The sequence below is a fragment of the Phalacrocorax carbo genome, chromosome 15 (genome assembly GCF_963921805.1).
Source record: "Phalacrocorax carbo chromosome 15, bPhaCar2.1, whole genome shotgun sequence".
Lineage (NCBI taxonomy): Eukaryota > Metazoa > Chordata > Aves > Suliformes > Phalacrocoracidae > Phalacrocorax > Phalacrocorax carbo.
The window spans coordinates 8,079,759-8,207,612 of NC_087527.1; the positions used below are offsets into that span (position 1 = coordinate 8,079,759).

General features: G+C 46.5%; 5 protein-coding genes across 12 annotated transcripts; 2 read left to right on the forward strand and 3 right to left on the reverse strand.

Moving 5' to 3' along the window:
* Positions 1 to 6,717: 6,717 nt before the first annotated feature.
* MVK (mevalonate kinase) lies at positions 6,718 to 20,370 on the reverse strand. Of its 3 annotated transcripts, XM_064465942.1 has the most exons (10): positions 20,220 to 20,367; positions 19,998 to 20,145; positions 18,841 to 18,988; positions 17,430 to 17,585; positions 14,486 to 14,589; positions 13,382 to 13,427; positions 12,517 to 12,607; positions 11,946 to 12,062; positions 8,665 to 8,818; positions 6,718 to 8,320 (listed from the first exon to the last, which is right to left on the reverse strand). In XM_064465942.1, exons 1-10 carry the CDS (start codon positions 20,295 to 20,297, stop codon positions 8,169 to 8,171), a joined length of 1,194 nt encoding a protein of 397 aa, XP_064322012.1. In that variant the 5' UTR covers positions 20,298 to 20,367; the 3' UTR covers positions 6,718 to 8,168. The 3 variants fall into 3 exon arrangements, with proteins under 3 accessions (XP_064322012.1, XP_064322013.1, XP_064322014.1); XM_064465943.1 differs by lacking the exon at positions 18,841 to 18,988 and having other exon boundaries at positions 20,220 to 20,370; XM_064465944.1 differs by lacking the exons at positions 19,998 to 20,145; positions 20,220 to 20,367 and adding an exon at positions 19,732 to 19,988.
* Positions 20,371 to 20,482: 112 nt separating this feature from the next.
* Positions 20,483 to 25,328, forward strand: MMAB (metabolism of cobalamin associated B). The gene is made up of 9 exons (XM_064465945.1): positions 20,483 to 20,626; positions 20,702 to 20,778; positions 20,864 to 20,957; positions 21,372 to 21,429; positions 22,301 to 22,373; positions 22,762 to 22,859; positions 23,189 to 23,253; positions 24,316 to 24,375; positions 24,763 to 25,328. The coding sequence occupies exons 1-9, from the start codon at positions 20,535 to 20,537 to the stop codon at positions 24,848 to 24,850; spliced, it is 705 nt and encodes a 234-aa protein (XP_064322015.1). The 5' UTR covers positions 20,483 to 20,534; the 3' UTR covers positions 24,851 to 25,328.
* Positions 25,329 to 32,447: 7,119 nt separating this feature from the next.
* On the reverse strand, positions 32,448 to 56,147 carry UBE3B (ubiquitin protein ligase E3B). Of its 5 annotated transcripts, XM_064465948.1 has the most exons (30): positions 55,996 to 56,146; positions 55,588 to 55,690; positions 55,441 to 55,523; positions 55,108 to 55,171; positions 54,725 to 54,894; positions 54,512 to 54,632; positions 53,123 to 53,182; positions 52,625 to 52,729; positions 52,429 to 52,525; positions 51,832 to 51,917; positions 51,085 to 51,167; positions 50,000 to 50,105; positions 49,190 to 49,310; positions 48,386 to 48,563; positions 47,809 to 47,978; positions 46,937 to 47,104; positions 45,957 to 46,128; positions 45,069 to 45,187; positions 44,303 to 44,417; positions 43,790 to 43,889; positions 43,083 to 43,202; positions 42,559 to 42,735; positions 42,356 to 42,466; positions 41,608 to 41,745; positions 41,135 to 41,200; positions 38,650 to 38,708; positions 36,852 to 37,034; positions 36,323 to 36,434; positions 35,861 to 35,953; positions 32,448 to 35,364 (listed from the first exon to the last, which is right to left on the reverse strand). In XM_064465948.1, the coding sequence occupies exons 5-30, from the start codon at positions 54,883 to 54,885 to the stop codon at positions 35,173 to 35,175; spliced, it is 3,213 nt and encodes a 1,070-aa protein (XP_064322018.1). In that variant the 5' UTR covers positions 54,886 to 54,894; positions 55,108 to 55,171; positions 55,441 to 55,523; positions 55,588 to 55,690; positions 55,996 to 56,146; the 3' UTR covers positions 32,448 to 35,172. The 5 variants fall into 5 exon arrangements, 4 of the variants coding, with proteins under 4 accessions (XP_064322018.1, XP_064322016.1, XP_064322017.1 ...); XM_064465946.1 differs by lacking the exon at positions 55,108 to 55,171; XM_064465947.1 differs by lacking the exon at positions 55,108 to 55,171 and having other exon boundaries at positions 55,441 to 55,544.
* A 128-nt stretch (positions 56,148 to 56,275) lies between these two features.
* Positions 56,276 to 70,171, forward strand: KCTD10 (potassium channel tetramerization domain containing 10). 2 transcript variants are annotated; one of them, XM_064465951.1, is made up of 7 exons: positions 56,276 to 56,414; positions 58,231 to 58,444; positions 62,914 to 63,083; positions 63,908 to 63,997; positions 64,699 to 64,751; positions 65,491 to 65,686; positions 66,290 to 70,171. In XM_064465951.1, the coding sequence occupies exons 1-7, from the start codon at positions 56,412 to 56,414 to the stop codon at positions 66,506 to 66,508; spliced, it is 945 nt and encodes a 314-aa protein (XP_064322021.1). In that variant the 5' UTR covers positions 56,276 to 56,411; the 3' UTR covers positions 66,509 to 70,171. The 2 variants fall into 2 exon arrangements, with proteins under 2 accessions (XP_064322021.1, XP_064322022.1); XM_064465952.1 differs by having other exon boundaries at positions 56,277 to 56,414; positions 63,911 to 63,997.
* Positions 70,172 to 70,186: 15 nt separating this feature from the next.
* Positions 70,187 to 93,800, reverse strand: MYO1H (myosin IH). The gene is made up of 31 exons (XM_009501594.2): positions 93,507 to 93,800; positions 92,265 to 92,380; positions 91,113 to 91,311; positions 90,537 to 90,617; positions 89,908 to 90,087; positions 88,719 to 88,817; positions 88,266 to 88,379; positions 87,831 to 87,902; positions 87,104 to 87,223; positions 86,725 to 86,792; positions 86,287 to 86,392; positions 85,709 to 85,789; positions 84,150 to 84,241; positions 82,646 to 82,740; positions 82,375 to 82,421; positions 82,061 to 82,141; positions 81,473 to 81,578; positions 81,113 to 81,230; positions 80,702 to 80,815; positions 79,675 to 79,751; positions 79,057 to 79,125; positions 78,344 to 78,428; positions 77,718 to 77,877; positions 76,741 to 76,824; positions 76,184 to 76,277; positions 75,249 to 75,304; positions 74,585 to 74,720; positions 73,964 to 74,031; positions 73,460 to 73,557; positions 72,365 to 72,464; positions 70,187 to 71,438 (listed from the first exon to the last, which is right to left on the reverse strand). Exons 1-31 carry the CDS (start codon positions 93,630 to 93,632, stop codon positions 71,415 to 71,417), a joined length of 3,066 nt encoding a protein of 1,021 aa, XP_009499889.2. The 5' UTR covers positions 93,633 to 93,800; the 3' UTR covers positions 70,187 to 71,414.
* Positions 93,801 to 127,854: the final 34,054 nt, after the last annotated feature.

The window sequence follows — 127,854 nt, forward strand, 5'->3', positions numbered from 1 at the left end:
GTTCCAGGGGGCTCAGTGGGGCTGGCAAAGCCTTAGGGCTCTCACACCAACACCCCAGCTGTGCCCGCAGCCAGAGCCCTCCCAGGGCTTTTGGTGCAGGCAGCGGAAGCTGGATGGGATCCATCCCCGCGCAGGCTCCCCATCCCCTCTGCTCACACCTCAGCGTCAGCATCCTGCTGAGTTTTGCTTCTGGAGGCTAAAGTCAGTGTGGGCTCCTCATTATTTCAGGGCACAGCACACCTGTCCCTGCCCAGGGAGCTGTGGAAATCCCACATTTTGCTGGCAGATGTGCACACCATGAGGGGAGGAAGCAATGAACAGAGCTGACCTCGGGAGGAGAGAGTGAGCCAGGGTTTTAAAAAGCCCACAAAGCGAGCCTTTTGGCCTTTGCATTGGAGCACCCTGCATGCGGGAGGTTGCCCACAGCCCCGTGCCAGCAGCCGTGCCAGCTCCCCTCCACTCCCCGGCAGCACCTGTCTCAGCCCCGTGCCGGCAGCATCGTGCCTAAACCAGGCTGCCACGGAGCAAACTGAGCCCCCAGTGGGCCTGGGACAGCCAGGGTCTGCATAGCCCCACAGCCCTGCCAGCACAGCCCTGCTGTCAGTGTGCCCCCATCGCTCTGAGCTCCTCGTCCTCTGTGCCTGGCTGGGTGTTGGTCCTGCTAATTAGAAAAAAAAAAAAAGAGAGATGGAGAAAAAGCATCAGGGACAGGGCTTTTCACACCTCCTCTGAGCACTCGCCAAGCTGCCAGCTGGCTCTGCTCCCATGGTGCCGGGCGTAGGAGCTCCCCATTACCCACCTCCTCCTGCCCCAAGACCCCACAGCACCCACCTGGGACCCTGTGCCCACCTGCTGCCACAGCCTCAGCTCCTGCCCTCCGCACCCCACATCTCACAGGGACATTCTCCAGGAGTGCAGGTGTGACTCCCCCTGTGTGTTCTGACCCGTTTCTCAGGTGGCTCAGGCATCCCCTAAGACAGCGCGCGGCGCTTCCCAGCATGGCAGCACCGGCCATTGCCAGCCGATATCCGGCTGATGTGGCGTCTGAGCTGCAGTTTTCCAGGGGGGTCAGGAGGAGCTGCGGGGCGAGGCAGGAGCACCGACCCTGCCAACCTTTTCCACCCCCTGACCTTTCCTGAGCCCCTCTTGGAAATGCCACGGAGCTCCTTGCCCGGCCAGATTAAATGTCAGGGAAGGTGCACTGAATATTTCCAGCTGCTATGCCGGCTGCTGCAGGTGGGTTTTCCCAGCACTGTGGGCATCTCCAATGGGTGCATGGGCTACGGTCCAGCCTGTCCCCATCCCTGTCGCCATCCTCATCTCCATGCCACCCGGCACAGGGCTGAGGTGGCCATGCTGTCAGGGCAATCCACGTTCAGCTGGCTGAGAGCGTTTAAGCAGAATTGAGTGTGTGTTCAGGCACTTTCAAACACAAGTAATCTTCATCTGGGAGACGGAAAGTGAAATATGTTATTGCCGGCCGCAGTAAATTACCCGTGCCAGCCCTCGCGTATAAAACATCGCAGTTGCTGGCCAGTGCACTCACTCACCCGCACTGTGCTGCCTGCCGCCCCCCATAAATTACAAAATAAATGGCTGGTGGTCAGCCCTGACGTGGTGCTGGGGCTTGCGTGGCCACCCCGGCACCGGCACTGGCACCCACCCCACCACCGGCTCTGGCGCAATGCAGGCAGGTCCTGCTGGGGCAGGCAGGGCCGGGCAGGACCCCTGTGTTTGGGGACGGATCCCTCCTGGAAAGCACCGGGTCCTGCTGGCAAGACCCGTGGGAGCTGGGGACAGACCGGCAGCAGCACCGCCACTGACTGCCCGTAGCCGCAAACCTGCGGTGCCGGCGCCAAGCGGCAGCACAGCATCCTGGGTGGGTCATCTCCTGCTCCCCAGGAACAGCCCCCCAGCAGGGACCCGTGTCGGGGTGTCCTCAGCATCACGGCGACGGTGTGTGCGCGCTGCTTCGTCAAGGCTGATGAGCTGCAGCGGTGGAGGTGGCGGAAGCACCTGAGGAAGGCAGGAGGAGAGCACGCAGCTCCCGCTCCATATTTTTGTTCTGGGAAAGGCCTTTGGAAAAGCAAACCCAAACCCATAAAATAAATAAAATAAAACAAATTCCTGCAACTTTAACAATCATTGTGTTGGATTTGGGAGATGTTATTCCTCGTGACAGACAAGGGCAATTATCTGCTACCCGCCAGCAGTTTTAGCCTAATTTCATTACTGCTGTGCAATTCTTCCCGAGCCGCTAGTCTATCACTGTCTCACAGAAAGGATTAGCCGGCACTTTCTTCATCTTCAAATGAATTTTAGCTGTCATGCCCTTGATGAATAGAAGAGGGAGGACTGCTAGCCCACGCGAGCAAGTGTGGCAGCCCGGCTGCGCCACAAGCGCCCGCGCCGGCACCGGCACCGGTGCTTGCCGGGGAGCATCACCCGTGTCGGGCACGCCGGAGCTGCCGGGACCCGGCAGACAGAGATGCTGCGGGCTGCTGCCGGCACGCCGTGGCGAGCAGGGCTTTATTCTGTGCTCGCCTGCTCTGTGCAGGAGGAATCGGCTGTGGGCTGTTCTTCAGATAGCACATCTGGGAAGCGGGCAGTCCTCTAAGCCAGTGCCCAGGCAGAGCCTTTCTCTCGGCGTCCAGGAGGGATTAAAATGACAGCATCTGTAATACAAGGAAGTAATGAACACGCCATCTTTCTCCCTCTCCAGAAGATGCTTATCTGTCAGTCCAGGCCACCGAGGAATAGAGAAAAGCAATTTAAACTTCAGAGCTGAAACCGCAGAGGATGCTGCAGGGAGAGATGTCCAGGCGACAGCATCCTGCAGGGATCTGCCGTGGCCCCAGAGCTGACGGGCAGATTGATGTTTCGCTCTCCTGGCCAAGCCGGAAAAAGGCATACGGAGCCCAGCTCGATGGCCCCACACCTGCGTGGCAGGGGGACACCTGCACGGGGGGGCATGCTGCGGGCTCTTGTCCCCACCTGACCCTCCTCCCCAAATAACAGGGGAAACGGCTGGGCTCATCAGCATGGCGAGCCTGGATGAGCCCCGGGGTGCCTGGGGCAGGGTGGTGGGAGCAGGTCCCCAGGGCCAACCCGGGATGCAGGACATCACCTTGCGTAGACGAGAAGCTCCAGAGCCAATTGTCGGCACTGGGGGCTGGCGGCAGCCCAGGGGCTCCGTTATTTTTGTAAATGTTAATTCCCAACCAGTGCATCGTCCCGGCAGAATATTTTAGCACCTTTAATGCAATTTTGTACTCTCTCTGAAATATCATTTTAATACAACCCAGTCACACCGTATACCTGCTCCCTAATAAACCTCTGCGACTTTAATGAACTAAATAGCAAATTACTTTTTTATTCAAGAATGAAATTTCATCATATTCATAATTCATATTTTATTTCAGACATCTGCTGCTGATTACATTACATTTAACTAAAATTAGATGATGCTCAGAATGTAATTAAGCCCCTGCCAAATTCTCTGGCCCACCAATACCAGCCTCGCTCAGCGGGGGCCGCTTGGAACCTAATATGTAATTAGGAGCTATTTTCTAGCTGTTTTTAAAGTCTGAAAATTAGCTGCCTTTATTAATCACACAGACAAATATAAAGCGGAGCCAACGCTTGCTGAAATTTCTAAAAAGGATTTTTTTTTAATTATACACCACATAGCGCTGAGACTCATTTTGAATGTTGATTTGTTGTGCACTGACATTTTGACAACTAGTTCTCAATTTGTCTGTCGTAGTTAGGCAACAACAAAGCAGACGGTAATACTTAACTTTCAAAACCTTCAGCGTGCCGGGAGGGGAGAGGGAAGGGAGAGACGGGGGGGGCTGGGCTCCCCTCACCGGGGTGCAGCTGGGCACCCCGCATGCTCAATGCCGAGCCCCAGCCAGACCGCGGGGAGGAGGGAGCCCCGAAATCCCTGGCAGTGGGGCAACAGAGGGCACGGGGAGCCCTTCTGCAGCGGCAGAGGCAAGAGCTGCAGACTGCCCTTGAAATGGCACCTGGGGCATCCCAGCTCACCCAGGAGGCCCTGGTCCTCCTGGGGGCACAGGGTAGCACCCGGATGGGTCACCCCCAGCTGCAGGGGGGACCCCCAGATGCCCTGAGCCCTTCAGGCTCCCTGCATAGAGCCAAGCACACAGCACAGCGCTGAGCCGTGCCCATCGTGCAGGGCGATCCCCAGGCCCTGCTCACCCCCCGGCCCCGGGAGGGACCCCGGGAGCAGCGGGGAGCCCTGACAGTCCTGCGCAGCCCCCCGCCCCCCCCAAGGCTGCACACTGACATTTCCTCTCTCTCACTGACCCTTTTTCTGTTCTCTCTGTTATCTCAAATAATGTCACTGCCTCTTCAGCATCTATTCACCGGAGCAGAAAGAAGCCACTGCTGACATGGATTTTAAAAAAAAAAATACCATCTGTGCCTGGCAGTGGATGGGCAGCACCCACCAGGCCCCCACAGGCAGCAAGCGGCAAGGTCTCAAGTTGGGCAGGGTGGGGGGTGACACCCACTGGGTGGGGGACAGGAGCCCCCCACGGTGGTGAGAGACACCCCAGTGCTGCCCGCTCACTGGGGACGCCGCGGTGGCGATGGTCCCCGTGCGCTGGCATCGAAGCGAAGGAAAACGAAGATTTCAAAAGGGTTTGTTATACGAACTGTTTTCGTTTTTGCCATCAAGAAACACCGGTGTCCGGCGCTATTGCCGGGTCCCGCAGCAGCGGGAAGCCGCCTGCCTCCCTCGGTGCTGCCAGCCAGGCCGCCCGCAGCCCCACGCTCGCCCACGCCAGCCTGGCTGGCCGATGCTCCCTGGTACATCAATGCATCTTTTTTTTTTTTTTGCAAAAGGATGGAGCGCAGCTTCCACTCCCGCTCCCGCGCTGGCTATTAGAGGCAAACCCAGGATCGTTAGTCTTTCTGCAAAGCTCATAATGTGAAAAATGAAGCTCAAGAAAAATTAGCCAAATTACCAGGCTAATCCTTCAGCAGCAATCGCTGCTCCGCCGCACATCCGTAAAACGAGACCAGAGAGAGCAGACGGGGCAGCACAGACAGGAAAACACTTGTGCGTGTGTGGTGTGGCTGGGGGAAGAGGTGGGGATGAGTCTGTGGGGAGAACACACTCACTGGGCTTAATTTGTGCTTCAGTCCCGCTCCCAAAGCAGCAAATTGCAGGGAGAGACAGGGCTGTGCCTCCTCCTGCACCCACTGTGCCCCTGCAGGGCAGGAGAGTCCCGGGGGAAGCTGCTGCTCCTGCCACCCACAGCTGCCCAAGGTGCAGGGACGGGGTCCCCTGTGACCCACCCATCCCTGCTGCAAAGCAGGCAGGTGAAGCTCAAGGAATCACAGGAGGTGGTTGCAAGTTGGTGCAACTGAAGAGGTGATCCTGTGCAAAAGTTGGGGTCAGGTACGTGCCAAACGCCCGCCCGGGTTATCACAGTGCTTGTAGCGAGGCCCCTGTGAAGCCTTTGATGGAGGCGGGGAAGGAGAATACAGAAAGGAGGGAGGGGACGCTCCCCAGCTCGCAGATGGAAATCCGTGCTTACTTCTAACAAATTGGGACTGCCTCCAGCTGCTGACTTGGGCAGTTCTGGTCCCTGCAGCACAGGGAAAGCTGAGCCAGGCTCTGACAAAGCCCCTGCCTGCACCACCCTGGGCCTGGGGCTGCGCAGAGCGGGCCGTTCCTGCCAGAGAGTCTCACAGACCCCTGCCCACGGCCGCCCTCTGCCCACCCACACCTGGACAGGGCAGCTGCCGCCACAAACCCTCACTCAGGCTGGGAACATCACCCACCTCCGCTCCAGCAGGCAGCACAGTGGGACGAGCAGACGCTGGATGAAACCTCCAGAGGCAGCCGGAGCCTTCCCTGGAAGGGGGGCTTGCAGCCCCCGAGCGTGCCACGATGCTGCACCCCACCATGCCTCAGATCACTCACATGCCTCAGGTGCCGGGCTCAGCCACCGTCTTCCTCTGTGTCACTTCTGCGCCTCCATCACACCCACAAAGCAGAGGCCGCCGAGAGAAGGGTGCAAGTTCGCAGGCAAAAGCGGCCCAGGTTGCAGGATGCCGCGGTGTGTTCCGGGTAGAGCCGAGGCCTCCCGCTACTGCCCTGCCACGGCTAGGAGGTGAAAACCAAAGCAGGGACAGCTCAGCCAGCTGCGCTGTGCAGTGCGGGGCACAGGCAGCTCAGCGGGATGGTAACAGGAGGCCCCCACACCACCCTGAGCCGGTCAGTTGGTCCACTTAAATCACCAGTTTTAATTATGATTTAAATGAGCAAATCAAAATTTTTATTCCACTCTTCCCCTCCGTACTCCTCCAGCGCTCTTACTGTGACTGCGAGGCCGTCTTCCGAGGGAAGCAGCTAATGAGGATCAGCCCCAGACATGTCGTTTTGAAGCGAAGTTTCTTTGCGCTAAATTTGGCATTTCTTTGTGCTAACCAGGAGAAACTACAGACACATTTAAGTGGTTATAGAGTCAACACGCTTCCAGATACTCACATTGATTACACTGTATTAGAAAATGGTAAATTATTTATCAGGCTTTCTGACTTGTGATTAGTGTAAAGCCGTTCTTGGATGCAAATTGGAATTGTAATTAGACATGTAGAAACTCAGCATCTGAAACCCGTTTTTATTGAAGCAGTGGAAGGTACATTTTTCCTTTTGTATCCGGCATAATTATCAAAGAACACTTTGCACATAAAAAACCCATCAATTTATTAAAACCAGAGACAGTTTTACATCTGAACAACGAACTAAAGCTGGTCATCACAGTGTCTGGATTTTAGAGCTAGTACATCTCAACTTCTCAGACTCGATTTTTTTTTATTCCGCACTGGAAGAGGAAGGCAAGCTACCCCACCACTGCCAATTTATTACTCAGCTTTGAATGCAGCAATTCTTGAACAGAGCTACACTTTTAAAAACTCCTAGACAAACAAAACACTGATAAAAATCTCTTTGGCAGGTAGAAGAGACCACAGCCACTAAGAGTCAGCTTATTACTTCAAGATACTCAGGCTTCAGACACTTACCTGCCCATTCCCTTCAGTTCTGTGGTAGCACTCATTAAAATTTCAAAAGTAAAAACTGCATTTACATTTGTGTAATAAGTTTAAATGCATTTAGGTTTTATAGTTTGCCAGTTGTAAGTTCTGGTCAGCTTTTGAGGAGGTGGTTTGGGGGTGGTTTGTTCCTTTTTTGTTGTCCTGCTCCCCCCCCCCCCCCCCCCTTAAACCCAATTACTTCCAACTAACCCGAGCTGGTGTGTGCTGTCACCGACCGCCCTCCACCCCACCCCAGCCTCCCCCCGCCCTGGCAGTGGCGTGTTTTACACACCCAACCACAGGCAGGGTCAAGGACATGCTCGTTTAAGGCTGAAGCATGAGACATCCCAGAACAGCTACTGCAAGAGGAAATGTTAAGACATTGCTTGCCTTCAGCCACCCTCCTTGCAGGTGACAGTTGCTGTTTGAACTACAGCCTGGCTACGGGACACTGCTTATCAGCCCAGGCAGAGATGATGGGAAAGAGTGAACACAGTGATAATATCATTAAAAATGTGCTGTTTCTTTAATTTTAATTATCCAACTCAATTAGTATCAGGTAAGAGCCGTATTTAAAGGTTTCCACTCCACTGTGAAATGCAGTCCAGCAGAAACAGAGACCTGAGCGTCAAGCTCTGAACTGCCAAGATGCTTTTCACCCAAAAACGTCAAAGCGCTCTGTACATCCACCTTGCCAGCCTCACTGCCCGCCCTCGCAGGGCACCAGGGGAGAAGGGAAGATACACCACATGCATCTGAAGCAGCAGAACCAAGCAAAGCGTCATTATCCGTGCTGGAATCCAGCCAAGACCCTCTCCTCCTGCCCCTTGGGATTAGCACAGCAGTTAAGTAAATTCAAAATAGGATTTTGAGACCCTGGGTCAAACTCACACCTAGCCCACGTGCAAGCAGTTACTCCCGGGTCCTCATTGTAGCCCCCACTCCCAATGATACCAGGCCCAAAATTGGCTCCGCACCCATGTCGAGAGGCCCACAGCCACACAGGAGAGCACGAGAGAAGTTTCCAGGCATCAGGGTGCACAGAGCTTTCGCTCCGAGGACACGGTGCCAAGAGCTGTCTTGCCTGAGGCAGAAGCTTAACTCTCAGAGAGCGCGTGCAACACTTCGGCGTTTAAAGACGAGGAGGAATGCAGGGTCACTCCGGGGGCCCCAATATTGGTCTCCCAGCATTCAAATCCACAGGCACATAAGTCTCGCTTGGCTGCTTCCACGGCCAATGGGGAGGTGTCTGCCAAGAGCAAGGCAAGAGCAGCCAGTTAGTCAGCTAGGCCACTGCAAGGAGACTGAAACAGGCCACTGTACGTTTAAACACGTGCTCCCTGGAGCAGGGCCAATGCCCTGAAGATCTGACACACATAAATGAACGCACTGATTCACCCCTATATGAAACACTGCAAACCACGCTGCCAGGCAGCTCTGCTAGACACCATCCCACACTCATGATGTGGCTTCACATCCCACCACAGCCATATGAGGGCTACCATCACATCCCTCTGCTTCCAAACCTGACCCCACTGGTAGGGCCACGTGGAACAGGGGAAGGATGCCCAGGGCAAGCAGAGGGTTACTGACCTGGTCTCAGTAGGGTGATGCCACAGCCGCCCCCGCCAGCCCCGGTCAGCTTGCTATGCAGGCCGTGGGATGCTGTCACCCGGCACAGTCTGTCCAGGGAGGGATGGCCGACTCCGATCACATTTAAGTGGTGTTGGTTTATATCAAAGAGTTCCTAAAAGCAACGACACACACGAGATGAGCATGCATGGAGATAGATAGAGGCTCTCCACAACCACGGCTCCCTCCCCAGCAAGGTGCAGGGGAGCTGCCCTGCCTTCCCAGTCACCCTTATGGAACCATCTCGTTTCTGCAGGGAGCTTGGCCACCAGCATGTCCCGGGGCCTGGAAGCACAGGGCAGTAAGGTCAAGGCTAGGGTCTGAGCTCTGCACTGCTCATCTGTCCCTGTCCCCCTCATGATTTGTGCTGCTGCTGCCCACCACAGTGACAGTGGTACAACAGCTTCTGGACCTCCTTGCTCAGGGAGGACAGAGAAAATCCTGGTCATCACAAGCTGCCAGCAGGCATTTATTTCAGGTGCTAAATCAGAGCTCCCTGCCTCCCGACTGCTTCACCTTTCCCCTGACACACTAGTGTTGAGCAGGAGACTATGCAAGCCCCCTTGCTGGCCGTGGGAAGGGCACTAAGCCAGCATCTCTCATTCCTGGCTGTCACCCTGCCCTGCAATCCATCCAGCATAACTAAATCCAGGGGACTTCTGACACAGCCAAGTCCAAAACGGTATTGGTGGAGAGGCGATGTGGAGTTACCTCCCCTTGTTTGCATTGTGCAGCACTTTCCCCTCCTTGCAGGCAGGGCCTGGGCTGTGAGCCAAGGGGCCTCTCACCAGCACCATGCTGGGAATCTGGCACCCAGCTCAAGTGGGGTCGAGAGGGTTCTCCCTTCGGGGGAGAACAGTGCAAGCCACTCTCCAAGCAAGGCCACCCTCCAAGCAGAGCTGCCCAGCTCTGGTGAGCTGCGAGTGCATCTCTGCCATGCTGTCCCAGCCAGCCACAAACCCTTATGGCTCCTGGAGAAAGCTGCCACAGCAGCAAAGTCCAAACGGCCCAAGAGATGGACAACAACACACAGAGGTGGGAATTACAGCTTCTATCCTCCCAGTACTAGAGGTGAGGAATTAAGGAACAAAGGGAAGGGCTTGGCCCGCACTCTGAGCAAGCCTGGAGCAGGGCCAGGAACAGACACCAGGCCCTCAAACACTGCAGCACCCTCCCAGCTCATCAGCACCATCAGTGGAGGAAGCTTGTTCTCAACAACACTGGTCTGACACCCTGACTCCATCACCTCCCTGGCACGTGGCAGCTGTTCCCCTCGCTGTCCCAGAGCGTGTCACAAGCAGGGAGCCAGCTGAGATAGGGAGACTTTCTGGGACCGGTTCTAACAGGAGCCCTGTGCTCCCCACTCCAGCCAGTGCCACCCCACGCTTCTCTGCCTGCAGCTCACAGTGAGGTGGGAGGGACACTGTGCACAGGGAGCAGCGGGAGCCATGCTGCAGTGTGACAGGTGTCAGTCACCTCACCCTCCCTCAGCTCCACATGGGTCTCCTGCCAACACTACACCGGAGGGGACGATGCAGAAATAATCCCTCTCCCCGCCTCCAGAGTGCTTCTGTACCACATTTAAACAAATACGAGGAGATGAATTAGCCAGTCGCATGCAGAGCGCATACATCACAAGTTCTGTGCTGGGTTGGACAGACGTCCATCTAGAGGCCTCTTTATATGCCTGAGTGAGGGCTCAGCACTGCCTATGATGATCCAAGACACCTGTCATATCCTGATCCAAAATCTGCCAGGAATCGGATGACAGCTTATGACACAGTAGACTAGTTCGATGGTTCAAATGCAATGCTGTCCAGAACCACACATTTCAGAAACAGCCAAACATATATATATATGCTGCATATAATCAACCGTGCCTCTGAGGGCAATTCAAGCACAAGACGAAACAAGAGATTCAAGACAGAAACCTGCTCACTGCAGCGCTGCTTCCTGAGCATTGTATACAAGCCTGCTTTAGCATCTTTCATGTGAGGATCTCAAAGCACACTTCAAATTAGCCCTCCTCCCTGAGATCTCCTCTGAGCAATAATGCATTAAGGTGGAGAGGAGTTGTCTGAAGTTGCACTGCAAACAGACTCCAGATCTCCCCCAGCTGATGCCAGCTCAGCCCTCATCAGGGTCAGTCCACCCTGATGCGTACAGAAATGCACCACCCTCTTGGTGCAAAGGGAGCAGAAGGACTTTGCTATGAATCCCACTGGACATCCCTGTGCTTGCCCCAGTGCTAGCAGCAGCTCCCCCACATGCAGCAAGGTGCAACACCTAACAGAGTGGCCCTACACTGCTGCCACAGGTTGAGCTGGGACAGCAGCTCTCTATCCCACCCCAGGGCTCCCTCCTGCACCTCCAGAGCACGCTCACGGCTGCAGAGGGAACAACCTACCAGCAAGAGCAAGGACAAGCAGAGGTCCTCCTGTGAGGACCTCGGGGAGGGATCCAGATGCCAACAAGGAACCGTACCGCTGGTACCAAATGGTTCTTGACCATCCAAGTCACTTGGCACCCAGGACCAGGCCAGGTTTGCCTCAGCTGGGACGCTGCCATACATCCTTACCCCACGGTTATATGAATCAGTATTACAGTGCTCTCAGCACTGCAAAAAACTTCTTCCACTTGGAAGCATGTTTCCCCCCACCACAGCAGCCTCTTCTACTTTGAACAAAGCCAAGACAAACACAGATCTTTGTATGCACCTCATGCATCAATGTCAGGTCAGCTCTGGGCACAGCTCTGTTTGTTGTTCTCTGGAGCCAGGATGAGCGCAGAGCAATGGGAGCTGGCTCGTAACCAGTCCATCACAAACCAGTGGCTGCTGGGCTCTCTGCTCTTCACTCCAGCCTTGGCAATGACAAAGCAGTTGCTTCACAGGCAGTGACTGCCAGAACGAGCGTGGCTGGCCCACAGCGCAGAGACGCAGTGCCTCAGCCTGAACTCTCTTCATGTTTCTTAGCAAAGGGAAACAAAACCTCCAGAGCCACAGGTCGACAAAGCGCAAGGCCCACTCCCTCCCTCCCTGCGCACCACTGTGGAGAGACACCAGCAGCATATTCTGTCCTTGGCTCCAGGAAGGGCATTAAAAGCAGCGCACAGACCATGGCTTCACTCGGATCTGAACATTTCCTGTTATCAAATTTTTTCTTAGACCTAATGTTCTTTAAATGACATTTTGATGTTCAACAGTAACAGTGTCTAAAAATACTGGCGAACAAGCCCCTTACCTCGAGCACAGGGTAATACTCTGGTGATGGATTTGCAGGCATCGCTTCCAGAACACTTTGGCACTCCTGAGAAATTGCATCGATGGAGTCCAGCACCGGGTTCATTATAGCAGGGAACTGAGAAGGGGGGGAGGCCAGATGTGAGAAGACTGCTCGCTAGTCCTTTAATACCACTGTGATAAAACTGATCCCAGTCTCTTGGAGCTGGAGGACTCCTCACCCCACTCAGGCCTACTCATTCATGGAAACCCCCCCTGCAGAGCAGGGCAACGGTAAGTTGCTCCCACCTGCAGGAACTGGAGGAAGACGGGGAAATGGGCCAGAGGAAGAGACTGGTGATTTTTGTGGCAAGCCCTGTCAAGAGAGGGGGGAGGCAAGCTGAACTCCCATTCCCAGGGCAGCTGGGTTTTAGCTAGCAGCAGGTAGGAAAGCAGCAACCACAGGAGGGATCTCCTAGGAGATCCCCATGAGACCTGCAGTCCCATGTGAGGAGATCTAAGCTCGTGATGGTTATCGCCCCCACCCTGCCCCAGCACAGATGTCCATCCCCGCAACCACATGGGTGCTGCACCTTCAGGATCTTCTCTTTGACACCAGCCACCAGGACCTTGGTGCTTCGAGGGACTTTTGTGTTGGTCAGCAAAATCCTCAGTGTTGGTACCCTGGAAGCAACAGGAGACATCTCCTTACCTCTCTCCTTCACTGTCCCCCCAGCAGCCCCCAAGGCCCAGACAGCTACAGTTTCTTCTGCCTCAAAAGGCCTATTTGAACAAGACACCCAAGATACGGAGTCCCATTAGTTTTAAAAAAGTTAATCAGGTGCTTGAGTGCTTGCTGGGTTTAGGCTTTTTCCTCTTAAATGCAAGGAACAACTGTACTAGTGCTATAAATAGGACTGTAACGTATTTACTGAAATCCATGTTTTTCAAGCAAATTTTTTCCTTTGAAATACTATCTGTGAGACTAGCCAGCAGTAGCCATTAGCTGCTAATAGAGCAATTTCATGCACTGTGAAAGATTTTAATGGAGTCAGATTATACTTCATTGGCAGGAGGCAGAGGGAACATGCAGGACCTGGATTTGTCTCTGCAGCTTGGTTTTCACAGGTAAATAAAAAGTTCCCCCTCCCCACAACGTCATTTGCTGCCAGGAGCAGATCCGTTCCAGCTGCCCATAATGCCATGAAATTAATATTGATCCTTTGTGCTGTGTTCATCTAATGTCAGATAATGACCAACCATTTCATTGTTCCCCCGTCCACCCCAAACCAAGACACCACTCAAGCTACCCACACCCACAGCAAAACCTGGCTACAAAGCCCTTCCGCCACAGTTAGCGATCTCCCATCAATCTCATACCCTACGAGATCTACCCGGTGCCTCTTTGACATATTCCACCCACTGTATATAAGTGTTATTTTTAAACTTGACTATTACCTCTTTAATGGTGTGATTTTTCCTGATTGGTATCTCAGGGCTCCACCTAAAGTAAAATACATGCATTGTCTCAGTACATAGTGAGCTGAGAGATAGCACAGTGTCGTAAGAGACAGAAGGTCTTTCATCTTTAGAACTTCACCCAGAGCATATGACAGTAATTGCAAGAAACACCAGCTAAATGAACCATGTTCTCAGACAGCATGAATCTGCCTAACCCTGCTGACTTAATGAGAGGGTCTGGCCGGACATAATTAACCCAATGCCTTTCCCTTTGCTCTCCTCCACTTCAGGATCACATTAAATATTTTTTAAAAGGCAAAGAGTTTGGCCAGCACTCAATCTTTACTAAAAAAAAAAAAAGAATCAAGCAGCGATTCCCTGGGGCAAAGGCAAGCATGCAGGTTTCAAACTGGACCAAACGTGCGTACTCTTGTCAGCAGCCGTCCTTTGGCATGGAATTTCATTGTCCAGAAGGAATGTCTCACTTGGCTCCTACTTTTACAGGGGCATTGCGATTAGGTCTCATTAGAAAGATTATTAAAAGTCTCCAAGGATGCTTCCAAAACTCTTGGAAGTCTCCACTAATTGAAACTAAATGACAGCTGTCCAACTGCATTTTCTACTGCATTATCCTTGGGACAGGATTAGGTTTCTTTGTTCACGCCAGAATGTTTAAGTTTCAGTTATTTGCAGCAGGGTCTCTGCCCCACAGCACTTGCCTGGGGGACACAGGTCTCTGGTGTTACTGCAGCCAGTCCCCAGCAGCCCAGTTGGCTCTGGTCCCAGCTTACAGATGGAACAAACTAAGACAAGGAAAGACTCCCTCTACTTGGGTCAAAGCAGGGACCTGAATTTGAGAGCTTCTGGTCCCTTTGCTGCACCTCAGTGCAGTGAGGCACCCTGCTCATCCAGTGTCTCTACAGCAACCCAACCAAGCCTTATTGTTTGGAGAAATGCAACTTGTGGCATCTGCTCACCACCTTCCCACAGCTGATGCATGCTCTGCAGTGGAGAATGGAAACATGTCTCCTGCTCTGCCACACCATCAGCCTCCCCTCAGCACCTGTACTTAGTGCCGGGGCGCAGCAAATACACACGTACCCCAGGTACCAACAGCGTTATCCACACCCGAGGGGTTGCCATGGATTACCCGCTCCCCTTGGAACGCCCAGCTGTTAATCAAAGTCAACTCTTCTTCTGTCCACCTGAAAGGCAAGAAAATTACTCCAACACACAACCAAAACGAGCACATGCAGAGTGACAGAGAGAAGCACCTGAGTCAGCGAGAACCATCGAGGCACTCAGTTGTTATGGGAAGCCCCAGCACCACAAATTCCCTCCGTCCACTGCACTCTTCCAGCAGACAGTGGGCATCCCTGTTCACAGCACCTAACTGGCACTCAGCGCTTTTCTGCATGGCAGCATGTAGAACACATCCAGCCCCACGAGGGGAACTGGCACTGCTCCACAGGCAGAGACAGTATGAAGGGCACGACTGCTACCCTGTGCTCCCGCTGCAGGCCGTCAGTGAGGGAGGGAGCAGATTTGGGGAGAAGATCCTAGCCCTGGCCTAGTGATATAAAATTTAATGAAATATAAGTCCAGACCTACCCCCACCTCCCTGACACTGCGTGTTGCCACACATCTTGGCTTGAGATCCTGCTCACCAACAGGCAGGATGGTGTATTTATAGACACATAAGGCATGATGTGAGGAAAGAATAGTAAAAGTTGCATTTCACACGTGCAACTTGAGCCTCTAATTGCCAGCTGCTCAGCTGTAGAAGCCTCACAAATTGGGTCAAAAGGTGTAGTTAGAACTGATTTACTATCTCCAGCAAAGACTTTGATTTTTAGGGGTTAACTCCTAACACTTCAAGCCTCACCGGGTGCTGGCACTTAGAGCACAGAAAGGAACCAAATGCAGATCCAGAAGGTGTTATGCTAAAAACACAAAAACAGGTCTTTCTCTTGTCTTAAAAGCAGTCACATAAATTGCTAAGTGCTAAATGCTGGCAAGAAGAGTTTGGTGCTGGGTCAGACTCAGCAAGGATCAAGGCCCCTGACTGAACATACTAATTAACGGGCTGTAGCAATATAAAAAGCAAACACAGAGCTGCAAGCTACAAAGCAACTGCTGGCGTCAACTTCACCGCAATTCCACTACAGTCATTTCTGCCCCAGCACCTCTCAAAACCCCACCGCTCTGGGCCTGTTTCTGCAAGGCATGCACCCACACAACCACCTTCAGAATTCACCAGTCTATTTCAAACCTTCTCACTCACTCCACACTGAAGGACTACCTCAAACCCTGGCACCCCAAGGGAAGCTTGTCACCCACAGGGAGCCAGCTAGCCCTCCTGCACCCTGCTGTAATACACTTAGACTCATACTTATGCACTTCTCTGACCCTCCCCTGGCACACAGTGCTGCCTGTCCTGCATCCCAAGCCATTGCTGAAATGGCCTAATGCACAGTGGTATCAGATATCCCAGCATCAGTGATGCTCTGCAGAGATCAGAGCTCGTGTTTGGTACAGCAAGAACATGGATTCAACAGATTTTTAGAATATGGGACCCAGAACAGGTATTACATGATGGAGCAGAGGCACAAACACGGATTTTGGAAAAGCACCACACAGTCTTACATCAAATAATGAGAACGGTCACTGACCACTGCCAAAGCAAGGCAGAAATTCTGAGAGCCACCTGCTATCTGGAAGCTGCTTCCTTTAACTCCCCGCTTCCCTGGGCCTCAGCTGAATGTCTTTATCCATCTCCACACACCTTTCATTTCACTTGCCAATATTTAATCTGTGAAGCATTCAGGAAAACAGCTCACACCACCACTACTTGAAATAGAAGCACAGTTTGCTGTAAACCACTTGTTTTTAATCCTCTTTGAGAGGCTGTGATTCTTCTCTACACAGGAGTCATCATATCACGCTGTTCTTTTCTTGCGACGTTAAGCAAAAACCTTCTGAAGTCTGACACCCCCATCTCTCACTTACCCCTCTGCATGCCAGCTGGAAGAAAAAAAAAATTACGCTGTATTCAAGCTGAAGCTAAGACATGCGAGCAGGGAATGAAGACATCCTCGCTGCCTGGTTTGGAACTGGCCTTTCATTTCTCACGCTGCATGACTACTTGGGAGATTTGCCTGAGCACAGCATATGAACTGCTCCACTCTAGGAACGAGTTTCTGGGTCAGGCTGCAAACTCTTGTTTTTGAAGCAGAACAGTCACCCCCTCTTGCTGTCTCACTTTCAGTCCCACACAAAATCCACAGAAGCCAGCCATAAAAGGTTGCACCTGGCACCAAACGAACAATAGAGGGTTCTGCTTCTCCAGCTGTGATATGCATCTTTAAACAGAGCCTCCTCAGACACACAGCAGAATAGACCAGTTTTTCAAGACTGAACTCCAAGGGAAAGCAACCCAAGGGCAGAAGGAAAGAAACTCCCTTTCACCAGCCACTGATAAATGGGAAACTCAGGCCGGAGATCAGAAGGAAATGTACCACATGCAGAAAAAAATCCATGTGAAAATGCAGAAAAAAACCCAGAAAAGATCCTCAACTCCTTGAGGACTCAAAGCAAAACCTGGAAGATGCTCAGGGAGAGAGAGGAAATAGAGGTTAAAATTCACCACATAAAAGCGTGTGTTTTATTTGCTTGGCAAAATAAAGCTTTTTGTTTGTTCTTAGTATGTACATCTTACACTAGACAAGGGAAATGGTGCAAGTTCTAGCAAGCCTACATCCAGTTGCTTTTATCAGAAGTGAATTGTAAACATGTGACTCAGGTCAGAGCCCTGGGACAGCATGTCTCTACCGCTGGGAGCACAGGGCAGCAACAGGAGAGGATGGGAAAGGAGCTGGGCTCAGGGTGCCACTGCTGTGGCTACAGCCAGAGACCAGGAGTTGGCCAGAAGGACCAAGAGAGGTGTTGGTGCCAGAATTTGTGCAGGAAAGGAAAGATGGGGCACAGAGAGCAGAGCTGCCCTGGGGCCATGCACCCAAAGCAGGGCGGTTTCCCAGATGCTTACCTGGCTGTGGACTCTCCCTCCTTCAGAGGGCAGGAGATGGCTCCACACGCTGTCAGCAGGGCCGCTGCCAGGCAAACAGCATAGGCGGCACTTGAACCCAGCCCAGCTCCCGTGGGCAGCTCGGACCACACCAGTATGTCCACACTCGGAACATCTCTGAAACACAGGATGTAACACAATGACCTTGAATTCCATCTTGAGACAACATTTCCAAGGCAAAAGATGCCAATTAGTACTGATCACAGGAAAAGCTGGTTGAAAACTGGTGACATCAGCACATGCGTACGCATCCGGCACACAGGGCTTCACAAGTGCTCAGTTAGCACAGCTGAGTAGCCTTGCTAAGCCATTGTACTAAAACAAAGCCTCACTGAATTGGATCTATGATTAGCACAGCTTGTCAAGCTGCTAGCAGGGGCACTTAGTAACTAAATACTTGAGTAGCACCATAAAGAGACCCTTCAAAGATTGTAAACATGATTTTAAACATATTTCTAAATAAAACCTAAATAGTCCAGATCCAAAACCACATAGTTACATCCCACTGGAGCAACGAGCTGATGGGGAAGATGAGGTACGTCAATATCGGTGCCCACATGCCCCTTTTCTCCACTGCATGTGTCCGGGTTGTGTCACAGACCCTAATATCAAACCCAGGAGCTTTTTGCTGGCAGGTGAGTGACATGAACTATGAACTGATGGTTTCAGAGCAGGCTGATGACAGCCCCAGTGCTACCGCCAAGCAACTCAGAGACTGCGAAGCAAACCACAATGCAGCTACACATCATAATTCTTTAACCTTTGATTCCTTTGCTATTAATGTTGAAGTCTGGTTCTGACTTGGCTTAAAATAGCAAGCGGTGCTGCATCAGACATTGCCCTGAGCACTTGTCCAGTAACTTACACTGGTATCATCAACAGTGTTGGTCAACTTTGGAAACTGCAGCAGCCCTGAGCTGCGGTTACCCCAAGTTCTCATATTTTTAGGGATATTCAGCCTACAAGAGGGCTCAGACAGCAAGTTCACAGCTCATTTCTGTAGCAGTTTTTCTAACCTAAGCCAGGATGAAACAAGCTGCTGTGGGACAGAGGGATGTCTACCTCTGCTGCTGTTGACTGTGCAGGAAGGGTGCGATGAACTGCTCTGACTTAAGCACCTCAGAGCCAGATGCCTAAATGAGAGCAGATGATTCCCAGCCCACCAGCTTGGGGCACCCCACCCACCCACCCAAACAGCTCAGCTCTGAAGAGCATCTCCTGAGGCACTCAGAACCTAAATCAAGTGTGATTCCTTGTAATTTTTCATTTTGCCTCAAAGATTTTCTCCTGGTTTCTTCCTGTAAAATTGTAGAAGCAATTAATGGTGAACAACAGTCAGCATGTTTATTTTAGGGCAGGAAGAGAGCCTTACCCATACTTAGCCGAAATAGCCAGGCACATATACAGAAAGGCAAGGGTAGCAAGGCTCTCAGGAGCTGAGGCTCCAGCAGCGATTCCAGCAAACTCTTTCAGTGTATCCAGCTGTTCTACGCTGGGGGGCTTAGATTCATCAAAGTCAGCTATGGAAGCAAGCAGGGGAGAATTTAAACACTTAGAAACCAGGGAATTGTTAAACTTGAAAGCAATTTTTACAAGAGCAACATCTCCTGTTATGCTAGTCAGAAACAGACTAAGCCAATTTCAGATTTCACCTGCAAACTTTCTACCTGAGGATTCAGAATAAAATAGCAAAATTTCCACCAGCCACACTGAAAACCCAGTGTTTCCACACCTGCATTTTATTACAGCAACCATCTCCTTGCTTACACTTCCCAGTACACCCAATTTCACTATGTAGAACTTGGCAAGTCACAAACTCTTTATTAAAGAACACAGATATCCTGATGTGCTTCACAAGAGCCCAGACTCCAAATAGCCAGGAGCAGGCATCAGTGTGAGAGAACATTTGGTCAGTGCTAAGAGAGGTTACTAATGCTCTAACCCAGCACACTTTGTTCTGCTCCTGCTAAGCAAACAGTGCCCATGAGGGTCCCAGGAGTTAACGCCAGGTACTCAGGATAGAAACGGCACAAATACCAGTCCACCTGGTACAAGATACTGTAGAGATTCCAGTGAGGGCTGGCAAGAGGCAGAAAAGCAGGAGAGGAGGCCCTGCATCCCTGCCTTCCCCTAAAGCTCTCAATTCAGAGCAGCTTCAGAGAGACTGCTTTTTGGCCCCCCATCAATAATACACCTGGACGTGGTCCCTGGCTGGCCTCCATAGGCCACCTGAGCAGCACCACTAGAACAAGCCCCTGGGAACCTGAAACAGAGGGAGGCAGCCACAGCAAGGGCCGCTCGCAGGTGCCAGGGCATCAGGCAGGTCGCAAGGGGCGCACAGAGGGAGCGCAGGTGTCTGGGCTGGGGGCGCGAAGGGACACACACTGAGCGTGGACACAGGTGACAAGGCCCGGCAACACTCTGCAGGGGGAACAAACATCACCCTGAGGGGTCCCAGCGCCCAAGGCACTGGGCAGGGCCGAGCACGGGCTCACGGACAGCGGGTCTCCTCCTCCTTCCAGCGCTTGCCTGCAAACCCCCTCCGCAGGGCCTGGAGGCGAGGGGTGTCCCAGCTCCTCACCACGCCGACGCCGGGCAAGCGGACGCACACGCTGCCCTCGCTGCAGGGCCGCAGGCGGAGGAAGGTCCTCAGGTCCAGCGCCACGGCCAAGGCCACCTGTGGGCGAGAAGCGGCGTCAGGGAGGCGAGGGGAGCGCCGGGAGCCCCCGGGGACGGCGGCAGGCTCCTTACCTTGCCGTGCACCACGGCGTGCTCCCCGTGGAGGATCACCTTCCCGGGGGCGGACAGCACCAGGCTCCGCTCCCGCATCTCCCCCGGCAGGACGCAGCACCTCAGAAGGCCGCCTCAGCCGGCCGCCTTCAATCATGCAGACTGACAGCGCGGCTCGCCAACAGGAGCCACGCTCTGCCCCGCCCTCCTTGCCTTTCAACCAAACGCCGAGATCCTCTCGGGGGCGGGACTTCGGGAAGGCCAATCGGAAGGCGGTGGCGCGGAGTGGTGCGGTGCTGGGGTGACAGCAACCGGTGGCTACGGCGGCCGGGAGGGATGCTGCGGCGAGCGGCGGCGGCGGCGGGGCGGGGGCTGCGGCTGCGGCTGCGGGGGGCGGCGGGGCGGCGGTGGCGGAGTGAGGCGGGCAGGTGAGCGCGGGGATGATGCCGAGCGGGGTGGGGTCCAGCACCCCCGCACCCCCCTCACGGTCTGTGCCTCCGCAGCCCCGGTGGCGGCTCCCCTGACCGCGGCCCCCGCAGCGACCGGGCCCCGAGGATCTACACGAGGACGGGAGACGCAGGTAGTGTCTGGGGGCACCGGGGGGGCGCGGGGCAGAGCCCGGCCCGACCCGACCTCTGAGCGCCTCCTCCGGTCTTTTCCCAAAGGCTTCTCCAGCACCTTCACGGGGGAGCGGCGGCCTAAGGGCGACCGGATCTTCGAGGCCCTGGGAGCCACGGACGAGCTGAGCTCGGCCATCGGGTAACCCCCCGCGCCGGACCCCCTCCCGCTGCCGGGCGAGGGGCCGCGGAGGCCCCCAGCTGCGTCCTCCCAGGGTGGCCGCGCTCTCCGGGGAACCGGCCGCCAGCCCGGGGAGGTCTGGCCCTCCGCACGCCCAAGCCCGGCCCTCCACATGCACAGAGGCCTTTCGACACCGTCCCAGCCCCGTTCTGTTGGGGTCTTCGGGGTGTCCTCCTCCGTTAAGAACTGCTGTCCCAGTCCCACCGCCCAGCGGGAGGAAAGGGGTTGTGCTGTGGGCCAGACTTCTCTGGGGGTTTGTGCTGACAGTCAGCCAAGAGCGTCCAAATTCTGTGGTTTTCGTATGGAAAAACATACGCACAACCGTGGTAGTTTTTTAATTTCTACCTAAGTCTTTTAAAAAATTTTTTAACCTAGGCTTGCTGGTGAATTTAGCAGTGAAAAGGGACACACGTTTGTTGAACAGCTTCACAAAGTGAGTATTAATCCTTACTCAGTGCACTCACTTTATCTGTGCTATTGAAATATATTCTTAAACTCTTTAATTTTAAACACAGCGCTCCCACTGAGCCACAGGAATTCAATCAATTTAGTATTAAATAAATACTTAAGACTCTGACCCTTAGTTACTCTCTAAGAAATACATTTCTTTAACCAAGAAAGAAACTGGTAGGTCAAGTGGTTAGCTATGGGCAGACAAACAAAATATATTTCGAGGTTTATTCAGACCTGTTTCTGTACATGGTTACAGCGACAAGTCTTGTTGTCATATATAGTCTTTGAAATCGGGGCAAAGTAACCATGTGGGCACGATGGTGGGAGACAGGTCCCGCCACAGCAGTCTGAGAGTTTTGCTAATTAGCTTTTCCTTGCACAATAACGAAGAAGGAGCTAATGAGAGATTTTAAAAAGCTTTACCAGACTGCCTCTCAAGTGTCCCAGGCTGTGGAGAGATGGCCCTCTTGGAAGTGAACGTGACATCAGGCCAGTGCTGTCTGCAGCTGTTTGTCACTGCCTTTGCTTCCAGAGGTTACTGGTTCAGTGTCCTGCCAGCAAGGGGATTATGTGAGCACTCCCTGGTCTGCTTTGTGCGAAGTCAGCCAGGGTCGTTTAATGTGCCAGTGAAAACAAGTACATGTGCTAATCTGGCTTCTCATAAAGCAATTAGGGAGCACTTATCTGATCCCCCCTGCCAGCAGGCTGGGGGATGATGAACAACAAGGGTAGGATCTTCTTTAATCAGCAGAACCAGCTGTCGCCTCCCAGAGCTTGCTGCAGTTGTACTGGAGCATCAAAGGCTCATTAATGAAAGCGCTTCTTATTTTTGTCCTGATTGCCACATCTAGGTCCAGTGTATGCTGCAGGATGTGGGCTCCAACATCGCGACGCCTCTCTCCTCAGCCAGGGAGGCTCACTTAAGTAAGCCCCACAGTACCTCTCCTGGGATAACCGTTCTTGAATCGCAGATGTCCTTCTAGGCTGGTGCTGGGGAGGCTGTTTCAGCGTGTGGTAGGTAGGGCTGTCCAAGCGCTGCTCCGCAGTGCATGTCTGGGTGCTGAACGAAGTCACACAAGGTCCCACAAGCTGCTACGTTTGTGTGACTCAAGCAATGTAAGCTGGTCTGGGGCACTGCCCCAACACTGACACCCAACCACAGCTGCTGAATGGGGGCCAGCCCTGTTCCAGCAGGGGATTATTTCTGAAGGCTTTCTTAGGACTTCCTGTTCCAAGAAATATTAAAATAGAGCTCTATCTGTAGACTGAATCACTTCTGCATTTCTTTTAGTTGATTCTTTTCTCTCTGTAGGACGCACATCTTTTAGTGAGAAGCCAGTTCTGGAGCTGGAACAGTGGATTGACAGTTACTCAGATCAGCTTCCTCCACTCAGAGCTTTCATCTTGCCAGTAGGTACTGCTTATGCCTCTCACTCACTGACTGGAGAAGGCTTGCTTTGGTAGGGTAAATCTGCTCTGCTACTTGCCGTGGGAAAACAGGTTGTGAGACTTATTTGCATGGACAAACACTAGAAGAAAAACAGAGAGAAGGACCCGGCTGAGTTAAATTTCCACATCCTGTTGCCTTCAGATGTACCTTCCCAGTATCCTAGCCATGATGTAGGGTTCAGTTGCATGTGTGTGTGAGATATGATAAGCTTTGCTGCAGTTATACAATAAGGTGGATGGCTGTATCTGTTGTTAGCAGATGCTGATGCACTGTTCCATTGTTGTTTCAGTCGGGAGGTAAAAGCAGTGCTGCTCTCCATTTTTCCCGAGCTGTCTGCCGCAGAGCTGAAAGGTGGTGAGTGTTGGCTGTAGTGTAACAGAACAAAAGTGATAAAAGGTGATCAGAATGCTACAATGATGGCAAATCATTGCAGTCGGAGCAATCAACCATAGCTGTTTTGCACTCAGCTAGAGCCTGATTCAAACTTCATGTGTTTGTATTAGTCAAATTCCAGGAGTGCAGTCAGCAAAAACCACGTTTCTCTTCCCTCCCCTGAACTGGGTCATCCGAGCTAAGAACTTCAGAAAGAACAGACAGGTTTATGCTGAGATGCCTCTACGTGTTCAGCTTGTATCCAGTTTGCTAAATGTATTTACACGTGGAAGCTGGGGCGCTGGCAGGTGTGAGATCCAGGGAAGCTTCGAGATGTTGCTGCCCACACCTACCTTGTCCCACTTCTCGATTGGAGATTAAAGCTCCTCTGGTAAAGTCTGAAGGAGAAGACTCTTGTCTGTTCATTATGTAAATCACCTCCATGCAAAGTCTCCTGTGTTGGCCCAAACCTGCTCATCAGCAGTTCTAAGTTGCTGGGGGTTCTTTACTGAAGCCGTGGATGTGCGGGAAGATGTTTCTGTAGATGTGCTCTGCTGCCAGGATTGATACACTGACAAGATACACCAGAGCAGCCTGATCTTCGAAAAACTAACATGGCAGTCAGTGGTTTCTTGTCAAAAGAAAGCTAGAATGAGGGCTGTACCCCAGGTAGAAGGCAAGGAACAGGTCTGTTCCCTCAACAAAAGAAGGGTCTCTGTTTACCTGCAGAAAAGGATAATGATCCTTCAGGGTATTAATCATCTGCAAACTGCTCCTGTTGTTCAGTGATGCCCACTGACAAGTAGCATTTAGAGGAGTGGAGCTGGCGTCCTCCAGAAGGTTACAAAAAACAGTTCCATTATGTAGCCACCACAGATTCTTCTCGGGGAAGTAACCAGTGCTCACACTGTGCTGTGGGGAGTTAGAATGGGGACATCCAGGTGAGGTTGGGGTATGAAGGTTGGTGTTCCAGCAAATCACACTCATTTGTGCAGTCAGAGTTAGAAAGTTAAATACACGAAAAGTTTCCTTTTCTTGTTCTAGCGTGGTTCCTTTAGTACAAGCAGGGGAAGCGGATCCAAATGTGGCCAAATACTTAAACAGGTAAAAAAAATAAAATCCCAAACCCTTTCTCTGTACTATTAAGTGTGACTGGTGTTGTTTCCTTAGTCTTGGGATAAAACTGTGGGTTTTACCTCTCAAGAAGCTTCCCTTCTAGGTTAAGATCTTTGAGGTTTCAACAAGGACCTTGTTAAAAAGTATTCTTGCAAGGCCTGTACGTTTGCAGACACTGCTGCAGTGCTGAGGGACCAGTCACTTTCTTATTGAAGGCCATTTTAGAAATCACTTCTTGTGTGGTCGCTCTTTGCCTTCCTTTATCTGTAGTTCTTGTGCTGTGGTCAAACATGCTTTGCTGTGTGGTTGTGTATTGCTGGACACAAACGCACCTGGTGTGAGAAGTGATTTCACTGCTTTTCCCTTGTTTTCCAGACTGAGCGACTACCTCTTTGTTTTGGCACGTTACGCTGCAATGAAGGAAGGGAAGGAAGAGAAAATATATATAAAGCCCGAACCATAACTGAGAGCTGGAATGTGTGTTTCCTTGACCATGGGAAGCTAAATGCAGCAGGCTGCTTTCCCCCATCAAGGAAAGGAAAGAGAACAAGCCTGGACTGGAAATGTGAGCTGCCAAGAACTTCCAGCTTAAATAACTAGGACCTTGTTCATAAATACTGTGAGGAACACAGCTGTTCTGTTCACTGGGCCTTGTCCAAACACCCCTTGTATAACACTGCGGTGATGGCATTGGATTCCAGGGTTGGAGCTGAGGCAGGGGACTTCAAAGAACCACAGCTGATTTCTAGAGATGTCTTAATTTCCCTGGGCAGTGGCAGGTGCTGTGGAAAGGCTTTGACAGGACTCTGAAGAATGAAGAAGAGAAAACAATCAGCTGCTCTCTGTAAGTCATAATGCTCATACAGAACAGCAACTGCATAGAGATTCAGGAACTCTGTCTGCAAGCTTTGAAATAATAAATGTGATTTACTTGTACCAAAGGGGCCCTTAACTGTCATACTTTAATAGTGAGCCCAGTGTGCTTTTCTTTTTTAAGTTGCTTTCAATCCATCAGCCCTGGCTGAAGCTGAGCTGTTTAGATTTACAGGAATGCACTAAGAACTTTTTGGCTCTGGCTGCCTCTCTTTATGCATGTGAAGAATGCCTCTGTGCTGACAATCCAGTGCATTCTCTGCCAGGAACGGGGCTCATGAAGGATAGATGGATTAAAGCAGGAAGGGCGAAATCCTACAGGTCACGTGAGGCAAGGCGATTCCGTGATTTTAAGCTCTGTTTAGGTAGCTGGGGTTAAATCCACATGGAGCTGCTCCTCCCTGTGCTCAGACCCTGCTGAGTTTGGTAACAGCATCCCCCCTCTGGCTGCACGTACCGGCTGAAGGAGTAGAGCCCTTGTTCAGTTTTAGTATCTACCTACTGGGGACCACTCACATCACTAAGCCTGCAAATAAAGGGGTTGTGATGACCAGCAGGAGCCTGGCGCCTCATCAGCTGACAGCCAGGATTGGAAGAGAGAGGTTAACACCTAAAGGGGTTTGTGTCTCACGCACATTACTGTCCGCATTGACCTCAGGAATGTCACTGTCACGGAGCCCTCAGCAGAGTAGACTAGAGCATGTCGTAGAGCTTGGAGAGTCTGGCTGCACACATCACGATAGCAGATCACAGTACTTCAACAGAGCAGACATCATCTTCCAGCTTCCTGATAGACTGAAAACTGCCAAAAAACCATACTCTTACCAGCTGAATGAGTTAACACCTTGCTACCTATGCTGCATAGAGAATACAATTACAGTTTTAGAGTTAACTCCAAGTCACTTACAGCTTGGAAATATAATTGGGAAGAATACACGTCAGACGTGGTGGTTTAAGTCTTCCCCTCCTCGTATGGAGGGAGGAACATCACAGAAACCCATGGACAGTGAGGTGATTACACATGAAGGGTGCTTGTCCTGCACTAAGGGTGCTGCTTTTAGTGGTGGGAGCTTTTCAGTCGGTCACACAGCTTCCTCTGTTCAATTATTTAAGTAGAAACAAACTCAAACTTGCTTCCCGAAAGAGTGTCTGGCTTTTGTGTTAACTTTTTAATCAGAGCGGGGTCAGAGTGAAGAATGCCCAGCGCTAATAGATACCGCTGTCTCATTATTCACCTTTTTTTTTTTAAACAGATATTTCATGGCTATTGTTAATGCACATTTTTCACAGAGTAATTTTCCAAGCCTTAGCCTGTAACACATCCCAATGACAAATGCTCTTGATTTGGACTGTACCGTCAGCTGCAATGTCACATCAGACATTTTCTCAATGCCTGCTCCAGACAGGCCATCCAGTTTTATGATAGCTCTGTCTCAGTGATCACTATTGAACCTCAAGAATCTAGAGGCTTTTCAAGTTTAATTGAATAAAATTCTTTGCAATATAAATTCTTCATGAATGCTATATAAATCAGCTCCAGGATGGATTTATAGTATTTTCTTTTTTTCCAACTGGGGAGAAGAAATCTCACTACTGTTTCGGGACCAAAGCTAGTATTGTTTTGATTGCAAGGAGAAATAAATTTGGCTACTACGCTTTTAACATGATGTAGAGATTAAATTTATTAGGGTGCACTCAGCTTCCAGCTCCCCCCGCTTTCTACCCAAAGACGGCGTCTGTGCAATTGTTTCTGCAGGGCTGAAGCAGAGGGGGGCTGGTGTCTGGGTGACCCTGTTGTTTCAGTTAAGCAGGCACAGTGGGCCAGGGCTTGAATTTAGGAGCGAGCAGAGATCAGGCTGAGCGTGGTCCCAGTCCCGTGGGCTGCTGCAGCTGAGCAGAGCAGAGCTCCGCAGGGGCCATGCTTAGCCCTTAGAAAGGTCACAGTGCACAGTGTTTGTCCTCTGCTTCACGACCTCATCATACAGCACTTGGCTGTATAAAAGAACCCTTTCTGACCTGAATGCTGTCCCCGAGGTACACAGGGGAGCTGCTGGCTGTTAAGCTGCAGCAAGGCTTGGGTCTTCAGGCCCCAGGACGCCCTCTGCACTGGGCTGGGAACGGAGGCCAGCGGCCGGGGGCTGCTGGGGCTGCAGCAGGGACCATGTGCACTGAGGTCAGTGAAGAAATTCTAGCATGGCCAAGCTTGGCGTCTGCTAATGGTCACAGAGCAGCGTGCAGTGACACGTGAGAGCCTGGTGAGACAGCGGGCAGGAGTGAAGTGTCACTAAAATACAGGCTTTAAAACAAATAAAGCTCCATTGCTCTGGGTTAGCATTTGTTTTTCTGAGTCCTTTGTCCCCACCCAGCAAATGCAGCTGTACAGCATAGGGATTCCAGTGCCTGCACCTCATTAATATAATGGGAGGAAGGCAGATGCTTTGTCCATACTGACCGTATGCAGAGCCCAGATACATTCCTGCCTAGCAGGGTTCCTTATTTATGATTACGTTGGAGCTGCCAGCACAGACATATGTTGCTAAGGGTCGTTTATTCTTGTTTGTAAAATGTATGGCTGCTCCCAGCTTACACACTGTCAAAGCTGGAAGAACTGGCCCCAAAAATCTCTTGCTGCATGATTGGATCAGACGCCTGTACATCTGTTAACGCTGTAGGAGCTGTAAAATGAAATAAGTTTCACTATAACTCAAGCACCTCTATTACCGCCACAACGTGTAAGCAGCAGAGCCGGCTGCTGCTCTTGCAGAAATGACACAAACATACATTTTGCCAAGTCATATGTAAATTTATACAAGGCAGTGTCTCCTCTGCTAATGCACAGAAGGAAGGACTAGCGTGTGCGTGTCCCCACCTCGACAGCACGTGCTGACCCCCCCAGCCCAGGCCTTACCTTGGTGCTGCAGCTGAAGGGTGAGTCTTGGGGTACGCAGCCCCAGCCATGGGGAGCCAGCAGCAGTCCTGCACTCCTCCTCTCAAGCTGGAGGACCAGAAGGGACCACATCTGCTATCAGATCAAGTCTCTGCAGTTGGAGACCTCCAAAATACCCATTTTACCTGGAAGGGGTCAAAGAAAACCACCCCCTTCCCAAAGAGCTCATGCTACAGCAAGGTAAGACCTAGCTAGAAAAGGGCAGGTGTGCAGTTAGGGTGCCCCAGGGTAAAAGGCACCATCCCTGCATCAGATAGAGGCAGATGCAATCCATTTGTGTTGAGGAAACAGCTGTCTTGGTCCCTCAGCTCCACCTCTGTCCCCTGTTCCCACTACAGCTGCTCTGCAGGGTGTGCACCGATAGGCAGTGCCCATAGCTAGTGCTCCAACCACCCCAGTGTGAAGGTGAAGCTGCAAAGGGTCAGTATCGAAGAACCTGACCTTAGAAACAGCCACAAAAGTGCATTTATAACAGCCAGTGTAAGTACCACTCACTCAGGAGGTGGTGGTGCCAAGCCAGTGCCACGTAGGTCTGACCACTCCGTCACCCATGCAGGTCACTAATGTGCTGCAGGAGCTGCAGCTGCATGTCTCAGTAAACATGAGCAAACACAGAAATAAGCTGCAGGAATACCTTACCTCATTCTGCTCAGGCATGTGGAGATCAGAGCTCGGCATACTCTCCTCCCTCTCAGTGCGAACATGCAACCAGCTCTGGCGTGGAGCGCGAGCCAAGAGGTTGTGCAAAACAGTGGTTTCAAATGGAGAGAATTCCAGTCTGCGGCATGAGTCAGGGGCTTGGGACGGTCTGTGGGAGCAGAAGAGGGGCAGTGAGAAGAGCTGTCTGCCCCCAAAACACGCTGTGCCTGCACTGCAGCAGCGGTGGCGTGCCCCGGCCAGGGCCTGCCCGCATGGCAGCCGCCGCGGTTGGGACACCCCAGCACCGCTCCTTGCCGGCACTGCCGCTGAGGGAGCGCCAGCCTCTGGTGATCCCTCCCGGCTCCGCACCCGGCAGCACCCAGCATGGTCCGCGTGCCTCGGCTACAGTCAGACTTCACCTTCGGTCAGCCCCGAGGCATGGCAGCGTGCACAGAACTAGCCCCGGCAAGACCGCGCTGTGCCAGCCTGCCACACAGCGACGGTGAGGCAGGCATTTTGCAGGCCTGGCTGTTTGCTGCCAGCTTTCTGCCTTGGCAGCATCTGCTGTGGGGTTTCTTTTTGCTGTTTCTGACGGCGCCATATGCCTCTGTGTCAAAACAATGGCACTTGCACACTGACTGGGAGCCTCTCCCTCACTCCCACCGAGCTCCCGCTCCCCAGCGAAGCCTGAGCACCCACGGGGCTGGTCCTGAGCACTGTGCCCCTGGGGTGAGCGTGCATGATCTGCATGGTGAGATCGGGCAGGGAGGGCTGCAGCATGGCTCCGAAGCTGGGGGAGCTGGTCAGTAAAGGGCTATGCAGCCACACGCCAAACCTGAACTCGGAGGGGACGCTGGAGCAGCAGCAGCAGGCACAGCTCATCATTCCTACAAGCATGTTCCCAGAGCCAGGCAAGGGGAGAAACACGATGCCTATATTATTATTGTAATAATAGCAACAAACCCCATGTCGGCTCCAGTACCTGATCCTTAAGGCAGTTTCTAAAATACTAAGCGCAGCCTTGCCCCACAAACCCACGTCTCCACGCGCCTCTTCTCCCTCCCCAAACCAAGAGGTGTCAGATTCCTTGGTGCAAAGACCCAGAGGTGGCTCCGTTGGCTGTCCAAACCCAGTCCTGGCTCTTGCAGCAGAGCCTCTGAAGGCAGACAGCTTTGCCACCAACCTCCAGCTTCTGCCTGCAGCAGCACTCCTGGAGAAGAGCACTCACTCAATGGGACATCTGCACTGAGCACACGGGGACGCGCACTGCCCCGCTCTCCCATGCTGGGGGATCTTGCTTGGCTTTCCAGTCTGGTTTCCATTCCACCAGTGGCCCCAGCCATAGTGCCTAGCTGACCAGGCACGCACAGAGCGATGAAAGCCCTGCCCTGGGCCGGGCTCACCACGCGCTACATCCAAGGAGCACCTATACTCTCATGAAGGTACTGACTGAAGTCACAGCACCCTGCAGGACCAAGCAGCACTTCTCCAAGCTATTCCAAGACACAAGAACAAATCACAGAATCCCAGACAGGCAGGGGTTGGAAGGGCCCTCTGGAGCTCACCCCGTCCCACCCCCTGCTTGAGCAGGCACCCCCAGAGCAGGGGGCACAGGACCGCGTCCAGGCGGGGGGTGAATGTCTCCAGGGAAGGGACCCCACAGCCTCTCTGGGCAGCCTGTGCCCCTGCTCTGGCACCCGCACAGGGAAGGGGTTTTTTTCTCCTATTCAGGTGGAACTTCCCATGTTCCAACTTGTGCCCGTGGCCCCTTGGCCTGTCGTTGGGCACTATTGAACAGAGTCCGGCCCCATCCCCCTGACACCCACCCTTCAGATATTTGTAAGCATTGCTAAGGTCCCCCCCTCAGTCTTCTCCTGGCCAGGCTGAACAAACCCGGGTCTCTCAGCCTTTCCTCATAAGGGAGATGCTCCAGGCCCCTGATCACCTTGGCAGCTCTCTGCTGGACTTGCTCCAGCAGCTCCCTGACCTTCTTAAACTGGGGGCCCAGAACTGGATGCAGCACTCCAGATGTGGCCTCACTAGGGCAGGGCAGAGGGGGAGGATAACCTCCCTTGCCCTGCTGGCCACGCTCCTTTTAATGCACCCCAGGACACCGTTGCCCTTCTTGGCCACAAGGGCACGGTGCTGGCTCAGGGTCACTCGCTGCCCCCCAGCACTCCCAGGTCTTTCTCAACAGAGCCACTTTCCAGTAGTTCAGCCCCCAGCCTGTACTGGTGCGTGGGGTTGTTCCTCCCCAGGTGCAGGACCTTGCACTTGCTCTTGTTGAATTCCATGAGGTTCCCCTGGGCCCAGCCCTCCAGCCTGCCCAGGTCTCCATTGGGTGGCTGCACAGCCTTCTGGTGTATCAGCCACTCCTCCCAGCTTGGTATCATCAGCGAACTGGCTGAGGTTACACTCTATCCCTTTGTCCAGGTCATTGACGAATATATTGAACAGGACAGGACCCAGCACAGACCCCTGGGGAACACCACTAGTCACAGGCCTCCAGCCAGACTCTGCCCTGTTGATCAGGACCCTCTCACCTCTGTTGTTGAGCCAGTTCTCTATCCACCTCACTGTCCTTTCATCTAACCCACGCTTCCTTAGCTTGCCTGTGAGGATGCTATGGGAGACAGTGTCGAACGCCTTACTGAAGTTGAGATAAACAACATCCACGTCTCTTCCTTCATCGACCCAGCCAGTCACGCCATCACAGAAGGCTATCAGGTTGGTCAGGCATGATCTCCCCTTGGTGCATCCACGTTGACTACTTCTGATAACCTTCTTTTCCTCTGCATGCCTGGCGATGACCTCCAGGATGAACTGCTCCATCACCTTTCCAGGGATGGAGGAGAGGCTGACTGGCCTAGAGTTTCCCGGGTCCTCCTTCTTGCCCTTTTTTAAGACTGGAGTGACATTTGCTTTCCTCCAGTTCTTGGGCACCTCTCCTGTCCTCCGTGACCTTTCAAAGATGAGGGAGAGTGGCTTCACAAGAACATCCATCAGTTCCCTCAGCACTCGTGGGTGGCATCCCATCAGGGCCCATGGATTTTTGAGAAACCAGTTTCCCTACATGATCTCTGACCCAAACCATCTCAACCAAGGGGAATCCTCCTTTCTCCAGATTTTCTCTCTCTCCTCTGGGGGCTGGGATGCCTGAGGGCGAGACTCAGCAGTGAAGACTGAAGCAAAGAAGGCATTCAGTAACCCCACCTTCTCTGCATCCTGCCTCACGAGGGCCCCAACCCTATCGCATTCAGCAGTGGGCCCGCTGTATCCCCAGTCTTCCTTGTACTGCTGATGTATTTGACATCATGCTTCAAACAACCCCACCACCGGGTCCCTTCCAGCTCAGAGGCACTCATATCACCATCAGTAGCTCCCATGGAGTCTTGTTTCTCAGGGACACCTGAGCACACACACCAGGATCGAGCCTGACAACAGGGATTTCCAAGGGAAAATTCCAAGGGACCATCAGCCTCCAGCCCCTGCCCTGCAGCCTCCTGGCAGAGGTACCAGTACCCCAAAGCTCTGCTCTCCCCTCTGCCAGATGCTCTGAGCAGGAGCGTTACACCCAGGGAAAGGAAGAGGAGACATCCCATCATCTTACTCATATTAGGTTTATTTTTCTCTTCCCTGCATTTCTGATACAAGGGATGTAACCAAGGTCTCCACAGCAGCGAGTCTTCTATAGAAAAAATAGTCATTAATCTCCCATGGCAAAACCATCCCTGCCCTACGAAGAACACCCGTGCAGAATACATCAGTGCAGGCAGGGACCGATACACATTCGCAGCCTTCTGCTCAGGTAAAAACATATTAAAGCCTCCCAGTCATATAGAAATCAGCTACTCAAGAGAAATATTATTGTTGCACACACAGCCACCAGGGCGTTTACTAGACAATCACGTTTTATACGCTAGCTACAAAATTGGATGTAGTGTCTCATAGTGCAATATTTCCAGGTTTGCAGGGACCTAGCTAAGTTTGCATTAAGATCTTTTCTAGGAATTGTACTCCTGAGGAATGAAGGAAAAAGAAAGCAAAGATTTTATTTCAACATGTTCAACAGCTCACTTCATTGAACAATCACTGTGCTCTATTTAGACACTGCATTTCCCTAGAAGAAAAAAAAAAGAGATCTTTTGTGGTATTTTAAACTATTAATTGGTACAAGTCAGTGCCTAAACCTCTCAACTACACAGTCATCAACTTGTTAATGCTGAAATGCTCTATTTAAAAAAAAAATTTACTATAATCTTTAATTTCTCTGGACTCACTTAGTCCAGTATCTTAAATCCTCTGAATGCAGACATTCCTGTCCTAACACTTTTGATCGCTCCTGTTTAATATTACTGAGTTGACAGAGAAAAAGGATCCCGACGTTGCTTTCCAGATGCATTTCCAGGCACTGGTTCTAAAAAAAGGGTTACTTCTCTGAAAATCAGCTGAAGCAAGACAGAAGAGAAATATGAAGCAAAGGCCATCTCTCTACTCTTGGTTGAATGGTGCCAAGTATTTTCTGGTCTGTTTGAAATGTGCAAGATACTGTGGTTAAGAGGGTCTTCCAAAGAGCCCAGGGAGCCTTCTCTGTGGAGACCTGTGCTATGCTGAGCACGCCTGGGGATGCAAACCCCCGGGAGATGGACCAAGGCAGCAAGCCAGAGGATGAGGTAGGGTACAGCAGCCTCGCACTGGAACGGCTGCCAGGAGCAGACCTGTGCAGCAAGGCTCCTAGCCGATCTGCCTATACGGTGGGGAGGGGCCAGAGCGCAGGGTGAGGGTCACCAGTGCCCCAGGAAGGTAAGGAGGGAAAAGGAAGTCCAGGGGACATACTAGCAGCCTCTGTGGGAGCTTGTTTTATTAGTGAGCAGCAACAGGGGAAGGGGAGAAGGTGACTGGTTTTAAATCCTGTCCCAAACAGGAGAATGTACATGGCTTTGCTTTGTGCCAGAAACCCTGCAAGGACAGAGCAGCACAGGAGACGGCAGTCTCTCCTCTCACCTGGCCTGGGCTGAGGCAGGACTTGCAGCAGCATGAGGGACCAAGGCTGGAAAGCTGCAGAGACACTTCACAAGTCAGGCTCTGGACTTATTAGAAATGGCAGGAAGGGTCCACACCTCCCCAGCAGACACACGTGCACAACCCCCCACTCACGCCCTCCCTTTCAGAACAACCTGAAAAAGCTGCCTGCTACAGGCAAACATCAACTGTTAAAAATAAGGCCAGAAAGAGACAACGCGACCAAAATAAATAGTTTGGCAACAAAGCAAATGTGACTGTTATGCAGAGGCCAAGACCTGGTTCCAAACAGCACATCTCCCTAACAAAAGAGCCTGCAAACAAAGTGAAACTTCTGCCCAAGGAGAGGAATTTTGCCAATGGAGGTTTCCAGAGGGCTCAGCACGTTCCCCTTCCAAAGAGCACAGGGGACATCTGTCCCACTTGAGTACTGTCCTGGGGAGTGAGGGCTGCCCAAGCTGTGCACCAGCTCCTGTCCCCTGGAAACTAAAGAAAGTTAAATCTTTTCTGCTCCTGAGCAAATTCAGACAACAACCACTTTGATCCAAAGCACAGGCTCTGGCAAGAGCCTGGCAGAGGCACAGCTGGCTCAGCATGCTGACCCCCACGCCTGCTGCTTGAGCTCTTAACCTAGAGCACTCTGACGCCTTCCTGAGAATGGCAGGGTCCATCTGCTTGCATTTAACCTGCTGCTTCTCGAGTCTGTCTCAGAGAATGAACCACTGGCCCAAACACAAGGGCCTTGCACAGAGCAACAGCATCACCTGTCCTGAGTAAACATTGCCATTTGTGGCACATCCAATGCTGCAGTCTCGTGCTTGTCTCCTTGTGGGTTCTGTCATGTTTCTGCCTTTGGGCAGCTTCCCACAGACTGACTTCCACCCAGAAAGAAACTGGACCATCTCCTGGGAAAGGAAAAAGAAACACTCCCACATCAGCAGCTGCCCAGACAGCACAGCCTGCTGGGGGGTATTACGGTCACTAATCTGACTGGCACTTTTAATGTTCCTTTTATGCTCCCCTGGGGTTTGCTTTTAAAGACGATTTACGTGGGTGTCAAAGTGAAGTGTATTGGGTCAGGCCCATCACCTCCTTCATCCTGGAGAAATGCCCAAGAAGAGCCAGCCCTGTCTAGCCCAGAAGCTCATCCCTGTAAGCCTCTATTATCAGCTGCATCTCTCCAGCCCTCGAGTGAGCAGTCAGCTCCTGCGGAGCTGATCCACCCTCTGTGCATGAAGGCTTCCACCTCCAGCAGCAGTCAGCAGCTCTGGGAGCTCTCATTGCAGAGTCCAGGGCCATGGCAGCTAGGACAGCTCGAAGCCAGTGTTCATGCTGATCGCGTAGCGCAGCTTCTCCCGCAGGATGCTCTTCTTGCTGTAGTTGGGAAGCTTGAGGAGGTTGAAACACGTAGACGAGGTTGGGAGACGCCCGCCTGGCTCTTTCTTGCGGATTGTGAAGAAGCCCCGTAGCACACTGCCCAGTGTGTCACCAGTGTCCTGGAACAGGGCAGAAATGCATCACCCTTGCACTTCTCTGCTGTGCTCCTTCCAGGCAGGGTGCCTATACACAGGGCAGAGGTGCTAACACATAACCTGTCTGCTGGGAACAGGGAGAGTGAAACCTCAAAGCCCTGTCCTCCACAACAGCTAGAAAAGAGCTTCTCTTGTAACTGCAACTGCCGTTACCCATGCAGGGTCCCGTCGCAGGGTGGACAGGGGAGAAGGATCAGAGGCACAGGGCACAGGGAGGTCCTGAGGGAAAAACACAACCCTGGAGACAGGCAAAAAGATCCCAAGGGCTGCTGTGTGTGGCAGGAGGTAGGTGCAGCCATATGCATCCTGTTAGTGTAAGGTTGTTTTCACCTTGCCCTATAGAGCATATACAGAACCTTACAGTTTCCTGGTCAGACAGAGATGAGGAAGCTGGGCAGGGAGGAAGGCTGCCAGAAGCCTGGAAGGGAATGCATGAGACACGAGCAAGCAGGGTGCCTACCTGATCATCAGAGACTTCCACGCAGCGGATGGAAAACGGAGGCTTGAGGTAGGCAAAACCCAAAAGTGGAGGCCTGGAGCAGCTGGTAACAAACTGAAAAAGTGATGGACAGTGAAAGACAGCAGTAGTGAGAGCAGGCTGGCTATAACAGACATACGGCTAACGCAGTCACAGCAGACAGCTGCTCGGACTGGCAGTTGAGCACCCCCCAGTACAATACTGCTGAGCTTTAGTGGACAGCTCTGCTAGCCTTTGAAAACAAACTATTCATGGTGACACTAGAGCATTTATAGGAACTCTGCTTCCACGGCTGCTTCTCTGCAGGGGAACAGGATGTTGATTTTAAGGCGCTGAGCATTCCGACACTCCTCCTATTAGTGCAGAAAGCACCCAGCTAGCAGGAAAAAACAGCACTGGCCAACCACCCCAAATGGCAGGCTGGGCTGAAATGACTGCATTTACCTTGAGAAACATGGCTCTCTCCTCAGGGCTGAAGTCATTGCCTAGGATGTCCCACAGCCAGATAATGACCCGGTGGCTGCCATGGAAGCCCCCATAGTACACTGTGTGTTTTCTGGGGAGAGAAAGCTTGTGGCAGGCTTGTGTCCCACTGCAGCAGGAGGGTCACAGCTGCCAGCTGACAAGCGCTGGAAGGATCAATACCTGCCACGAGACAGGGTTCGCTCTGCTAGTACTGAGCCCCCACCAACACTTACTGGGCACTTGATCAGAGAAAAGACAAGGGCAAAGAGAAATTCTGCTCAGGAGCCAGTGGAAGAAAGGACCCTCACCATCCATTAGTACTTTGTCCAAATTAGCTTTAAGGAACATGTTCTTCAGCTCCATTTGTTTCTGTCTGCTCCTCAAATTTCAATTAGGAGAAGCAGAAAGTTGTGCAAGAGCCAGTGCCCTGCAAACCTCCAAATAGCTATATAATAAAACGGCTTGGTTTGCTGAGCAAGGAGACCAGCAGACCCAGTTGTTCACTTACTTTAAGTCCTCGAGGTCTATCTCAGCATTGTCACCGGAGATCAGCCGCTGCAACTCTGGTGCAGAAAACATACGAATCCATTCAGGCTTAATGATCGACCTGAATCCACTGATGAGCGCTGCTGTCTGACTCTTGATTTGTGTGTGCATCCGGAAGTGAGCCATGAGATGGATGTAGCTGATCCTACGTGTGACAGGGATGGCAGCAGTGAGTGAGCTGGTGCAGCAAGGGACAACCACCTCACTGGTGCAGGAACAAGGTTGCTGACCTGCCTCTCCAGCCCAAAAGGGACTAGCACTGTCTGGAGGTGCATTATACTTTCTCCTCCAAGGCCCTGCTTTTTAATCTAAGCAAAAGGAGCTGTTCTGCCCAGACTTTGGCCCCCACCCCCCACCTCTGGAACTGTCTGCTCATTTCTTAGAGCTTCTTTCCAACCCAGGGACTAGCTGGCTCCAATAATTGCTTGATCAAGCTCGGCTGGACAGCAGCTTACAGGGGAAAGCATGTGTCCGACTCCCCTTTAAAGGATCAGATCCCCAGTCGCAGGCACTCCTCTAGGTTTGAAAATCAACTGTCTGGGCTCTGATGCCACCTGCACCGAAACCCATGGCTAGAGAATCAACACACCAAAAGAACACTTAGGAGATTTCCACCTTCATCGCAGGAGTGTGGAAGAGGTACACTGTTTATTAGAGGGAGGCACCATCAGGCTTCCTCTTCTCACCAACAGTCAAAACAATCAAGCTTGCTGATTCTTCTTCATCAGCTCCTAGGCAGACACCACCACAATCACATTGACTGGGTTTTCAGCTAGGTAACCTCACTCCACCATTAACAGACAGAACTGTTTCTAGATTGCTTCCACTTATAATGCTTCTCCTTACCACTTTGTGTGCACATATGCACAAAAGCTTCAAAGTTTCTGTTGTAAGCAAGCAGGGTAACATACAGGACTTTCAACTTTCTCCCTGAGCTGACTTCTGACAAGCCAGAGAAAGATCCTTTCAAATGAAACTCCCTGGTTGGAGCTCAAGAGGGAAAAGACTGGAAATATCAGATTGCAAAGTGCACTAACAAAGACAAATCCTCAGGTAGGATCCAGCTTTCACTTGCCATTAAAGAGAACAACCCCCAGATTACCAGTTCAAACACACATCTGCTTAATAGATATTTTATCCTGCTTTTATGATCACTGAAGGGTATAGAGAAGAGAAAAAAAAAAAGAAGGGAACAAAAAGGTGGGTTTGGTTTTCAGGCTCTGGAGTTGACATTTACAATAACTATCTAAAAGCCGGTTATCTGTGAAAATAGCTACAGGGCTTGGTGTCTCCTCTGATTTCCTGTGTCTAAAGTAAGACTGTCGACTACATTTGAATTCACCACTGTCTCTTCTGAAGAACAGTGCTTTATACAACTGCCACATGTTATCATTCTGAGAAGATCTGTCTGCTCCAAGGTGTCTTTGAGCATCTGTGCCCTCTATGTTCACGACTGTGTGCCTGAATTGCTTTGAATCCATCTGTCTGTATCTATCACCGTCATTAAATCCTGCAGAATCTCTCAGACTGCGTGCCTTTGACCTCAGAAGCGCTGTTTCAAGAAGTAAATTGTCAATTTTTATTTTGCAAATCGAATATAATACAATTTCTGCCGATGAACTGTAACCAGTAAATTCTATTAAGATATTTATGTGCTCCTTCTACTCCAATCTATCTCAATTCATTCCAGATGCAAGCCCAAGGAACTAGAATAAAGTATTCTGCAGTGGTGACCTTAAAAATCTGATTGCTGTACTTACTTATTTTCATTGGTAACGGGAATGGTCTTCCCTCCAGGAACAAGTTCATGGCAAACAAGCTGAAGGAAGAAATGATTGTATTGCTAATTACTGCCTGGAACCACAATGGAAAGAAATGCCATGCTAAGCTGTTACCTCCCCACAAAGCATTTATTTTTACAATAAAACAGTAGGATTTAAAATTTAAGTAATAATCCTGCTTCTGCCTTGAACCAGTTTCACTTAACTATTAAGATAGTAATTGAACAGCAGGGAACTCTGTCTCTCCCACCAGTGGAGCCAGCCATTCTTTGAGGAAGCCTCCTCTCTAGTCTGATCCATCACTGCTGAACCGCACACAAATCAATTCAAAGAGCCCTCAGGGACTGTCACAATCCCAGAATCTAGAGGCTGAACAAGCTCAGAGCCATCACGTAGCTCAGTCTAACAGCACAATCCAAAACTGTCTGCTCCACAGGTCTCATCTGGGGCCACCTGAGTGGCAGAGCTCCCTCGAGTTCACTGTCCCTCAAGCTGGGCACTCAAGGCATGAAGCCGAGAGTGCTCAGAAAGTGAGACAGTTGGCCAGTATCTCCTCCCTGCCATGCCGGGCCAGGGCCTGGTGCTCAGCTGACAGCACTGCTCAGAGCCAGCGGCAGGGACCCTCTGGGTGCTTGCTACAGCAACAGAGCCACGACTCATCTTTGCACCAACACTAACAGGCAGAAAGTCTTTATTCACGTATTACAGTGGCCTCTGTTCTTCAGTTCCAGGTGTCTTCCAAGGTCAGAAGGGAGCCCAGCACAGGGAATGAGCTCAGCTCCCCTGTGCCCAACACAGAGCTGTACCTAGCAGGCAAGCACAAGTTCATTCAGTAACCACAGGGTTACCCCACCTGGCTGCTTCAGCATGCCCAAAGCATACGGCAAGCAGGAGTCCCCTGGTTTATTTTGAAGTTTGGTGTGCTGCAGCCTTCCATGTCTTACTGCTGGGCTCTCATACGCTGTTTCCTACCTTTATTTTTTAGGTGGAAAAATACTCAAAGCTGAAGTCTCAGCAATCCTGAGGCAGCAGCAAGGCGTTCAGCCCACTGTGCAGTGGAATGAACCTCTCACCTGTGCAGAGCAGGGCTGTATCAGTACTTAGCTGTCTTCCCATTTACCTTTGCAGATGCATTTACACTGCTACTGCTGCTATCAGATGTATGCAAGCTAGGTCCAAACCAGCCAGCTTAGGAACAGGAAGCTGCAGCATGCAAAGCTCTCAAGGACAAGCAGCCCCAGATAAACACTCCATGACTTAGTGGTCTCTAAGCTCTGTGCCACAGGATGTACACTGCTAACAGTGCTCAGGCTTAGCTCTAGCTAAGGTCTCCCCACAGAATTTGCAGCAAAAACAGCATCTGCAGACAGCAAAGGCATTTTTATCTTATCTATCTGTATTTTCCAGCTATGCACACACAGTACCACAGAACCCAAGGCACAAGCGAAACCAAGAACCTTCAAGCCTTTGTAAGGGACTGACAGGCAGCCCTTTCTTCTCAAGGCCAAGAGACCTCCTGGCACACTTCAAATTTCTCTGATGGAAACGGCTACATTTAAAGAAAAGGAATTCCTCCCTACTCACACAGATTCTTCTTTTTGAAAGAAGAAAAAACCAGTTATGCTGGGAAAGCAAAAAACAATGGTTTTTGACTAGAAAAGAAAAAATCCTGGCACTAGAAAAATTAAGGGTCAGAAGGCAACCTTTTGGTGGAAGAAGCTGTTCTCTGCTCACAGCCAAATATTGAACGAAGCTGCAGAATCCTATGGCTGAGTTCAGAGAATCTCTGAAGCTGAGCCAGCCTTTCGGCACAGGCATATTTTTTGTAAAAGGAGAGCAGAGCTAAGCCCTAACCACAATCAAACACAAGGTCATTTACTAGTCAGTACCCTCAGGATTCTTGTTCCAATGGGCCACACAGAGCATCCACCTGACATATCTGGAAATATAAGTACCAGAGTAAAATGCACTCTGCATAGCATGAGCTTGGACAGACTGCCTGACTTTTAGATGCTCAAGACCAGCTCTCAGAAAGCTCACCAGAGAATAATAGCTGTCTTCTGCTGACAAGTCAGACGGCAGGTGTATTTCTCTGCTCTAATGACACTAATAAAAGCTACGACACCTCTGCTCAGGAGTCAAACCTAGTTCTGCTGCTGATTGTTTATATTCACAATCTGCCACTTCCAGCACCACAGGCTTTCCTGCAGCAGTGGGCAACAATCCTCAGGATCCCTCTTAGTGCTTCAAACGTTCTTCCTGGTAGCATCATCCAGACATGCAAGGGAGACACTCCTGTGCGGAGCTGCTAGGATCTAACCAGGAGAAACAGGGACTGCCTGAGCTAGGGCTGTGGACTCTGACTGTCACTGCCCAGAACTCTGCTTGTCACCACCTAGCATGAGGAGGGTGTTTGGAACAAAGCAGAGATAAGGTCCAACACAGCCATTGAATTAAAGTTTACCTGACCCATCACATCTTCATCGTAGGACAGCGTTAAGCCCAAGTCACTTATATCACCATCATAACGCTAGAAGAACAACAGAAAAAGGGAAAGGTGGTCAGCATTTAGCAACAGGAACAGTAGCTCTGCATTTTTATATTACTCTTCCACTAAGCGATCCCCAGCAGGCACAAGGCACCAAAGCATAACAAATACACGAGTTGCTCTAGGTTATGGGGAGACTGCTCAAGAGCTGAGGCTAGAACTTGGAGTTTTCCAATTACCAGTTCCAGGTTTACACCTTCAGACTCCTTTGTCAGCGCTGCTTGCCCCAGTAAATCACAAGACTGCTACCCACCAACCTGCCTCAGAATGACAATTACTTCCAGGGTGTTTTTAAGATGATCAGTACCCCAAAGGAGTTTGCAATTCTAGTATTTCTAGCAGTGGCCAGTGATAAGGGAGTTGAACAACAAGAAAAGGAATACTCAAACCTTAATTGAAGTGAGGTTTTTATAGAACTCAGAGTCCAAGGAGGGAAGTTCATCTATGGAGCTGTAGAAGACACTGTGGTGGTGCCCAAGTAGCTGACTCAAAAAGAAGGAAGCAAATGGTACATCCACAACTATCCCCTACAGACAACAAGAATGCACAGGTGAGGTCTGGCCGCATACTTGTTATGTGCAACATCTTTGGTTACCTACGAGGCCTGCAAGCAGATCACGTGCTGTGGAACAAGTGCAAAGATACAAGACACTGAAATCAGCTAAGAAAACCACGTCCTCTTCAAATCCCTTAGTTAGTGGAGCAGGTGCAAAAAGGCAACAGGGAACTCCACATTTCCTTTAAAAGAACTGCCTTAATGGAGAGGGTCACTCTGTCATCCCATCCTCCTATTTGTCACGTCCCTTTAAGTAAGGCATCAATAAAATGGATGATTGTAAGGTGTAACATCAAAATAACAGACTATTCCAGCTAGTATCCCCAGCACCAAGAAAAACAAATCAAGCTATGTCCCAGGTTTTACCTCCAAAATTGTTTTTAATTCATGCCTGAAAAAGTGCCAGACTGCTCCACCATCAGTATCTTTACCCAAGACATTTTTTCAAACTCACCTCTTCAGTAACACCTCCCCAAGCATGTGACAGATGCTCTCAAAGGCAAGGGGCACCGTGACAGAACTGCTTCTGAACAGTGCTATACCAACAGTGACAATATCCTAATATGGCACTTTTGGCTCACCTCATATACAGCCTTCCCAAGCATCTTCCCCACAAACTCAAAGAGCTGTAGGTAGTTCTCATGAATATAGGATGTTGGGGATGGATACAGCCTCTCATCACCACTGGTTGTCTGCACACAAACAGAGAAAACAGTACAGTGAGCCAGTCTGGTTCTCTCTGCAATAGGTCATCATGGTCAGCACCGGCAGCCCCGCGTCATACCTTGAACAAGTTGAGTGCGGGGTCAAACACCTTCTTTATTATCTCTTCCAGAAACTCTTTGAAGACACCATCTTGATCAATACCAGCCTCATCGACACCCAGATCATTCACGAACTTCACTCTGATCACTCCCTTCATGGCATTCTGGGAAAGCTGCCGTAGCTGTTCATATCCATCCTACACAGACCACAAGGGCCAGAGGGCAATCATACAGGTGGACATGTGAAACACCCACGCAGACATGCAGCAGAGACAGGAGACAGACACACCACAGAAGTCTGCATTTGTCATTGGATTTTGTGTCCAAAAAGACCAGCATTTTTCCTAGTCAATAGTCCAGGTCTGTAGCAGTCTGAACTGAACTAAGTTCCAGCATTTTCTTGTCACATCACTTCATACAAAAGAAGACAGAACTGGCACTGGATCCCTCGGCATCCAGAGAAGATAAAAACGTACACACCCCCCATTCTTGTCAGGTCAAGTTATTGGCTTGCTGGTTGGCTTCTGCAAGCCAAGTCACTCACCTCCAGCATACGTGAGCGGCGGATAGTGATGTGTGTGACATGAGGCGATGCAGAGCTGGTTTCAACCAGCCCAAGCTTCTCCTTCTCCTTTGTAACCATATTTCGGAAAAGCAGCACCCTCTTAAAAAGAAAACAAATATAAGTCTTCATCCACAAGAATCCTTATCCTCCAGTGCAGCAGGGCTTCCAGATGCTCCTGACGCATACCCAGAACTAGCTCTTGGTTGTCCTGTTCCCAGGTAGGCCCACTGTCACCTACTCACTAGAAATAAGGGGATCTGCCTCATTGTTCCCCAGTGGGGCAGAGAAATCCTTGAAGCTCTGCTTTGGGAGGGACAGGGTACTGACAACACTGAAAACAAAAGCACCTTTCCAACCACCACATAAAAACCTGTCATCTCTGCAGATTTGCTACCTGCGAAAAGACACTCTGCTTTCTGCATTAAGACTTTCTCCAAAGCCACATCATGCACTGCTGGCTGACTCCATGCAGCTGCCCACACAGATAAGCTCTCTCCCAATGACAGAAATCAAGACAGTTTAGAGGACATATATTGGGGAGAGTGGGGCGAAGTAGAAGACTTGTTTAACTGGCATTTCAGTCCCAAGCTCCATGTCACAAAATGCTCAAGACGCATGTCCCTTCCATCTCAGGCCACCCAGGTCACTGGCTTTTCAGCCTCCATCCTCTGCCCTGTCCCACTCACATTCTTGTGGGGAATGACGTGTGGGATGTACTGCAGGAGCAGCTGGGCTCGTTTCTTGTCCTTGTCCAGCTCCTGGAAGAGCACGCTGGGCTTGAGGTCCCTTACAAAGAAAGGCAGAGGTTCAGAGATCCCTGAGAAATGCCCAGGTGTGGTAAATAGCTGGGGGTAGGAGAGAGAGGAAACCTGTAATGATTTCAAAGATGACTTAAGTGCTCAGGTGTACATATGTAAGAAGGGCAGAGACACTCAAGCTGTTAAGATGCTGAGTCAGTTTTCAAAGCATCACCCCCTCCATGAGCAGCAGCTAATCCTTACACCGCAGAAGAGAAGCACAATAGGAGGGGTGTCCTTAAATGCAAACACAGGGAGTAGTTCCGACCTTGGTCTCACAGGTAGAATGAGAGGCACTCAGTTTAAAGTAAGGGATCCCAAACCAGCCACCCACAGGGGAGGTGGTGCACTGGGAAAAGCACACAGCTGTGCATGATCCTTGCCTTGAGCTGCACAACTTACTTGCGTAACCAGTGATCCTCAGGAGCAAAACGCCTTCGGCAGTCCCTTTCATACAAGACCATGAGCCAGCCATGGACAGAATGAAACAGCTCCAGGGTCTCCCCTCTGGCATTTTCTGAACAAAAGGAACAAAGCTGCAATGTGCAGGCACCCTAGGTAACAGGAGTGTCCAAGAGCAACATGTTGATCATCTGCCCCACAACAACAGGACAGGTGTATTTTTCTGAATCGCCACCGCCTTCAGAGGGAAAGGAGAGATTTTGAGTGTCCCAGAAGACAGTCTCTTCTTTGATCAAAAATGCTTAGCCACGAAGTCATCTCAGCCAGCTCCAACTGAGCCATCACAACAGAAATGGACTATCTCATCTAACTGCTGGAACTGAGCTGTGCCAAATTATACCAGCATATAGATCAAAACGAGATATCTACCGAGACCCCAGCAAGCCTGCTCTGCTTTGTCAAAGCACTATATTACACTCTTGTGCAATATGCGGCCCAGTCACGCTAAACTTAGTCTCTGGCAAAAAGCAACATGCCCATTAAGTCTGCTACACAAATTCTTATTGGAAATAGAAGAGTGCACTGTATTTGGTGCCAAGTGCAATAGAGGCATCTGGACACCAAAAGACTGGGACATATTCTCATGCCACACAACACAGTATGGTTTTTTGTGCAAAGTAATGATTAGCAGGAGCTTCAAAATCCCAAATTAATGCCTACTGTTATTAGAATTGCAACCTCAACTCAAGCTACTAAAAGCACTTACCTACAATTCCATCCCAGATCATCTTAAATACAAAGGAATTCAGAAAGGACGAGATGGTAACAAGCTCTTCCAGTTTGAATGAAATCTGCTCTTCATAGACTTCTATGTCATCAAGAATCCTATCAGAGAAAACAAATGCAAATGCACAAGTGTAAATTTAATTACCTTTTGAAATTCTCATAAAGGCACATTATTCTTTAATAGCAGCTCTTATTTCTATGACAAATGGCACCCATCAGGATCTAAAGTCATAAACAACTAAACCTTATTTGTTGATTTTGACCGATATCTGGTCCTAACAAAAGACAGTATGAAAGGTTTGAGATAGAAACAAAGCCAGTATTCCATAGTTAAAAGGCCCTATGCACTTATCCCCAAGAAAACTTTTCATCATTCAAGCTAAGAAAACTGTCTTTACTGACTGGCAAAGACAATTTTCCACCCCCTCTCCCATCCTTTGTGTTGTGTGTGTTTATGAACGAGACAGCAAAGGAATTGTAAACAGAAGCACAAAAGCTGGGAAGCTTTCTTGCAGCTGTGTTCCTCAAACCTTATCTGGACTCACCCAAGTGTTTGCTTTGGACTGACACAATTGTTGCCCATAAGGAGTACAAGAAATGTTTCTTCACCCTCCCTAGCCAGTGCTGTAATATTTTGCTACCAGTTCAGCCAGCTGTATATTCCTGAAGCAGCACGTGGCTGAGGGGGAAAGTCCTTTTGAAGTCCTTTATTTCTCAGGACAGTCTCAGGACTATCTGAAAAGCTTGCTGCTTTACTCTGCCTAGTTTATCTTTATGCAAAGGCAGCAATACCATAACGATTCCTCTTGAAACTTAAGGAACACAACAGCTTCACAAATCTAGAGAGCACCCTCTGCTTGCTACCTACGTGATAAGGTGGCGGGAGCAGTCACAGAAGAGCATCAACATGGCCAGCAGCCTCTTGGATTCCTCCGTGTCATTATTCAAGCACTCCAAGAAGAGTTTTAACCCACCCTGTGGTCCCAGCTCACAGATAAAAGCCCATAATTTGGGCAACAGATCATCCAGGTAAGTGAGGCCTAGCAATGGAAAAATATAAAGCACACTCAGTAAAGCTTGTTCTGCCTGCTTGTTCACGCAGGCTCAAAGAGACCAACATGAGGTGGAGCTGAAAGATCCTTTTGCAAAGCAACCCTTTACTTGAAGGGAACACAAGCATCACATTTGGCTCCCAGGCCTGTCTGCATTAACAGGAGATGTACAATCACCACGATAGCAGAAAAAAAGCTTTTAACGAGGCACTAATCGTTTGCACACTTAAAGCCCTTTCCCACTAAGTATTTTGCAACTTCAGAAAAGAACTAGTTCCCGTGATCCAATCACCATTAGAGCCATCTTAAAGACAAGGAGACAAAGAATGGGGTTGTACCTGTGGTCAGCACTACAGCCACAAACAAAGCACCCAAGGCTCTGGACATACTCCTCTGCTCTAGCCACTAGACCAAAACAGTGCTTATCTCCTCCATCCATTCCTAAGCAGGTAATTTGTTCATAAGATGTATGAAACCATTCAGTGTTTGCACCACAACGATTAATATTGCTGGCTTCTCAGAAACACTGACTCAGTCTTAAGTTTGATATGGAGTAAGTAAGGTTTCATTACAGGAAAACTTGCTCAATTTGTATTCTGGAAAGTTAATGCTTGATAAAGAAGTGATGAATGTTATTGATCACATGTATGATTCAGGATGGAACAAGCCTTCCACCCAGCCAGTCAATACACTGTTGTCAGTAATAAAACTACCAACATGTCAACAGAATTTAATAAGAAAAATCTATTTTTCCTCCACATTTTAAGTGATTTGAAAAGCACAGATGTGCCCTGACCTGTGAGGATCTGCAGACGGATCTGCGTTAGCGTTGTGAGCGTGGTTTGGTACAGGACACAGATACTGCACACCTTCTGCACTTCTGCTGAGTCCACTCGCTTGCCTCCAACAGGCTTGAGAATGTTGCGGACAGATGCAGACTTCTGGAAAGCTCTCTTGAAAAGATCTGGTGGCAGAGAAGCACAAGAGACATTGGCTCAGGAGACAGAAGTGTTATTCCAAGCCATTTTTTTATTCTCAAACATTGGCAGCCATGAGATAAAGAGGATTTTAAGCAGACTAAGTCACTCCACAGACAGTAGGTTTTGGTGGACTTTTCTGGCAGAACACTGTACAGCTACTAGCGACACAGAATAATATTTCAGTGGGGGCATTACTCTAGAGCTAAAACCTTACCAGAACTGCAGTAACTAATGACCACAGGATCTAGTGCTATGGGCAGCAGCTAGAAAATAGCTAGATTATAGCTGTCTTATTCCAAATACTCTTCTGCAGAATCACTATGCATCTCAGGTCCATGAGCCAGCTTCACCTTGCTTTTCACCTGGGAAGCTGGCCTTGCATCTTGCCTTGAGAAGTACTAATTTATGCAGTAAGCACTTCAGCTACTTGAGAAACATGAAAAAAAACCTGCTAAAATAAGCAAATATTTTCACAGCACCAAAGTAAGAGACTTGTTTCAGGTCACAGAGGCATTCTGAGCAGGAATTACAAATAGGAGAGACCACATCCCCATCTGAGCAGCTGGTGCAAGTAATTACTCAAAGCTTTTAGCATAAGTGGAAAAAGTCAAAGCCCTGTGAGTCTGTGACAGAGAAAGAGACATGTACACGCACACACACACAAAAAAAAAAGCCCTCCAGAACTGACTCTTCATAGGAAGGCTGTTCTGAGGGGAAACTGGCTGTGTTGGCAGCTGAGCTATTTCCTGATTCTCCAGCAATTTCTTGCTGAGCACATCACTGAAGAGGATGCGGATCATATGGACTCCCCAGAGATACTGCAGTTGCTTTGTCAGCAGAGGCATGGACTCATTCAATCTGAAAGACAAGTCAGAGAGACATGTTAGAAGGCAGACTGGAATAAAACACCAGGAAGTGATGCTGTGATACATTTAGTGCACAGTCAAAATGGGGTATGCACCCACTCTACAGATGGCCCTCATAGGAAGAGCTGATATACAGGTCCTGTATCAAGCGTACCAGTATAGCTGCTGTTTAGCATTCTAACTATACTAAATTAATTTCCTCATATAATAGTCTGCATATGAATGCAGCAGTTTATATTGTGCAAATATAACCTGAAATATCTGAGAAGTTACTCTGAATATGGTCACACTGTTCATCTCAAAACATAAAACACATTACAGCATTAAAAAAAAAAAAAAGGGGGGGATGTAAAAATGAGAGGCTTAATCATCTGTCACCATAAGGTCCTCCTCACTCACCCATAATCCACAGTCTGCGAAAACCAGCCCAGAACAGGATGCCAGTGGGTGAGGTTGGATTTCTTCTGAGACACGTACTTCTGGCAGTAGGAGAGCATGTGAATGAGCACACCCACAAAATGAGCTGTCTCCTCCTCAAGAACTTTATCATTCAAGGAGCCCAAGTACACAAGATTACCTGGTGGAATGACCAGCACAGCAAGACTTAAAAGAGGAACCAATGCTGTGGGACAGTGGTTACAGACAAACCGAACGAAATGAACTCACACCCCTTTTCAAGAACGACTATTAAGGCTACCCTACAGCAAGCCATTTCCAGCACACGTCAGCCACTACGGTGGCATGTCACTTTGGCCACCTTCTCTGTATCCCACCACCACCTTCTACAAACCACTATAAGCTACAGACGATCCATAGCTATTCCAACTGTTCCTCTTGTTAATTTTATAGAAATGTGAACTTAAATCAGTGGCACACCCATTTAGGGAAGTTAGATTCAAGTCTGCTACACTGCAAGACTTTTTCAGAGCCCAGGTGAAAAGCTAGCAGAGATAATTCTTCAGAGTTTAGGTATGAGGACACGTATACAAGAAGTCTCTGACCCTTCCTCCATTTGCAAGACCCTTCCTCCATAAGCTATGTTTGCGATGTCCCCAAATAAGTCTGAATTATTATTTAGAAATCATCTAAATAAGGATAAAAAATGATGAAGAGCTGAAGACAGCTCTGGCACATGGAGAATGAAGATTTCACTCAAGACTCTCTTCCAAGCACAGTAAAAAAAAAAGTGTTACAGGGGCTTACCCAACAAACAAAGAGTGTGACTTCCTTCTAGGCACACGCAGACATCTCGGCATTGTGCTTCACGACTTAAAAATAGGACGAACTTGCGGAAAAGATCATGAGATTCTATCACCGCCAGACGCTGAAAGACAGAATTTAACTGCCAGTGAGGCTGAGAAGCACCATGCAGAACCACCACATCTGATCTGCCATCAGCAATTCAGGTTGTATTTTCTTTCCAAATAAAGCAGCAAGTTGAGAGTGTTGCATTGAAGAGAGTGTTTGGCATGAGGCTGGTCTAGGAAATAAAAAATCTTGCAGGTGAATAGGCCATGTTCCAGTTGTAGATAGATCTTTGCAACTGTCTGCAAGAATAAAGAATGCCCATTTGGCACAAAACTTGCCTGTCTGCACCAAGCTACACAGAGGAGCGGTCAAATTAAATTAGATTAGTGGACAGCCTACTAGTTACCATCGTAGATCCTTTGCCATGCAACGGACTGATTTTTGCTATGGCTCTGTCTATGGATACAGAAATGGAAGAATAAGGACATGCAAAAAATTCAAGTTGTGTGTCACATAAGCCTTTATTTTATTTCGTTATTTATTTTAGGGTAGTTCAGCCCATTATCCCACTGGTGTTAATAACTTCTGTGGTATTAGGAACCCAGAGTATCCTGACGGTGTAAGGATCAAGTGCTTCCACAACAGAGAGTTGGAACTGGCAAAGAGAGAAATGCCAATACTCTGTTTCAAGAGCTGATAAATGGAATAACAAGTGCCTTATGTGATATTCAGTGGATTTTTGGTACTATTATATCATTCACTTACCTCAGGTGTTAGAGTAGCAAGATGAGTCATTATAGCAGGCACAGACATGATATGGATCAGAAATGACCTCAACAGATTGTCTGAAAACTGTGCAGCAACCACAGGGCTACAGAGAGAAAAATACTTCAGTGCAAGTAACCTGAGCTAGCAAAGTAAGATGCAATCTTTAACTGAGCCATTCAGAACCGGCTGCTGATTCTACCCTCATTAAGAAGCATCACTAGAAAAAGAACATTCGCTTACACTTTTATTATCACAGCAAGTTCACTAAATAGCTCATGACTCAAAGGAATATAACCCAAACATTTCACAGCATAATGCATTTTTACATAGCACAACACTTACAGTGCTCTGGGAGGTATGGATATGTGGTTCATCTCCTATGTTCCCCTTCCCTCCTTACTACCATGAAGTTAATAATTAAATAGTTGTTTTCCTTAGGAAGAAGTTATGTGCATATTCAAGGACATCCACTGCTACTCTACTGAAATCACAACCTCATCATCCCAGCAGTGACAGCTATAGAAGGGAAGTGGCACACAATTAACCACTGAAATCTTAAAAGAATGCTTGTTACTGACTGCAGATTTCCAAAGCAAAGTGACTTGAGGTCAGGGTAAGAGCACACTTCTATTTAAAAAAAAAGAAACAAAAAAAACCCCCAAAATCAGACTGAAAGACCTGAAAAAACCAAAATCAGACTGAAAGACCTGCAACCAGGTCTTGTTTCAGAGACAAACTTTGCCCCCGCAAATTGAGTAACAGGTACATCTGCATCAGCAGTTCATTGTGAAGAGGCACAATCATACTTATCTAGAGAACTTCAACCCCTTCTAATGGTTTAAGACTTCCAGATCCTGTACTCTGAACTGGAACTGCACTCCAAAGTCTAGGCTCATACTAACCCTGATTACTGACTTAGGAACATTCTGATCTGAAAAAGGATGACAGAGAAGTGAGCTCTTTGCCTAAAGCACCTTCTTTCACCATGGTGATACTCTCAATGGCACAAAGAGAAATCTTCAAAAGACACAATAAGCACAACTTTGGCTGCATATCATCCCAAGCAGCGCTGGCCGCCTTACCGCAATGCAAGAGAGAAGATGGCAGTTAATGAGCCTTTCGACAAGGAAGGTCTGGATCTTGCCAAGCCATTAGTTAGCAAAATCTGGAATAAAAAAACCAAACCAAAACAAAACCAAAACTCCCTCCAGGACTCAGAAAAAGATCATGATTACTCCTGAAAGACAGTATGTTTATTTTCAGAGCAGAGAAAAACAACACAAAAGCAACCTAAAAACCAGTTACTACAAGTCATTTGGCAGAACTAGAAGGGCTCCAGGTTAATAATGGCATAACAGAGAAATTGTAATCAAATCAGACACTCTACGGTACTTATTTCTCTAGGACCTGTACTCAGGGTTCCCAGGCCTTTTAAAATTAACAGGCAAGGCTCATAGCTGCCTGGTAATATTTAAAAGATTTAAAAGATTACGAAAAATTACATCAGTTCCTTTCTCTTACAGAGCAGTAAACAAATGAAACACACACGAAATGGCAGCAGCAGTTTGGAAAAATAGTCAAGAGCCCTTTCTGTACACCTCATTATGAGATGATTAAGCAATAGGGACAAAAATGAGATGGTGTATTTGCTCTCAAGTGCTTTGAAATAAAATATGACCATATAGAAATCAGCAGTGCTCTGCAACCAGCTTCTCCCTGACACACCACCACAGAGATCGTAAAAGCTTCCTCAGAACAAGGACCACAGCACAGGACTGGGGCTTGTTTTGAATAAACACAAGACATAACTGTATCAGCCCAAGACTGACCTGCAGCACAGAGTAAAATCCCTTCTGATTTAGATGTCCCATGATGTTTGCACAGATGTGGTTCATGGCAGGCCTCAGGGTTTCACCTTCCAGGTTAAAACACTGACGTTACTAAATCAGCATCACAGCTCCACTCTTTACTTCCTTACAAACTATAAAAGTTTGTCAATTCATAAGCCCTTCTTGCACAAAGTCCTTGCCCTTACATGCAAAACTACCATTTTAGCAGCATTTCACATCAAGTCTTGCTTAAGGTATAAGAGTCATATTTCCTCACGATACTTGTCTACCTTTTCTATGCATATTTCCTACAAAAACCCAGAGCTAAAACCACTTTCCATTATCCTCTGAACATTTCTTGTGTGTGAGATTTTGGAGCATTATAAAACCGTTGTAACTGTTGCTGTTCCAAGGGAAATAGCCTGTCTAATCTCAAGGGAATCCTCGCTGCTCATTCTATGCTTTGTGCAAGCACAGAAGCATAACGGATCTTTATGGTAAGCATGGGGAGAAGACAAGGTGCAGAAACAGCATTCAGTAGATTTTAATAGCAAATCCCAGATCAGTGGCCTTAAGTATTGAGTTGGATGCACCAACCTTTTCCCCGAAGGATCTTCCACGTAGAAGTGTCTGTGAAGGTGACAAGCATTGTGAGGTGCAAATTGACCAGTTTGGAGTCTTGTAAGATGTCAGGCTGCAATAACAAACACCAATATTAATTAATCAAATTAGCTTTGTGCCAAACTGCAGAACTAAATGCAGGGAGACAAACCACAAAGAGTATGTTTCTTACCTTAAGCTGCTTGAGAAATTCACAGCAAAACCACAAAATGTCTTTGATCTGTTTGATCCATAAGAGCGTAAGATCCTTGGAGAGCGCCAGTGACACATACCACACCTGAGAAAGGCAGGATACAAACGGGAGCAGCGATTACTATTTGTGCTACAGACTGGCAGAATACATTACCAGGAAGCTTTGTAACAAAAGGACCTTCTCTGCACCCTACTCAGCCCAGTAGTGGAATCAAGTTATTTCTCTCCCCAGAATTCACTGGTCAAAGCATACCACCCACTGCAGAAATTGCCCTTTAAGCTCTATAGCTGTAGACAGAGTAAAAATATCAGAGGAATACCACAGAACTTATCCAAACTTTCACCATGAAATCTCAGCAGTTGTCAGGGGCTTTTGAAAGCTAAAGGTTCAAATATGACCAACCTAAATCCCCACATATAGAATTTAAACAACCAACCCTCCCACGCCCAAACTAAAAAAAACCAAAATCCTGCTGACCTTGGGCTCACTCTCAACATCCATACTATTAAGAATACAACGGCACAGCTTTTCAAATCTCTGGAGGTGGGGAAAGGAAAAAAAAAAGGTGGCATTAGTTCTAACTACAGGAAGGGCTTTCTGGAAAAGCACTAGGAACAGCTCAGCAGAGGGAGCAAGATACCTCCACAACAAAACATTAAGTGTTCCAAACATATTCCCTACAAGCAGGGATGATGCACCCTTCCCCGGGGGTGCATCTCCACATCATACTACAGCTATGCAGAAGAGGTGCCTCCTTGAACACAGTGCTCATCAACAGAAGGAATTTCTCAGCCTTCCCTCAGCACAGGCTGAAGCCAGGAGAAGCATCTTCCTGTTGGGGTTCAGCTAGAAGAGCTTAATGCTAATGAGCGCAGCAGTGTGTTCCAAACCCCTGACCACCATAGCTCTCAGCAGAACCTGGTGATCACATCCAGAACTCCTTCATTATTATTTCAGTCCAGCTGTATTTGTCACATTTGCAAGTTATAAAGCCATTCTGAGCTACAGAATTGGCTGCTGTGGTTATCCTAACTGAGAGCAGTGTCCAGAAATAGAGTGGGAACAAGCATAGCCTAGACCTTGGCCTAGCAAGGGACTGACTTGCTGGTGGAAGGGGGAGGAGAAGAAGCAGAACAGACATATTTCAGCAACGCACCCAATTACTGTAACGCAGAACTTCAAATGGATGCCAGGCACTTAAAAAATTGTATATAATGCACACGCCTTTTTTTGATGCTGTAAATACAGAAAACTGCATTTGCAGTACTTGCACCACCATCATCAACAGAAGAGGAGTTAAATGGAGGAGATTAAAATAAAGTCACCCGCTGCTGCTGCTACTATTTAAATACAGCCTTTCATTTTTCAATTGTTTTCCTTATATAATTAGCCCTTACAGTTTCCTGGGGCAAATATTATTTCATAGAAACTACAGCAAAGGGCTTCACTCTGAAACCACAAATTCAGGGCATGGTCAGAAAAGCAACTGCAATACAAACAGCCTCCATGCTACGCTCTACCAAGACAGCTCTTTGTGACTTTGCCACAACGTACCTGCCTGGGGACCTGATGTAGCTGACAACATCATAAGGCACTGCTCAATTACTGAAGTTGGCATGGTCACCAGGAAAAACATTCATTAAACTATGCCCTGAATACGGAACTGCCACTAAAAAATTCAAGGGTTCTTCTATTTCACTCCTACAGGCAGACCTCTCCAAGAAGGACTAGGAGACAGAGATCACATTTCTGAAACCAAAATATATTGCAGGAAACTACAGGATCACTACATAACTAATTAAACTTATTTAACTTGTTAAAATATGTACTCGAAAGAAGAAACCCATGTCAGAGTAGCAACCTTACCTCTTTGTCCTCTTTATGATTAAATACAAACAGCAGTTTCCTAGCAATTCTGAAGATAGAAAGAGCACTTCTTTTACTTGGGCCAGACTCATTTGCCCCAAAGAAATCCTCCACTTCCCTCCTAGGAGAGTTGCAAAACCGAGCATCAGTAGTTAAAAAACAAGCACACCTCTCCAGATAAGAGCAAAGCGCAGAAGCTAGAATTTCACACACCTTATTTCCTTCTGCAGGCGGCATCGACAGAGAAACCTCCTGATCAAAGCCTGGATCTGGACAGCAGCACGCTCCCTCTCCTTCAGCTCCCTCCGCTCCTCCCGAGCCTGGCGTGCTTTGTCAAGGAACTGGGCTTTGGAGGACTGGCTTGCACTGAACATTTTAATAACCTACCAAAATGTAAGTTTAAGGAAACAAAGAATCATTGCACCAAACACCTGGGGATCTAGGAGCAGAGCAGACAAAATGCACAGGCGAGCGTAATTCTTTACATTACTTCTGAACTGACTCCCTGCATCCGACATGTTAATAGGGGAAGGAGAGTACCCAACAGCATAGAAAGAAGCATACGCAAAATACAGCCTAGGCAAAGCCAAAGTTACCTGTCAATGCGACTGCAATAAGAAAACACACTGACATCCAAATCATTCCAGCAAAACCCACAACCTAATGCGGGCAAGTAGATTTTAAGAGAAAAAAAAAAAAAAAAAAATCAGTGTGTTGTCATTATGTTCCACTCCTTGTACTCCAACTCCCCTTTCCAGTCTTTGTTGTTTCCATTTTTTTGTTTACAGACAACATATAAAAAAATTTCTATAATCAAGGACATGAGAGAAAGGGCACAAGAGACACTTGGAGGCTAATTTATCCCCACCCAACAACACAAAATGCAGAGAGTCAACAACAGCTTTATAAATAATTGACAACGAACTCACCTGAGGGCTTACTTCTTCAAAAGAAGTGTATGACACTCATTTATACACAAACATGATCCTCATCCACTGGCTTCAGGCACCTCCTGCACAGATAAACACATTACCTGCAAATGATTTGCAGTTTTAAGTCCTTGACACCGGACTTACCTCTCACTACACCCTCAAGAAAACGTGCAGTCAGAAAAGCTTCAGGAGAGGAAAAGCAGCACCACTGCGTAGTTGCGATCGCTGGCACACGCAGCCCCTCACACTTCAGAGTGGGGAAAAGACAATCCGATGGGTGACAAAGCGAAGGCCAGCCTCAGACGTGCCTGGGCCTGGGCCCCGGCGAGACCCGAGCACCGGCTGCCCCAGGGCGAATGTCCCCCGTTTCACCAGAGCTGGGACCGGACCCTCCGCGGCAGCCGCCAGCGGAGACGCCCCCGCCCACCTCCTCACCCCGAGACCCCTCAGCCCCAAACGCCCGTCCCAGAGCCCCCGCAGCAACCCGCGGGCCCAGAGCGCCTGCTGCCCAGCACAGCCCACCCCGCCGGGCCCCCGGGCCCTCGCCCTCACCCTCGCCGGCCGAGGCCGGGCGGCCCCGGGGCAGCTCCGTCCCCCGCCAGGCCCAGGCCGAGGCCCGCAGCCCGGTTGCCCGGCAGCCCCCGCCTCGTGCTCCGCGTCCGGCCGGCAACCCGCGCTGCCGCTGCCGTTCCACCCGCTATCTCACGCAACGGCTCCGCTCGCGTCAGCGCAGAGAGGGCAGCCGGCTCCGGGTCTCGCTGCTACCGGGCAGGACGGGCCGAACGGAACCAGATCTAGCCCGGGAGGCGGGAGCGCAGCGCGGCACCGCCTGGGGAACCCAAGCGGAACATCGGAGGCCTTTGGTGGTGCAGCCGGGCCGCTGACGGAAGTGCCGGCGGAGGGGGCGGAAGTTCCCCCCACCCCGGCGCTCCCGCTCGCTCGGTCCGTGGGGCTGCGCTGCGCCGTTCATGGTGAGGCGGCGCGGGGGGACCGGGGGATCGGGGAGGGCCGGGAGCAGCCGGGGGGGCTCGGGGACGCGGGGGAGGAGGTCTGGTTAGCTGCGGCCGGGGTGCGCGGATGTGTGTCCTTCCCTGGGGAGCGGGGGGCGCTCGCCTGGGAGGGTGTGTGAAGTGAGGATTTGGGGATCCGGCTCCCCCGGGGGTGGGTGTTTGGGGTGAGTTGAGGTGAGGATTTGGGGTTCGGTCCTCCCAGGAGGGTGTGCGCGGGGAGTGGAGGCGGTGCGGGGTTTGGGTGGTTTAATTTCCCAGGGGTGGGGTGCTGGGGAGGGTGTGGGGGTGGTCCAGCCCCCGAGGTTGGGGTGCTCAGAGAGCAGGAGGCAGGTGCAGGGGTTCAGCTCCCAAAAGTTGGGGCGTCCACGGGCTCACTTTCATGTGTGCGGGGAGGGCCGGGTCCTCCCAGGCTCGCTCTTGGGCAGAGACTGGTGCGGTTTGGAGAGGGCAGGCCCGGGGGGCTCGGGGTGCCGCCCCGCGGCTCTGCGCCCTGTGGGTGGCAGGGTGGGGGGCTCGGGGTGCCGCCCCGCGGCTCTGCGCCCTGTGGGTGGCAGGGTGGGGGGCTCGGGGTGCCGACCCGCGGCTCTGCGCCCTGTGGGTGGCAGGGTGGGGGGCTCGGGGTGCCGCCCCGCGGCTCTGCGCCCTGTGGGTGGCAGGGTGCTGGGCGGGGGCCGGGGGCGCTGGGTCATGCTGCAGCGCAGGACCGTGCTCTGGCAGTCCGGGCACGGCTCCTGGGGAGCGGTGGGGGGTTCAGCTGCCGAAGGGAGCCTGAGCGCGGGGCTGAGGCTGGTGCTCTTGCACTGCAGAGACCCCTGGGCAGGCTCCGTGGCAAAGGGAGCGGGTCCCCTGTGGCCATCTCTGGCCACCCGGCTTCCTCAACTCATAAAACACAATCTGGACTCGTAACTATGTTTCCGAACTCCTGTTCAGATTTGCCGTCTGATAGTTCTGCTTTTCGTGACAGTGGAGCGAAAGTCATTCAATACAATAGCCAGCCAGCGCGCTGTCGAAGTCGTAGAGCCAGGGTCTGTCTGAGATGGCAGGGTGTTTGTCATCCCATCCTGTCACATTGTGAGGCAACAGAGTTAACCACAGAGACGTGATTAAGGATTTATCGTTAGCGGCTCTCAGAACATTTGCAGTGCTAAGCTAACATGTTGCTGTTACAGCGTGTGACCTTGTTAGCTGACTGGAGTCCACTTTGTCTGGGAACTGTGGGCAGAAGTAGTGGGGGATGTTGGACGTTGGGTTCTGGTGTGCTGAGAGGTGTGGGAGTGCAGGGAAGAGAGTGGGAAGCTTGTGTGTGCTCTCTGTAGAGCCATGTATGCTTTAAGGAAAAAAAGCCTGAAGAAAATCTGTGGATAGCCTGCAATTTAACACGTAGGAATCGTCTGCTCAGGCTCTGTGTTTTGGGAATTGCGCAGTCATATACCAGATTATCCATGAAGTAAGAGCTTAAGCTTTAGAGGTGGTGAAAGAAACGAACACGGTTTTGTGGGAAAGCACTGACTTTCACAGCGTAAAATGCTGCTCAGCTTTCACAGCATTCTTCCCTGGCCAAGTTGATATATGTTCTTTTCCTGATTTATGTCACTGTCAGAAGGCAAAGTTAAATGTTTAAAACATTTAGAGAACTTTGCAAAGAGGCAGGGAGGAGCTGAGGCTGATAGCACCCAGCACATCTGCGACTACTTCAGTGTAAAATGACTGGTGGTAACATGAAGTTGGGCGTCATGCAGTGACACTGCAGGTCTAACTGGTAACTCCTTGCTTGCAGGAAGAGATGTCGGGAGAAAGTGTGGTGAGCTCAGCGGTGCCGGCAGCTGCGACTCGCACTACCTCCTTCAAAGGAACTAGTCCGAGCTCCAAATATGTCAAGCTGAACATTGGCGGTGCCCTGTACTACACCACCATGCAGACCCTGACCAAGCAGGACACCATGCTCAAGGCCATGTTCAGTGGCCGAATGGAAGTCCTCACCGACAGCGAAGGTAAAGGGCTGCTCCCATGCGCTGGTTTCCTTCCTCTTCAGGCATTGGGTTGGAGAAAAGCATTAGAGAACAGAGTCGAACATCTAATCATACACCCATATATTTCTGCATTTCATTAGTGTTAAAATTGGTAGCTTATACAAGTGAGAAAAGTATACAACCAGAGCACGGTAAGAAGTCCCAAGGCTCCTGTCAGGCCCAGGTAGCACAGGCTATCTTTTTCTTTTGAAATACTAATGCTAATGCTCTTAAGCATATGGAAAGTGATGGGGCTAGTGATTAAGAAACTGAGTCAGGACTTGCATATTTATTTTGAAGCTCAGACGGCGGTTCCCTCATCTCATCTCCTTACCTCAAATACAAGTATAAAATTGGCTCTGAAGATTGCAGGAGGGGGTTTATGAACTAAAAGCTGATTTTTAAAAATAAAACTATTTTCTTGTGAGAGTGTTGATTGTTGGCTTCACTAAAAGAAAACTGGTTGCAAAATTTTTAGAAAATTTGTTATAGTTTTACTGAGAGCGCTAGCAAATGGGTCTCTCCATGTTAAATGTGACTGTAAAGGAGGAGTGTGCAGTATGTCAAACTACAGTCTTCTAGAGGAACAGTGCTCAAATATTTCACTTCCTTATCAGATACGTTGATTTTATCTTCTGCTGTTTAATCAATAATATAGCTAAAATGTGTTTGTGATAACTGTAACTGGTAGCATAGTTTTATATCAGCGTTTTCATATTATGGGAGTGTCACAGAGTTTAACCGGAAGCACAGCTTTCTCTTATGTGCTGACGTTTTGCCCATAATTATGTTTATGGACTTGGATACCTTGTTTTAACAATAGCTACGGCATCGCTGAGCCTAAAGGTTCAAAACACCATTCTTGTGACTAGTTAATTATTTGAAAATTTTGTTTGAACTTGCTGAAAGCACAGAAAAGGTAGTATGTGGTTAGATGAATTAGACTTAGCTTTGAGTGCTTTTCTATATTTAGAGGTCATGTGGAACAAGTGATGGATTTAGGGCTCTTGTGATAAGCTTTCTTGAGATAGGAGGAAGTGGATTTGGAGGAAGAAATTGTAAAAAATACAACCTAATTATCTGAATATTCCTGTTTTAGCTAGAAGTCCTTATATTTAAGCTGGGGGAAAAAAAGCTGATTGTTCTGGGTGTTACACCTTTTACAAGTTTCAGCTGCTGTAAAGCAGTAACATTGGCGCTGTGGTTTGTGGGCTCCAGATCAAAGGCTGTCTGGGCTACCTCTGGTGGGTCTGTGCAGGGTGTATAAAAAAAGCCAGCCTGTGGGTCAAATCTTAAAAAAAGAAACCTGTAAAATGGGAATTGGCACCCTTACTGGGAAGACTGGAAGGGTGTTCTAGTGGAAAGGTTATGAGGCAGTTCATTGAAGACATGTCCCATTGCTGCTAAACTTCAGGCAACCCCGAGAGTATCCTCCTGTCCCTGCCTAAAGCTGCCCTGTGTTTCAGAAAATTTGATAATTTGAGACTTCTCAACTCCTTTGGTTTGGAATTGGATCGGAAATTCCAAATTAATTTTGGAAGCCCACCCTGGGGTGGTCTCAGTGCTTCTTCCCAGTGTCCTGGGCAGGGACCGCAGTAGGGCTGGTACATCGCATTCCCAAAGCTCGGAGTCCATGTAAGTGCAGGTGCTGCGTGCTGGAGAGCAGCTGATGATAATACTGCTAATAGGAGGGTAACTGGAGTTTAAACTGCTAAAATATCATGCTTGAGACACAAAATCGCAACTTTATTTTGCTGTGAATCCCCCAGTGTCTGTGTGAGATTGTTCCATTTAGCCAGTTTGTGTTTTAATAGGAATTTGATACTTCCTGTATGTTGTAACTGAGACACTCCCGTTGCAGTAGTCCGTGCTTTATCTCCCCTTGCCTGGGGTGATGCTGGAAACTGGTACAATAGCATTATAGCTGTTAAAGGAAACTCCTTTTATCTGAAATTCTTCAAATTATTGCTAATTGGTCACACCCAAAATCTGGCACAAAACAAAGTGTTTCTTAGGAAAAGAAACGGGGCTTGTGGAGAAACTGGAAGGAGTAAAGTTTTGAAACGGTCTGTGGAATGTGTCACACGGGGTCCTCCTCTTTCTTTAGATGCATTTTTCTGACCCCTGCACCATCTCCCAGCTCTTTCTCAGAGCTTAACAATTCCAGCATGCTGCTAGACAGGCCGTAGGAGAAAAGATGGGAGTTCTGTGGTGGTGGGTGGCAGATGGTTATTTTTGGCTTAGAAATTGTTCATGAACTGTAGCAAATCAGCAACTTTTGAAAATTTTATTTTTATGGTAATGAGCAGATAGAAGGATGTGAGTTTTCCAGGTGCATCCATCTGTTTCCAATTTTCTTTTCTGCAGTGTGATTTTTTTTTTTTTCCCTCCCTCCCCACTGCTATTAACCAGTTGATGGAAACGCGTGTTTCTCGTTCAGCTGCTAGTGAGATGCTTGAGCATCAGGCAGTGTCAGGCTACTATTTCATCTGTCAAGGATCGGTCAGAAAATGCAGTCTGGTTTAGTTTGAGCATTTGGATGCTGTCCCTGAGACTTTTTGTAAAACAAAAGATGAATTTCCTAAAGGTCTAATGTGTGTACATACAGTTCATGGTTTATGTGTTCCTACCTCGGCAAATGCATAACAGGACATTTTTGTAACACTGCAATTAAGAAATGGCTTTAAATGACTGTAACGAAACCCACTTCTTAGGCTCTGCGCAGCCGTGACTGAGTGGCAGCAGGGCCACTTCCCTGTGAGTCATCTCGCTTTGGCTGTATGCTTGGCTGTTTGGTTAAAACAGAAGGTTTTTTTGAAAGCTGTTTTAGCAGTCACTTCTATTTTGCAATGCTGCTCGAAATATTTTCTCATCCCCCCTCCACATGAAAGTGAGCAATTCTGCTTTGGTTTCTCCATCTGTAAACATAAAGTTGCAGCAGATTTTTACAGCCTACAGAAGGAATCGCAGCAGAGGTGATAACAAAGAATTTTGAGGATCGCAGCCTGCCCTTTACCTCCCTACATGTTGGTGTCCTCTAGTAAACTCTGTCAACGGCTGCATTTGTGCAATACGGATGTCCTTGTTTATTACCATGTCTTGTGCTCACTCTTCTCTTTAAAATGTGAGATCTTGCCTTACATACCTCTGCACTGACAAATGGGCCTTTTTTTCTGCTCTGGCTGGTTAGATATACCATATTCATTAGCCTCGATCTGTCTTTTGTTTTTTGATTTCTCTGTCTCTAGTTCTGCCTCCAGCTTTCTAGTTTGTTATTACAGTCTGTAAACTTAAAATTGCAAGCACACATTGTGTTTTATGTGGACAGCAGGGTAATGAGGGAGATGGAAAGCCTGTAGTAAAGTGCTGGAGAGTGTCTCAGTTTTCTGCAGGGCAACATGAAAGGGCTGTGTTCACTTTCCAAATTGAACCAAATGTTCAGACTTTACTAGTAATTCCATTCAGGCAGAACATACAGGGTCTGCTTTAACCTACTTTCCTTATTTGTCCAAAATATGACTTCTTCCCCACAAGCGTTTCCTTGCTGCATTCCTGAGCTGCAGCCTGTAAGAGTGGCCATCTGTTCATTTATGGAAACTCGAGCCTCAGCATTGCCTAACAATTCTCAGGGTCCAGCCTGATTCAGGCAACAGACGGGCAGCAAGAGGTGAAGCGGAGATCCTTTGATCACCAGCTAACTGGAAAGCATTTCGGTTGTAGCTCTTTCCTTTTCTTCACGCCGCTGTCAGTATGTAGCAGCACTGGTGAGCTCCAGGGCAGGGGCTGCACATTACATTCTGCTTACGCAAGCTGTTGCGTCATGTCTTTCAGCAGTTTAAGACGTTGTGCTAATAAACACTTTGTTCTACCAAATTAATGCGCTTTGGGAACATAGAGACTGAAGCAGTGTTTGCCATGACGCTGCCAGAGTCTGTGCTGCCTTTCTCTTGCTGAGCTTTTTGCACATCTACTGGAGATGGTGGGTCACAGTGGGTCCCCATATTGTGTTCAGCTGCAACAGCCTTTAGACAGTTGTGTTTGGTTGGCCCTGTCTGTAAGAAACAGCAACATGTATATGTAACAGGCCCTAAAATAGAAGGCAAGAAAATAATAACGTGTCAGGGCTTCGGGAGTTGAGGAAGAACAAAGCTGGTTAGTTTGAGAATAAGTGTTAATTCCTCTGTTTCAGTCAATCATTTGTCGATAACTAGGGAGCTGTGAGAAACAAGTGAGCTTCCTATCTTACTCCTACATACTCTGCACTTGAAACGCAGAAGGAGGCGATAAATTCCCTGTGCTTTCTGCTCCTCTGCTCACCAGCTCAAGCAAGGAACTGGAGCTAGTGTCTCTGGGCAGGAACCTGCTTGGTACAGTGGTCCCTAGGTAGCGTCAAGGCCTTTTGCCACGTTTGCCTCTGCTTCTGCTGTACTGTGGTCTCCTTCTGTCCCTAGGCTGGATCCTGATTGACCGGTGTGGAAAACATTTTGGGACAATACTGAACTACCTGCGTGACGGGGCTGTGCCGCTCCCTGAGAGCCGCAGGGAGATAGAAGAGTTGTTGGCTGAAGCAAAGTACTACCTGGTCCAGGGGCTGGTGGACGAGTGCCAAGCAGCATTGCAGGTAGGTTGCAGAGCTATGGAGGAGTCAGGTTACTCTGGCTGCAATGAGGGGTCAAGAAGACAAGGCTGCTCTGGGTGGGAAGCAGTGTCTAGGCAGAGCAAGATTTTCTGCTGGTATCCACTTGGTGCCTTTTTGAGGCTGGAATGAAATCGAAATACATCATGTCATTGATCTGCTGCAGTCTGGTCACATCCAGAAAAACGTAGAGTCGTTCTCAATATTTAGTGCTACCCAATGACAGTGAGGGATAAACAGTTGCTCAGTTTCCCTCTGCTGACTCCTGAGAGTGTGCAAGGAGCAGCAGCCTGGCTCCTCTGCAGTGTTCTCCACTGCCATCAGGGTCTTACATGGTGAAATGATCCATCATCAGCGCAAGCTCTGAGACAGAACTTAACATTTCCAGCATCAACCAGGATGGGGCAGGTCCTTTGGCCAGAGCAGCTTCTTGTACCCAACAGTAGCCACGGGCTGCTGGGAGTCCCATTTGATTCTTTGTGTTCCTCTGGGGTGTTCGTCTTAGGTTTGAAGCCACTGTTACTGGTGTCCTGTTTGAATGAAGCTACATTCCAGATCCTGCCATTTTAATAGGCACATGATGTTCAGTCCCTGTGTTTGCAGAGTGGCAGAGAGCAGGAATAAATATCTCAGGTGGTCCCAGAGAAATGCTGTGCCTGGTAGCTGGACCAGAAACAGCTGCTCAGTGTGCTGTAGGGACAGATTGCAACACTGAGCTCTTCAGCACAGAATATGCAGGACCTTCCCAGTTAATATGAGCATGCCCTAAGGCCTATTTGCATTCAGCTGCGGTTTGATTCTTGTTCCAGCAGAACAAAGATGCATATGAACCATTCTGCAAGGTACCAGTCATCACATCTTCCAAAGAAGAGCAAAAACTTATCGCCACTTCTAACAAGGTAAGAGAGGCCAGGCCGTGCTGCAGTCTGGGAGGGCACTGGCCTGCTGCCCCAGGCTTGCATGGGACCATGACCAAGCATTGTTTAGAAAGTGGTCTTTAGTTTTCAACAATGGACTTACCCTAAAATACATGCACTTCAACTGCTGAGCTGCAAAGCACTGAAAATCTCCAGCAGACTAAACATTTCTTCTGAATTAAAAGTCAAATGTTGCTCAGGCTGGGCCTGCCCGTGTATTTCTCCATATAAGGTATTAGAATAGAGGGCGTAGGCGGTAGCAGGCTGATCGAGCAGAGCCTCAGGGCTATTAGATCTTCCATTTATTTGTCCACTCTGGTTATTAACAACACACGCTTTCTTTAGCTAGAGTGAATCAATGACTCCTGTTCCTGGAAGCCTGCTCACTGTGGCAGGTAGAGGGAAGGATGCTGGAGATAGTGATTAGCCTCGGCAAAAAGGCAGAGGCTGGGTGAGAATAGCTCATGATCTGGTCACAGAGGGGTCAGAAGGGATTGCAGCCCATTGCCAACCCGTGCCTGACGGTTTTGCAGCAACAGTAATGACAATAACAAAATCCCACTGGGCTTGGGCCTGATGGTGGTGTATCATATTGCAGCTCTCTGCTGTGGGGTCTTGGGCTGAGCTGAGATTCCAGCTATTACTGCACTTCCTGTAACTGATCTGTGGTTTGTTTTTTACAGCCAGCAGTGAAGTTGCTATATAACAGAAGCAACAACAAATACTCCTACACCAGGTAAATTACTTCAGCTGGACTTCTTTGAGGTTTTTTATATACTAAAATCCACGATAAACATATGCTTTTTTTTCCGCTCGGAATGAATGACAGATTGGTGTTGGCATGCACTTAATTTTTTCCCAATTAATTTCAAACTTTAGTCAGAAGGGAGCCTACTGTCATCAATGGAAGGCTAAGCGTGTGCTGTTTCTGTGCCAGAGAAGTTCCTCTAATACTGAGGTGCAGTTGGCAGAGACTCCTGGCCAACTGCTGGCCTGCGTTCCCTGTGGGCTACAGCACGTTTGCTGAATACAGGAAGCCTTCCATGGTGCAGTGTTCTCAATAAGTGGTAAAATCATCAAGTCTGGGACCTTGTCCCCCTTCCCTGATGTCTGCATATGTTTTATGACAATGCTGTTTCCATCCAGTTAGCGCTGAGCTTGAGTTTAGGAATGGTTTCATTTGGGTGATAGACTTTTGTGCGCAAATGAAATGCCCTTGGACAGTATTATTCACAGGGCTGTTGATGTTGTATTACTGCTTCTTCAGCAGCAGGTTTTCCTGCTTGTACTAGTCAAATGAGTTATCCACTGCAGTCCTGGATACCAACTGTAAACACTACCTTGGTAGAGACACAGTAAGTCAAAAGAAACTGGGCATACAGGCCTGTAAATGCTCACTGCCCAAACCCCCCTTCTATTCTGTGTGCTGTCTTAATTACCCGAATGTGACTGCTGCCTTCCTTCATCTCTCACAGCAACTCCGACGACAACATGCTGAAGAACATTGAGCTATTTGATAAGCTGTCCTTGAGGTTTAATGGGAGAGTGCTCTTTATAAAAGATGTGATTGGAGATGAGATCTGCTGCTGGTCGTTTTACGGGCAGGGGCGGAAGATTGCCGAAGTCTGTTGCACTTCCATTGTTTATGCTACTGAGAAAAAACAGACAAAGGTAAATCCCTAAAAGCTTCCAGCAACGGGCTGAGCTGCTGTCAGACTGGCATCCTAACATCTGTTCCCTTTTGGACACTCCTTCCATTGTTTAGCGTCTCTTTAGAATAATCAGTGCCATTCAAAGTGGGAGCAGCACAGCAGAGCTCATCCTGTGGGTTCCGTGGGTTCATTAGGGCGGGGACTGGTTGGCTGTGGCACTTAACACAGGACAATTGTGATAGTCCCTAATGTGAGTTCAGTCCGTTCTTACCTTTAGATAAGATTTAACTCATTTAACCAAGTTTGGTTTACATCTCTGTAAAGACAGATCCTGGTGAGCAATGGCATGCATTCACACCTTTCTTACCTTTCCCAGGAGAAATCTGTCTGCATCTGCCCTGTGAGCAGGCCGGTTCTGAAAAAAAACCCCTGGTTGCTGGGTCTCAAAAGCTGAAAGCAAAGAATAGAACAGAAATTATAGTGCTAGAAAGGATTTCTATGGCTAGAGAGCAATTAAGAAATTTTAAAGCTGGAAAGATACCAGGAATTAAAAATGAGGTAACACGGTACCTGCAATGACTGGCAATAGGTGAGATTGACCTTCTCTTTCTTGGGTGGGCAGGTGGAGTTCCCAGAAGCCCGCATTTACGAAGAAACCCTGAACATTCTGCTGTATGAGTCCCAGGATGGGAGGGGACCTGACAACGCGCTCTTGGAAGCCACAGGAGGGGCAGCTGGCCGCTCCCATCACTTAGATGAAGATGAGGAGCGAGAGCGCATTGAACGCGTGCGAAGAATTCACATTAAACGTCCGGATGACAGGGCCCATCTGCATCAGTGAGCTCAGCGACAGCCGCAGACTGCGCAGCTCTGTCTGGAAGGTGCTGCCCTTTGTCTGATTGATTATCTCCAGCAGAGGACCAGGCGGTTTAACTTCTGTTCAGTAAAGTCTGTAAATTACGTTTTGTAACAAACTAGATTGTTTGGGGTATTTAAATGCAGTAGTTCTAGGACAAGAATAAATAAGGTTATTGGGCATGTGATAGATACTGTAAGGACCTATTGAGCGTCTGGAGAAATGCCCTGAATTTTTAGCACTCTTGTCTTTGCTATTTTGTGGCTAGAGAGGAAGAAGGCTGGCTTCCTTTGGCTTTAGTAATTATCCTGCACTTTAAAAACAAACAAACAAAAAACAAAAGGTCAGTCAGCCATATACCTTTCCTCCAGGCACTCACTGACCCTGTCTCCTCCTAGGCGTTCGGGCATGGGAGAAATGCAGTGATCGAACCACACCAGAGCTACTGCAGCACTCCCGTTCTCCCAGGCCTGTAGGTGATAGGATTGGTCATTTGTCCAGAAGGACAAATCACACGGCTGACTCGATTCCGGTAGTGCTGTGGGGGCAGAGGGAGCCCTCTTGGAGCGGTGGGAGGGCGCAGGGGGAGCTGCTTGGGCTCGGCTTGCCGGGTGGCTGGCTGTGGCTCCCTACAGCCCTTGGGACCTGCTCCCCAAAGGATTCAGGGGAGCCTCTACAGCACTGAGCTGTGGAGCTTTGTCCCTTATTTACCCCTGCTTTATCCATGCAGTTCAAGGGTGGAAGATGTTAACATTCCTCCAAAAGGAAGATCAGGAGCAAATTATATGTGATTGCTTTTCCTTAGGGTGGTGTTGCTACCAGTTAGCGCCTAGAACTTCTGCCTGACTCTGGGTCTCAGCTGGGAATTTATTTCTGTCAGATCGCAGGTCAGTAAGCTGTGCTTTCTTTGCTACAGGTAAAGCAGCAGTCATCACACGTTCAGACGGTCTGTGCCAGCCTCTAGCGCAGGTAGGAGGCCAGCAGCCATAGTTCAGGTCTGTAACTGATACAGCAGCATTGCCTTGCTTTGAGCGAGGGCAACACGAGTACCATGGGGAAGAGGAGAGGCAGTGGCCCAGAGGCAGTTATTACTTGTTTGACTTTATCCTGAGCATGTTCCAAGTCTTTTCAGAAATGGCAGCTGTGTGTGAAAGGGCAGAGCTAAAATGTTGTGTAGAGAAGACCTATGTAGTCTAGTTTTCTAAGAGTACTTTTCTATTATAAATGAATGTTATCTACCTCCTCGTCTCTTGTTGCCTGTTGTGGAGTCAAGTAACAATTATAGTGGCAGATCGTGTATTATTCAGTAGGACTGGATGCTAAAGGATAATGAGCAGAGCCACAGCTGTAAGGACTAATGTAACAAATCCTGAGAGGGAGAGAAAGCCAATGTCAGAAGTCTCAAACCTGCAGTCAGGCTGGCACCTTGGTAGACACCAGAGTACTTTGGCCTGTTCTAGAGCTTTTTGACCCTTCATCTGGAATATCTGGTGCTGGTCTTAATGGCCAGACACCTCATACAAAGCAGCAGCTCCATGTTCCTGTTCCTCAGCGAGGTGGCTATTTGTTTTTGCCCACGTTCCTGCTGCAAGGATTCCTTCTCCTGGCTCAGGGCTGTTAATGGCATGTTAACATTTTAAAAACCAAAGGTGTTGTCAGCATCACCAGCTCCGTTACTCCAGTGCTTCTATTTCAATTGGATGTTGCGTCCCAAACTACGTAGGGCTTGTCGGTAGAGGCTGGAATAAAGCATTAAGTGTTTGCTCAGTGGTGCAATTTTGACTCACCAAGTAAAGCTGAAAAGATTTCAAAGTTAGGCTGAGGTCAGCTTTCTAGTAACCAAAGACTCCTCTAAGTTACAGACAGCTGGTGTCTGTAACCTGTTGTACCTGTCTCCTCTACTCATACGTCTTCAGCTGCTGATTTATAAGAGCTCACCAGGAAACAGCTGTATCAGTTATACTGGAGTTCGGCGGCTTCAGCTACGTCCTGACAGTTACGGGCTTCTAGTTTACGCTGTACTTACACGTGTCTGCAATACCCTTTGTGTTTGTAGAAGGCCATAGTGCAGACTCTCATTGTGAAGGACCCAGTGCCTCTTCCTTCTTATGTGATAAGCTGGGAGGTGTGGACAGAAAGTCCTCTGAATGGCTGTTTCTCCAGCACTGTGTACTTTGACATGTACTGGCATGTTACTGGGCTGGTGATGGGTTTTAAGGCTCTGCACTATGTAAAGCTGTTCAGTCTAACTCCCACATCTCAGCAGTCCCACTCTGCTCCTGCTGGCCATCAGTGGGTGAATAGGAAACACCAGCTGCTGACTGTAGAATACACTGATGGTCCTGCAGCAAACCCTGCTTGCTTCATTGACACTAGAGAGCTGGCTCTCTCCTGAGAGACAGGCGGGAGAGGCCATCTTCATCATCAGTTGTGCTGAACTACCTGCTTTCCCCATACAGTGCAGGGGAGACTCCAGTAACCAAGCACAGGCTGCTCAAAGACCATTCACGTCCTGTGGTGCAAGAACAGGGTCAGCACCAGGGGTGGCATGCGTTGACACCAGTGCTAAGCACCTGACAGCTCACATCTATGTGCTTAACTTCTCTGTAAATAGATTCTTAACTGGCTTCAGAATTTCCTTTCAGGTTTTGCAAACTAAGTTCTTAAAAAACAGGGGGATGATTATTTTTAGCCTTTGTACAGCAGTTTATACAGATCCTGGTTTAGTAAGTCATGCCAGGAGAGTTTGAGTAAGTTTCAGTTTTGTTAAGGCAGAGTCTGCCCACAAATGCAGTAACACACTCCTCACTTAACCCTCTGCATGCTGTAGTTGTGTAGTAAAGATGTACTGCTGTTGTGTTAAAACATCCTTTACCTACTGGCCACTTGTCCTTGGTCCATGAGAGGGACTTAGTTAATGCCATTGCACAAATGGTCTCAGCTCTTGAGCCTTTTTACTGTAAATGGTTTTGCCTCTACAGCTTTCAGGTGAAGATGGGGTACAGGGCAGCTGGCCTGGGCACAAGCAGCTGCTCAGATGACCTAGTACTACCTCGTATTAACGGGGAGTGCGGACCTGTCTGCTTTGATTCTCCAGCACCCCACAGCAGACACCAATAGTTATAGTACAGTAGAGTAGGGCTGACTAAAATCTTACCTGTGGAAGTGATCTTTGTCCATCAGCATAACACAGAAAAGCTGGACTACAGGCTGCAGCTTGTAACAGAGTTAGGGCTGCACAGCAGAGGCAAGAGTGACCACCAGCACCTGGCTTGAAGGGCCCTGACAGGGTGGTTCCTCCCACCTGTTTAGTGCAGCTGTAGCACCAAAGCAGCTGCTCCTGTATTTCTGTAAGGCAGGTTTTGGATCCGACCCTGAGCTCCACCTGCTGCATGACATGCCTGCTCAGGGCCCTGGCAGAAGGCTCCAAGCTCCAGTCTTACCTTAGAGCAAAGGGGAGGCACAGCCTTTCAGTCCTAACGGAGTTCTATTTCATGGACAATAGCAGCACAGTCATCTGCTCTGTACAATCATTCCCTCCCACTTTATACTTATGCACAAAAAAGCTTAAGCTGGATTTCAGTGTATGATGTTTGCAATATGTTTTTTTAAAATGTAACACAATAAATTAGGTATTTCATATTTACATATGAGTTGCTTTGTTACTTGTTTGAAGCATGCTGTCGTCATGGTCTATGGAGCTGGAAGGAACTTTCAGGACAAAATACCAAACATCATCCTCACCCCAGTTCTTAGTTTTAGCTCCTGGCACTGCTCATGGCAGATGCACCAGCAATCTGCCTCTCGGGACTCTGCAGACCCAGGATTTAAAGGTAGCAAGCCAAGGATCTTCAGGCTGTAGTTTCAGCCTAGCTGGAGCAGGGGCTACACAAGTTTGCCTCAACATGAGGCAGCAGAGTAAGGGCTATGAGCACAGGGGGTGGCAGTACAGCTGCAGCTTTGAGACAGTAGAGGGAATTCCCCTCTGCCACCCTCTCCCCCCCCGCACTTGCCCCAGTACACCTCCAGGGAACAGCAGCACCTACCACACTCTTAAGTGAGCAGAGTCCACCTTCAGAGGTGGAGATGAACATTCTGCAGCAGCAGGAGACTGGTTTCTCCTGAACTGGATTGCACCAAGCCAGCACATCCCTCTTTTGGAGGAGACATTCTGGTCATCATTTATGGTTTTGCTGCCACTGCACCGTGCATAACTGCTGCACAGGGAAAACCAGGCCAGCATTACTCTAAAAGGAAAGATTTGCCCCTGTGCCAGAGTGGACAGGAAAGCATCTTACTGATATTTCCAGATGAGCAGTTTCATATGTGCTGATGCACCAGCTCAAAGAGCTCAGTGCCAGCCCTACTGCTACATTTAACCAGCTCTCCAACTGCTGAAAGACTAGCTGCTGGTTTTAAAGGCTTTACCAGTCAGCCTGAGAGAAAAGGTATTTTCAGACCAGAGTCAAAATGCATGGATCTGCACTGGATGCAGTTCTCCTGGTGAGCTGTGACTCAAAGCACAGCTAGAGAAGCCTTTTTGCTGTTATCTTAACCCCTCCTGACTAGTCAGAGCTCTCAGCACTTAGGAGTGCTGAGAGATGGCCATTTTACATTTGGAACTGCAACTTTTGGTTCAAAAGTTTCCCTGTGACATTGTGTAACTAGCATCTATGCTCACTGGAATGTTACATCAACATAATGGAATTTATTTAGCTATAGTTGAATAGTTTTAAGCTATAAAAAAAGAGCCTAAAAGTTGCAAGCAAACTCTCAAATCACAGCAGCCCTATGGCAAAGATTCCAGAGGAGATGCGCGTGCTGGTCTCATCCTACAGGCTCCTTTCTGTTCCTGGCCAAGACAGTGACCAGGAACAGGAACTGTTCTTCATCAAGACTTTGCCTGGGTTGACACCTGGGATGAAAAAAGGAAGGAGTCATTAAATCAAGTACAAATGTTACGTCCTTGAGGCATCCTGCCTGTGGGAAGAGAGGTTTTGTTGTTTCTGTTTAACAATTGGCATATGAAGACAACTCCCTTCATCTCTGGACTGCAAGGACAGCTAACCAGTGCCCTGAGGGTATTACACCTCAGCATGTAATTCTTCCTTGGAGCTGTCAGCTAACGGTGCCAAACACACTAAGCTCAGCAGTGAAGCAAAGACCCACAGCTTTCCTTGTTCCTCCAGCCACACTTGCCCTTTGCTGCCCTGCAGCTGTGAGCTGTTGGAGGCAGGTTTAGCACACCTCCCTGCCTGACCCTGAGCAAGGACAGAAGCAGAGCTCCCCCCACTTTCCATAGCTACATACAGAGCCAGAATTCATTCTCCCTTCAGTGGCAGTTGTGCCAAGACTGCCACTGGGTCAGACAGATCCCTCTTTCTTGGATAACCTGCTTGAGTGTCAAGAAATGTTTTCCCTCCATCCCCCAACCAATTTCAGAAATAACTTGGTTGAGGGAAACAACAAGAGGTGGCAAAATTCACCCAAGTCCTCATTTCACAGGTGCACACTGAATTTGGGCTCAGGCTAAATTCTTGACCAAGCCAGGAGAGCGCCTTGCTCCCTCTCCCCACGCTAGCTTGAGAGCAAGTAGCAATGACAATTCATGTGTAAGGTGTACAGCTGCAACTCCCAACACAGCGACGACCATCTATCATGCATTATCTTGGGCAGGTAGATATTGACTGGGTAGTTGTCATGCGCCCCTCTACTCTGTAAGAATCAAGTCCTCCTGAACTCATCCAAAGGGCCCTTGCTAGAACATAGCTGTGCTCTCTACAGGGGTTGGGCAAAGGAGAAAGCACAAGTCGTATTGCCAGTGCTTGGATGAGGCCTTACCACTGTTAGTTGTCCATTTTTGGCTTTAAAGACCTGAGGCTCCTGCCCAACAGTAAACACCATCGTCCCTTCCTTCCCAGAGCCAATGCGAAACTGCAGGCTGCAAATACAGACAGAATTACTCATTAGACGCTTTTCTCTCAATAGGCTTTACTCTAAGCGCCCTTTATTTCTGTTCCCTTGGCAAATCTTGTTAGATTAGAAGATCAGAGCCCTCCAGCTTAGGCAAATTTTCTAAACAATTGCATTATACCACACAACCCAGAAGGGTTTGATGAATGGAGCATGCCTGCCCGGTCTGGGCATTTGAATTTTCCTGGTGCAATTAAGTACTAGAAGATAAGCAGATCTGACCTGAAGAAAACCACTGAACACACAGAATCTAATTACAATTGAAATGCAAAGGCCAGAGAGAAAAGCTGGAGCAGAAGTACAGGTTTCATATGCCAGTTTCAATTCATGCAGAGATTTGAGAGACAGACTGCATCCACCTGCCATTAGCTTGGTGGTATGACCGAGAAGGTTCTTGTGCTCAGCAATCACATTTCAGGCCCTTCTTGATCTTGTAGGGAGAGGAGCATTTACCCTGAAATGACCCACAGGATCAGCCCAACAGGCTTTCCTCAGGGCTGGTGCTAATGAGATCTGTTGTGAAATCACTAAACCCACAACCTCACACCCAGGTCACACCAGCAGGAGTCTGAAAAAAGTGTTTTTAAAGTACAGTCACCTAATAAACAAGTTTGGGTTTTAAGCAGATGGATCATGGGCAGGCCTTAGAGCAGAGCAGCACACCTAGCGAGGTGCAACCACAGCCATCACGGAAGGAAGTCTCGTTATCATGGGAAATAGGTTGTCAAGGTTTTAAATATATTTTCTTGTTCCCATGCATCCCATCTTGTTTCCCTTGTAGCTATGAAAGGAAGCCACGAAAACAACCGTGCTACTGCACAACAGACCTCTAATCAGTTTAGGGCACTGTCTGCTGGGGTGACATTAATAGTTTTGACTTAACTAGTCCAGGCCTAGAAGTTTTTGAAGCAGATCCATAAAATACAGCCTGCACAATACTACCCATTCAACTTCCTTCCTTACCTTCCCTGCACAACTTTAACAAGGTTTTGCTTATTGGCCAGCATGCAGAGTTTAGTGATTGTCTCAAAGATATGCTCACACTGCAGTATCACATCTCCCTGGAAACAAAGAGAGACACAGCGTCACCTGGCATCGCCCCAGCACGTGAGCCACGCAGCAGCTGTGCGCTCACAGGCACTCCTTCCTAATGCCAGAGTAGTGACTGCTGTGCAGAAGGGACCGATAACTCCGCGGCAGTTAAAACAGTCATGTACAAGTCTGGTTTGTTAAACATCCTTTCCAGGGACTATTTAGGATTTATAGTGGCTTTGGCTTAAAAAAAAAGGAAAGAAGTGAAAGCTTTCATGGCGAGACAGGAAGAGTGTAAAGGTCTAGCTGATCACAGAATGAGTGAACATCAGTAATTGCGTAATCCCAGTATTTCATAGGAAAATATTAGAATTGTCAGCTACAAGACCTTACTTTTAACCACAAGCTCACAGTAGCTACATTTCAATTTTCTACCTTCTGTTTGTTGTCCTCGGGAACGTGAATGACTACAATCCCATCGCTCAGGTTACTGGTGGAAATACCTTCAAAAGAAATCCAAGAATTAGAGGAAAACCTACCAAAGGCGGTTCCACACCGCCACCATCATCTTCCCAGTTTTAAAAATACCTTCTGAAGATCACTTTCTGTCATCCGCTTGTTTGTAATGCATTTCCAACAGTGGTTGTTTAAACAGTGCATTAGGTGTTTGCTCCATACCTTCCCGTGCTACCTTTGTTTTGATAAGGGAGGAGGGAGAAGGTATATATTCTACCCCCTGGACTGTAGTTCAGACAATGGCAGGATTAAACAATACCTACAAAATGGTGTAGGGAAGTTTTTTTCCCCCTCTCTATTTTAGCAGAAGATGATGCCCTGCATTTAAGTATTTCAAAGAACTGTGTCCTCTTACTCATCATTTATACTTCAGGGAACTGTGTGCTGACACACAGACCCTTTATCCATCCCCCAGGAAAAAGTGTTCTCAGGTAGATCATTGTTTCAAATGTCTTTGACAGACAAAGTTTCAGGAGTTCCTCTTTCCACCCCCAGGGTCACTAGCAGAAACGGCAGCCCCATGCTGACCTCCACCATTACCTTTCAGAGTGGCATAGTCTATTTTCTGCTTGACCTTGGCCATTTCCACCACATACGCCGAGGACTGGGTCAGAACAAGTAGCCGGTCTCGTGCTTTGAACCCATTCCTGTCATATTTTATCACGGGGGTCACATACTGAAAACAACGAGTTAGTATCAGCATTTTTCACTACCGCAGGGTCTTGCGCTGGACGAAGTTCAGCAAGGAGCAGCACTGTACTGCGGAGCTGCAGATCCCCGCTCACAACAGCTGCTGCCAGCCTCTGCTTATAACGATCTGAGGTTTTTTACACTTGGAAATTCAGATGGCAGAATCATGCTTTGAGAAAGGTGGTTTACCTGTGCCCTCTATGCTATAACCACAGTGCACCACCTGCACTTCTCCTGCCCATTACAGTGCAAATGGAGTTAGTGATGCTTTTTAAGCTTTTATTGAAAGGAATCTTAAATAATTTTTTTCTAGGTGCATTTTGAGACCTATCTCCAATTTAAAAGCAAGGAAATACTCGCTATACTGCTTTTCAGCAGGCTACCCTGCCACATCAGCATGGCTGCGAGACGGCCTCAGGCACAATGGATCACCCAGTCTGTGTGACTGACCAGCTCCAGGACTCCAGTGAAGCTGGTTTGAGGGCTGCCTGAGCTCCAGCTCTCCTTTCCTTACCTTGATCTTCTCACCGTGGATGAGTTGCAGTACTTTGGGGTTTATATCATTCTCTTCTGAGGAGAAAACCAGGAAGATAAACTGACTGTAGGCGACCGACATCCACCACTCCCACCAGCAAGACACCAGAGAGCTGCATTAATTGCTTTCATCCCATTAGGCTTTGTCCCCTTGGTACATTCCCTTCTAAAGCAAGGGTGTTCCCTTCCAGATACTCCTAAACCCATTTCCCAGTGATTCTTCCTGCCTGACAAGTAATCCACACTGGGAGTTGCTGGCTGTTCTCCAGTCTGTTCTTGGCTCAGGCCCTGGCACAGAAGGACTCTTGCTGAGAACCACCCAGAGCATTTTTTCTTCTCCACAGTGCTTCAGCTGAAGCTCTCTGGGAGCTCCCAACAATGACCCAGCATTTCACCCACACACCACCACCACACCCTACCCACTCTCCCAGATCCCTTGCCCCATCAATGCACCACTAGGGCTTGCTTATCATGCCTTTTATGTGGTTAACGCTAACTATGTGGATTCCCAAGATTCACATCTCTCCTTCCCGGCAGCTCCAGTCCTTGGGACTGGATCTCCACAGCCGGCAACGCTCACTGCAACATCCCCGCTCAGCCTCCCTGCTCCATCCAGCACAGCGAGGGTGGGTCTGATCCATCCCAGCCCCTTTATAGGGAATTTTGCTTGGGTTTATGGCACTCTGTCCCCAGAGGGATTCCAGGTATTCCCAGTTTGAGAACAAAGACTGGCAGACTGATCACCACACTTAGTGTCACTAGACATGACTGGGCAAGGGAATTCAAATGGTAGGGCCCAAACGCTCCCTCTACAGATGGGAATTTCTCTTAGAAACTCAATCTATTTTGATAAACATAATTTTTCTGAGCAAGGGCCATGTGGCTGAGTCCTTCAGGAGTTTGTTGTGTACTCACTTAGTCGGGTGTCCATGAAAGGCTGGTTTATGCTCTGCAGGTAGCCCTCCTTCTTCCCTCTGAAAACAGCACTTGCTACCACTTTTTGCTGTAACTGTTTTGAGAAGGAACAGCCTTTAACCTCTTAGAATTTCTCCATCAGCAGTTATAACATGTGCAGTAATGATGCCTAACATCATCCTTTTACTCATACAGTATCTACCTGACTCATCTTCGTTTCTTTCAATATCTTTAGGTCATTCCTGTATTACACAAATAAAGGGGTAGTATGGACTAAACAGTTCTACGGATCTTCTATTGTTTATGGACCTATCCTAATAAGTAGTGCTGTTTTAATGCCATAAGATTAAGACCCATATGTCCGTAGGAGCACTGCACTGTACATTGCAAGTGCCACTGAAAGCCAGCTGACTCCAGGCTCAGGAACGTTTGCTCAGCAGAAGGAGCAGTGGCGCGTCAGACAGTGCAGCCTGTGCTTCAGACAGTTCACAGAGAGCAGATACCACACGTGCAGAGTGTGTTTTAACTTGCACATTTACATTCCGCGTATGTATTACCTGCACTTTCCTCTCAGCACTAACACCTTGGCAGTATTTCCGTACTAGGTTCCTAATGCAGATTTTCTGTAGCATCTCAGATGTCTACGTTAAAAAAAAGAAAATAAAGAAAAAAGTAGTGAAGTTGTGCAAGCAACTCCTGCTGCAGCCCTGACAAATACTTGCTCGGTGCAAGTTGCTTTTAACATCTAGTCACGACTCATTTGAGCTCCCCCAGCCCAGAGCCCCACCTACCAAAGAGCTTTGCTACCAGAGAAGAATTAATGCCCAGCAGCAGCTGAAAGATGCAGAACACCAAGCAGCTGAGTCATTACTAAAGGTACTAAAAGCAGCAAACCCCATCTGTCACTCCAAGCTGAGGCTGTGGCACTGCACACGTAGCAGACCATTAGCATCGCTTCTCACCTTACCTTCCGTCTGAACTTCCAAATTTATGGGGCCCATCTCACCCACTGAGCACTGGCCACAGCCGGCATGGGAGTGATCTGCCCTGGTCCCGAGCCAGGCTATGGGCAGGATCAAAGGGGCTATAACAAATGCCAGCAGCTGTTTCTAAATGAGAACTCTGCTAGAAGCAATTAGAATTTGTCCAATTCACACACTGAGGCTACCTGTCCTGCCAAAGCCCAAACAAGATGAAAGGCTACAAGCCTATCTGTGCTGCAATCTTGAAACCTTGTGGGATTTGTTTTTAATAGGATTCATGAGTTTACCTTTCTGTCAGCGCACCTTCCTTTCTAGTTTTTAAAACAAAAGCAGCAAGCTCCCTCCTTTCCCTTGGAAACTTAAACAGCAGCACCATTCCTCCCACTCCTCCCCAAACACGGGGATCTCAGGGTCTTCCAAAGGCTCTGCCATCACACCTGGACAGAGGACACGCCAGCAGGAGGCCACTGCTCTCCTACATGAAGCGTGCACAGAAGTACCACAGAACAGGAGCCACTTTCACCTCTCCTGAAGCCTACAGCAACCCTCACCTCTTCCAGGATGGAAGGAGGTTGGAGCCAGCTCTTGTCCAAGACATTTTTTGGAACGTGATCTCTGAGCTTCATCAGGTAGTTGTACTGCACAAGCTGCACAAATTCAATGTTCTCTGGGCAAAGGGGTTTCTTCCGATTGATGAAGCCATTTATGAATCTACAGAAAATATCCGAACCAGAACTTAGATGTTACCTTCAGAAATCAATGGAAGTGAAAGGCAAGTCACAGAAGGCACACAGCATCAATTATCTGTTAGCCTGTTAACTCAGGTACACTGCCACCTGTGTACAGCAATAGAAATATTAAGCTTCATAATATTCCAAACATTAACTTTGTCTTCCCCCCAAGTTCTGTTGGCCAAAATACAGTGCTTTGGAGTTAGAAAGGAAGATCAGCTCTACTTCTGATGCAGTAGTCAGGGGCTGGGTTTAAGGTAGTGGAGAGGGAGGACCACATTAAGAGAACAGGTGACAGGCACTTCTGACCAACCCCTCTTGGCAATTGTCCTAACAGCAATGATCACTAGAAATGGGTGTGAAGAAGATGGTTTTGACTAACTCTACTATCAGTACCATCCAGTGACCCACAACCCTCCCCATGACCACCACACCGTGATAGTTACTTCCTGATGATCTGAACCGCCCATGTCCTCTTCTTGGCCTCCTTCCGTGCTAGCGCTCCTCGCCAACAAGCCTCCAGCTTGATAGCTGCAAGAATTAATCAGGTCCTTGTATTAGTATCAGAGGTCCTATACCTTACCATCCTTTAAATTCACATAGCAGAAGCTATAACTGGTTCTTCCACAGCTCTTCCCATCAGCTGAGTTTTAGCTTAAGTCTAGAACTTTTTATTCTCCAGAACAACTGATCTGACACTACCTGCCCTGTAGAGCTCAACATCAAGGCAGTGATGTACTGTACACAGCAAGCAGCTCATCTCAGAAAGATGTCCTTCGAGCCGACAGCATTATTTATCAGCCTGTCCAGTGCCCTAAGAGGGTTTGTTTCCCTTGCAGTTAATGAGCAATTCCCTGGGTACCCCAGAGCATCCCCGCACGCACAGCGGAGGGTGCTGCCGCTGCACAGAGCTGCTTCACAGCTGATGCCTGGGTACGGCCAAGACCAGCACATGATGCGAGGAGCTAAACAGAACTAAAGGGACCTCTGTGAATACTCTTCATACAGCTGTTGCCTGCATCTGACCCCAACACCCACAGCCCTGCAGTTAAGCTGCAAGTGCTATTTGCAGCAACACTGATGCGTGACCTCCCACAGCCACAGCTCCTACTGGAAGGCATAGCCTTAAGAAGAGGGTCCTCAGCTGCAGAGCCCATACCTGCTTCTCTCTTCTTCTTGTACTCTCTCTTTCCAAGGCATCCTTTATATTTGGCCTGTAGTCTTGAAACTGGCAAAGAAAAGAAAAAAAGAAGGCAGAGACATTGCTCTTATCTACAGGATCACAGCATTCAAGAGCTGTGCTCCCTGCATTCGGACACCACGTGCAAGGCACAGGAGGGCTGCACAATCAAAGAACAAAGGTGCCAAAACACCAACAAGACCAAACCTAGCCTGTGAACGTAAGCGTGCCTTAGGCAGTCCCGTGCCTTTATGCATTTCAAGCAGCTACAAACAGGTAACACTGGGATGAGATGGGTGATATCCCAATTCCAGGGGAAAGGTACTTAGTGCATCTAGACAGGGACTAACGGTTACTAGTAGGACCAAGGAGCTCTAAAGGAGATACGTATCTACAACTCAAGCAACATAGCGAGCAATTTCTCCCCACCCTGGAAGAAGATTACCAAGTTTTCCTTGCATTCTCCAGAGTTATGCAGACCAGGGGTCTCAGCTCTCACCATGGTGCATCTGCTGCATGAACCTGGGGCCCAGAAACACAGTTCACCCAGGCTCTGCTTCTTAGTCTATATACAGATAAAGAGAACTAGAACCATACCTAACAGGTGCTTTCTGAATTCAAATGCATCTTCAGTAGCAAACAGAGTCTTTGGGAACCGAATGAATATTTTGGTTCTGAAAGACAGACCACAAACAGCTTATTCACAGCGAGCCATTGTTTCAGCTGCCCTAACCAGGCCAGGAGTTTTCCAACTATCTGTAATACTGACAAGTTACATCTTCCATAACCACTCTTCATTTGTCTAGCTAGCACATGCTGAAAGGGTGCAAAGGGAGGCAGGGAGGGGGAAGGAAGAAGCACAGCAGTTACTGCACAAGGTCCCAGGTCCCTCTGCCTTTACACAACTTGTAATTCTCAGCGCTGGGATCCCTGCAAGTTTCCTAGGAGCTATGGAGCTCGGGGTAAGCAGCTGAAACCTAGTGAAAACAGGTTTCCTTCTCTTAGCTACTATCTTAGACATTAATTAATGGATTCTGATAGTCATAGGTAGAAGGTGACATTAGGGAGCCCTGCCTTGCCCTATGCCTTATCTTTAGCAAGGAGGACAAGGTTGTCATTCAGGAGTGCTTGCAAAGATGAGTTAAAAAAAAAAATAGCCCAAGCCTTAGACAGGCAAGTTGCTCTTGGGCTGCCCAAGCATCAGGGAGACCTGGAGATTAAGCAAGGCAGCCCATCTTCCCTCCCTCAGAGATGGAAGAAGTTAGTCTAGATTCAAGCTTCCATGGAAATAAAGAAGTAAAAATGAAAAGTAAACTTTTTATTCTGGGCTTTTTATCTGTATCCTTGCTCCTGTGCATTGTGTACCTTTCAAGTGAGGTTACTTTGACCTGTTTTAAAGAAGTCACTAATCAGAAGCCATCAGGTTTGCAGACCCAGGCAGGTCTGCCTAGTTCACATGGTCACGCAAGAGCCAAGCTAAAGGGATCTGTTCACACACTACATCTTGCAGCTTTCCAGGAAGGGCCACATGGTGGCTTGCAATCACAGACAGAACAGACAATCAAATATAGCAAGCACCACGCAGCTGACCAGCAGAGATCACAACTAGAGAAAGGAAATTTACCTTCCTAATTTGTATTCCTCAGGCTTGTAACCAATATGTTTGATGAGCCTCTCCACACCCTCAGCTGCTGGCCCATGCCAATGGGGCCAGGTAGCTGGACAGAGGGATTTATACCTGAAAAAAAATCAGCAGGACATCAATACAAATGACTTGATGTTTGAGGAACCCCTTCCTAAAACTCTGACACCCCCCCAGATTCCTATTGCTTTATTCAAGGCAGAAGATGCCAAAAGAGATCAAAATGGATACAGACAAAAGACACATACAAAAGGTTATCTTTGACGTAGAAGAGTGTCTGCTGACACCTCCACATCTCCTGTCACTAGGACTTGGCATTTAAACAAATCTTGCTCTGAAGCCCTTGTGGGAGGGCAGGTTTACCTGGCTAGAGGGCAAAACAGTTCCACTTACCTTTGCAAGAAGAGTTCATACTTCCGCCGATACGCGAAGCCAGCTCGTCTCACCCGCAAGTGCTCCATCAGGCCCAGGTATTTCACCTGATGTCGGATCAGATAATCATCAAACTTCCCTGTAGGAAGAAAACACATTCACTGGTAAATACTGTCTGTGGAAACTCACTCGCTTGTCCATGTATTGGGACAAATAAGAAAGGAATCAAGTCCACAGTTACCCATAGTGATGACTTTGCCGCTAGCTTAACTAAGATTTTTATATATAGCTATATATACACATACATACAGCATATATACAGCCTAAGTCTTCCTCGTTTCATCCCTTTATCTCAACTGTGTCTTCAGCCCAATGCCTTACCAGGCTCCTTGTTCTCATTCGGTTTAATGCATCGGACATAAGAAGGCTCCTTGGACATGAGGATTTCTATAAGACTCGTCAGACTGTTTTTGAACTGGGTTGCAACCTAGACGACATTGAAAGAATTCTCTTAGCTTTGAAGCTCATCACTGCAGTAATTGAAATCAACTCATTCCCTGCACCCAGATTAAAACGGTAAGTGAAAGGCTGACACACACATTGGTATCACAAAGCTGCTGAAGCATAGTCAATCATAAGTTACCTGGACAGAGTGCTTAGCTGGAATATTTGAACCCCTGCCATGCAGCTGGACACGCAAGGCAGCCCTTCAGAAACTAACTACTGTTGGATGCTAGGCACAGGGCTCATTTTAGAAGGATGCATTAATAACGCTGAGGTATGTCACACTGCTTGTTGCTGGCTCAGCAACATCAGCCGTTCAACTACCAGGAAGCTAGCAGGAGCGTAATACCAGCAAAATAAAAGCTAGAATCCACTGAATTCAGGGCTAAGGACTGGATCAGTGGTTACATCAAGGCTTGGGAAGATAAGTTTACTTTCAAAGTTAAGACCAAAGATGAAACTCACAGTCTCTGGTCTCCTCCGGTTGTCTAGTTCTGACAGTAAAAAGCAGTCTCTAAGGATGCCATTTTTAGAGTTGCACAGCACCTGAAACAGGGTAAGTGAAAAGCTGCCTTATTTAGCTAGGGGGGTGGTTCCTACTGTGATGCTTCTGAACTTGCGCAGCACAGCTGTACAGACATGCATGCAGATGCCTAAGGAACATTGTTAAGTAGAAATATATGTTCTTGTTTGCTACAGAGATTAAATAGATCTTCTGCAAAACATCTCTGCTTTGAGCAAGATAACTTAAGAGAACAGCATCCCTTTTTTGTTCTTACCTCTTTCAGGTTTCTGTACAGGAGATCATTATTCTTCTCCAGAAATCCTGAAGAAAAAAAAATAAAGGAAAAGGTTTAATTCCTTTTGGAGGCTACAAGCTCACACAAAGCCTGGAAATTTATACCCTCGAAATTCACACTGCATTGTATTTAAGACTTTCAAGTAGCTATACTTTCGGAGGGCAGATATTTTCATCTTCACATGAAGTTATCTACCACTTTGGCTTAAAAGCTCAGGTATCTTTTAGACTGGCACTTTGTTCACACTCACCAACAGCACAGTAAGTGACTTCTCCTGCGTAGTGAAGGAGGCGGAAATCCACCCAGTCAATCGATTTCCGTGTTTTCTGGTCTGCAAGCTTGCGACTGCAGGAAAAAAAAGAACAACCCAGCAAGAGAAAAAGCAGCAAATAGGCTTTCTCAGCTGGTAGAAAGTCACCTGCACAAAAAGCAGTTGTAGGAGAGCTGATAGTCTATTTAATGTCTGTTCTATCAACGTGGCTCTGACTATACAGTTATGGCCCATAATCAGGTTACCATCTACCTCTTCATTCTGAACAGCGAACAGCAAAATTCAGTGCTGGAGAATGGGAGTCAGCTACCAGAAACTCCTCAAAATATCTGTGACCTTTCCATTGCCATTTGGCAATGATCACCTTTTCCAGAAGTATTAAGATTTCCTTCTATAACATTCCTTTAAAAACATTCTCACTGTAGGCAGTGAGAAAAAGATCACCAGTTGCTTCAATTTCAGAGTGAAACCAGAGGAAATGATTATTCCAGATATTTTGCCTTAGAACAAGAACATAAATACAAAGGAGGAATCAAAATTTTAAAGAATAGCAGGAAAATTTTACAAAGCAAGGACTCGGGGCGGGGGGGGGGGGGGGGGGAAGGAAAATTAAAGAGCAACTTAACAGTTTAATTTTCAGCTTTGTAAGCAGTCACTAACAGCAGATTTGTGTGTCACAACAGCACATTAGTACATCAAAATTTCCTTCTAAGAGTATCGCCAAGTACAGATCCCATTTAAGTAGCTCTAGCACTTCTATTTAAAGCTTTTAATCAGGCAGAACAGTATTAAGGCACATTGTAGTGACAAGGAAGTTGGCTACAAATTTTCCACTTGGCTGTGCTGAACTTCGAAGATGTAGAAATGGTGACAATTCAGCAGTGTGACTCTGAATTGATGACTTGTCAAAGCCCATCAGCAGGCTTCTGCTGGGAGCTGCCAGAACAGCCCAGCACCAACAAGTTCATCTGCCACCAAGGCTGAATCCAAAAATATTACAAATTGAGTATTAACCAAAACGCCACTCATCTGGGAGATCTGAGCAGGAGCATGTTTCTTCCCTCTTCGTACCTAAAGCTCACATGTGTCCAGATGGACTCATTTGTGCACCCCTCGCAGCCTGGGGCATTAGGCTCCTCTTCACAATATCCTCTGCTTTCCCTGGAGCCAGTGGGGGACAAAGCCATCTATGGCCAAAGCCATCTAACCTTCACTGGCCAAAAAAATCACGGGCCAAAGCCACCTAATCTTTAGTCCCTAATTATAGTGTGGAATGAAGCCAGACTCAAGGAATCCACCCCCCCACCTCCCCAGTACCCCAGGCCATACTCTACCAGCATAGCACATGACAACGTTAGACTGAGGACAGGCTGCTTGATTTTCTTTGGTACAAAGCAAAAATTGTTCCCTCCCCAGTACTCTGTTGTGGGTAAGAGATGGGAAGAGTTTCCTCTGCAACAGGATACAGAGCATAAATGCATACGTCACGAAGTGGGCATGATCTCCTACTTTCTCTTCCAGCTTTTCCAAGAAGCTCAAATCAGTCGCTTCACCAGGTCGTAAGCATTCTTCATCCTGAAACAGCAGGCACTGGAGCAAATACTGCTCTGAACAGACTACTCCCTCCTTGCTAATATTGAGTACGACTTTGTTATGCAAAACAAGAGAGCTTTGTTACTATTTGAGATGAGGTCTATTTTGTACAAACAACTTCCTAGTTAAATTTAGAGCTTTGTTTATCTGTTTTCAGAACTGTCAAGATAAATCAAGTAAAATCAAATCTGCCTTTTTCTTCCAAATTTGGCAATGCCGTGCCTTATTCATTATTATTTGTAGTTCATTTAAACAAAAAGTGAGAAAGATGTGACGTTATCAGACACCAAAATCCAGAAGGACCTGAAGGACACTCGGCCTGCATGAATCACAGAGTTGGAGGGGAAAACAAGCTTACAGATTACCCTTTGCTAACCCAAGAAATACAACTCCTTCTGCTCCCCCAACTGTTACTCTGTGTAGAAAAGCCCTGCTTGAAAGACCAATCCATTGCAATGTGAAGCTAATGCTGAGTTTCAGCAGCACCTTCTCTGGATTATGATGTCCTAATCCTTTGCCTCCTGAGAAATTCTCAGCTTTGTGGACATGTCAGAGATGGCAGCAAGGGACAACTCATCTTCAAGTTTGGCTACAAGTCTCCACAGGAAGATTACCTGATTTCTTACTAAAAAGGGTTTGCATGTGAGAAAGTGTCACCACAGTAGTCAGACTGTGTGCTCAGACTCCTCCCCATGGAGCTGCACACTTAATTGAAGCAAAAAATGTTACTCAGCACGGCAGAATGAACTCCTTGTTAAAGGCTCTGGAGGAAGCTGCCTTCAGCCTCTCCCATTTCTCCTGCCATACCTATGAAGGCACAAAGAGGATCTTCTTCAGATCAGTATTTTAAGAGCAGGAACAACTAAAGGGCAAGGAAACAAGAGGGATACCTGCAGCTCAGGAGGAGGCAGGCAGCTCTCGGGTTTCTCTCCTAGCTGAGCCTTTCTGAAGCATCAGACATCAGGGCTAGCAAGCCATGTAAGCAGGCTGATGGGATGAATTGTCCTCTTTCATCTTTACAACAGCCTGGATGCCTGGCGTCAGGTGGCCTTGGAGAAGTACTCCCAGTGTTCTGCAGTCTCCCTAGCGGTACTCAGAAGAAGCCTGGGTTCCATCCCTGTTGCTGACTATACAGCCAGCCAGGTTGCTGCAGGTACCCTCCTTCTATGTCTCAGTGTCTCCAGGCAAAAAATGGAAACAATGGCCTAGGTCTGTCTTCTCAAACGCTCAGAGTTGCTGTGGAAGCAGCACACCGCCTTCAAAACACACAGCTCTCTAGTAAGCAGATCCTCTACCCTAATCTTCTTGGTCTTTGTTTACAAAACTTGTTTACATTGTGAATAATGCAGAGCCATCACATAATTAGAGGGGAAAAAAATACCATTGTGGACCATGGCAATAGAGCAGAGGCATGCATTTTAATTTAAGTAGCACAAACTCTGTTCTTACCAGAATAGAGATTATTCCTTTATGCTTCTGCTCAACCAGGTCACAGATGATCTTGTTGTTAAAATATGGAATTGGTTCCCACTGGGAATAAGAGGAAAAAAGGAAGAAAACTTTTAGAGGAAGATCTTTTCCTTGCAATTTTTTAAGTTCTTTGGAGCCAGGCTCCAATCCCAGTAAAGATCAGTGTTGTAAATTAGGACCAACTGAGCTGCTGAAGAAATGATGACAGCACGTTGATCCATCATCCCACTCTAGGCTTCCTGCTTTCAACAGCCCAGACCATCCTCTTATTAATGCACTCCATCATCCAGTGTCTTACACTCTTGGAGCTCCTCATTTCTACAGGGACATTGTCACTGCTGACATCCTGAGTTTTGGGGAACGTCCTGCTCCTCCTTCAAGAATTAGATAAAATCTAGGCTAAATGACACTGCAAAAGGGTTACAGAATGAGACTCATGGCTATCTTATACTTCCCACGTGAACAATGCAAACTAAAAAAGAAAAAAGCAGGATGTCTTCTTCACATTCAGTGTAATGACAGTTCAAAAAAAAGGGAGGGGGGAAATAAAAAGTTACCTCTATTCCTTCCAGTTCATATTCTTCCTGCTCTGCCTTCAAGGTCATCTCAATCAACAGCTGCTGGAGCTTCTCGTTGCAGTAATTAATGCAGAACTGCTCAAAGCTTCAGAGTGGTTAAATGAGCATTAGTTTTTTTATTGCGTGGACAGTTTTACTTCTCCCATCACTACCTACTGTTTTCCAGCCAGACAGCCCACTTCTATACAGATCAAACCATACATTCCTCCCACACTGTTGTGCCAATGGCTCAAATCCAGGCAAGCAGCCCAAGCTAAAGCTTTCACCGTGGGGTCCAGCTAACCCAGTGCACTCAGATTTTGCAGGCACCCCTATAGCTTGCCTTGCAGGGATAAAAGTACACCAGGACACCCCGCAGGACTTCAGCACATGCCCCCACCAGCATGAGGCATTACCCCGTGCCTCAGCAGCTGTTACCTGTTTGTGTCCAGCACTTCAAAGCCATAGATATCCAGCAGGCCAATAACTGTTTTCCGAGTTGAATCCTGTTAAAGACACCATTGCTCTGTAATTGCTGCTTCATGTTTCATGTTGCTTTCTTCATCTAAATTTTAAACTCTCTTTGAGAGCTTTGCATCACATGCCATTGGAGTAGCCAATTTAAAGCAGGTAATGAACTTGTAAAGCTATTTAACATACCACCTTCCACACGTAACTAAATGGTTTTCCAGCTCAATGCTGGGGGATACCCCTACATCGGTTACGAAGCATCTGAGATATCTGGTGCTGAGCACTGGTAGGGCCTCACTGGAGAAACTGCTCAGCGTGTTAGGAGCACACTAGACAAGAAACCAACCTTGTTGGCTAGAGAGCCATTGATTTTGTTGACTAGCCAAGTGAAAGTTCGTCCATAAATCGCTTTTGCTACTGCATCCCGAGCATAGAATGCCAGATCCACGTTCAATGGGCTCAGAACCTAAAAGTAAATAAAGATATGCTGGAGACGCTAAATACCACTTCTGCAAAGCCAGTTCATGTTCATGGCTTAGAGAACCAGCCATGTTGTTGTATACCACAGAACAGTGCTCCGCCTATCTGAACTGTAGCTGCCTGCACCTTTATTTACCATCAGCGTTACTTCAGTCTGGTGTATGGTCACATGCCAGCAGGATTGTGATACTACATTTGAGAGTGCTAATTTAGACATGCGGGAGAAGTATTTTGACTTCCTTTTATTTTATTAAACTCAGTACAAAATGCTCAAAGAACAGTTTTTACCAGTGCTTTTCTTTATGTGGCCCAGCCTCCCAGGAAGCACTCCAGGGACTGAACAAAAGGAAATTATTTCACTCAAACACAGGGCTGCCTGCAAGTCCCTGTTTGTAGCTTTTTAACAGTAAAACTCCAGTACTGGTAATACTTTTAACATCTCGGGCTAGAAGAGGAAGATAACACGGAGAAAAGAGACACCTGGAGTGATCTGTTTTTACTGTAACACTGCTAAGAACAGAGCTCCTCATTTGTCACCACCACCAGCTGGGGTGACTCCCAGCTGCCTGGGGTTACACAGGACTGCTCAATACCTCTTCAGATCTGGCTTCGATCTTCCGATGCGTGAGAGCTTCCTGCAGGATGGACAAGTGCACACCCAGTAGCTGCAGAAAAATAAAGATTTGCACTCAGAGTACGGCCAGCAGGAGACTGCTTAAATAAGCAGTATTGTGTGATCAGTAGGGCATAACCCCCCAGTCTATTCCCATTCATTCCAGGGGAATGCCAGCCTTGGTAGGTCTCAGGTATGCTTATCTTTGAGCAACAATAACTAAGGAATTTTGAGAGATATGCTGCAGAGAAAAGGGGCCCTACAATTCAAGACAGTTTATAACAAAAGCTGAGTATTTATATAGCAATCCCTCCACTTTTGGGAACAAATGTTCTTGTCCTTAAGAGGAAAACACAGCAAGGTTAAGGCTTTCTTCACAGCACTTGTTATAGTGACACTATCCTAGAAGAGATACCTTTGAAATCCATTTGATCTGCATGCCATCACGGATGATGGCGTGTCCATTGCTATCTTCTTCAAACTGAATGTTCCCGAGGTGCAGCACACTAGCAACAATTCCAAAGAGATGCTAATAACAAGAGATACACATTAGAAAACAGGTTCCCACAGCTCCATGGGATGGTACTAGTCTTTGCTATGCACGCTAACAAACAGAATCTTAATTATGCTGAAGGTGAGTCAGACAACCTGCTTCAGAGATATGCTACCACCAGAGTCACCATCATGCTGTGGCAAGTGATAGAGCTCTTCACCCACCCGCTCCCTCAGTCCCCCCACCAATGATGCCCTATTCCATCCTTAACACCTCTCCCAAGCAAGGCTTCTTCCATCATTTTTAGGGAAAGTCAGCAGTGCACTCCTTACTTAAATTCCCTTTGGTAGGCCCAGTCCCTTTTAACATGCATACCTCTATATCTTTTTCAGTAAAGTCAATGATAGAAAAAGCTTTGCGGACTATTTTCCAGTCATTCTTGTCATTAATAGAAAACACTTTGGCACATCGACCCTATACAGTAAAAGAGAGGTTAATTAGCACAGTTAATTGGCAAAGAAATTTTATTATTAGCAACAAACACAGCATACTACTGGGCATACTACTTCCATTTCCAGTTTCCTCAGCCTGTATAGATGCGGTCTGCAACTAGCTAGCAAGTTTATTTCACTCCTGCTGATCATGAGAGTGGCTCATTTGATCACATCTTTCAGCTTATACTTAAAGCTTCAGATTGCTATCCAAGCTCAATGCTGGAAGTTATTACCATAAAATGGCTAGGTCTTGTGAAGAGCTTGAGCTTACAGCCTTCTTCCATTATTACGATAACAATACCTTCTGCCCAAGCATTCTTCATACCAAGAAAGGAAACTCAGAGCACTACCATGGTTAGGCAGTATGCAGCTTTCTTCATATCTATGGGCCTCCATAATACAAGGTCCATAAGTCCTGAGAAACTCCATTTATAACAGGTCCTGATACAGTAGCATCAGAAGAGATGCCTTTATATACAGTTTAACATGCAGACAGATACTACTCTTCTGCTTAGCTCAAACCACTCTTCTCCATGAATCAAAGTGTCTTGACCATACCAGAGGGACCAGGGTCATCAAATGGTTTGGTGGTATTTACTTCAGAGCATTTACATTATCACAGTAGCAGTACAGATGGCAGCAGTCAGCCATCTCATCCCCCCCCCCCCAGTAATTAATAACAGATCTTGTGAAAGTGACTTTAAAAAAAAACCCAACACACCAAACCACACAACACCACTCTGATGGCCTTGCTGTCACTGGGTCGTGCTGCCCAAAAGGTTGTTTGTCCCCACAACTCCAATAAAATCTTTTTCCCTTATGTGCATCCTTAGGCCATAACAGCTGGAACAGTTTCTGCTACAAAAGCACCCAGGGTAGAACAGTGACTGGCAACCCCAGAGCAAATATATTTGCAACCAACTCAACGTACAGTGAGTTTCACTGTACTGTGACACACAGCAGTTTCTCTTAGCAGTTCTTCGGCGTGCTTTGTAAGTGAGGAAAGCTGCATCTGCAATCCCTACAATCCCAAATATAAGATACAGAGAGAGGTACAAGCTCTCACTGACCTGGATGAGATATGTGTACTTTTGGGGGTTGCGCTCCAGCCCAAGCCAGCAAAGAAGATCCTTGTCTCCGCCTTCCAATAACTGGTAGAAAATATGGAAATTCCTTTCTCCATGGTTTTGATGGACAACTCTGGATTTCTCAATTAGGTAACTGAGGATGTGCCCTCCCACCGGAGCTCCCTGGCAGAAGCAAGCAGTCAGATCAACACCAACAGATATGGAAAAAAATATAAATCATTGTGACGCTGTTCCTCCACACCTAGGTACAAGGAGCAGTGTCAGGAGAAGCATGTTTCTGCTGTTACTTATCTGCCATCTTGTGTTTAAGAGTTAGTATACAACATCAGTACAAGCTGTACCTAAGGAGTTTGCTGTCCTTCTGGTGTAACTTGTGCTTTACAACAATCTATATTAGCTTTCCACAGAGCACTGGCAGTGTTGCCAGTAATGTAGGAAGCTTTCAGGATGTATAACTAGTCACCTCACTCACAAAATGCAAGAGCTGTAAAAACAGGGTCAGAAATCTGCAGTCTAAGTAGGTCTTAATAAATCCTGTGCTGCCTGGTGAGTGTCCAGGAGGTTCACTGATACGTTTTGTTTTAATAGCGGTCCATTAAGTTTGTTCTCACCTTAAAATCAAATTGGATATCCATGTATTTCCCAAATCTACTTGAGTTGTCATTACGCAGAGTTTTTGCGTTTCCAAAAGCCTATGGATAAACAGATAAATGAAGTCACTTATCTTACTGAGAACCTGACACCTACGATAGGACAAAGATCTGCTGCATCAGCAGAGTCCTACTACTGACTTTAGTGGGATTAAAGAAATACCAGCTAATGTATTTCTCCAGCTTTAATGTGGAATTCAGCTAAAAAATTACCACTCTTTCTTGCACGATCTATAACTGAAGCCACGAGGAACGGCTGCATGGTGTACAATTTCCTTATACTCCCAGGTGTCAGCTATCCTCTGCTATAAGACCCATTTAAATTTCTAAACATTAAGTGATATTAAGTCCCAAGCATACAATCTCTGAAAATATTGCCAAGAGGCCAAATATATTTATATTATGTACGCAGGTGCAAAATCACGTAAAACAGAAGGGCATTCCTGGGTGCGGGTGTGTAGACTTGCAGGGAGGTCTTGGTGTAGATGGCTTCACTCCACAACTCGTCCGCATTTTGTACCTTTATTTAGTTTTTACCTCCAAAACAGGATTGGAAAGTAGCAGACGATCACGGACGATCTGCAGCTGCTCTGTAGTCGGACAGGTTACTGCGTAATACTGCAGGATCTTCTTCGAAGCTTCTGTCTTCCCAGCTCCACTCTCCCCGGAGATGAGGATGAAATGGTTGTTGTACTCACTGCACATCACCCGGTAGGCATTGTCAGCTATGGCATATCTGAACAAGGATCACAAGAAGCATTCAGAGGAGAAGCACCCATTAGAAGTAGCAACAGGAGGCAGAGTATCAAAGGTTTTTCAGGAGTACTTACTCCTCATCTAACGTAATTGGACATGATGGGAAAGCACAGCTCAAAACATGAGACTGACTTGAGCTCTTGTAGAAAAAAACCCAGCCTGTATCTGAGGGTCTGATTAGGCTTGTTCTTTTTCCCCACTGTTGATGTAGTATTTATAGACTGCACGTATTCCTGGTGAATACGGGTTATACACAGCAGAGGCTCCCTCTTCCAAAGCAGAGGAGCCAGTTTTGATTTCATTAAAGAGAAGATCTCAACTTCTGCTGACAGACAGACACAAAGACAACCAAAGGTGGAGCTTTCACCAATATGCCACTTAAGGAAGGAAAAGAAAGGAGAAAAACCTACTCAGCAAGCCACCCAACAACTTCTGACCATCAAAATATTCCATCTCAGTTCAGAGGCTCAGGTTCCTTCCCCTCCTGGGAAGTGCAAGTAGAGGCTGTGCATGAGCACTGTGCTAGTCCTGTGGTTGCCTGAACTGACACGGGGCCTCAGAGGACCAGGCAAGATGACCTGAATGTTTTGGACAACTGAAGAAAGAGGAGATGTTTTACACACAGACACAGTCAGGCATGGTCCGACTAGGCCACGTGCAATGAGGAGGACACACTGAGCATTGGTCTGGACAGTTATCTTCAAGATAACTCTTCCTCTACAGTTTCTCCAACATCACTTCTGCAATGCTTTTGTTCCCCTTTTATTCTCAGTCAGCTCGAAGACAAAGAAAACACATTCTTACCTACAGGAAGATAATATCAGCATTCACCAGACCTAGCGACTGTGGATACGCATCCTGCTGCTAGTACACAGCATTACAGATGAAACCCAATTTATTGATATAAACTGAAATTCTAAGGGTTCTACTTACAGATGTGGTGGCAGTTCGAAAAAGTTTACCCCTCTATAAAGCTGCATCTGTGTCACAGTGTAGATATCCAGCTCCTTGTAAGGGTTGACAGATACAAGAAGAGTACCAATATATGTCTGCAGGGGGAAAGAATGCATACAGGTGGGAAACCTGTTCCATCACTACAATGGCAGCTCCTGGAAGAGGAGTCGAGCACCTCAGGACATTATGCAAGAACAACTGGAAAAGATGGTACAGAAATTGTTGAGAGAAGAAAAAACAAACCATGAAAACCCCGCCATGGGCATCACTATTTCAAAGCCAACACCATCACCTTCCAAAACATATCCAGTTAAGAGTGGAGTTGAACAACGACGGCATGCTTGGAACCTTACATTTCATACACAAGGTCCTGATATTTCATTATGCTTATGGATTTTTTTTTTTTCCTCCCTACTTAAAGTTAGCATAATAATGCATTTACTATCCCAGCTCTGTTTCACAAAAATCTCTGGAAACGACCAATAACTAATGCTCTGAAGGAAAGCCAAGTAGGATGTCTATTCCTTAAATAGCTATTCAACACAGAAAAGTCTTTCTTGACTGTGAAAGGTGATCAAAGAACACATTTCAGGACACACTACATTCTCCCTTATTTGTATACATTTTCAGCACATCAAAATGCCCTATTCTACCTTCTTTTCAATTCTTTCCACCAGTGTTATACAAATCTCAGTCTCATTTGACAAAGGACATGTTTAGCTACTACTTGCCACTGCTGTAAGCCAACGTATAACCTTGGAGCTGCTGAGAAAACGGACACGGCTCTGAAGTCATCTTAGTTTGCACCATGAAGTACTCAGCACTTCTTATACAAGTCAGATACCACACTCGGCACTGCCTTGCCTTCAAAGGCAGTAAGGGAATAGGAAAGTAAAATGCTATCTACTGCATAGCGTTTGGATCTTTGTAAGGCAACTCAGAGCAGGCTAAGACTGTATTATTTTCATTAGCTAAATTAGACAGACCGCTACTGGGTGATCACTCTGCTGGGTACTAGTAACATTTAGCAGAGCACAACGAAGCCAAAGCTGGGAGAATATCCTCTGTATTGATAGCACCTCCTGCCCCTGCAGTTTTAGTTTGCACCCCATCTAGATTGGCAATGAGAGAGGATGAGAGAGAGAGATATCTATATATATGCCACACTTAGAGACATTTCACCTGCTATGGGCTACATGACTCCAAGTGACCAGCACTTACATAGATGAGGTTCTCCTGGTATCGCTTGCGAAGGTTGTTCAGGAAGGCAGTCTCACTGGTGTGGGAGTCCAGCAGCACGAAGTCCTGCACCCCGACTCTGTCCCGGGCTATCAGAGCCCCCTCCATGTTTATATCAGTGCTATCTTCCACTTCTTCCTACAACATAAAGGTTGTATGAAACAGATTAAGAAGAGAGTATAAAGGGACCCTAAGGGTCAGCTAAGTCCTTCCCCATACCCCAGGGCCCAACCAACCTTGCACGGGTAATGCCAAAAAATTATTATCCAAGCTGTTGTTAACACCTTCCCCAAAGACAGCAGTTTCATACCATGCGAGTCTGCACTCCAAATTCTTTACAGCCAAGATGTCTGAGACTCATTCCTGTGATCAGAGGGGCTAAAACCAAGGTTTCCAGGCAGCGCTCACTAACAACAGTTGTTTGAGACAAACCTGGCTCTAAATATGCAGTTACTACCTGGGACGCTCCATTAACTCAGCCTAGACAAAGCAGTTGCAAGCAAAAAGTTGGAAGTTAACGGTGGAAGATACCAGACAAATTGTTAGAAGCTAACACCACCTTCAGCTACTTTATACAGATAAAATTACAGAAGTGGAGAATCTCCAGAGAAAGCTGCATTCGACTTGACCTTTAGGAAAAAAAGATTAAACCTACAGTACTACTCTGCACAAGATTGTTACTTTATTCCTAGTGCCTTCCACAAGCAGACCCAAGCCAACTTTCAGGGTTGGGCAGCAGATGTCTCCACACACCAGTGAGAGACCTGGGCAGGGAGCAGCGAGGCCACCAAGCTGACAGAGCTAATCAAACAGCGATTTGGAGAAATAGTGAAGTGCGCGCGCACACACACACACACACACACACACTTCTTCCTCAAAAGAGAAAGATGCAAAAAGGATGTCGCTGACAAAACTTAGTTCTTTTGCACGCTCCACTTCCCATTCTTTATCATGGAAGTCGACCTTATACTGAAATTACTCACTGCTACGGATCAAGTTCTTGTTTACCAGGCTATAAGAATAAATTGTGTGCTGTTTAATTAAATCAAGCTGATAATTTCATGCCAGCAAATAGACAAACAAGATATTCTATAGTAGTAAGCGTGCCATAGTGGTGTTTTTAGGGTTTCTTTTTTTAAGACACCAGGGTTACACAGTTCAGAGAAATTCCTACACTAATGCGTAAAATACTTCCCTTATGACAGAAACAAGGTTATGTTTTGAGCAGCTTACCTTTTAGGGTTCCCGAGCTTTGCAAATTAGGGGAGAGAAACTGGCTGAGCAGCCATCAGCTGAGTGCACACAGCAGCTCCTCAGAGTCAGGGATGCGCACATAAGCCCAGCACCTTTGCTATTCTCATACTGCCCTTCGTGACATTGGCTTTTTACATTTTGCTGCTCCACTGCTCAAGAATATTGTGTGGTTGTGTGTAAGATTTTCAACAAGCATTAAAAGGACAGTGATGGCCTGTTTATGCAGTGCCAAATCACTTCTCCCCCACCTTATTTTTTTATAAGAGCAGAAGCTTTAAAAATTGTAAATAGGCACAACGTAAAATCTTTCTGCTAAGCTTCGGCAAACCCTGACTCTGGAGGTAGGCTTTTGGGATGAGCCTGCAAAGCACTGGTGGAAGATGACAGCACTTTGGACACTAAAGCTTTGTGGATTTAGAAGCAGGCTTTCATTAAAATGAAGAGCAAAGGACCCAACCGCACAATATTCTTTATGACTGAGGAAAGCTCAGAGGAGTCAGCTCTTAAGCAGGAATATTAATGTTAGTCTCATTTTAGTGCAGCCTGTTCTTTACATTCATCTGTTTATCACACTGAAAGAGCAATCTGAGCTTTGAGATTTATATTCGGCAGTAACGTTACCACGATACTCCAGAGAGAAAGATATTCTGAAAGCATACTATTTAAATCGTATCATAGTTTAAAAATAAATACATCATACCTGCACTAACTTTGCAAATGAGTAATTACATTTTTACCTTTATATCCACTGCCTTCCAGCTGACTGTGCTACAGCTCTAGTGCGGCAGGAGGTAGCATTCCTCGTTTCTCCAGAGCCATAGCATAATGTGACTGTGATCACTTCTGCCAGAAAGATACCTACATTTTTGCTTTTCAATATGGATGGCCCTTTTTTCTCCTCCTCCTCTGCACATGACATATCTTACCCATTTGGGGTGCTTGTCCTTAGCTCCGGTTCCATCGGTTTGGAAGACAATATAAAGGATGACTGACCTTCTCAAACAAACACTTGTACAGACCCCATGTGAGGATGACATTGGGGGTGGGGGTGGAAGACTTAAAAAAAAAAATATCTCTTTTTCATTGTCCTAGTAAATATTGTATTTGACTCTACAAACTTAAAGAACCTAAGAGATATTCAAACCACTAGTCAGTCATTACTACTTTTATTCTAAACACCTGCCTCTAAACCAAGTAGCCCATTCAATGCTTGCTAGTGCTGGTGCTCCCACACCACTATTCACGACATCTCCCAAAAAGATTATTATAGCTTTGAAAAATCCTTGGGCTTGACAGAATGGCTTTGCAGAGTGCAGTATTAAGTGGGATAATAGTAATCATTTCAGTCCCTCTGTTCTGGACTAATAGACATGACACAACATTCAGTCATACCTGGTTTTGTATTAAGCATAGCTGCCATGGTAATATCCAAATCGAAAATCTATTCTGCAAACGTTTTTATCAATCTTGCAAGTTCACTGTATTGCAAATGAGACAAATGGGCAGATACAGTGCAAATTACCAGAGTAATCATTTTTGTTAAGTGTGCATCCCATCCATTCAATATTATTTGGCAGTGCAATCTACAGATTTTTTTAATCACCAAAAGATAAGTGTTTTTCTCTCTGAAAACACTTCTAGCTCCACCTAAGCTGCTGTGAGGATTTGTCCTTCTGAGATAGCACTCAGCACAAGCTGGACAAGAGACTTACTTTCTCTCCAAGTCGGGAAGCATGAAAGAATAAGCCTGAAACCACAGTGGCCATCTGCCTGATCAGGTTTCCTTAACCCAATTCTCTCACTCATATGTTAATTGGTAAGTGATACTGTTCCCCATTAGATAAAATCCCAAACTCTTTTCTGGGCTATTTCACTCAGATTTTCTCAGTATTCTGCTGTTGCTGAGGTCAGACAACTTTATGATCACAGTACCATTTACTGCCCTGTCCCCCACCCCATTTCTGGAAGTTTACTGGAAGTTTTGTGCTTACCTGGTATCACGGTCCATAGGAGATACACCCCCAGGGCTCATCAGTGCACATGACCCCAGCAAGACACTGCTCTTTTTTAAAGGATTATTTTCCTTTCCTCGTCACTTAAGAGTCTGGAGATTTCTTTCTTGCCTACTGAGATGGAAGCTCTATTAGGAAATCTCTTCCTCACTACAATGAGGGCTTTTTCTTTTCCCACAGGGATTTGTCTATCAACATTGAAACTACAAGGAACTGCAATGGATCACAACACAAATTCATGAGATGTGCAGCCTTAAAAAAGGCCTAAATTAAGGTCAGAAACAACAGACTAGTTTCTTTGACAAAGTTTGTACCAGTTTGTAACAGATAAACAAGACTTGGCAAGGAATAGCTAGAAAAACAACTTTAAAAGCAAACAAACAAAAAACTCCACAAGAAACAACTTTGCAAAATTATTACTTATCTTTGCCAGAAGCTCAGAACTTCATTTTTCAGCAGACTCCAAAGTTAATTGTTGCTGTTTCTTTGGTTTAATGCCATAGAACAGAGGAGATTAATGTATAGGGATAGAGGCGTATCAGTTGTGATGCCACTGCTATTTTGGAAGCACTAGAAAATCCCAAACCAACCACGCTACGCGCTACCCATGCAAATACAAACATGAGGCGAGAGCCTCAGGTGGGCTTTCAAGTAGCCTCTTACCCCAGCCAGTCAGGTGAGCACCCTTATCTGTAGCAAAATGCCACGCAAGCCACCAGACTCCAGGTTCATTTGGGCCACCCGTAAGGCCACCGATTCCCACCACAGAGATCAGAGGAGTCTTTTCAGGGATCCTCCACACACCTTCAAACCATCCCAACCTGCCAGAGAAGCTGGGTTTCCTTACCACCGCCCTAAAAATTCAGAAGTGATTTTTATTTCACACACGCCTCCTTCCTGCTTTACCTGGACCCCCCAGGCGCAGCGTGCCAGCTCCCATCAACTCCTCCTCCAACCTGCCCTTCCTCCACAAGGAGTTAACGGGGCTGAAGTTAAGGCCCACAGACACCAAGTATCATGTGTCTGGCTGTTTGCTCGCCTCCCTCCTTGGGCAGGGATGCTAACAACCTACTTGTTTAATGAATTATCTAACATGCTGTCAGCACTCAAGCTGTGATGAGGTTTATGCTGGCAGCGCTGCTTGGTGAGATTTTAAGATCTCACTGAGAGTGAGGTCTAAGCTTGAAGATGAAGTGATGGACTTTAACCTTTCTGATGGGAAATTTGAGCAAATCCAGGCACAGAGTATATCACCCCTGAACAGGATCCTCACTCCCTTCCCGCAGCTCCGGGTTTAGCTCCCCACTAGAGGTCACTGCAAAACCCATTTTAACTTGCCGATTGACATTTCCACGGATTATCCCTTTTTTCGTATGCAACAGGGTTTCTCCCCCCAAAAATGACTTCTCAGGTTGGATACTGATTGCTGCCAACTCCCACACGATGCCAGCTTTTTCTCCCCCTTTGCCCAGCTGTCAAAGACAACAACAACAACAACTTTCCTGCAATTGCTTCTCCGCATAAACAATTGTCAACAGACTAAAACCCCTCCATTTGGGTAGCTGGTGATCCGTAAGCAACAGCAAGTGACCTCTCAGTTCTGTTCAACCATCCTCCAGATGATGCTTTCAATCCCGTAAAGAGCTCCGTATTTAAGAATCTTCACACCCAAGTCCAACCTCACTGAATAACGAAGGTGTCTTCCTAAAGGGACTCACAGCAAGATCAGGGTCTACAGAAGTGGAAGAACCCTTCCTGCACTACAAAATACCTTTGCCTGGTCTTACAGCAAGATTTAGAAGTTGGATACCTTACCTTAGGTGCCTCAGTCATTGAGGAAAACAGGCAAACAGTATGATCCAGGAAGCTGAGCAGGGCAAAGGCATTTCTGACTAATCCTCAGTTAATAAATACTGATTATGAACAAGAACACTCAATACTTAAACTAAGAAAACCAAAAAAAATATTTATATTTCCATAGAGAAGTGGAAGGAAGCACCTGTTTAACAGACAGTTTATTCAGAACCATCCGTTTTCTAAAGGAATAGTTTTTCAGTAACGGGTAAGATCATTCCTACCAACAAGAACACACCTGGGTTACAGTTTCTGCAAAAAAGCTCCCTGCTCCCACCCCCTCCAAAACTCAGTCTTCTCTGATGCTGGACACAGTGATCCTAAAGCACAGTTCAGTCTATTTGTTCAGCTCCATCTCCCGCTGGCATCCTACGAAATCTGCTGTGATACACAACATTTATGAACTTTTTGCCTGTTGTTACACCCCTGAGATGTAAGCAAATAAAATCCGTGCCACAGGAACGCAGCGCAGTAAGCAGACATCTCTGGAGCCATCTGAATCAAAATAAGCACGAGAGTCTCAGGCCTGCTCAGGACAGATGAACTTGGAGCAACATTGCTAATACAGATTCCTTTAGAAATGTCAGAGTTCTGTTTTGGAAATATTCATTTACTGCGAGAGGCAGCAGTCCTTGACCCAGTCCTGCACCCCTTGCGCGCAACAGGAATTTGCTCATTAAGAGTCCTGAAAACTGGATGGCAGCACTGCAAGGATTACAACAGGGAAACCCCTTGGGCTCTGCTGCACCTAAGGCTCTCAGAAGAAGCTCTCCAAAAGGGTGGTGACACTGCTTGACTATCAAAAGTGGTAAAGAGCGACGTCCTGCAAGAGCCTGCTTGGCACAGTCAGCAGGAGAGCATGGACGGGTCCCAGCAATCATGTCTCTTCCTTCAACTCTGGCAACGACCTCAAGGTCAAGATTACAGCATACCATAGGGCTGCTGGAAGGGGCTACAGGCAGCTGCCCGCACAGTATCTGCTCCAGGAGGAGGCAGGACCCCATCCCTTCATCCCCAAAGAGAATTCAGGTTTGGTGACCACCAAAGAGCTGGTACTGCCGTATGCTTGGCAACAGGACTTGAAGCAATATGTCACTGCCCAAGGATAACAGTGATCCCAAGGTAACAGGGAAATGCTTTCCTCCTATTGTTGAAACTTTGGCGTGGCTCATAAGAATTAATCTGTTCAGGGTAATTTTCAGATAAACAATAACCACACATAAAACAGACTAAAGCAAACCAGATCTCCACCAAGCGGCCAAGCTACGGTTGTCCCATTGCAGCAAAGGCAACAAAAAAACGAGATGATTTTTAGACATTTCAGTGAGACTGGTCCCTATATCTCTGGAAACTCCTTCCACATTTATAATGAAACTGAAATGCCATACACTGACTGCGCTTAGAAATGTGGTGGCAGCACCACAGCGAAGCGATGTCTTGGGACTGTAATGAGGAACTTGGGCCATCTTGCACTACTGTACACACTTTCCAAGGCAAGAGAATTCATAAATACAATTATACTGCAGAAAAAATTACACATTGTAACCTAATTTCTTTTCAAAAGAATACAGAATAAGAGGGTTTTAAGGTTAATCAACAGCCTAGGGAAACGCCAACAGCTCTTAAGGCCTCTTGTCTGTCTCCAGGGCATAGTCTGCTATAGACTTGTTAAAGGGTGACTGTCTGTCTTTCTCAATAGAGGAGAGGTCGAGGTGAACCACTTCACTTTCATAAATCAAAAGAAAGAAAAAAGTGAGAAAATCTCCAGAGTTCAAACATTTCTTTAAAACCCAAACTTTAAATACTAAATGGGCTTCATGGCTGCCATTTTGAAAAACATTAGTTTGCCAAAGGACCCTTTTGATTTCTATTTGAAATGCGAGCGCTCACAGATAATCCATTGAGAATCAAACCTCCACAAAAGCCTTCCTGAAACAATCGCGGCGCTGGTGAAGGACAACATTTTTGTGCCCAAAATAAAACATTTTAATGCGCTACAATCCATTACACATATATTCCTACATTTCCTTTCAGTAATTATTCATTAGAAAACATTTAACGTCACTGCAGATTTCACACTGGGCAGTCTGCACACAAAGGAGAAGAGTTGGCCCATTTATAAGGGGCTGAGGCCGCCTTTTCTCATCCGAGAAACTCCAAGGCGGTGGGGGCTGCCGGACACAACAGGCAGGCTAAATTGTGCGGTTAACGGTCAAAGCCCCCCTGCCTACTTTGACACTCATTTAAAGATGACGGGGAACAATAGAGATTTGTTCTTAGCAACTCTTTCTTGTTACGCGGGGTCTACATCGGCTGCGCTGGGCGGCTCGAGGCATGAAACCGGTGCTGATGTTCGGTTCCACCTGCCATCGCTCACCCTGCTCGCTCCTCTCCCCCCCCTTCCCCTTTCCCCACTTTAACACAATGAGACAGGTAAAGAATATCATAAAAAAGAGTCCCATTCAGCACGTCAGCTTTAATAAAACAATTGCCTGTCAGGTTAATATGAGCAGCTCAAATTTTGGGTTAGTGCCAGTAAGCCTGCTCTTCTGGACCAGGTTAGTAAAAACAGCCCTTCTCACCCCCAAATTCCCAGTTCACCTCCAGGATTCCAGTTTGCACCAGCGTTCCCAGGTTACGGCGCTGTCAGCGGGCACCAACGCATTCAGGCACCCGACCTATAGAGTAAAACACTTTGTAACCTTTTAATTGACAAACCCGTAACAACGGCTAGGAGAGATCCTTTTGCTTTATCAACCCGTTTTGCACGCAGCAGTGATGCTGCCCAAAGCTCCGCTTCTGCCCCTGCGCTCCAGATGCGCTCATGTGATGAGCGAGGAAAGCAACAGCAATTGCTTCAGAAATTTAAGACTATAAAAGTCAAGCTACAAATCCCGTCAAGCCAGAACAGAGGCACTAACTGCATGCTCTTGCTCTCAGTCATTGCTTTTTAGATATAAGTGCCAGAGGTTTATTCAGCACCGACCTGCTTAGATTTACTGCTGCTGGACCAGAGGCAACTCCTTAATGAATCCTGAATCTTTAGTCATTGCAGAACAGGACATCTTACTAGAAAGTATGAACTGCTGATAAGCTCCATGAAATATATTCCCTAGCTAACAGAGCCCAGGATTTCCAGCTGGAAAGCTAACATTCAGAGGTAAAGCTCCTGGAAATAAGAGGGAGTATATTTATTCAACTTCTAGGAGAGAGAAGGACAGTCTGTGAGTATCTGACAGTCCATATGTTATAGGGAGAGTAGCATTAAACAACAGTAAGTTCATGTATTTAGAAGTCTTGCAGATGCAGAGGAAGAAACACCTTGCTAAGATGCCTTCTGTGTTCACCAGAGCACAGCTCAGACCTTGATTTTGCTCCGATAACTACAGAGAACACACAGCAGGACAGGGCAACCTCCGGAAAATTAAAACAAAAGCAACCAAAAAAACCACCCCAAAAAACCGCACCCAACCAAGCTACAGGGAAGATGTAACAGGTATTTCCTCTGCCTGGGTTAGGTTGCAGTTCCTCTGCATTTCCAATTATTGCTTGTTTGGTCTCAACCAGGACTTGGGCTGCTCAAAGCGAGCACATCATTATTCCTACTCGGCATAAAAAAAGGGAGATAGAGCAACCTCTCCCAGCTGCATGGTGTTGCAGGCAGGAGGGCCAGCCCTCCAGCTGGGTTCCAGATCCACACCAGCTCCACAGAAATCTAGAAAACCAAAGGCACTTTCTCCCCCTTTCACAGGTGGAACACTCTGGTTTTCACAAATCTTAATTCTTAAGCTAGAATTCTAGAGAGAAAACAAATAGCAAAAACTCATGACCCCTCAATGCAGTGCTAGGTTTTATTGAAAGCAGACGCAACATTATTGGGGAAAGCCTTCAAGACAGTCAGAAGAGAGAACTAGAGGAAAATTACACCCAAACACATACTTCTGGACGCAGCAAGAAGGCCACAGATAAGTCTTGGTATCACATCTCCCATAGAAGCATTCCAACACAAACCCCGACGACAAAATCCTTTGGGCATCAGAAAGCAAGGAGCTGGTCTGTGTAATCACTCCTCTTGAGAGAAGTGGTAAGTCAGTGTCAAAAGTGAAAGCAGACAAGATGAATGACTCCTGGGACAACAGACTGTTGTCTAAAACAGGATTACAACTCAAGTTCCCACAGCAAAGGCCAGTCTTTACCTCTGCACCAGAGCCCCCGGAAAAGTCAAAGGCTGCTTTGGTAACAACTACAAAACAGTAACTTGCAGAGGCTGCAACACGAGGTCTAATTCACATCAATTACAGCAAAGGTCACCCAAACACTCGTATTAATTTAGAACATGCACTTGCTCTGGGCCTGGTTTGTCAGGCTTGAAGTAGCATCTGATGCTAAGACTGCAGTTTTGCACACAGGTAGGAGGAACTCAACCGAAGAGGCGGCGAGCACACACTCATTACCTAGTTGCAAATTTACTGGCGAGTGTAATATTTCAACAGAGCCTGGAGACGTAGCCTCAGTGGAGCAGGGAATGTTCTTGGGAATAAATAGCAAACCTCCCTCAAACCGATGCAGAAAACATCTTTATCAGAACTTCATTATGGTTTTACTTTTCCTGGACCTCCTTGCACACAAAGCACTTCACTAATAAGCATTTAAATGCAGAAGTCAAGCATGAAGACTTTAGCAATAGGTTTCATTCTGGAAGCGACCACCTGAAGCCACAGGAGAGCCTCTTGCACCCCACCAACCAACCAGTCTGACAGAGGGGTTAACAGGCTGGGTTTGCTTTGCAGCCACCTGCAGCATTAAGGAGCGAACAGTGTAGCGAGGCTTCATACGCAAGAAATTTATGTAAAGGAAAGATAGGGTGTTATCTTCAGAAGACATCCCTTTACTACCCCTCACAATACTTTAGAGCGCACGAAAGCTATTTTTGAGGGTAGGAAAGGTCAGGTCATGGTACCCATGAGGAACTTTTACTGCTTGTAGCTCTGAAACCAAGTGAGAGAAAAGGCAAGTACTCTGTCTTGTTACAGAGGTGGGGACAGAGAAGGAAAAGGAAGCAGCATGGTGATCCCCCCTTAGAGCATTCAAGTTATTTTTGCTCTATAGCAAGTACAAAAGCAGGGCAGGGGGCCTTCAGCATCCTGTATGCAGCAGGACCCACCCTCAGGGTCACCAAAGGGCAGTTATCCTGGTTTTGTTTTTTAAATAAAGATCACAGCTCCTCAAGCAGTCCCATACAAGTTACCAGGCATTCTGGAGCGCATGTTGCAAGCCTCCCCCTCCACTGATCAGAAAAACACCCCTCCCTTCTCCAAGTAGGTGAAAGTCAGCTCCTTCCCTCCTCCCCTGGCCACACCAATCCCTCCAAAAGACCCCAGAAACAGTTCTACCTCTCTTCCTTTGATAAGGAAGAAAATCATTGCTACCTGCTACACCACAAGTCAGGCACCAGTTTGCCAAGACAGTTACTGCTCCTCATTTAGCCAGAAATTCTCATTTTAAAGCCCCCAGTAGCATAAAAACCTTACAAAGGGCCCTGGAACTTACCCCTACTTCTTCCACACTGCTACAAAAAAGTAGCCTAAAGCAAGCCAAGCAGGAAAAAGAAAACAGCTCCCCTCCCCACCTTCTGAAACACAAAACTACCCGCTCTGTACATGATATATTGCCACAGCAGAGCAGGCTGGAAGCAAAGGTGACTCAGCTGTTTGCTCTTATGGTTAAAAGGCTACTGAATGGCTGACACAGGGAAACTTAATCATCTGAAACAGGGAAAACCTGTTAAAATAAGTAAAACAAGTAAGTGAAGAGGCATGTTTTAAAGGAGCAACAAAACATAAATCACTTCTTTGCCTTAATCCTTAACAAAATGTCCACCGTGGTGCAGCTGCTGTAAAACTTCTGTGGGAAAGAAGAAAGGAAGATTTGGTCTAATACACTAGCAGTATTTAAGAATGAAGAGGATGTTTTCTATATGAAATAATTTTATTTGTGCTTAACAAGGATAAAAGAAGAAAGAATATACAGAAATGTATATTGTGCTGCAAGCAAATCTTTGTATGCAAAGCTTGAATTTTTTAAAAATAAACCCTTACCATATAGCATAGGCAGCTGCTGCCAAAAGTTAGATGGGAGCATAACTGCAGGCTAACAATATAAGACCAATATGTCAGCAGATGCTTTTGTGTTTTACTCTATTGCATATTAGGAGATGATATGAAATTCTTGAACTTAGGTTCATGTTTGAATCAGGAAGTGTTACTATTAAAGTCTTGAAAATAAGTCTATCTAAAATTACCGGCTTGCTTTTAAAGAGTTTTATACAAGGGCATAAGTAGCTTTATACAATATTTATGTTGGCTTTTATACTCAGAGCGGAATGTTATTTGAGGAAGTAGAAATAATTACAGTGATTTAGAAGTAAATGCTTTACGTATAAAAAATAGAACAGAGGGGGGTTTGGAGGCAAAGAATGTGTCACCTTTACAAACCCCTAAGTCTTTCCTGTAAAACTCCTCTTCTCACAGAGGACTGTTTACAGTGGATGAAAAAATATCCTGGCAATGAAACTGAATATTTCCTTTCTGCTGGGTGATGAGCAAAAAGAGGATGTGGAAAAAAAGCAGAGTAAGTGTGGAGAGAGGAGAAGCCAGGAACCGCTCTTGCATTCCACCTGCAGCCATCGGTCTGTTCATGTTCAGGGCTCTGTGCAGCACTCGGCTGTCCCAGCCTCGGGGGGAACGATGGCAATTATTGCAGTAATGAATGCGCTCAGCCCATTTGCTGTAATTCTGTCTCGTGTCATTAATACAGTAAATAACTACATAGGGAGTCCTGTCTAAGGGTAAAAAAAAAGGCCGTGCCAAACTTGAACCATATGTAAGTTGCTGTTTGCTTCTCAGCAGCTCACATTGTAGATAATGTTTTCTTTGTTTTGCCTTTCATTATGTTTGTAAAATCTCCATCTCTGTGGCAGGTGGCCACGTCCCTCCCCTACCCCCTGAAGAGCCCCGCTGCCCGAGCCCAGCCGGAGCGGCGAGCCCAGCGCTCATTGACACCAGACAGGGAGGAAAGAGAGCTTGATTTTAAAGAGGAGAAATTCCTCCATGCCTTGCAGCTCGTTTTCAAATCCAGAATTCAATGCTTAGCAAATAGGAGGATGTTGCTCCTGTACCCGGCGGATTACGGCCAGTTAATAAACTGTTCTGGGAACGAGGAGCCGGTGGCATGCCAAGAGGGCTTGGGGACACCCAAACACTGTCACAACAGCCGAGCTCCAGAGTTGGTGAAACACGGGGTGAGGATACACAAAGGCTGTTGCCTGAGGAATTACTCACGGATCCTATTAGGATTACTGTGCTGATTTTATGGTCTTTAAAGCTGACCTTCAAAAGGACAGATTGAGAAGAAGGGGCAGGGTAATGCTGCTTTGGGTTTTCTGAAATGAGAAATGCAGGTCCTGGCTGGTTTTTCCTGGGAGGATGAATAAAGAAGGAGCAGGTTTAACATCAGTAGAGCCAAAGAAGCTGCGCGGGGTTATCTGACAATAGCAAATGAGTTTTTCTTTGAGAATTTGGGATTTTTTTGTCTGATAACTGTAATTTATTTCATGTATCTCTCAGGTAGTATAACAGTGGCAAGGAAAACTTTCACAGTAACATTGCAAAAGCCCCCAGCTACTAAAAGCTGTTAATAAGTCTGGATCTGTCAAACAAATGTACATTAAAAGGGAAATATAAGATTTTTTTTAATAAGATAGATAATTTTTTTTCCTGAGGAGGAATTCTTTTCAAGCCTTCTACAACTATTATTAAAAAGAAATCCCCTCTATCAGTTTAAAGCCTCACTGGCAAGGTACCCATCACATCCCATGGACTATTATATTTATGCTTAAGTTTGGATGACTGAACAGGGGGTCTCCACAGTCTGATTCAGCTAGACCATGCGCTATCGAGTAGCAGCACTGAAAATTGCGTGCAAAGTGAAAAACCCTTCAGTGTTGCAATAAGCAAAACTCCAATAGATTTAAGAGGATCGTTGCACAGCCAGACACCCACATCATCTCTGAGTTCAGCAGCCAGTACTTCAACTCACTAAAATATATCTCTGTATATTCCTCTCTGGTACTATGACACATCGAAGCAAAACCACTCTTACTTCATTTCACTCTGCCTTTTGACCAGACATAAGATGTGGAAGGAATTAATTATGGCTAATTAAAAATTAAATCCTTTGTCTTGCCTGTGGTCACTGTATTTCTCTCTCTGACTCAGAATATGCAGCTCAAATGATCTGTTATGTTCTGCCTCTGTCATCTTTTATTTGGGAATAAATTGCTTACTTCTCTTTGGCAGCGGCATCAAGGTCTGTCATCTGGTCTTTGCGGTGCCAGCTGCAGAGCTCCAGTCCGGCTCCCGCCTCTGCTCCCTCTGCTCCATGCCGCCGCTGCTGCTCACAGCTGACCACCTTTGCACCTCTCCCCAGCGACTCACTTCCAACCCTCCCCAGCCAGCAAGGGCCTGCCTCTCCTCATGTGCCGAGCTGACTCTTTCCAGCCCAATCACTTGATGGAGCAGCTCTCTGAGAAGCTTTTCAGCCGCGGTCCCTCCGAGGATGCAACCTCTGCTGCGCAAGTGACCCTCATGAAATGCACTGTGAGCGTGAATCCTGTAGTCCCTGCCAAACACAGACGGTAATTTTCTGTGGGGAAGAGGAGAAAAGGAGGTGCAAAGGAACCACTTTTCCTTTGAGCAGCTCTTAACACGCTGATGCTCAATAAATGAATGGAAGATCAGCCGCGTTATTTTGCAGCAAGTGCAATGTTTGCCAAGTAGATCACAGAATTCCACCACGTCATTCATTCGCCTACGAGTCAGCTCTGGACCAAGAATGCCAAGGTTACCTGGATGTCTGTCCTACAAAACCCATCACCAGTTTTTGTGATGAGATTTGACAGAGACTGCTGGAGGCAGAGTGCCACGCCAAGACTGTGACCGCTGTCCAACCAGGCCAGCTTCAGAAATTCCTGACCATTTAGGAAGACCAAACTGGACTATTTAAGAAAACAGTCTGTGTTGGCGATGCAGTACTGCTACCGAGGGCTTACAGAATTTTCCTTGGAAGTTTTGCTACAGTTTATGGCAAGAGAAAGTCATGAGCAAACACTGAGAAACCTGCACATTAATTACAAGAGCAGTTATAAACCCTTGAATTTTAATATGTTGTTGGAAAAAAGTAGCTGCTTTGATCCCGGGGTTCCATCTGTCATCTTCTCTGTCAAGACTTCATTACCATGCAAGTGAGATGTCACCCCAGTCACAGCTTCCAAGAAATTTCTTTGTTGAAGTCCACGAAGTTAAATTAGCCAGCAGAGGTGGAAAGTGAACATTTATGAATACACAGGTATCAAGGATAAAAGTTGTTCCTACTGCTCAAGGCATACTGTCCAACCTAAACGCAACACAAACTTTTGCATCATGAAGTTTTAGAAATGAGTCTAGATACTTGTGACTGAATTATATCAGTTGTGTGCTTTATAAAAATATTATTTCAAAATTATTATACCATCATCTAGCCTATGAAAATGCACTACTTAAATATTTACTAGTACAGTTAATAGAATGTCATATGGAACTACATCTCTAGCTAGCTGCAATACGTCTATCACTAGAGCCGCTAATAATTAAAGTTACCTGGGTGTCCATCTTGAATGCTGTTAAAATCAGCTGTTAACAATTATTCCAGCTAAACCATTCAAAAGGTGCTTTGAACTTGTTTAAGGTCCTTCGTAACACTGTGCAGCTAGCTAGGAGACTACGTTCTCACCCGAATAGAGTACCATTAATAATTTACTGTGTGAGTCAGGGACTCTGTCCTACGGCATACACTTAGGGACTGCTTTTCCAAGATAAGCACTAAGAAACTGTATCTTCCTTGAGATTACATTGCAGGCACCAGTGATCTTTGATGAGTTGGTGTAAGCATTGTATGTTAATTACAAACTACCGAAATAAGCGAGTGCATCCATCTCCTGTTTTAGAACTGCCCCTGGAGTCAGCCCAACCCAGGACCGTGCCAGTGTTGCAGACCGGGTGGTGGGTGCTCACCTGCTTGTTCAGAGACCAGCATGTTAGAGGCCGTAGGAGCTAACTCGAGCTGGAAGCTTTAAGGTTAATAATGTATATTCTCTTGGTTATAGTATCCTCTTGCCAGGCTGAGGCTAAGACATGCTTAAAAATTAAAAGTGCAGATATCCTACAAAGGAGGAACAGATGCTAAGACTACACATTAATCTTTTATGTGATTCCAACTCACACACTATATTTTACTAACTTCCCTGCACTGCTGCAACTTCCACGACCTCTTTTCCCCACTGTGCAACGTGCCATTCACTGTGATAGGGCACGGCACAGGTGTGGATACAGACTTACCCCCAAAAAAGCCTCAAAACAGTGTTATAATGAATGAGTACTCAACCCTCACATTCACATACTGTATTCTCCCTTTTTCTTCTACAGGGTCCTGACGTGTTGTAACCAGATCTAAGGAGAGGCAGTCCTACCCCTGCTGGCATCCTTGCTGCACTGTCCTCACACTCAGTCCCACACACATTAGCTGATGAAAAATCAGACCTTGAGTTTCAAGTGATTTCTACAGCTCCTTAAATAAAGAGAAAGACAGAGAGAACATCTATTAAACTCTTTTGGGTTTACCTAGCAATTCGTTCCCCATTACATATCGTGTGGTGCATCTGAAGTGCATGTGCATATTTATGTAGGCGTCAATGAACCACAACAAAGCAGCAGAGTGCGTAGCTGTGCAGAACGAAGAGCAATGAATACTTATAGCAGAAAAACTGAGCAGCACCGAAGGTTCGGGCTAACAGTCCCATAGACTAACTTCCGTAGCTTCTGTGTACAATTGCACCATAGAAAATGCTGAAAACACTGCAAAACCACTCAGATTAGATCTTTAGGCATCTTCCAGGAAAGGGAGAGGAAAATTAAAGAATTAAATTAATATTACACAGTATAATACATAGATGAAAAGCATACGAACATGTATTGTTGACTTCAGTGCAGAAACGCTGAAGAAAATTCAGTAGTTTACGTAGGGCTAGACATGAAAGTGGAGGTGAGTGTATCACCGAGTGCTATAAGAGATGGGAAAACAAAGCATGATCATGCCCAGACTCTTGGGAGTAAGCGCTGTTGTATTGATCCCTCACAATCACTTATTTTGCTGACAGAGGGTTTTGCGCCCATCCTCATCCCGAAGTCACTGTGTTTTTACACAGACAAGGCAGGACGCTCTCACTAAACTGGCCTGGACTGTTTGAAGCGCTGTGGTGCTGTTACCTTGACCACCAAGAAAAGCACTGTTGCTCTTTCAGAGAGTTACAGCTTTGAAGTTGCCACCGCGTAAAATATCAAATGGATCTTTTCATGCCATCCATCCTCAGTAGGGAATTCTGAGGAATTGTTTCACACAGAGTGGTTAAAAACAGACATAGAATTAAAAGACAGAAGGAAATAATATTATTTGCTGACAAATGCAAAATGACAATTAATTTTGCACTTGGAGCACAAGGTGCTATAATGGACAGATACGAATGGGGCTCTTCAAACAGTCTGCAACTCAGGCTTGAGTATTTAACCCAGAATCCTGCTTTACTTCAGCATCCACATGGGCAAAAATAGAGATGAGAATACTGCATTGCATTCCCATCTGCACAACAGAGCAGTAAGTTCATTTCTACAGACAGTTCATGGAGATATCACACCCAGCAAATCACTTTAATGTGTCCTGTTCTGCTCCGGACACACTGCAAGCACAGCACTTGGGTACCTGGCCTAATTACAGAAGGAATATTTTAGTGGTTGGAAGTGGCTTCATGCCACAGTACCTTTGTGTAGAGAGATCACCTTCAGCGATTATTTATTTCAGGAGTTCAGATTCCTGCCTTCCTGTGACATGATGAATGACTTTTAAGTAACATAATATCTGGTTTCCTCCTCTTTCACACACCCATTTCATTGCCAGTTGTCTTCAGTGACCAGATCTGAAAGGATTGTTTGCAGTCAAAAGGGAAAGAGAAATTCTTTACCGCATGCCCAGCCTCCTCTTGTTCATATTTAATTGAATTCTTGCTTGTGTTAAAATGGTTATCAATTATTCACCCCTGAGCTCATTAATTCCAAACATCCCAAGTAATAAATAGGACTGTTCTACTGCTCCGGTAAAAATTCCCAAATACTTTGGTTTTCCTTTTTAACCTTTGTCCATGTAACTGCAAGCTAGCCAGTGAATTATATGGGGCTTTCCTGTATATATTATTTAAAGAAGAAAGCAGGCTAGCAGACAAGGTATAATAGTGGTGCCGTCTCAGAAGGTAGCACGGGGCAGATTCATCACCTTAGGGCCTGAGATCTCCCATCACTGACGGGGCCAGTGATGGCTAAATAGCACTGAGAAAAAAGTCCTCTCCTTTCAAACCAGCAGCTCAGAGCTCTCTTTCAGCCTCAGTTTTAACATTTGAAAAGAGTATTTTTTGACTAGCTAAATTAAATCCTCGACACCTTTTGTTTATAACCCACATTCTTTCTCAAGCCAGTTGAGAGGAAACAAACAAAGCAGATGAAAACCCCAGAGGGAACAGGAGATAATTTGATCCCGGTAAAATATAGCAAAACTGCAACCTGCTCTCTGTGAGGATCTCCAAACCACCCTGCACTTCGGTAATAGTACAGTCATACAAGACCAAATATTTCAAGAGGCAAAGACTTGTGTCACTGCAAGATTAGAATACGCTATTTTCATGTTGCGTCTAAGGCCCTAACAGCAATTTCAGCACTGCTGAGCGGGAGATGTGCCATCTATATACATCACACCTTGACAGCGCCGGGGCAGTCCCTCTGATAATCAGCATGCCTTAAGCTTTAAAACCCTGCTGAAAAGGGACTGTTATGAACAGAAACCTTTATTTCCTAAAATTCTTTAATATCAATCCATCACGGCCATGACAATCCATGAACCGTATGTAGCAACACGGTGGTGTTGTGCAAGCCATGGAATCGTGAATGTTTCCCATTAAAAAGTTCATCTTCACAAGGCGAACGAGAAATCATGCCAATTTGATACATCCTACTGAACAATTCACTGAATGCCTCGGTTTTCCTCCCTATAAAATAGGACTTTTTTTACATTTGAATTTTTACTGGCATTGCTCAGAATGGTATTTGGAACAGGAAAATTCACCTTCCCATGGCCTGGGTCTCATGGTGGTCTTGTGGATTTGGCATTCTGGAAAAAACACAGGAAAAATGATGTTCGACAAAATGTTGTCTATACTTTTTCATTGTGCCATACAATACAATAAACTCTTGCTCTTCTAACTTACTTCTTTTTAAATGAACATATTCTTCTGTTTGCACTTGAAATTGGGAGGGTTTTCTTACAGGAAGGATTTAAAGTTTCACCCTAAACTGGAAGGCATTCAGACAGAAGTGTAACAAGCAAGCAACATCGTGACTTGACTGGAGTACTGAGCATAAAGAAGTTAATTAGTACAACAAATATGGAAGTAATATTTTTGTTAACTTTGTTCTCCTGCTAACAATAGCGGGGGTGACGTGCAGCATTTTAGCTCTGTAGCTGAAAGGGGTCATTACGCTCCCAGAGAAGGTGCCTTTCGTCCCTGGAAGCTTTCTGCCAGCTCCACGCATGTCAGCTCGGGAGCCAGCAGCTCCAGTGTGAATTGCTGTGTGCAAGCTCTCCCGCCTGGCGCCCGCGGAAGGGCTCAGCATGCGAGACATAGTTTCATGATGACAAGAACAGAACCACGTGGCTTAAACAGACCAGCAAGATTTGATTTTCAAATATGTTCCGATCATAACTGGGAGTGATAAATCCATTTATTATGATTTAATAAATGATCGAGGGAGCTTATGTCTGCACAGAAAGAGGACTGATACGGTAGGTCAGGATTCGTGACGCCGGGATGCAGTTCTGTGCTTCACCACATGCCTGTAGTGTGAATTTACCCAGAAAATACCTACTGCACACGCGATAATGCTATACAAAGTAAGCATGTGTAAAAAAAACTAGAAACTAGCCCACTTTCCAGGATCCAAGGCATTTAGGTCTACCTCATCTCGATCTTTCCACAGCAGCATACTCTATCGCATAAATACACCCTCACAGCTTCACTTCCCCATCTGTAAAATACAACAACACTTCCTCTGCCTTGCACGGTTGCTGTGAATATTCATAATAATTGTTGTGCATAAATTGTTGTGCAGTGCCCAAATGCTAATGTATGAGGAAGCCATTAAAAATCCCAAACATAGGTATAAGGTTTTTCTAGGGGCATGTAAAGCTGTAATAAATCTATTTCAGTCTCACTTCTCATGCAGGTCACTAAATCTGTGCCTATAATATTAGGAGTGTGCTGGCTAACTGGCCACAAACTATACAAAAGCCTTTTCTCTCCAAGTTCAATCAAAAGGACAACAGCATATGACAGACCCCTTGTATCTTTTGGTATTTTAGCCTGTCACAGCAGGGACCTCCTGCAGTGCTAGGAAAAGAGGGTTTTTCTGCTGGCCAAGCTAAAGCTAACAAAAATACCTAATGAGTAGAAGAGCTGAGAAGCTCATGCATTTAGATACGTCTAAAGTAGCATGTGCTTACTGAATGTCAGTATGAAACATTAATTCCAGAGATGCTATACTTTCAAGTGTAGTAGTATCATCTTGATACTTTCAAGTGACTGGTTGGACTAAAAACCTTATATTTTCAGTAACTATTTTTACTTCAATTAAAAATATTTGGTGGAGAAATTATACCCCCCACCCCACATCCCTCCATTTTCTCCCTAGAACTGGGGAGAAGAAGTTCTGCCCTACAGCCTGAACACTGCCACTGACTTGCGTCCTGCAGGCTTCTGGTCTATCTCTTCCCTTCTTCTCTCTGGCACGGTTTCTCTCCCTGCTAACCTCTATCCCTCTCACCCATACCACAGTTTCCCACCCATCTGAGCTACTCCCCCTCCAGCTTCCCACCGCTGACCCCACTGAATTCAGGGGGGGAGAAAGATGGGGCGGTTTGAGGAGCGCTGTGCAATGTGGCGACACCTCTGGGGAAGGACGCGGTGAGTTCGAGAAGCCCTGCCCTTTCCTGGGAGAGGAGGAACTGAGCATGCTAGACATGCACGTGAGGGTGATGAACATTTGGACACGCTGTACACTGGGGTTCGGGAATGCAGTGTGTGGCACTGGAGCGGAGGAGCATTCCCTGGAGAGCTGCAGATGGGAGGTGTGTGTGACAGTATGTCACACCAACGTTACCTGAGATTCCTATTAAACTTTCAGCATGGAAAATATTCCCTACCGTTGTTATAAAATATAAAGTGCATCCCTGCAAATGAAATAAATTGAATTAAAATGTCAAATGGTATCTACCAGCTGGAAGTGGTAGATACCAGTTCTTCCCCATAGGAAGAATGATGGCAGGGCAGACCTTTCATCTGAGATGGCACCTCTGTTCAAAAAAAAGCAATGCAGGGAGAAAAAGCTAGATATTCAGCCCAGTATAATAGACAACAAAGTACTCATCCAGATGTTACTCTATGCTGCAGGTGTAACATGTTTCAGAAGAAACTTCAGAGGCAGCTAGGAGAAATAAGGCATAACTGACGTTTGGTCTGGAAAGCATGCCTACACACGGGCCAAGGAAAGCAGTTAGAAAGGTAGAGTGACTATATAAACATTGGGTAATCCTTGTTCTTTTTCTCTAGGACAATCCTAGCCTATAGGCTTGATGACATATAATTTCCATGATTAAGTATCTCTTAATTAAACACACAATATATAATTACTAACTGCAAGCTCTTTGAGTTCTTAAGAAGGCTAGAGTTCCTGCCGTTCCAAGCAGAAGGATACTTGTCTTGGATTCCTAAACTTACACGTTTTGTGAAAAAAATGTCCAGTTTGATTACGTGTGTCACATCTCATTAGAGAAGTGGTGTAGTTTATTTGTCCTTCAAGCAAAGCTGAAGAGGGAGCTACAGCAAATGCAAATATATTAAAGGAAATGGCCTTTGAAGGAAGTATCTGTTAACCTTACCTGTGTAAAGGGAAACTTGCATCTGAAAATCCAATATTTAATCAAAGCCTTCTGTAATTAGGAAACCTGGTTCCATGATTTTTAATCCAAAGAGGAGTATCATTGATGGACCACCTGCTTCAGTAACACTGGCAAAGCTAAAGATTCAATAAAAATTGACTTTGCCTTGCAGCCCACTGCTGACTCACTACACGCAGCAAAGAAAGAGGACAGAGAATGATTTTACAAACTCTTGTATGGATGAAGACTATGAGCGTAAGGATGGTGAGACTGGTTCCTTCATCAGCATGGATTGGTATGTTCCTCCCCAGTGAAAATTCAGTACATGATCATTTATAACATTTAGAGCAACGTGCACCTGTGTAACAAGATGGTTCAATTCCGTCTTTATTCAGGGGTGTCTTTACAGAAAAACACCACCTGAGAGTGACAAAAATGGTCACTTCATGACAGAAAAAGGCCAGATGCTCTGTTACGAAACAGTAAAAATGCCCTTGTTGAGGTATACCCAGATATCTTCATTTTTAAATTCTGAATGAAACTTCCACTCGGGAGTTTTGGGAAAAGTTTCAGGAGTTTCTTATATATGAGTAGTGACTGCAAATCTGTTTAAATCTATCTTAACCATTGCACATGAATCTATCACAGACAGTCTGAGCTTATTAGAGAATAAAGAGTTGTTCATCACCACTTTATGCCTACATTATGATTTTCAGTATAAAAGTGTATGTAGTGAAAAGGTTCAACAGGTGCATGATTGGGTCAGATTCTAATTAACGTATGTGTCATCACGCAATAGGGAAGTTTTAAATAATGCAGAGCTCAAAGCAGTAAAACTATGTAAAAGCAAAGCCTGGAGACAAAAACTGTTGTTCCATTAAACTTAAAATACAATTTGACTCTGTCATACCAATGTATATGAGCTATCTGCATTAAATTGTGTTTAATTTAACTCTAGAACTATAGGGCCCAATTAAAAATAATGAGGCCTGTCTCCAACTGTCAGGCTCAATTAGAGATAATGGGAACTGATAGCTCCTGGAATAGATTCATTTTTGTCTGATAGACGAACTGGGGCAGGGGTCTTGGCAGGGGTCATTGGAATAGACCCGGCAACAAAACATGGGTCATTCAAGCTTAAGGAGTCTTAAGGAACCTAGTTATTAAATAAGGAAGTAGGAAGTAAATCAAATCCAAGAGCACATGAATAACCCCAACAGATTCTTTTTTCTGTTAAATACCCATATATTGCAATTAATCTAACCATTAAACTGCCCATTTTAAACCAATAAAATATATAATGCATAAAGGTTAAACCTATTTGACAAAAGAAAAAACTAGAAAAATAAGTGCCCAACTTCATATTCCAGTGCCAATTTTCAGTTTAGCAGAATCAATATTTTTCTTAGGTAATGCCCCATAGATCGTAGCAAAATCACTGAGCTTTTATTTTACAAGTGTTATAAAAAATAAATCCAGGAAAGATAATTGGAATGTATTAAGAAACCTAGCTGTCTTGATAGATGTTACGTATGATGAACAGATTAGTTCCTATTTATCCTGAGTAATAAAAATAGGAAAAACCTGTCAGCTTTTGCTAAGCACTTTCAAAGATGTAATTGAACAGTCAGACAAACTCAGAAACACGCCCGAAAGAAATTAAACCATTTGTCCTTGAAGAAACATGAATGGGCAATAAGGCGCCTGACAACTTTTAGGCACTAGACAGTAGCTGTCATTTTAGATGAGTAATTAATCTTGAACTGAGAGGGAGATGTGGAGCCCTGTTGACTGTTTATTCGGCTAGAATGACAGTCAGTGTCTGTTAGCACCGCTTGGACCCTGTCTGGAATTGCTAACCTCTCCCAGGCAAAGCTTGCCTGTGCATCTATTGTCAACAGCAATGACTCTGAAGTTCGCGTTGGGCAATCCTGACGCGACGTGCCTTGGCTCGCCTTTTGTTTCTCTGTGAAGACACTTTTTTAATCTAATGATATCTTTCTCAATGTCTAACGATGCTCGTGCAACGTGCCGCCAATGGCATTTTATCCTCTGCTCCCTTCCCCCCTTACATGTACAGGCCTGCAAAGTCATGCTTTGCATTTTAAATCTGTTCTCTGTGACTTCTGAGGAAAGGAACAACAGTTGAGCATTGAGCTTCTCCCCAGTGTGATCTATTCTGAAAAAAATGTGCAAACTTATAATTTGACCCACGATTTTTCTTCATACTTCCTTTCTTGTACACCAAGAACCTCATGAGGGCGCTCTCGGTGGCCACATTAGAACAACGCGAACACGACATTGCTAAAACGCAACAAAGGGTTACTGGAGATACAAAGGACCAATGCTACTCCCTTTGTCCAGTGTCTTCTCTTGGTTGAAAACACCAAGATACAGTCACCCCAGGCTCTGGGTGACAACCTACTTGACTTGACCCATACACCTGTTCACTACTCAATGGCTGTACTCAGATGGGAATCAACATTGGCAGGAAGATCTTCAGAGCCTGAGCCATGACTATCTCTGCATCTGCGTAACGCTCAGAAGAACAGGGCATAGATTTCAATTACAATCCTTACAAATTATAGAGTTTTTTTAAAAAAAACTAATATAAAGAATATATATTTCCTCTACTTTGAAGTATATCCAGATCATGTCATGCAGCAGTTGGGAAAACAGAAGCACTGAGGTTTTGGAGAATCCAGTTATTTGTAGCAGGTGTTACCTGCACTCAGTACAAAAGTACTGCTCTTAGGATGCACAGCTGTGTGCCTCTGGTGGGAATTCAGGTGTACGAGTACAAGTATAAGGATACGGGTACACATCCATATTTACATGAAGTGTTGACTGTGGAAGATAACTATTAACTTACAGAGGGATCTCTGTGGCCTCGTACTCATATACCTGTATATATATACACACACACTATATATATACCTCTATATATACCTATATGTGTATTTTAACCCCCAAAAGCATTACTGAATACATTAATTGTTGCACACTTCATCTGGAAGAATCAAATATTTTGCTAACTTCATTCTCACTTGAGTCCTATGACTTTGGTCAATGCCAAGAGGTATATTCTGTGAAATTTTCATACCCCTCTGGCTTGGTCTTATCCTGTGAGTCTCACGGGTGTGTAGCACCTTTGAAACACAAATGTAAGCATGATGAAAAACTCTAACAATGAAATTCACTTTCTCACGTCAGAAATCTGAAGTGGGTTATCATATTGAAGTATGAAGATTTAAATGTGGCTGAATTAAATTCACAACTCTGAAGTGAGTTCAAGGCACCCATAACAATAACATGCTGCATTTCCTAGACATTTGATCTGGAGGAGGTTGCTTACAGTTCCATTTCTGCAACTGTTGAAAGTCACAGCCTATTTTTCTGAACTGCGATCATCAGGATTTGTGGAACCGGGCCAAGTTGAATGGATGTAATTACATCTTTTTCTGTGAGGAAATTTAGATTTTTTTCCTTCATTGCAACAGCAAATGATGATTATGCAGCCTCCTCCATCAAAGTATCTGAAAGTTTTATAAAAACTAATGAATGAAGCCCTAGCACAGTAACTAAAAGGGGCATTATCTGTTTTACAGAAGAATTAACCAAGGCACAGATAACCTTATTATGGCACTATCTGTTTAGCAGAACTCACCTAATTAGCCATTTCAGTGGTTAATTCCAAATAACAAATTTCTGAGGAATTGGAGTTTGCACTTGCAACGCCATGGTTGTTTCTAGTTTGGTTGTTTCTATTTTGTATGTCTAGCTCAATTCAGGGCTTGGTATTCAGTAGTTCTTGCAACATGCTGAAGAAATGAGTTACTAACTTATTTAGCAAAGACATCCAGTATTAGTAAATACTTCAGAAAATGTGGAAATCTGTACTATGCAAGACCACACGCATGGTCTGTGATAGTGCTGGGAAAAGAGGTATTATTTTCCAACCACTAGTTTAGACCCGTGACTGGTATTCCGTACACTTTGCCGTGTTACTTGCAGTCATTTAAATAAGAATTTTACTTCTGTTTCCAACCATAGTTTTGCTCTTTATTCAACAGCTCATTTCCTTCCCCACTAACCAGCTTCCCCCAGCCCTCCAGAGCAGGAGCTGCGCACTGCAGTAGCCTAGAGAGAGCAACAGGGGATGTTGCGGGATCGGGGCAGGCAGCGCAGGCAGGCGGAGGAGAGTCTGCTCCCCTGAACTGCTGCACCCTGGAGACCAGAGCACGACCCTAGTCCCCATTCCTTGAAATTGCTTTTTCCGTACAGAGGATAAAAACCATGAGAAAGAACGAATCACCCAATTCCCTCGGCTGCTCAAAAATGACTCTGCTATACGTATTTGGAGGGAATAAGAAGAACCTTTGGCATCAGTTCTCAATACTCAAGGGAAACAATGAAAAAATGAGAAAGATTATGAGAAAAGGCATTTGGACTAAGTTTCTTTTTTTAAATCATAACTTGAAAGGAAGGTAATGAAATCCTAATATTCTGTAACGTTCTGTAACATTCTGTAAACATTGTGAAATTTCTTACTTTTTAGGGAACGCTAAAATGTAAATGTTTTCCAGTTTAAAGAAGTAATTTGTTTTGCTACATTCCTATGTTAATGGGTAAAATATGACAATATATTCTAATCAGAGCCCTGTGTAATAAACTGAACTACTTCAGACAACAGTGCACACTACGATGAATAAAATCTTAACCAGAGATATAGATGTGCATTCAAAACAATGCTTAAGCAAACCCTCCTGATTACTTCATATATTAAAATTTTAACTTTGGAGCATCACATAGGATCAACTGAAGTGTTTTAAACAGTACTATAGACAGTTACAATCATGAAGCAACAACCCTGATGACACCTGTGGAAGTGCTACGGGTGTGACAGAATGACAAAAGCCAGAAAAATCAGATTTAATGTTCACATGACACCGAACTATTTTTATTTTACCCGATGGTGCAGTGCCATAATTTAGAATTGCCTGGCATTTTTAATTAGTTGCTTAGCTTCACAGAAGGATACATGGCATTTGAAGTTGTGTAGGAAAGCGCTAAAATAATCCATCCAACTGGCAACCAGTGAAGATGAGAACGAATACACCAAGCTTCCATTTGCCAAGTTGGCCAGACATAACATTCTGATGCTGAGTAAAAGAAAAAAAAAAAAAAATTCACTTGCAGCTTGCAAAATGGTGCCATAATCCTGTTTCTATAGCTCTGCAGTAAAAGCAAAGCCAAATGACAACTGCTAGATTTCAACTTCCATGTATCAAATCCTACTTAGGAGATAATTTTATTTATGGCTAGTTCTGCCTCCCTCATGAAACCAGAGATTCTTTCAACTTCAATGGCCAGGACTAGTCTCTCGCTTTCTTTTCAATTTCGCAATAAAATCAGCTCACTGTAGCTTGACGGCATAATCTTTCTTAAAGGACTCAGAATGGCTACGCCTGCCTTTCTTCAGCAGGTGCATCTCCTGAATCAATTGCTATTGCCCTAGAGAACACCCTTAATTTGGAATAAAAAGTGAGATGTTGCTCTCACTTAAGTCTGAAGACTGTCACCACTAGAATAATCAGACGTTTCTCTTACACTGCCATTTGAAGAGAATTCGAAATACAAAGAAACTCAGCAGGCAGTCAATGAATTCCCCCCTGGCCCCATCTTAAAAAAAAAAGGACCTTATGGAAGGAAGAAAAAGAGACACACAATTCATCCTGAAGATACCGGAGATATTCTTTTTTCCTGTTGAGTGGTTCTAGTTTTGAACAGGCTACGCTGGAGCGCATCGTAGCACCGGGGCACTTCCCATCATTCCGCTGGTCACCTATGTACTGTAGCAGAAACTGCCAAACAATTGGTTTATTCTCTTGTGATAGTAACCCAGGAAACAAATCTATGATGACACTGTTACATGCATTCGTGAACTTAGTGGCCTCGTAGGTCACTGGACAAATCTCTCTAAACTGAACTGTTGACAGTTCTTTGCAGGGTTCCCCACAGGAAACTGAAGGTTAATTGACCATTCTTTCAAACCATGAAATGCTTTTGAAAATGTTAGTTTTAAGTCTCGAAGCCTAAAATCTGATGAAACAGCGTGTCTGTACTGTGGTGTCTTCTAATTACTGAAATGAAGAATTTTGGTTGGGGAAGGTGCACAAGAGGTTTAATTAGATTTCTGTGTCATGTAAATGTGAAATAACACTCATCTAAATTGTGATATTGTTTAGAACAGAGATGCTGAGGTAGCAGGATACCTGCTAGAGAAGCTGTTCATAACAGAACTGACTACTTCTTGATGTTAATTTGATGATGGCCTTATTAAGAGAAGGGATCTTAAATTTTCAGTCTTAGATCCTTAGAAATATATGTATATGCTTATATTCGCTCATGTGGATAGCCTCACTGACTTCAAAGGAATTATCACATGTTGGTTTCTGCAGGATACTTCCACCTGTAAAGTTAGAGTTATGCAAATACTCGTATACTCAGAACCAGGAATCCCAGAAAACACCCAGCGCTCTTGAACGACTGGAAGGAAAGTAGATTTGCTTTTATGAGGAACGATACGTGCATAAAACCAGTTACATATTCACCTAAGATTTAGAGAAGCTAGGAAGAAAATGGAAATCAATCATTCTGTCACAGATTATGAAATTCCTTTATCATACTGTATTTGGGCTTTACACATTTAGAGTATTATCCTGACATCCCATGGGTGTTATTTTTTATTCGAGATAAAATGTGTCAGCCTATATGCTGAAAATATTGCAGAAGTAGAAAGCAAGAAAAAATTGGGTATTTATTATAACATTTTTCTCCAGAAACCTTGAAGAATATTTTACTCAAGTATTTCTAGTCATGGTTAATAAACTTAATGTGATCAAGATTTGAGTTCTGCAAAATTTTAAATTCTAAACTAGACTTTGGCCTGTCTCTAGCTGTTGTCTTGTCACTGCACTTCTGTGTAAGAAATATCAATTTAAATGTGGCCAGACTGTGATCTTCAGATGATGCCTGTCTCTCTGCGCGGCTCAGCAAGTAACATGGTGGGCAAACTTAATTCCACCCTGTCAAGGTTAGACATTAGAGCAGCCTTGCTGGGAAGGAAGGTGGACCAGACTGGGCTCTCTCTGATGCTACTCAGTTATGCTCCAGGTGTCCATCACTGTGTGAAGCAACCAATTTAGTCTTTCAAGGGCTGAAGATTCCAACTGAGACAATGAACAGCCCCTCAGAGACGAATTTCCCAAAGTACTTATGTAGCCAATGTCCATTGCTTCTACCACGAAAAGTTGTGTATTTATCCAAAGCTGAAAGTAGGTAGCTGTAAAATTTTCCTTTTTTCTTCTTTCCTAACTTTTCATCTACAAAGAAGAAAAACTTTATGTGAGCATAGGTATAGATAAAAGCATTCATTGTCATTATCTGCACAACACAGTCCATGGAGATCGGCTGAAAACAGTCAAGAATATCATTTTAGGAAAATGTCATTACTATGGTGAAGAAACAGGTGAGACCTACACATGATTCTCTGCAGCGTTCGTCAGCTGTAAACAAACCGCAGCCTACAAAAGAACAACAGAGATCAAAACTGACAGTTTTTTCTGCAGTGCGCTCTGTTGCTGAAGTAGTCTCTTTCAGTGACAAACTAGACGGTAAATTATATCCATCAGCCAGCAGCATATTGATTTCCTTCTATATTTGAAAAAAAGATAATTTAAAAAGTGTACATTATATCCCCAAAATGCAAAATAAAAGCATTAACACTCTGCTTACACAGTACAAGGATTTCTTCTAACTCCACCATCTAAATTTAGGACACTAAAAATTTGGGGTGACAGTAAGTTTTTAGAATCATAGAATCATTTTACTCCAACCTTTTACACCTACAGATTTTAAGAAGGTGATATTACCTTCTCCATATGCTGATACTAATTGTCATACACAGCACGATACCTACAGACAACAGAATGGTTCAAGGAAGCAATTTTAGCTTTGGTCCCATTTCTCATTTCTACAATCTTGTATTAGGCACTGTGCTGACGAAAGTAACTATTTTGCTGAAGGCTAAGTAAAAATACCCTAAAACTGTATTTCTCAGAGATCACTTTCTTGTTAATGAAATTTTGAGGGCTAAAATCTGCTAACAGCCTGTGATAAGAACAATTATGTTGGACAGCTGAAGTGGTGGAAAACACGCCAGCCAACCAGAATTCTCTTGTCACAACCCTTGCTTCATAATATTGTATATAATAACCACTGCACTGCACAATTACGCTATCTATAAACTATGTTTTGCTGAAAAATAGACATGTATCAAGGCAAAATATTCTTGTAGTCTACTCTCAAAGATAAAACTCTGCTATGCTTAGGATTAAGTGGCTAAATTATAAACAGATTGTCAGGCTTTGTGTGTGCTAGTGGGTCTGTTTTTGTGGTTCTGCCAGCTCTTAAAGTGCATATAATAACGGCTCTGTGTTATTTCTGTTACAGGGGCATTTAGAAGCCCCAGGCCCATTTTTCCATGCACTCTGCAATGTACAGTAGTGAGACGGTTTCAGCCTCAGAGGAAATTGTGTATCAAATGCATATTTACACTGCATTCTAAAAACTACACCTTAACCCAACGAAAAATTAGGTTGGGCTACCAGCAAAGCAGCTTCTCCTTCTGATGACACACCTTACCCTAATGAATGTGGACACACTACAATGGATTACACAGTATGATGGATTTTGTTCCTAAGTATTAGCAATTTTACTTGAAAATCAGCGAGTAGGTCAGATGGCAGTTTTAACTTCATGCTACCCAGGGCAGCAATATCATCTTCATGAGGATGAAGATTAATTCCTTACAGGCCAGACTACCAGCGCTTCATACGGAGCAAAACAACTCTCTCCCTGCTGAATACAGAACAGCAGGCATTAGTTTAAGTAACAAGGACAGTGATAGTTAGAAGCTGCCAAACTCCTTCTTAAGGAATCACCATTTGTTTGTTGGCTACAGATGCAGTAAAACAAACCAACAGGACAACAAAGAATAAGAAAAGTAGCAATTGCCTTAGAAAGTAAAAACAGGATACTAAAGGGAGTAAAAAGCAGGTTTCCCTTTGTTTGTGATACCTACTATGAAACTTTTCAACAGTAAAGGCATTTTAAAACGTAGCCTTTTCTGAACAAGCCAGGCACTAGGACCTCCAGTGTATTTTCCTTACCTTAGCCATGAGGAAGGCCTTTTTGTCCGTTACATCCATGCATGTAATCAGTGATTGTGCCTTTTGTAAAACTCAGATTCACCATCTGTATGCTCCCAAGTGGCTAGACGAGTACTAAAACCCTATCCCTATGGGATTAATCTGCAATTTCACACTAAATGATTTTTAAGTATAATTTGTTACGATACAGTATTCTAAAATAAAAAAACGGTCAGTGCTTTTGCATTGTAATAAAAGGAGGAAGCTTGTAAGGTTTCCTGTATTTAAAATGCGTTGTATGGAATCCACTTGCACATTAGTTTCATTCAGATATGAATGCACATGTCTCGGGAAAAGAACCTTTGGGTAATTAAAATAGCTGCTTTTTATTTCTGAGGGAAAGAATACAAACACAAACTTGGAATCTGTGCACGGGGAGGGGGATGAAGTGTAACGTACTTCCCATCTTGTTCAGGGACTGAGAATTTGCATGATGAAGTTGCAGTTTAAAATGTAAATAGAATATTTCACTTTTGTACTGAGGAGGAATGGAGGGATGAATTGTAAAGGCACTGGGTAAATAAAGGAGGAGCTAAAGAATCCACTCTTTCACATAAAACAAAGCTGGCTTGAAGTGTGCAAGGAAATTATTCCTTTTTAAGAAGCACTGACCACTTTTAGAAGCACCCCATTTCACTAAATAGAGGGCACTGATCTTAATTCACATTGTTATTTTCTCCACACATTTTAGATACTCAGCTGAAGAAGGATGGAAACTAAAATCAGTAAACATGCCACGCGAGGAGTAAGAAGATCGAGGGTCACGACACGCTAATGTCCTTTTACAAAAAAGATGATGAGTAAACCTGAAGCTGCTTTTCAGCCACGCTGGGTTCAACATAGAAACCGTGAGTCCCAGTCCAAATTGGTCTGAGGTGGGGGAAATATTTTCATTTTACAGCCTGACTAGATGGAACACAAAGGTCATCAAAATCTTCACAGAGTTCTCATAGATCTCTGATTTTGAGGGTTTCTCAGCACTCCCTTACTTTTTTTTTTTAACTTATCTCCTAAAGCACACTTGAGAGTGGAGAAAATAAAACAAAGTTGTTTTATGATGACCTCATCTGGTAGCAAAATGAATTCAGTTCAACATCCAAAGGAAGCTACTACAGCTTAAACAATACCTCTACAGAAATTCCAGCTAATTTTAGGAGAAATTCACCCACAAGGAAGCCAATGCTTTTACAAATCAAATCCCTCTTTTGCCTGTTGTTTTATTGCATTATTTATTTGCTACAAACTAGTTACTCCAAAGAAAGAATAATTTAATTGCTGAACATTATGTTATTTTAAAGGCTACATGTGATTTTACATGCTGCCAAAATAAATTAGATGGAAATTGGATGAATAGAAATACCTAATACACATTTCTTTGCTAATATTCACTGTAAAAATAACTTCAGTTGTGTCAGGTGAACTTGCCCTGTTCCTTAACTTGGACAAGACTATAAAGTAAAACAACAATTGTCCATATTTTGTATTCCCTCATTTTAAATCATGTAAAGGAACCCACCTAATGTATGTAAGAAAACAATACACACAGATATTCCTTTTCATACTGTTTTCATGCTATTCTTTTTGACATCATAATGTCTCAGGTGCAACATATACTGGGTGAGAAAACACCTAAAACAAGGAAAACTTGGCTACAGTCAATCTCTCTGAATCCAATCATCAGCTTGCAGTTTACTTCCATTCAAACTTCACGCTGAGATGATGTAACACAGAACAGTCAAAGAATTTCTGAAAATAAATGTGGAAGTAACAGCAAACACATGCACAGTAACTTCTAAGGCCAGCTGCTTACTGAGGAAACTGCTTTTAAATTTGTTTGATAACCTTGACAGTGTTTTAGCCAGTAACTGGCAGACTCCATCACCTGTTCTGCTTAACAGTCACAAAAAACCCAGCCTGCAGATACTCGTGTGCGTGTTTCCCAAGGAGTACTACATGCCAACGTTACGGAGTCACAGAATAATTTAGGTTGGTAGGGACCTCTGGAGGTCTCGGCTCCAAACCTCTGCTCAGAGCAGGGCCAACACAGATCGATTTGCTCAGAGCTCTGTCCAGTTAAATTCTGAGTACCTCCAAAGGCAGAGACTCACCATCCCTCTGTGCCACGCTGCAACGTTCGACTACCCTCATTGTGAAAACTTTCTTCGTAATATTTAACTAGAACTTTCCTTGTTGCAACTCGCTATGTACTCTTCTAAGCGTTGGAGAACTAAGCTCTTTATCCCTTCACATTTCAGATTAAGCTCCCCTAGTGAGCAAGATGGGTATAAGCCACCCTTGTACTCCGTACCTGTTACAATCTGGCCCTTCCAAGCAGGAGGTATGCAAATCACCTGAACGAGAGGAATGAATCTGTGCACTGAATGTATTGCTACAAGGAAACTAGTCAAGCGAAAAGTTCAACACAACGGCTGAAGCAGATTCTGAGAAAGTCTAAAAGAAATGGTGTGTTTTATCTTTACCTCTCCTGCAAATATTAAGCTACAGGAATGCATTTTAAAAATAAGTGTTTTTTAAACTACAAGGTAAGTATATAACGGCTACAAGTTTACTTTGTAATAAGTTACAAAACTGCACAACCTATCACTGTAGCTAAGGGAACACTTGCAACTGTGCAAACTCTGTGCCTTAGGCTCTAGCAGTACTATGACTTTCTTTTATTCTGCTTTTCTATTCTCCAGATGTGCCTGGTTTAGGCCTTGATGCTGAGAAGTATTGATTACTCTCCATTTCTATTGACAGTAATTAACAGAGAGACATTTGATGCTCATCAAAGTGAACAGATTCTCATGAAGAGCAGAAGACCTCCCATCTTCACATTTCACTCCCTCTATACCGTAAACTGTCAAGCACAAGGAAATACATTTCTCATGAGATATTCTGGGTTTTCATTCTGCAAGTATATTTAAAGTATTTCCACATTTATGCTTTATGCATAGCTGAAATGACCTGGTTTCATCACTGATTTGAAACATCTTCTACATAAAGGTCACCTTTCATGACAAGTAAGGTTGGCACCTGTTTTGATGATGGGCTTATAGGAAGAAAACTCCAGTCTCCAGAAAAGACCCAGCAAGGCCAGGCCAAGAGTCTCTGGGGCTGTCCTGCTGGCATGGGGTTTGACCTTGGTTCAGCTGTTTCTCTCCCATCTCCCTTATGAGCGGAGGTACCGCTGTCCTACCCTCGCACCCTCACTGTCAGAGCTCGCCGTCTAATGGGTGCACCGTGCTTAAACCGCAGGTGGAAGAGGAAGCAACAGTATGTCTGTCACAATTAATTCTTCTATTTCCTAGTTATATTTCATGCATTAACTTAGCTAAAGGCGCCCACGCCTACCAGGCACCCTGCGGCCTGCTCTCCAGCCCGGCCAGGGCCCCCCAGACGCCCCCAGGCCCCCGGCACAGCCGGGAGCTCCACGGGCGCCCTCCCGCCCTGCCAGGGAGAGGAGCGCCTCCCCTCAGCTCCTGCCGGCCCCACAGCGGAGAAGGCCCCTTTCCCCTCCGGTCCGCGGGGCGCGCCGTCCCCTCTCCCCGGGGACAGGGGCGCGCTTCCTCCTCACCCCCCGCAGGTCCCCGCTCCCCGCCCGGGAAGCCATCTTCTCCCCCCACAGCAGCCAGCGCTGAGCCGCTTTCCTCACAGCCCAGCGCCGCAGCCCCTCTCCGCTGAAGGGCCGGCGGGACGGGCGGCACGACGCCTCCCCTGGGGGCTGCCCCGGCTCCCTTCGCTGCCCGCCGCTGGGCCCGCCGCCGGGCCCGCCCGAGGGAAGGGCTGCCGGCCGCTCCCGGGCACCTT

Excerpts from the sequence above, each read along its gene's own strand:
- MVK (XM_064465942.1), bottom strand. The coding sequence starts at position 20,297 with ATGCGGGAGCGGAGCCTGGTGCTGTCCGCCCCCGGGAAGGTGATCCTC. Across the intron at positions 12,608-13,381 it reads AAAATCACACCATTAAAGAG|GGTACCAACACTGAGGATTT; the intron begins GTAATAGTCAAG and ends TGTTGCTTCCAG. Across the intron at positions 8,321-8,664 it reads CATCACCCTACTGAGACCAG|ACACCTCCCCATTGGCCGTG; the intron begins GTCAGTAACCCT and ends TGCTCTTGGCAG.
- MMAB (XM_064465945.1), top strand. The coding sequence starts at position 20,535 with ATGCTGCGGCGAGCGGCGGCGGCGGCGGGGCGGGGGCTGCGGCTGCGG. Across the intron at positions 20,958-21,371 it reads GAGCTGAGCTCGGCCATCGG|GCTTGCTGGTGAATTTAGCA; the intron begins GTAACCCCCCGC and ends TTTTTAACCTAG. Across the intron at positions 21,430-22,300 it reads TTGTTGAACAGCTTCACAAA|GTCCAGTGTATGCTGCAGGA; the intron begins GTGAGTATTAAT and ends TGCCACATCTAG.
- UBE3B (XM_064465946.1), bottom strand. The coding sequence starts at position 54,885 with ATGTTCAGTGCAAGCCAGTCCTCCAAAGCCCAGTTCCTTGACAAAGCA. Across the intron at positions 51,168-51,831 it reads GATTTTACTCTGTGCTGCAG|ATTTTGCTAACTAATGGCTT; the intron begins GTCAGTCTTGGG and ends TTTTTATTCCAG. Across the intron at positions 43,890-44,302 it reads GAGGATCACTGGTTACGCAA|GGACCTCAAGCCCAGCGTGC; the intron begins GTAAGTTGTGCA and ends TTTCTTTGTAAG.
- KCTD10 (XM_064465951.1), top strand. Across the intron at positions 58,445-62,913 it reads AGTCCTCACCGACAGCGAAG|GCTGGATCCTGATTGACCGG; the intron begins GTAAAGGGCTGC and ends TTCTGTCCCTAG. Across the intron at positions 64,752-65,490 it reads AACAAATACTCCTACACCAG|CAACTCCGACGACAACATGC; the intron begins GTAAATTACTTC and ends CATCTCTCACAG.
- MYO1H (XM_009501594.2), bottom strand. The coding sequence starts at position 93,632 with ATGGAGGGGGCTCTGATAGCCCGGGACAGAGTCGGGGTGCAGGACTTC. Across the intron at positions 90,088-90,536 it reads ATATCCAATTTGATTTTAAG|GGAGCTCCGGTGGGAGGGCA; the intron begins GTGAGAACAAAC and ends TGCTTCTGCCAG. Across the intron at positions 76,278-76,740 it reads GTGCTGAGAGGAAAGTGCAG|TTACAGCAAAAAGTGGTAGC; the intron begins GTAATACATACG and ends TTCTCAAAACAG.